This window comes from Lepidochelys kempii, chromosome 5, assembly GCF_965140265.1.
Source record: "Lepidochelys kempii isolate rLepKem1 chromosome 5, rLepKem1.hap2, whole genome shotgun sequence".
Lineage (NCBI taxonomy): Eukaryota > Metazoa > Chordata > Testudines > Cheloniidae > Lepidochelys > Lepidochelys kempii.
The window spans coordinates 86501503-86645681 of NC_133260.1; the positions used below are offsets into that span (position 1 = coordinate 86501503).

The window sequence follows — 144179 nt, forward strand, 5'->3', positions numbered from 1 at the left end:
AAGTTCTCCCCACTCCATTACTGAGTAACTAAAATATTCAGTGTTGTTTTGGCTTCATGATACATCTAAAAACGAAGTGTGGATATACCCCCTGCTATTCTGCAAAAGCTGTCCATTAGCAAATATTTCTAGAGCTTTGCACATTCCTGCTGATGCCATGACAAATAAGGAAATACATTTTATTTTCAAGTTTCTAAGAAAGCATTACAAAAATGAATTGTATTTTTTTTAACTGAGGAAAATACTTGGCAGTACCTTTTTACCCAAAAATGGAAACATGTCTATGTATTTAAACCAAATTCATCTATAAATTAAAAACCTGGAAAGCAAAAGCACATTGATGCAATAATTTGAAATTTAATTCATCATCACTGTTAAAATGGTACCTTTTAAAATGGTCTCTTTCTCAAATTTGCCTAATGTGAGCTTTTGTATTCTAGCCACAATTTCCCTCTATTTTTTTTACATTGTATTAATATTAATGGAGAACTGAAAGTGGCAGCAAATAAATATCATATATCATCTTATTGACACCAGTGCTTCATAGCTAATGTTTTGAAGTGCTTTTGAGATATAATGCTTTGATAAAAGATGCTAATAAAGTGCAAATTATTTCTTTTTAGTCAGTGGTTATTTCTGCAGTGTTGGTTTTGCTAAAGAAGGATTTTGTGCTGCACTTTTCTCTACCTATTGCATATGCCCAACTGTTCTATGTATGTTGTTCCAGCTAAGCAGCCCTTTTTGTAGACATACATGTCACTTATTGGCTTAAAGTATGGACACAACCTTGTTATGATGATTCATTATCATTTCTGGAAAACAAGGCAGTATTTAACATCCAACACATTCCAGTATCCCTAACAAATTTCACTTACATGAAGATGAATTAATGGATGTTATTATGAAAATCTAGATTTCTTGAGCCAAGAAGCTGGATAATTACAGTATTTCAGAACAGCAGGCTTAATTAACGTAAGCCAAATCACAAGTCTTTTGTATCTTGGACATCAGTGTCTATTTACCTTGCAGGAGCAGGCAAACTTAAAGAGTCCACTGTTATGGCCCACCTGGGGCCATGTTATGGAAGTTAGAGATTATAAATGTAAGCCTCAAGTAGAGACCATTTTAAAATAAAGTGAAGTCAGTTATTTTCTTCACAGCCAGACTCCCACTTGTCTCTTATCACTAAGGACTCCTTGCTATACAATCGTTTGTCTCTCAGGAATTCTGTCTGTTTGTAGTACTGTTTGTGTCACATTAAGTGAGTTCTAACCAACAAAATAAAACATTTCTGAAAAGGCAAATTGTACTTGTTTACTACAAACTCCCAAATTGCAAGTATATTGTAATGACAAATAAATAAATACACCTAGACTGAAAAAATAAAGGAGGGAATGTGGTTCAAAAGAAGGTGCTCAGAGGCAAGTCTCCTAAAGCCTATTCCTGACTCAGTCACAGATTTATCAAAACACTTAACAAGAGTGAGGCACAATGACTCTTATCTGTAAAAAGGAGGATAATACTAATCTACTCCATCTGGACACTACGGTGCTAATAAGCGATGGTCACATAAACATCACCCTATACTGGAAACCTACTGACCGCTATTCCTACCTACATGCCTCCAGCTTTCACCCAGACCACACCACATGATCCATTGTCTACAGCCAAGCTCTACGATACAACCGCATTTGCGCCAACCCCTGAGACAGAGACAAGCGCCTACAAGATCTCTATCAAGCATTCTTACAACTACAATACCCACCTGTTGAAGTGAAGAAACAGATTGACAGAGCCAGAAGAGTACCCAGAAGTCACCTACTACAGGACAGGCCCAACAAAGAAAATAACAGAACGCCACTAGCCGTCACCTTCAGCCCCCAACTAAAACCTCTCCAACGCATCATCAAGGATCTACAACCTATCCTGAAGGACGACCCATTGCTCTCACAAATCTTGGGAGACAGGCCAGTCCTTGCCTACAGACAGTCCCCCAACCTGAAGCAAATACTCACCAGCAACCACACACCACACAACAGAACCACTAACCCAGGAACCTATCTTGCAACAAAGCCCGTTGCCAACTGTGTCCATATATCTATTCAGGGGACACCATCATTGGGCCTAATCACATCAGCCACACTATTAGAGGCTCGTTCACCTGCACATCTACCAATGTGATATATGCCATCATGTGCCAGCAATGTCCCTCTGCCATGTACATTGGTCAAACTGGACAGTCTCTACGTAAAAGAATAAATGGACACAAATGAGATGTCAAGAATTATAACATTCATAAACCAGTCGGAGAACACTTCAATCTCTCTGGTCACTCGATTTCTGACCTAAAAGTGGCAATTCTTCAATAAAAAGACTTCAGAAACAAACTCCAACGAGAGACTGCTGAATTGGAATTAATTTGCAAATTGGATACAATTAACTTAGCCTTGAATAGAGACTGGGAGTTGTTGAGTCATTACACAAAGTAAAATTATTTCCCCTTGTTTATTCCCTCCCCCCCACACTTCCTCAGACATTCTTGTTAACTGCTGGAAATGGCCCACCTTGATTACCACTACAAAGGGTTTTCTCTCCCCCCTCCCCCCCACACTCCTGCTGGTAATAGCTCATCTTAAGTGATCACTCTCCTTACAGTGTGCATGATAAACACCCATTTTTTCATGTTCTGTGTGTATATAAATCTCCTCACTGTATTTTCCACTGAATGCATCCGATGAAGTGAGCTGTAGCTCACAAAAGCTTATGCTCAAATAAATTGGTTAATCTCTAAGGTGCCACAAGTACTCCTTTTCTTTTTATGAATACAGACTAACACGGCTGCTACTCTGAAACCAATAAAAACAGTGTTCTGGATATCCGTCCCTTATTTTACAGAGATACTGTGTCCAAAATTTTTAAACTTGGTGCCTAAAACTAGGCTAAAAACAAAGGCCTTATCTTGAGCACCTACAGCTTCTCTTAAAGTCAAGGGAAGTGCAGATCACTTAAAAACCATTTTTTCTTGGAAACACAAGTGATGTCAATGGGAGCTGCACTTGCTCAGCACCTCTGAAAATCAGGCCACTCTTACATACTATTTAGGCTGTCATAAATATAAAGGGAAGGGTAAACCCCTTTGAAATCCCTCCTGGCCAGGGGAAAGCTCCTCTCACCTGTAAAGGGTTAAGAAGCTAAAGGTAACCTCGCTGGCACCTGACCAAAATGACCAATGAGGAGACAAGATACTTTCAAAAGCTGGGAGGAGGGAGAGAAACAAAGGGTCTGTGTCTGTCTGTATGCTGCGCTTGCCAGGGACAGAACAGGAATGGAGTCTTAGAACTTTTAGTAAGTAATCTAGCTAGGTATGTGTTAGATTATGATTTCTTTAAATGGCTGAGAAAAGAATTGTGCTGAATAGAATAACTATTTCTGTCTGTGTATCTTTTTTGTAACTTAAGGTTTTGCCTAGAGGGGTTCTCTATGTTTTTGAATCTAATTACCCTGTAAGATATCTACCATCCTGATTTTACAGGGGGGATTTCTTTATTTCTATTTTTTATTAAAAGTCTTCTTGTAAAACACTGAATGCTTTTTCATTGTTCTCAGATCCAAGGGTTTGGGTCTGTGGTCACCTATGCAAATTGGTGAGGCTTTTTATCCAACATTTCCCAGGAAAGGGGGGTGCAAGTGTTGGGAGGATTGTTCATTGTTCTTAAGATCCAGGGGTCTGGGTCTGTAGTCACCTAGGCAAATTGGTGAGGCTTTTTACCAAACCTTGTCCAGGAAGTGGGGTGCAAGGTTTTGGGAAGTATTTTGGGCGGAAGGACGCATCCAAACAGCTCTTCCCCAGTAACCAGTATTAGTTTGGTGGTGGTAGCGGCCAATCCAAGGACAAAGGGTGGAATATTTTGTACCTTGGGGAAGTTTTGACCTAAGCTGGTAAAGATAAGCTTAGGAGGTTTTTCATGCAGGTCCCCACATCTGTACCCTAGAGTTCAGAGTGGGGGAGGAACCTTGACATAGGCTATGATACTTGTGGCAGCGTGTAGCCACATGCCACAGTGAAAAGATGGATTGTCCACGTTGCGGTGTATAGCTACATGCAGTGAAGAAAGGCTCTGGCAGGAAGGAGGCATACTTACTTTCTAATTTGATAGTTATCAAATAGGAATGTGAAACACACATTTCTATGGGTGAATCTTGGGCACAACCATAAACTTTTGAATATCAAGGAATTTTTTGATGAACCTCTGAAGAAAAACTACAGTCCAATCAAGCTGAAATTTGCCACAACAACTGCTAATCAAGCGTGGGAAATCTTCCACATCCTGCAGCTGTGGAATGCAGAATTAAGCAAACTTTCGTCTAAATAAGCTGGTCTGCAATAGTTGCAATCCACAACTTTTAGGCACTTGAACAATCCAGAATGTTACCGATATATTTACTTATGAGTAAATTCTTCTGTTGCCACTACTAGCTTTTATTATTTATTTTCATTTCTTTAATGGTGCATCCTTATTTAATTCTCCATGATTTTTTGCATTGCTTGATGCTATATCCAGTTTTGAATTCTGGGAGCTTTGTCTACAGAAAAAGACAGATGCTATAACAACCCATTTAGTTTTTTATTCTAATAATTGTTGAATGTGATCTCCAATTTTTAAGTTACCACCAGAATTCAGGCTTTTTAGTAATTTTCCTGAAATGGAAAGATTTGATTTTTCCTTACGTGATTTAATTTTTCAAAAGTTGCTTATTAGCATGTGGAGTAATACTACAAGGGTTCACTACTTAAATGAACAAAATGTTGTCCAAACAACAATGAGGAAGTGTGAGAGAATGACCTAAAGATTTATCAAACTATGGCAGGAAACGTTCTGAATTCTTTGCTTACCAAAGTGTATGACCTTCTCTGGCACAAGGAATATGTCCATCATGAGGTATCCTCTCCCAAGTCAAATCAGTAAAAGTAACTGTTGATAAATAAGGATATGTTGGATTACTAAAATCAGTATAATTCTATAAAACATAATTAGATAAACACACTGGAAAGTAAGTTTGAAAAGGAGTGTTATGCTTCAAATTCTCAATAAGATTCTCTCATAATGTGCATTTAGAACTAGTACACTTTTTTAAAAATAACTTCATAGACTTTCCTTATTCTTCCTGCAATCTTTTTATTTTTGTTTGAGAAAAAGATTGTACTGCTTCCTGTGAAACTGGTTCCCATTGTGAGCCACGGAGTGTCAATCAGCTGTAAGAAGAAAACTTTGACCTACTAGTCCCTTGCCCTTCCTCTTTGTCCTTCCAAGACAAACTCATTACCTTTGCAATATGTCTGGCTACAAGAAGTATGTGTCTCAAGCTGAGAAACTTCACTCATGAATTTGGGCATTCTGTGCGCTAGTAATTTGGCAGCAGCATATTATACTAATATCACTGCTCCAGAAATACAAAGAAATAATTAATCACAGCAGATCAGCAAATAGATTGTAAAATATATCTAAACAAGATATCTTGGTAACACTCTAAGTGAGGAGACGTTGGCTGATCATATTAAGTACATTCAAATCCGTGGAGAATTATGATTATGCAGCTTTTGTTTCAGTACATCTATTCAAACCTAGCAGAACAGGAAGAAAACCTGAAATAATTTGTAAACTATTGTTTAGCAATTTTAGTCTTGGTCTCACTGCTTTTTTCAGTAACCCTTCACTATTTCTATGATAACACGTTATATGTATAACAAATAATCATCCTATCGCAGTGAAATACGTGCAAAGCCAAAAAAGAGGAATAAACCTATGAGTATTTTGCCTGCCATAAAAGATGAATAATATCTCACTTGTCAACATGTAGAAGTCATTGAAATATGTTTGCTGATCATCCTGGGGGAGAGAGACAGAGAAATTGAAGTTGATATATTTATTTTCAGGACATTAATAATGCCACCAAAGTAGGGAAAACCTTTTTAATTAAACAGTGACTGGTACAAGAATAATACACAGATTGTTACCAGGGAGCAGTGGGTGTAGTACTGAAATACTTCACAGCACACAATAGATGGAATGCTTCTGCAACGATTCTTAAGTAAACATTTCTGAACTCAGAACAACAAACAGTAAAACTAGATTTAAAATAAAAATGTTGTCATTGAATACAGTTCTACAGCAAATTGCTCAGTGTTAACAGTTCAATAAATTATGGCAAGGATACCCAGCTACACTTACAAAGGTATTACAAATGGAACAGCCTCCAAATACAAATGCTATGTTGCCTGCCATTGTCAATGCATGTCCATGCCTAAAAATGAAACAGAACAATGGTGAATAACCTGAGTCGTTGACATGACTGTGCAATATTTTTTTTCTTCTCTCAAGGCTGTTCATTATGACTATTTGCCATTTATATTGTGGTAACAACAAGAAACCTCAGCCATGTCAGGGCTTGATTGTGCTAGACACTGTACAAGGATCAGTGTCCTAAAGTGTTTATTGCCTAAATTACACACATGTCAGGGAAGGGAAGAGGAAGAGGATGGGCTATCAAATATTAGGATGTCAGTTCAGATAAGCACAGGGCACAATTCACAGAGCATCAGTAGCAGAATCACAGCTTGCCACTTGCCTACCCATTATCCGGTGCTAGTTTTCTGTATGCATAGCAGCAGAGGTGAGTTTTAAGGAGGAACCTGAAGGTGGAGGCTTTTCCTACACACAAGTAACAGTAAGGGAGAGAGCCTGAAATTGATTCTGGGAGATGCAAACTACTGAGGCTGTCCTCATTGGCAGAGTGAGGGCAGGGGTCAACCTCACAACAAAATAATAGGATGGATAGGTGGAGTAAACTGCAGATGCCTTTGAAGTTTAGGGCAAAAAGTTTGTGCTAGATCAGTGGTGGGCAGCCTGCGGGCCACATGCGGCCTATCAGGGTAATTTGATTTCAGGCTGTGAGAAATTTTGCTGATGTTGACCGTCTGAAGGCACCACCCCTCCCCCCGTGCTCCCAGTGGCCAGGAACAGAGAACCGCGGCTCCTGGGAGCTGTGGGGGGCTGTGCCTGCAGGCAGTCAACGTTAGTAAAATGTCTCATGGCCCATAATCAGATTACCCTGATGGGCCGCATGCAGCCTCTGGGCTGGTTGGCAGGTTGCCCACCACTGAGCTAGATGTTTAGAAACAAATACTGTGTGATTCTTTTAATAGTTTGAAGCCCACATCCCCAAGGTCTTCTGGTACTCCTATGATTCTTTCATTTCTTGTCAGAAATGATTCTTTAGACACCTAGAGATTTCCTAATTTGGTAGCTCTCAAGGGAAGACAAAAGCCCTTCTCACACAGAAGCAGCGTATCTTCCATCCCCCTCTCCATCTCCACTTTAGGGGAGCATTGGTGTTCAATCTACCTCTTTCTTTTCTCCCCCATTGCAGATAATACTAGTGGTTGGCTTAGCACTTCCAGAAATATCTCCACAGGGCTTTGCTAGTGACATGAGAAGCTCTTTGTAATTTTTTCAGTCTTATTTAGTCACACCTAGATATAGCTTGCTCTTAGGACTGTTTTATTCCATGGGCTGTCTAATGTCAAGGAATAACAAACTAATACAAGCAAAGTTTCTCTGGTTCTAAGCAATCCAGGAGAGAGCACTGTAAACAGAGAACCTGATTGTCAAAAATAGAAGAAAGCACATTCTGCTGTGTGACTGGAATATTGGCACTTCAAACACATGAAGCAGCACGGGCCACTGTAGCAGATGAGAAGGGGAAATAAAAAAATCCTTTAGATTATTATCACCAGTGTGTCCTTCTAGTTACCAAGCCCTGGGACATAGTTGTTTTCCAGAGATGAATTGTTCAAATATAAAGAATGTTCCAGCACAGCTTCAGCTGTGATTAAGTATCCAAGTACAAAGGTTAGAAAATTAATGACCAAACAAAAATATTTACAGAATTTCAGTAAATTAAAAAAAAAAATATCACCAAGTGCCTGTGTGGTTAGGTTTATTAAATCAATAAATGACGTGATGGACCATTAGCGTCAAGAAAAGAATTAATTTTATATATTCTATCCATAAACTCTTTCCCTGCCCCTCATTAAAGAAGCTCCTTTTTACAACACCCCTACTCATCTCCTACTTTGATCTAGACTTGATATATCCCATTAATATTTTTTCAAACAAATTAATGGTTGGTAGGGAGTGGTTCCCTCCCCAGTTTCTGCTGGAATAGCACTTGCCACTTTAAAACCATAGGCCTACTCCTGTAAACACATTTGCACACACAGATCCTAAGGTGCATATGGATATTTAAACTACTAAAATATACGCAAATTTTCAAATATATTAAGCACATCTGATTAACACCATGAACTTTTTTAAATTTTAGGAGGTAAATAAAGTACTCTGATATCTATAATAGCTAAAAAATAAAATTGAGAGTTTTCTTCAGTGAGTGATGGATAACTAAGGTACTCTGTCATAATGAGTGAAGTGAAATAATAATCATAATCATCATCAGAATTACCTTGTGTATACAACCCTTATCTGGCAAGATCCCAAAGCACTTTACAAGCTGCTTTTATAATAGTGACTAGCGCAGGGGTGGGCAAACTACTGCCTGCAGACCGGATTCAACCTGCAAGCTGTTTTAAGGCAGCCCATGAGCTCCCGCTGTGGAGCGGGGTCAGGAGCCGGACTACACGGCTCGGCCCCACTCTGGCACTCTGGCCGGGGCACTGGGTCAGGGCCGTACCACGTGGCTCGGCCCCGCTCTGGCTGGGGCGCTAGTTTGGGGGCCGTACCATGTGGCTTGGCCCCCCTCCAGCCAGGGCGCAGGTCAGGGGCCATGGCATTGCCCCACTCTGGCACTCTAGCTGGGGCGCAGCGTCAGGGGCCACACCATTCAGCTCCCAAAAGCCATGGCATGGCCCCGATCCGGCTCCTACGCGCGCCAATGGGCCCCTCCAGTGCACCAATGGGAGCTGCAGGGGCAATGCCTGTGGATGGGGCAGCGTGCAGAGCCACCCCTGGCTGCGCCTCCGCGTAGGAGCCAGAGAAGGAACATGCCACTGCTTCCAGGAGCCGCTTGAGGTCAGCGCCGCTCAGAGCATGCGCCCCTGAGCCTTTCCTCATGCCCCAACCCCCTGTCCCAGCCCGGAGCACCCTCCTGCACCCCAAACCTCTCATCCCCAGCCCCACCCCAGAACCTGCACCCTTTCCCGCACCCCGTCCCAGCCCTGATCCCCATCCTTCCCTCCGAACCCTTCAGTCCCAGCCCAGAGCACACTCCTACAGCCCAAACTCCTCATCCCCAGCCCCACCTCAGAGCCCACACCCCAAACCAGAGCTTTCACCCCTCCCATACCTTAACCCCAATTTTGTGAGCATTCATGACCCGCCATACAATTTCTATTCCCCAATGTGGCCCTCGAGCCAAGAAGTTTGCCAACCACGCCAAAAATTTATCATGGGATCTTATGTAATCACAAGTGATCAGAATCTCAGTTTTATATTTCATCTGAAAGATATGTGATTTTTAATTAATGTAAAGCTGTAAGGGCAGATAGACAATGTGAAACACTGTTTGAATAACAGCTGATTTTCTTATTCATAGGCCAAATTAGGTGCAACAACATGAACTAAATTCGACTCACACTTTTACTGTATAAAAGTAAAACAGAAAACACACTATTTGAAGGAGACTGGTAGACAATAGTACGTTATTACTTATGACATACCTAGGGCTTGGAGAGTCTCCAATTACCTCTTTTCTAATCCAATGTCCACTTGCTAATGCCATCTTTGAACTATTCAGAAAAATATATATAGTCAGCAAGAAAATCCCAAAATCTATGAATGTTCTTGATTTTGTACAGGTGTTTAAAAAGAACAGATTTAAAAGAAAACCAATAGCCAGTATTACTTTATTAATCAATTGTACGTAATATTTTGTGATACAGCATGGCCAGAGGGCAGCATGAGAGTGTTAGAAGGGAGCCTTATTCCCTGTAGAGGGAAGAAAGTTTGCTATAGATTAATTAAAGCACCTGAAGCCAGTCACCTGATAAACCCCCTCTGCTTCAATCAGACAAGGGAAGGAGTTGAAGCAGAGTGGATTGGTGTTGGAGCAGAGAGCAGTTTGGAGGGAAGCAGAGGAGAGTTTGGAGAAGTGCTGTGGTGAGCTAAGAAAACCAAGACCCTAGGTAAAGTGACACCTGGTTTGTGCAGAGGGAGGGCAGGAAGCCCCACAGGCTGAAGGGCAGGAGAAGGAAGTAGCCTAGGGGAAGGAACAGGTTCAAGCAGTTTACCGCTATCCCTAGGGCTCCTGAGCTGGGACCTGGAGTAGAGCCTGGATCCCTCCTGCTCCACTTGCCCCACTAGTGTCCTAGAAGAGGGAGTTAATACCCCAGTTCAAAGGGGTGAGAAATGGTGCCCTGAACCCTCCTCAAGAAGAGAAAGAGCAAGACAAATCAAAGTAGTGCCGGCAATTTGCCACAATTTGTTAATGGTATTTCATATACTGCATAGGAATTCTGATAGGCTTTCCAAGCTAAAAAGCTCTACTTGGCATGAGAAAAAGTTTAAATACTGACCATGAATGAGTCAGAAGTATACTCCTCTTTTGTTGTTCTTCTACTGATCAGCAGCTCCATATTTCACTCACCTGTTGTGCGTGTTTCTTGCACTCATGCAGGAGATAATGACTGTTTCTGTAGGTTAAGTATGCTGCCAGAAATTAATCTCTGGTCTCATTAATTCAGCTCCAGTTCATTCTTTACCTACATTGATAGCAGTTGCTATGACACAAAGGTACACAGAGAGAGGTGCACACCTTACGTTATTTCTCTGATGCAGCATTATTTCCGGGTGACAAACGCATTGCAGGTTAAAAAAAGATACTTTACAATGCTGCATTCATGAACCATCAGAGTTGCAGTCAGCAGCTGATTTTTTTAATATTTGGTTAATTTAACAGACTATGCTTTTTGTTTATTATTAGAGTAATTAGTCTGAGGTACCATAAAACAGTGGACACCTGTCATGGTAAAATAAGTCTACTACCACCAAATCTTGAACTCCTGAGGAAAAGAGAAAAGATCTGGGCCTGTAAACAGAATTTCAGTATAAATGAAATTGTAATACATTGAAACTTTGGGACTTTCATTCTACTAAATTAGAAGCAGTTTCACTCAGTCCATGTTCGTTGAAAATGAAGTGCATGGTACATTGGTTGCTGTTTTGATATGTGATTATGATTTTCACTGAAGTCATTCCAGACCACAAAATTAAAAATAAAATCCTGTTTCATTGTTGCAGTAGAAATTAATTCTCCAATGTACACAACCATTCCATTGCTTTTCTATATGAAGGAGATTGGCAATTTGGGAGTTCTTAGATTGTTAAGCATGTTAGATAAATAATGATAATGGTAGAGAGACATCTCAGCTATGATAGGTGTATTTAGAGATCAGGAAATGCAGGTAATTTGCATTGTTAAGGCTGCATACTGCTCATTTCCCACAATTCATACTGAATTAGAGTTGTATGCACTGACTGCAGATGGAATGCTTAAGTGTCTTGCTGAAAATGGAGCTTTGACATTTCTAAGGTGGTATTAAATAAAATTATTTCTTTTTCCAGTGGGTCTTATTATTGGTAAAAATCACTACATTATAATCTTAGTGGGGATAGTTTTAATTCTCATGCATTTTTTTTTTTACCTGTTTGCAGTTCTCTGTGTGAAAGATAAGACTTTCAGTTGTTTTCTTTTTTAAATATGTAAATAGACTAAGGATTTATCCCCAATTTAATTTAATTTCACTAAATTTAGGTGAGATAATGAACCTATTTTTTCATTATTCTTAAACACAAAAAAGAAAAAAGGAAATGACATTTATTATTTAGACTTAGTGGGCTCAGCATTTAACTATCAAAAACAACCTCCCTTATGTTCACATAATATCAAGGTTATAATTTTAAACAATCACAAGTCAGGAAATACAAAAGTAAAGTTTCGCATAACAATCTTAATGCACCTACAATAGCTATTTTGCTTATCTTACTTTCCTATTTTATAGTGTTAGATGTTTATCTAAATTCCATCAACTAACATCCAGGCCATGCTCCAGTGAGATTCAACCAGCAGAGGAGGCCAAAGAACATACACTTTTTTTCCTATTGTTATTATTATTTGCATTGTGGTCCCCCCAATAATGGATCAGAATGTGTTAGGCGCTATATATACATACAATCAGTACTGGCTATGTACATAAATTGATCATTTTTGCTTTATGAGCATCTTCATCAGCACTGGGAGAAGGAAACAAATATTTCTTGCCCTGTGGAAGCAACTAAGATAACAAAATTTATACAATCTGAGTATATAATGCAGGAGGTTTGTGAAGCCCTAGGTGAGCAGATATACATGAGGGTAGCATATATGTTTTCCTTGTTGAAGAAAAAATGTATCCATTACCTATGTTCACCTTGTTCTTTTTCTTACAAGGTGGAAGGGAAAAGATGGATCTCTAATTCCAACTTCATTTTGCCGGGAGACTTTGTCCATTCCTTTTGGGTGAAGATGGGCCACAGCGATCCACATGTTCATCAGGTCCAGGCTGGATTATTGTAACTTGTTGCAGCTGGGTCTGAATACAGAAGCTGAGTACATCACTGCTTTGTTTCACTTCCTCTGTGGATTCTCAATCTGTGTTTTTTGCCAGTTCAGTACATCAGTGATATCATCTCCATCCATGGCCTGCCAAGACAGCTGTGCTCTAAGGCTGAACTGGGGGGAAATGGAGCTAGTGCTGTCCCAAGCGCCACCCACTTGGGACATTAAAGCAAGACATCACTTGCAGAAGATTGTCTAGATTGTCTTAGTAGTATTCTTTGCTTTTCTTGTGCACTTTGCTAAGCAACAATAAGGGTGAGACTGTGAGGGTGAAGGTGGGCTTTATGGCACCATAGTAAAAACTGAAAAATGTTTCATGACCATTTTATTAGATTTAACTCCCGTTTTAAAATCATCACACAAATGAAAGTTGGCTACTCAAGCCTTCTATGATGCACTACGTCTACATCCTTCTTGGTTTCTTGTTATAATTTTGTACAACTCTGTTAATGAACTTCTTGAATGCAATGCATTCATCTTTAGAGGCTTCTCGTGTGTCCGGTACTTCCATTCCTTCAGTTGATATGCTCATTAGTTCATTCACATGATCAGGCAGAAGGAGTCTTCTTTCAGAACACAAAATTCTATTCAAATGATGAAAAAGAACACTGAACTCTAGCTGTTTTGGCTGGGAGTAGCAAGAGATGAATTCCTACTTCTTTCATCCCAGGAAACATAGCACAAAGATCGGGTCAAGCCACTAGTCAAATCTTCATTCATTCATTCATTGTATGATATTCCACTCTGTGTTCAAATTCTCTAATGTGTCCTGATCACATGGCAGCCCCATTGCTGGTAGTGCCTCACTCCACTCAACTGTCAATGTTTTATAGGACAGGCATCTGTAAAAGCTACGTAGAGGTTGAGTAGAATCTAGACGTCGCTGTTGTAGATTTTTAAGAATCAAGTCTGTGTACTTTTTCAGATAGCTTAACAAACACTTCTTGTCCTCTTCACTTAAGGATTCAATACAAATGCCTTAATTAGTCAACTTCTGGACTGAAGTCTTTGTTTCTTCCAGTACTTTTTTGGTGGATAGCTCTCTGATTGATCCAAATGTAGCTTCTATTGCTTGACAAAGATCTACTACTGTTGTAGCAGATGCCTGGATGACATTGTTTAATGACCCAAGTGGTTTCAACAGTAGACTTACGAGAGAGAGAATGGCAATAGTCTTCTCTGAATGTAGTAGCAAAAGTAATCCACCAGCCTCACTACTTAGATCCATCCCATGTTGGTAGATACTTTCCAAAGCCAGTAATAACAGCTGGAGTAATTTTAAAAAGACAACAGCCAAGGATCGCCCATGAGAAAGCCAGAGGGTTTTCCCAGGTTGGATTAATATGAACTTCAGTCCCAGTGTATCTTCTACATTTTCCAAGATATACAGTCTTTTTGGACACTTGCTGAAAGAAGAATATAATGAAGACATTAAATTTATAGCTTTTTTAATGTCTTTTGAAGATTCTGCAGCTCATATTAGTGATAGTTGGAGTAGATGGCCTCTGCAGTGTGTATAGGAGAGATTAGGGTTACACTTTTCTCTGAGCAAAGCTTGTACTCTACCATGTCTTCCAGAGAAGTTCGCAGCTCCATCAAATGCACAAGCAGCCATCTGTTTGGGGTTCAATTGACAAGCATTTAACTCTAAGATGTGGGTTGTCACAGATGCAGCCAATGTGTCTTCTATAACTTGAACATCTAGAAATGCATCTAGTGGCCTACAACTGACATCAAAATAACGTACACAATGACTTAATACTTGATGCCCATTTGCATCAGTGCATTCATCAGCCATGTATGCAATTTTTTTGAATGTGGTAAGAGAGTTCTTTGTTGGATCATATTAAAGAAGTTCTGTATTAAAATCACAAATGAGTTTGATTCCCCATAGTTTAAATTCCAGGGTATTACTAATTAAGATGTCTCTTGGTTTTTGGTCTCTTATTTTTACTGTTTCTCTCCGTCTCTGTGTGAAACTTGCAAGCTGCTAATTGTGTTCGTACATTCTAAGACAGAGTCTGTTCTCAAAGCGACACTTTGTAACAACAGAAACAGTACACAGAGACTCCCCACCCTTTTGTTGTATTTATCTCACTTTGTTAACAATTGTGATTAAAATGGAGATAGAGGATGTATGTGAATAGATGCATGGTGTGGATAATAAATGAATGATCAGGGAGGTGCCAGCCTAAGAATCCAGTGTTGATCGGCCAAAGAAGGTGTCAAGTGGAAACAACCAGAGGACCCCCGGAGGGCAGACTGGAATCTACCCAACAGCCTCAAAGATGGGAGAACCGAAGAACAAGATAACATCTGGCAGCATGGAGCCATCAGGAACGTGCTATCTGCGGATTGATTCAGCAACAGCATGATGAAGTAATTCCCATAGACTGGCATAGGAAGAAATTCCTAAAAAAATGGACTCTAGAAACTGAGAACTTTGGGGTCTGATTCTGCAAACCAACTTCCAGGAGCATCAGATGAGCATCTGACAGGGCCCTGCTCCCTCCTCATGACCAGGCCACCTGGCCAGTGGCTTGGCACAAGCAACTCTAAGACTGGTAACTATGATAACAACCTTGCAGAACCTGTGTGTGTGTGTATGAATGAATGTGTGAATAAATATGAAATTGAATGGAATGTTATAGCTATAACTAACTGCTTACCATGATTCTTTCCATATTCACAATAAAATGTGGCATTTTGCCTTATTCCCTTTAATAAGATCGTGCTGGTTTTTATTTTATTGGTATAACATTTTCACTTTTTCAACTGTTGAGTATTTCACTGTTGCACCGCATGCTTCTAGCCAGTCAGTTAAGTTTCTTGCAGAAAGATAGTGAGCATTTGCTGGTCTTGTTCGGAACCAGTGTTCAGCTACAGGATGAACAAGTGACAATGCACTTAACATTGGCCTCCAGTTTGTAGGGTGTGGTATCTCTTGCTTAAATAGAAAGTATGATGCCACGGCCATGTCTGTTCGTATGAACTGTGTTGTGTCTCCAGCATTCCTAACAGCCTCATTAAGTACTTCTAAAATGGGCTTGGAAAGTGGGCTTATAAGGCTTTCTGCATGTTGATGCAGTCCAGACGCCTGGTGTTTTGCTGCCTTTTCATGTAGTTCGTCAGCATTGGCTTTGCTGAGTGGTCTGACAAACCAAGCTCCTCCATTTTTACCAATTATAGCATTGGAAAGCTTTCCTTCTTTGTAAATTTTTTTTTGCAAGAGGTGCACCAGTAGCTATCTTTTGTAACTTCAATAAATAGGAACACTTTGACCGCCAAACATCGGGAACTGCCTTTAGATTTTGGAGACACTGTTTCTTCAGTTGGTAGCTGTATTTGTGCTTCAGGCTGGTCAGATGTAGATAAGCCACTTGAACTTTCAGATGACGTGTTGATATATTCTTGGTTCTTGATGTGTTCTTCACCTTAGTTAGTTTTAGAGGCCTTTGAGTGGAAAAATTGTATTGTTTGTCTTTTCATTTTCACTTTGACCTGCAACATATAAAAGAGATATGAATAAATTAAATGCTTTGTTAGGATGATGCAAATTTAACATAAGGATAATGTAAAATACACCAACACATAACAGTTCTAGATTTCTAAAAAAATATAAATTTTAAAAAAATGTATTTAATTTAAATTGACTTCTGAAAAGTAAGCCATCATGGGATAAGAGGGAAGTCCTCTCATGGATCAGTAACTGGTTAAAAGATGGGAAACAAAGAGTAGGAATAAATTATCGTTTTTCAGAATGGAGAGAGATAAATAGTGGTATCCCTGAAGGGTCGGTACTGGGACCATTACTATTCAACATATTCATAAATGACCTGGAAAAAATGGGTAAACAGTGAGGTGGCAAAATTTGCAGATGATACAAAACTATTCAAGATAGTTAAGTCCAAAGGAGACTGCGAAGAGTTACAAAGGGATCTCACAAAACTGGGTGACTAAGCAACAAAATGGCAGATGAAATTCGATGTTGATAAATGCAAAGTAATGCATGTTGGAAAACATAATCTCAACTATACATACAAAATGATGGGGTCTAAATTAGCTGTTAACACTCAAGAAAGATGTTGGAGTCATTGTGAATGGTTCTCTGAAAATATCCACTCAATGTGCAGCAGCAGTCAACAAAGCAAACAGAACGTTGGGAATCATTAAGAAAGGGATAGATAATAAGACAGAAAATATCATATTGCCTTATATAAATCCATGGTACGTGCACACCTTGAATACTGTGTGCAGATCTGGTCACCCCATCCCCAAAAAGATATACTGGAATTGGAAAAGGTACAGAGATGGGCAACTAAAATGATTAGGGGTATGAAACAGGAGGCGAGATTAAAATGACTGGGAATTTTCATCTTAGAAAAGAGACGACTAAGGGGGTATATGATAGAGGTCTATAAAAATCTTGACTAGAGTGAAGAAAGTGAATAAAGGAAATGTTATTTAATCCTTCACATAACACAAGAAGTAGCAGTCGCCCAATGAAATTAATAGGCAGCAGGTTTTAAAAAAAACAAAAAGAAGTACTTCTTCACACAACATAAAGTCAACCTGTGGAACTCTTTACCAGGGGATGCTGCGAAGACCTAAACTATAACAGGTTTAAAAAAAGAACTAGATAAATTCCTGGAGAATAGGTCCATCAATGGCTATTAGCCAGGACGGGGAGAGATGCAACACCATGCTCTGAGTGTCCCTAGCCAGTTTGACAGAAGTTGGGAATGGGCAAAAGGGTTGGATCACTTGATGATTACCAGTTCTGTTCATTCCCTCTGAAGCACCTGGCCTTGACCACTGTCGGAAGACAGGATACTGGGCTAGATGGGCCATTGGTCTGACTCAGTATGGCCATTCTTATATAAAAATTAATTATAATAATAAAAATATTTAGTGCAGAAACTCCCCAACATAATGGCCTCTCAAGATAGCAAAGATGTGAGATAATAACCTTGGCAAATAATGCATTTTAAAAATCTTGGCCTACTAGGAAACAAATGTATATCAGTTTCCATTCCCAGTCACAAATCTAGCATTCTGGAGCAAAGTCACTAAAATATAGTCCAACAAACAAATGTTTATTTAACGTGCCCCTCACTTTTCCCTCCACCACACCCCACTCACGGGTGTTGTCCTTGGTCAATGGAGACTCAGAGGTCCTTTCACATGAGTTCACCTCCGGGGGGGGGGGGCAAGAAGGCACCTTGCTTGTTCGTCCCGCTGCTCACTGTTGTTTGTTGTGCCACCATTCACTCCACTGCTCTGTTGCCAATAGCCCTGCACAGTCACCTTCTGCTGCCACCTGCCACTGTGACCTTTGTGAGTTGGTCTCTTGAGGTTCCACTGGCTCTCAGTGATTTCAGCTGAGCTCTCAATGGGGGAACCTCACTGCTAGTGCAGGCTGGGCTGTATCTTCCACAGAAACACTGTGCCATAGCTCGTCTAAGCACTTACACCTGATTATCAGTGATTTCAGCTCTAGTGGTCACTTAACAAAACAAAAGACTATCTATGGAGCCTAATCACCTCTGTCTTTAAACAGTGGAGAGGGGCAGATCAAATCGTACTTGTGACTCAGGCAGACCATCAAGCAAAACACCTGTCCCCACCCTCTCTCCATGCCCTCAATCAACATAGGCTAAGTACAGTTCTACTGCCCCTTTACTCATACAATAAGAATAACAACATTCCATTACCCCCCCCACCCCCCTCCAAATTCCAGTGATTTGTAACCCAACCCCAGCCAAAATCTATCACTTGGGCAACACAGCTGTTTGCTGGATACCTGGGTAGAGTAGGTGTGAATGTAAATACAATCTGGTCCTGAAGCCTTTTCCCCCAGCTCATCACTAGCTGTCAGGGAGGGCTCATTTAGACTTTGCTTACAAATCATAATTTGACATTATTAGGTGGCCCGACATCACCGAAACGAATGCACTGACATTGTCATAAAAAACCACAGCTGTATAAGGAAGCTGAGTCTATGTTCATACTTTTCAAATCTATTACACTTTTTCAGATGCACGTATTTTATCATATACTGCATATGCTTTTAAAGTGTGTATTAATGTTTCAATTTCAATTCAAATGTCCAAACAGTCACTAAATTGGCATGGAACTAGTTCACAAAACTGGGGGGGTTGGGCAACTCCGGGGGGGGGGTGTAGGGAAAACACTGCCTGGGGTCCTATTCCCGGCTCCGCTGCTGGCTGGGTGACCTTGGGCAATGGATGCTCCCCATCCTCAGGTGCCGCTGTGAGCGGGCTGCCCGGCGCGGACCTGGCTGGGCGCCCCGCTCTACGGCAACGCGAGCGTTAAACACGAACCCTAAGGCGGGGGGCGAGGAAAAGGCGCCGGCATCACGTGACCGGGCGGCTCTCTCGCGCTGGGGATAGATCGGTGCTAGGACCCACCCACACGACCCGCTCCGCTGCTCCGGCCCCGCCCTCCTCTGCCGCAGGCGGGAAGCGCAGCGGAGCGGGTCCGTGACGTAGTTTCCGGTGGGGGGGGGGCTCAGAGCGAAGCGGCCGTAGTCACGTGGTGGCGGGGGGCAGTCGCTGTGGCCGGGGACTGCTGTCCCCTCCCCCTCCGCGGCTGAGCGGGAGCCCAGAGGCTGCAGATGAAGGTGCCGGTGGGAGGTCGCCCCGAGCCTGCGCTGCCCCCGCCGCTCTGCCGTCCCGGCTGCACGGGGAGGATGGGAGCGAAATGAGCCCCGAGCCGGAGCCGCCGCCAGCCCCGGCCGGGGAGGCGGAGGCGCCAGCAGCAGCAGCAGCAGCAGCAGCGGGGGAAGGCGGCGAGAAGCGGGGCATCTGCGTCATGCTGGTGAGGAGGATCGGCCTGAAAGCGGGCGGCGGCAGCGCGGTGAGTGCGGGGCGGGGGCGCTTGTGCTTGGGGCAGGTGGGTGAGACCCTGGCCGCTGCCCAGCCCGGCGCCGGCTCAGTTTCTCGAAGGCGGGCGAGGGAGGGGTGGTGCCCGCTGGCCGGGGGTCGCGCCGCATCTCCCGGGCCCGGGGACGCCGCCCTGGCTGCGGCGACTCCGGCGGTGACCCTGTGCCAGGGCGGCGGGACCGGGCGGCTGCTTGTGCCCCTGGCCGATCCGTTCTCCCCGTAAGCGGGGGCAGCCCTGTAGCGCGGAGGTTTCCAGCCTTACGTTGTTCTTGTGTTTCTGTTGTCTGCAGCCTGGGGGAATAAATAGCCGGTCCCTGCTTGGAGCCAGGGCAGTAGCGTGCTTGCTTCTCTTCGTGAGAACAGCAAATTGTCACTCGGGGCAACTTTCTATGTCTCTTACTCTTAGAAGTTGACTTTGGGAGGGACACAAAGGCGCTTACCGGAAACGATTTCAGTTTAATTTCTGTTCCGAAGTCCTAGAAGGTATTATCGGCAGTGGTACTGGTTAATTGCTCACCGCATGCGTAATTAAATAACCCCCTGACCCACCGTGCATGGGGAAAATCCCGTTTGTATTTAGGGTGTATTGGATAAACTCTTCTGAAGCTGGGAGTGTCTTTAACAGCGTCCTTCATAGTAGTTTCACTTCACTTTGAATGGACTTCCACATACCAAATGTAGGTTAAAATGTTCAGTTGGTTGGAGTAAAAACTCTGCTTAACTTGCTAATAACTTGTAGTGGGTTTTGCAGCTTCTTTTGTCAAGTGGACCATAATATTGTAAATAATTGGTGGTGAGTGAATTTGGTTTCAAACCCAATCTGTTGTACTGGCTGAAAAGTTGTACGGAAGGCTTCTGCAGTTGTTTTGCTGCTCACCCCTAACCTCGAGTCACAGAACGTTGGTATGAGTTTCTATTACTGTGTTTCATATAAAGGAATTTGCAGTTTGTGTGAGCCCTGGGTGGAAGGTATATAAGGAATATTTTGTTTAAGTATATTTTGCCCTTAAAATTACCTCCTGTGTTTATCCGCCTATTCTTGGCATTTCGAGTTGGTGGTAACTTCTCTCTGCCTCCTAGCAAGCTGAAGCCATAGGGCTATTATCCACTTTAAAGGATACTGTCAACTTGAAATCCAGTCTATTTTACTTTGTGTTTCCACAGTATGCATCCGATGAAGTGAGCTGTAGCTCACGAAAGCTCATGCTCAAATAAATTGGTTAGTCTCTAAGGTGCCACAAGTACTCCTTTTCTTTTTGTGAATACAGACTAACACGGCTGTTACTCTGAAACCAGTCTATTTAAAAGTATCTTCAGGTAATAGATCTGCTCCTGAATCTCCCAGCCCATTCTTGTTTCAGCACTTTCCTGTTGTCTTTCTTTCTGAAACTGATTCAGCCTATGGCTATGTCTACATTAGAAATGCTACAGAGGCACCTCTGTAGTGTAGACACTTATTACAGGGATGGAAATGTTCTTCTGTTGATGTAATAGCTGCCACTGGAGAAGTGGATTTAAGTCATAGAAGAGTACTTCCATTGATCTAGTGGTGTCTGATCTGGTGCTTAGCTCAATTTAACTACATTGTACAGGGCGTGAAATTTTTCCACACAGCTCATTTGGAATGGGAAGTAAACAATCAGGCAGCAGCAGAAACAAAAATAAATCAAATACAGTACAGTACTGTGTTAAATGTAAACTACCAAAAAAAAAAAAAGGAATGCTTGTTTAAAAAAATTGACAAAGTAAGGAAACTGTTTCTGTGCTTGTTTCATTTAAATTAAGATGGTTAAAAGCAGCATTAAGTCAATGTTATTTGTAAACTTGAAAAAACAACCAAAATGTTTTGTTCAGAGTTATGAAGACTTCAGAGTTACGAGCAACCTCCATTACAGAGGCATTCATAACTCTGAAGTTCTACTGTATTTTGTTATGTCAGTTTAGCTCATCTCAGCTGAAACCCATGTGATTGTCATATTGCTAGACCTCTGTATGATGAGAGTTTATTGAATGGGGTTATTCAAGCTAAAATAATGATGACCAAGTCTTGTCTTTGTGGGTGTGTGTTTGCAAAGCTCCCTTTGAAGTTAGCAGGGATAGAGAATAAGATGGAGAATATCTTATTGCCCTTATATAAATCCATGGTATGCCCACATCTTGAATACTGCGTACAGATGTGGTGGTCTCATCTCAAAAAAGATATACTGGCCTTAGAAAAGGTTCAGAGAAGGGCAACTAAAATGATTAGGGGTTTGGAATGGGTCCCATATGAGGAGAGATTAGAGACTAGGACTTTTCAGCTTGGAAAAGAGGAGACTAAGGGGGGATAAGATAGAAGAGCAGTGGTTCCCAAACTTGTTCTGCCGAGGGATGTACTGGCTGCCGCTTCCAGTAGCTCCCATTGGCCTGAAGCAGTGAACTGCGGCCACTGGGAGCCGCGATCAGCTGAACCTGCGGATGTGGCAGGTAAACACACCGACCTGGCTCACCAGGGGTTTTCCCCGCACAAGCAGCGGAACAAGTTTGGGAACCACTGTGATAGAGGTATATAAAATCATGGGTGGTGTGGAGAAAGTGAATAAGGAAAAGTTGAAATTAATAGGCAGCAGGTTTAAAACAAATAAAAGGAAGTTCTTCTTCACACAGTCAACCTGTGGAACTCCTTGTCTGAGGAGGTTGTGAAGGCTAGGACTATAAGAGGGTTTAAAAGAGAACTGGATAAATTCATGGAGGTTAAGTCCATTAATGGCTATGAGCCAGGATGGGTAAGGAATGGTGTCCCTAGCCTCTGTTTGTCAGAGGGTGGAGATGGATGGTGGGAGAGAGATTGCTTGATCATTAACTGTTCGGTTCACTCCCTCTGGGGCACCTGGCATTGGTCACTGTCTGTAGACAAGATACTGGGCTGGATGGACCTTTGGTCTGACCCAGTATGGCCGTTCTTATGTTCTAAATACCTGAAAAAATCATTATTCATTTCAAGAATATGCATATTTACACCTGATGTAGAAGTTGCTTGTTTAAAATACAGCATGGTTTCCTGATTTCTTACAGATTAATGCTCAGAGTGTCTGTTGCACTTTCAATTTTAAATTCAGTCTGGCAAATGAAAAATTGATCAGGATTTATTATTTGCTGAACAAATTGATGCTTTTTTACTTCATTCCCATTCCATAAAGCTCAGTGATGAGACATTACAAAACTGAAAGTGGATTTATTTAAATTTTTTATGCTACTCATTCTCATTAGTAACTACTGAATTGTGGGAATCTCTACAGTTTTCACCATAGGTTGCTGCTGTAGGTGGTGGTGTACTAAACCTGATCAGAATCATAGGCCAGTGCTGTCTAATATACAAGGTGACCAGTGGTGTGAAGACCGTCCCATTATTCCCTGCACATGTAGACTTGAGGACAAAGAACTCGGGAAGATGGGATTTGGGGAGAGAGAGAATGAAGAGCAAAAAGACATTCTGACTAATCTTTTAAAGACAAAATACTTATTGCGTTAAAGAGAGCTGAATGTAAGTAAATGCTTTTGTAGTATTACTTCCATGTAAGCAACTGCTGTAGTTGCTACAAAGATGGATTGCAAAAGGGTGGGGAATCAGTCCATGTACACGAGGGAAGGTGGTCCAAGACTCATTTCTGTTACGATATAGTTTTCACTATGAAAAGTTTGAGAATCTAAGCTCCTTGGAGATTTGATTAAATGTCTTAAAACAAGTGTTACCAAACTTTGGAATTAAATTTTCTTTATTTCTACAGAATGAAACTTGTTACAAAACTTCTGTGTGAGTAAACCCAGCAAACTGATTTAACAGTTGTCTTTTTAATTTTGTCATTTTGTCATTGGTTAAAGATAAACTGTGAAGAATAACCAACCTTTTTGTACTGTTTTTGTTTTCTGTATGTTGTATATGGACTACTTCAAAAATGATCTTTAAGATCAGTCAGTATCTAATCTCTTTAACTTTTGTCTGTTGGTTATAGATTGACAGTTATTATACAGCTGGGTTCTTAAACTTGGTTCGTGGCTTATTCAGGGTAAATCCCTGGCAGGCAGCAAGGCGCTTTATTTACTTGAGCGTCCGCAGGTATAGCCGCTCGCAGCTCCCATTGGCTGCGGTTCGCTGTTCCTGGCCAAGGGGAGCTGTGGGAAGCGGCGTGGGCCAGGCCATCACTTCCCGCAGATCCAGTTGACTGGGAACGGTGAACCATTGCCAGTGGGAGCTGTGAGCGGCTGTACCTGTGGACGCTCAGGTGAACAAAGCGTCTCATGGCCCGCCCCAGGCTTACCCTGAGCAAGCCGCAAACCAAGTTTGGGAACCCTTGCTATACAGTAACTGGGTGTGAATTTTACTATACAACAGTCATAAAAATTAACTGTGCACTCTGTTTTTTGCCATTCAACTGTTCAGACTTGAGTTTTCTTTCTTCGCACTTTTCTCTGTTCTTCAAAGGCTTTGGTGGAAAGGTAGATTTCATATTGGGCTCTGAAAATGTACAGACAGGGTCATTTTGAGCTCTTAGTGTTCTACAGTCTAGGACCCAACATCAGAAATGATGTTCCTCCAGTTCATGAAAGTTTTACTTTGGACACTTTTTCTGTGGCCCCACTCAGTGCAACTGTCTTAACGGGTGGCCTCTGAGGTAGTCTGGTCCAAAATTATTGATTATTAGTACTAGCACTGTGAATTGGACAACAAAGCGAATGGAGATTGTGGACAACTGGTGTGATGTGCGCTCTGTAGCTTGCTCCACCCTAGACAAACTGCCACATGTTGTACAAGCTGGAGTTTGTTTATGCCAGCTGACCACCCTGTGATTAAAGCAATAAAGGTCATAAAGCAGCACTATGGGGTCATCTTTGTTTTGCTCTGCAGTTCTGTCTAAAATTCTTACGTTGTGCATATTACGATGGTACTCAGGTTACTTTAAATTGCTTTTTGTCCAGTGGGAATGTCTATATCAATATGCCATTTAATTTGCAGTAATCACTACTCAGTACTTCACTACTGTTCATGAAAACAAACAGCGCATTTGATATCTGAGACTTCAGACTTGAGTTGCCACCTACCCACAATGTTTGTGGTATGCTGCCTAGGAACTATGTATGCTGAACAAGAGTTCCATTGTATCTTAAGTCATTGGCAAAATAATTTGCCTGGAATAATTGAAACAACTCAGGACTTGAAAAAGCACAATGTTATGATAGTGTGTAACTATCACTAAATTTGATGTACTTTGTGTGGTTTACAAATAATAGACATGAACCAATACCAACATGGAAAATTTACTTTCTAATGATAACGCAAAATAGATAAGTTCAGTGTAATTTGAAATACTGAATTAAAGGGGACTGGATGTCTTGCAGGTTCAGTAGCAGAACAGAGAGACTTTGATCTCTGGGTGGCTCGTAGACTAAATGAAATCAGTGCCTTGTTGTCTCACTTGGGTTCTAAAATGCCTAAAGCGAAGAAACCATTATCACAAGTTTTTCCCTTTCCGACAGTTTTTCAGAGATGATTTGAAGAAGCATGGAAAAGTACTGTGTGCATCCCTACAGATAGTCCCTGGAAGTTAAGGTTGAGGCTTTTTAGGAGGGTCACATGGGGAAGCTTGCATAGTTGTTGCCCATACTGTACCTGTTGTGGCTATGGAGCGTCAGGACTAGTATCTTTTCGGGAGCAGAAAATTTTATTAAAATAATCCAGAAAAATCATCAGGATTTGCATTAGGACTGTGGCATTATCAGGCCATTGTAATATGTATTGTTCAAGATCTTTTGACTGGCAGATTATACATCAGTAAATAAGGAGACAGAAAAACAATATAATGTATTTTTTTAAGAGTAGAGAAAATGGCACTTGGGCACAAAAATAGACGTTACTGAAACAAAATATCATTTCACCTCATTTATTGTATTTCCTCTCTGATCATCCTACAAAATGACTTACTGTAAAGCTTAGCTTCTGAGGAAGCAAAAAGACTCAATGCAAATTATCTAATGCACACTTCACCATATATATAGCAAGACTCAACTTTTTTTACCATCACTCTTCAGCCTCTTCTGTGTTCTGCATTTCAGAAGTGTTGAGTGGTAGGACATGTACAAACTTTTACGAAGATATTGTCCCTTCCTTACAAAGTTTATAATCTAAAAAGATAAGTGCTCTACAAAGAATGGGGAAGAGAAATGCATTTAATGTAGATTGAAATAGTATATATTTTTTCTTTTAATTAGCAGATGAAATTATTACCAGCCCTTCTTCCTAGCTGTGGATAATTGGCTGAATCCTTATAGGCATTTTAGTAGAAGTGGGCCTTCATCTCGATTTAAATTAGGATATGTTAGTTTCTTTGTGGAACATAATCCCTTTTCTGATCCACATGTAAGGGCAGAGTGGAATAAGAGAAAATTCTGTTAAACTGAATTACTCAGCTGAGAGAGATGTATTCATCGGTAATTAACTTCACAGCTATTTGTCTACAAATATCTACAAGTTCATCTCTTGAAACAGAAAGAAATTGTAAGCTGAAGAGACGTAATAGCCATGGAGCAAGGAATGCTGGGGTTCGAAAGTGCAGACAAACTGTTTGGCTCTGGGCTTAAGGAGCTTTTGGCAACTTTGCAGAAGCCTGGACTCCACCGGAGAAGTCTGCAAAGGTTGTAAAGAGTACTGGATATTTCCTTTATTAAAATAAACTTTAAAAAAAGTAAGGGAATTTTAAGGTTGACAAGCCTCCCCCCCCCCGCGCCCCCCGTTTCTTGTTAGGGATGCAAAACTAAATATTCAAGAAGTTTTCTCCTGTAGTATACACAGAGGAGCTACAAATGTATCTTCTGTTTTGTTAAATGTGAACTAATGTGTATACTATGAAACAGGAAGTGTAACATGGCTGTTATCCTGGGAGATCTTGACTTTAGGAATTTTGGTAATATTGCATTAATTCTAGTCTCTCTTCTTTTTAAAGCAACTGCATAGATAACTGTTGGTTCTGTACCAAAATAGGTACATGGAAGTGTTAATAAAGCTTAGTTAGCTGAATAAACTGGATAAAGGCACATAAAATTAAAATCTTTAAAATGGTAAGATTTAGTGACACAAGCACAAGCTGGGGTGTTTTGATTTGTAAATAAATAAATAAATGAAAGCATCTTGAAACTAAATACAGAGTAGGTGATTAGAGTGTTTGAAGTAGTGCTGTGAGTTGCTACTCTGCTGATTGCAGCAGTATGAATACAGGAGAGGTGAGAGATCATCCATAAAGGTAAAAAGCTACACCTTAAAAGTCCCTTAACTGTCAAATTTCTCACTTTATTTTCTTAACAGCACATTATCAGGTCACTTAATATAGACAAAAAGAAAAGGAGTACTAGTGGCGCCTTAGAGACTAACCAGTTTATTTGAGCATGAGCTTTCATGAGCTACAGCTCACTTCATCGGATGCATTGAGCTGTAGCTCACCAAAGTTTATGCTCAAATAAATTGGTTAGTCTCTAAGGTGCCACTAGTACTCCTTTTCTTTTTGCGAATACAGACTAACACGGCTGCTACTCTGAAGCCTGTCATTAATATAGACAATGTGTTCTTTTGAAAGACATAACAAATAGTGCATGAATACAATGTCTACATCAGTGGAAATATGTAACCATGCTTAGCTGGTACCAAATGTCTCAATACCGTCTATTATTGTTTGGGAAAGAATTCCCAGGAGGGGGAGGAAATACTAAAGTTCATGCAAATATCAATTAAGATTCATAGACTAAACTCAGTTAATGTTTTTTCACTATTTAGTGGATTTGAGCGGCCAGTGTGGTGAAAATAAAATGGTTCTGGTTGAACTAAAAGCATCCAACATGGGGAAGGTGCACTGAAGGGGTACAGCACCTAGTACTCTGGTCATGATGGAACCCTTTTGCACTAACATAATACAAATGAAATAACAGCGGGGAGATTTATATACATAGAGAACATGAAACAATGGGTGTTACCATACACACTGTAACCAGAGTGATCACTTAAGGTGAGCTATTACCAGCAGGAGGGGGGTGGGGGAACCTTTTGTAGTGATGATCAAGGTGGGCCATTTCCAGCAGTTGACAAGAAGGTCTGAAGAACGGGGGGGGGGGGGGAATAAACATGGGGAAATAGTTTTACTTTGTGTAATGACCCATCCACTCCCAGTCTCTATTCAAGCCTAAGTTAATTGTATCCAGTTTGCAAATTAATTCCAATTCAACAGTCTCTCGTTGGAGTCTGTTTTTGCAGTTTTTTTGTTGAAGTATTGCCACTTTTAGGTCTGTAATCGAGTGACCAGAGAGATTGAAGTGCTCTTCAACTGGTTTTTGAATGTTATAATTCTTGACGTCTGTTTTGTGTCCATTTATTCTTTTGACCAATGTACAAGGCAGAGGGGCATTGCTGGCACATGATGGCATATATCACATTGGTAGATGTACAGGTGAATGAGCCTCTGATATTGTGGCTGATGTAATGGGTAAATGGTTGCTATGAAGCTGTCTGAGGAACAAATGCTGCCAAAAGGGGAGTCTGACACCAGTCTGTAACTTTGATCAGAGGAGTTAAATAAAGTGAAGTAGGTTATCACACTTATCCTGCTATAGTACTTTTTTCTTCTCCTACCAGTTCTTGTAATTACAAGTTGTGCTCTTCCTCTTATAATGTAGAAGTCTTAAGAAGCTAGATTTATCCTCTGTAAGAGTTCATTGGGAGTCTAGGGAACAGGTTTGTTCATGTTGAACGGCTATGTTCTGGTTGAAAATGTTTTTGAATGGCATTCTTGGAATGCAGTACTCAAGTCACAGGCAACACGTTAAAATGAATGTTTTGTGAATTTACTGTTCTGTCTTTCACAGAAAGAAATTTAACTTTGGGGAGGAGAGGGGGAAAGAACATAGAGAGGAAGAGATGTGTGGTGGAGTGGAGCTTTGTTTTTGTTTGATATTTTTAATATCTTGGTTAGGTTAAGTTAGGATTTTTTAATTTTGCCCAACAGTGCTGACTGGCTAATAAGTTTGGTTATTGGCTCATTATTTGGTATTAATGAGAGAGGGGGATTTTGTGTGTTGTACCTGTACTTTTCTTCTTCACTGATTTTGCAGCTGCGTGTTGAAAGATGGTTTGGTTTCTCTTTATCATAGCACTTGCCGTACACTTTCTCAATATATAAATTCCAATAACTTATACAAGAAATATGAGTCATGATATGGCAGGAAAATACTTTATGAAATTTCTTCATGTCACTAGGAGCATTAAACTTTTAACATGTTAACTCTTCAAAATGTTGTGACGGAGACAAGGAAAATAATCTACTCTATGGTTCAGGTGATTATCCAGATCACTTTGATTCTTCCAATGCCACACTTAAGTTCATGTGTTCTTCCTCATCTGCTGCTATAACTCCATGTTGTGGTTTTCCTTTAAGATTTGGCAGTGAGGAGCCTATCCTTTATCTTCCAGTTTCAAGAATTCTGAAGCTGTTACATTTTAACACTGATACCCATTTGTATTACTTCTCATTTTATAAACTGGGTTATACAAATTGTCTCATTCTGTTACAAGATACCAGAGCTGTATGTTTCACTATTTTGAGTACTACTACGGTGCTGCTCCTTTTGGGGGAAGGCTCTCCTTTTAGAGGTCATGTTAAACTCAATGTTCAGGGAAGTTCCTCTGAAGTATTGCAATTTTGAGTCCTGTAGGGGAATTTCCAAGACACAGGGCTTGGAAGTATCTTGATTGTGACAAGAAAGAGCTGAAAACTTTCTCTTTTTGGGTAATGAAAATGCTTTGTGATGTGGTCTATTCATCTTACCACACTTTAAATATTTACACCTACTGTGTAAATTTTCAGTATAACCACTTGAATACCCTGTCCTGAAAACACCTGAGGCACTTGCTTAACTTTTCTACCATGAGTAGTCCTATTGATTTAAATGGAAAGGCTCATGGTGGTAAAGTTAAGCATATGCAGTAGTGATTACAGGACTGGCGTTTAAGAGACACTGGCTGTGAGTATAATGTTGTGGATTATGTATATAATCTATCGGTGTACCTTATTTCAAAGTTAGATGTCTGATTTTTGCCTGCATTAACCTGCTTTGACAGATACAGAACTTAATTTGTTGTGTATGTGTGCTTTTGGGAGAAGAGGTATGCAACAGCAAACAAATATTTAATAACATCTGATGGTCAGGTTAGCAATTACTGTACATTTATACACTTGATGTCTACTCTAGGGGATTCTTTTAAAATCCCATTCATGACATGGTTCATCTGAACAGCATGTTTAAGTGAACTAACATGGTCATAAAAATGCCTTGTCATAGGCCCTGATTAAAGCACTTTTACAATCAGATGGTTCCCCTGGTATATCAAAGCCATTGAGCAGAGGAGGAACAGCAAATCCATATCTGTATTACGTGTTTTCATCATAAGTGCTCTGTAAACATGAGTTAATGAAGCCTTAAAACACCCCCTCTGTGGTAGGTACTTGAACTGTTTTGCAGATGTTGTAGTTAAGGCAGAGGGGCTACAGAGGGGAAGGAGTCTGTATCGGAGCCAGTAGAGCAACAAGTTCCTGGGTCTCTAGTCCTTTGACATCTATTTCTCTCGACAGAGTTGTAAACCTTTTTATGGCCATATGATTAAAATTGGAGAAAGTCTTAGTTGGAGCTTATTTAAAGATATGAGGTAAATTGTTCCAAGTTGAAAAATATATTGAAATAGTGAGCCAGGAAAAAACTCAAATCACTTGTTCAAATCTGTTGCGATTGAGAACTTCAATGCAGTTATTCAGGATGGAATATATAGTAGTCTTTCTAATGTGTAGCAAAGCACAGGTTGTAATTTAGTGCCTTTAATACCATGGAGCTAAATATACCAAACGGGAAAACAATAGAGAAATTTAAAGGTCTACATACACCATGTCACGTTGCTGTTTATGATGAAATAGCTGATAAAGATCGGTGTTGCTCGTTTCTGTGAACATATGCAGGACTTGAAAATCACCTACTTGCTATTCGTGGATGGACAGCTGTGCCTGTTGATTTAGGGTGCTGAAGCCATCAACTTCCGCAGAACTTAAGCTTTAATTTATTTTTGTCATGTTTCTGTCCATTAGGCATGTGATACTCAGCAGTGTTGCCTTTCTGATACTGAAGATAGACTACTGTAGTGCCTTTGCTGTTCAAACTAAGTAGCTTGTAAGAATGATTAGTTTCACTTGGGCAGAACACAAACTTCTGGACAGCGGTGAAACCGAAGGGAAAAATAAATTTAATTCTGCTGCTGCTTGGTAATCTACAAGCAGCAGAAGAGATGGGAGCTGGAGTTATTCACAGGAAAGACCCTCCAAAAAAGGAGACTGGAGGTGGGATAGAGTAGTAGAAACTTTTCTCCTGACACAGAGGAAGGTTAAGAGTGGGGAGATGTTTCTCCTAATCAGCTGGAGGTTGGGAAAGCAGGTCTTCAGATATGCTGGAGTAACTCCTGAGGAAGGTTCATGGGCAGTACTCTTAGACCAGTGGTTCTCAAACTATTTACCACTGTGGGTCATGTATACGGCCTACAATGTATTATGTGGGCCGCATCCAACACTATCTGTATGGCCCTGATGATGTCACATGGGCTGCAGCCGTGCTGACTGGGCCACAAGTGGCCCATGGGCCACAGGTTGAGAACCACTGTCTTAAGACAAATCTAAGAAGCCTCCCCCTTCTCTGAGTGCGGAAGCTTAGCTTCTTCCTAGGGCATTGCTCCTAGACCTCGTTGTTGGATCTGCTCACTCCCCTCCACAAATCATTCATACTGTCTATAGCTGTTTGCTTTAGAAAGCTAAAGCAACATATCAAATGGGGAATGGCTGGTGGCTTCAGGTTAGGGCTTTAGTGGTCCTTTAGAGTGGTTGGAAGGGAAGGTTTTTTATGTTGATGTGATCAATTTCTCTCACACTTGGCTCATTCAGATCACCTTTAAAGTGTTTGGGTTTTTTAAATTGTAGGTCACCTTGAAAACCTATTACTGTTTCAAAATGTTATGTAAATTGGGAAGTCACTTCAAAAGATATGCATTATTCATATTTAAATATCCTTTTATTTTTAGCAGCAAGGTATTGGTCGACCAAGTGTGTACCATGCTGTGGTGGTCATATTCCTGGAATTCTTTGCCTGGGGACTATTGACAACTCCCATGCTAAAAGTAAGTATTGACAATCTGTTTCTCTTTCCCTGTGGTAATGTCACAGCTCAGTTTGTTTACTTTGGAGATGCTGTTCATACTCTCTGGGGGCTCTGGTTTTAAATGAGCTTTTTTATTCCCTAGTGTCTTAATAAAGCAATTTGAAGTCTCTGACTCTTTTTGCTTATATCAAGCCATCACAATTTGTACAGTTGGTATTCTGCTAAATGGGACCACAGCTGGATTGTGAGAGGGACTGCAAGTCTGATCTGCAATTCATTGGTAGAGCACCTATGGTGCTGTATCTTAAGTCAGTGTTGTCAAATCCTCATTTTAATAAGAACAAAAAGTATTTAAAAGAAAAAATTAACTGCAGAGGTTTTGTTTTATAATATAAAGACTATAACTAATTATGGGCAGTGAATATTATAATTTTTACTGAAATGTGGGTTGCTATATCAACATAAAATTTGCAGTAAAATTTATTAAAGATCTTCGTGTTAGAGTAGATTTTTATAGCTGCTTAAACCCTTATAGAAGGCAGCTACTCTCCAGATGACTAGATCATTTAAAGGATTGGCAATAGGATATGGAGCCTTGTATCTTCAGGTTAGAGGTGTAAATTCTTTCCAAATCAAGACTGCCTAAGGGCTGGTCTACACTGAGGACTTATATTGGCATAACTACGGTCTCTGAGGGGTCTGAAAAACCCACACGCTGAAGTATGTGTTGTGGCTATTGTGACTTAACCCCTGCTGTAGACAGTGCTATGTTGATAGAACATTTCTTCCTGTGACCTAGCAACTGCCTCTCCAGGGGGTGGATTAATGACAGTGATCGGAGAACCCTTCTGTGACTGTAGTGAGTGTCTACACTAAAGTGCTACAGCAGTGCAGCTGCAGCTCTGCCGCTGTAGTGTTTTAAGTGTAGACACTCTGAGTTATCAAACGGCGTCTTAATGATAAAGATATGCTAGTATCTCAGGCCATGGCTACACTTGCAGATGTAGAGCGCTGTGAATTAAACCCGCCTTAGTAGAGCGCAGTAGGGAAAGCGCTGCAGTCTGTCCACACTGACAGCTGCAAGCATACTGGCGTGGCCACATTTGCAGCACTTGCAGCGGTATTGGGAGCGGTGCATTGTGGGCAGCTATTCCACAGAGCACCTCTTCCCATTCTGGCGCTGTGGCTTGTGGGAAGGGGGAGGGGAGTGTGGGGCATTCTGGGTCCTGTCCCACGATACATCTGTTCGCATCCCAGCAGTTCCTTTGCTTCTGTCCACATTTGGCGCCATCTTTCAATGGTTTTTGTACTGCGCGCTCTGTCTTCCCTTTCGGTCTGCGGGAATGGAGCCTGAACTGCTGAAGAATATGCTGACGAGTCTCGCCAGCGCGTCACATTTGGCAGTTGAGTTATTCCTTATGATCCAAAGTGATAGTGAGGACTCCGACGATGATATCAACTCAAGTAACTGAAACGATACGAGTTTGCTTGTGGCATTCACAGACATTTTCACCACTGTGGAATGCCGCTTTTGGGCTTGGGAAACAAGCACTGAGTGGTGGGATCACATTGTCATGCAAGTCTGGGATGACAAGCAGTGGCTGCAGAACTTTCGAATGAGAAAAGCCACTTTCATGGGACTGTGAGGAGCTCACCCCCACCCTGCGGCGCAAGGACGTGAGATTAAGAGCTGCCCTGATGGTGGAGAAGCGAGTGGCTATTGCAGTCTGGAAGCTGGCAACTCCAGACAGCTACCGATCTGTCGCTTACCAGTTTGGAGTGGGGAAGTCTGCCGTTGGAATCGTGTTGATGCAAGTTTGCAGGGCCATTAATCGCATCCTGCTCAGAAGAACCGTGACTCCAGGTAACATGCATGACATTGTGGCTGGCTTTGCACAAATGGGTTTCCCTAACTGCGGAGGGGCGATAGATGGGACACATTTTCCAATTCTGGCACCAGCCCACCTAGCCTCCGAGTACGTTAATCGGAAGGGCTATTTCTCTATGGTTCTCCAGGAGCTTGTGGATCATCATGAGCATTTCATTGACGTTAACACAGGCTGGCCTGGAAAGGTGCATGACGCACGTATCTTTCGGAACACTGGCCTGTTCAGGAAGCTGCAAGCCGTGACTTTTTTCCCAGACCAGAAGATCACCGTAGGGGAAGTCGAAATACGCATTGTGATCGTTGGAGACCCTGCTTACCCTTATGCCGTGGCTCATGAAACCCTACACAGGAAGCCTTGACAGCAGCAAGGAGTGGTTCAGCAACAGGCTACGCCGGTGCGGAATGACTGGAGTGTGCTTTTGGCCGTTTAAAGGGTCGCTGGCTGTCTCTGTATGGGAAGCTGGACCTGGCCAATAACAGCATCCTAGCGGTTATATCAGCGTGCTGTAGCCTCCATAATGTTTGTGATGGGAAGGGTGAAAGATTCACTCAGGCATGGAACTCGGAGGTTCAACACCTGGAGGCTGAATTTGAACAGCCAGAGAGCAGGGCTATTAAAGGGGTCCAGTGCGGGGCTGCAAGGATTAGGGATGCCTTGAGGGAGCAATTTGAGGCTGAAAGACAACAGTAATGTCTGGTGTGGTGCCCTGCATGGGAGTGAAGTGCAGTAGGAATCTGTGTTTGCTATGTACAATACACTAACTTGCAGTGCATGTTGCTTTCTTGGGCTAAGGTTTCTTTTATGTTATGCAGTAATAAAGAATGTTTTCAAAGCAAAACATCAATTTATTGAAAAGAAACAACACAACTGCTTGGGAAACACAAAGGACAAGGGGGTGGGGTGGGGAAAGGTACAATCACAGATTTGCGTATGTCCTGTCTCGAGTGCTGTGCAATGCGTGCTGCACTTCAGGATGGCTATACTGTATGGTGATGGGGGTTGAGTGCAGTGGGTAAGGGTTGTAGTTTTCAGGGCTGGGTGTTGAAGCTACAGGTGTTGGAGGCAGCTGGTGGTGGTAACAACCCAGATGTTGGGGAAAGCGGTTTGGCGGTGACATGGGGGCACAAGGGAAAGAGTTTTGGGGGAAGGGCTGTAGCGGGGGGCGGGCGCGGTAGTGCTCTGCCTGCATGGCTACGAGTACCTAGATCGAGTCCGCTTGGCACTCCATGATGCTTATCAGCCTCTCTGTGCTTTGGTGCCGGCCATCCACGTTCTGCTGGCAGACCCTCCTTTCACTCTCCCGCCACTCCTGCACTTTTTGATTTTCATTAGTTGAATGCTGCATGACTTCTTTGCTTCTACATGGCACTTCCTGATTCTTTGCAGCCTCTTGGCTGCTGCTAACACAGACAACTGAGATCTTAAGGTTGCATCTGTAAAGCAAAATGCAACACTTAACAGAGGCAGAATTGTTCACACCAGACAGAGCAATGATTCCCCCGTACTCAAGGGCAAGCACAGTCTACACAATAGCATAATTTGCCTGTCCCAAAGCGAGCGTACATAACCCACGGGAGCCCCAAAATGGTGAGTAAGCACAGGGTCAAGCGTGACTGATTGTTTCACGGCTGTACTGTCCTCTGGGTTTGTGTGCCTTGGGAAGAGCCAACAGCAGCACGGGGCCCCCTAGAGAATCATAGAATATCAGGGTTGGAAGGGACCTCAGGAGGTCATCTAGTCCAACCTCCTGCTCAAAGCAGGACCAATCCCCAACTAAATCATCCGAGCCAGGGCTTTGTCAAGCCTGAACTTAAAAATATCTAAGGAAGGAGATTCCACCACCTCCCTAGGTAACGCATTCCAGTGTTTCACCACCCTCCAAGTGAAAGTTTTCCCTAATATCCAACTTAAACCTCTCCCACTGCAGCTTGAGACCATTACTCCTCATTCTGTCATCTGCTACCACTGAGAACAGTCTAGATCCATCCTCTTCGGAACCCCCTTTCAGGTAGTTGAAAGCAGCTATCAAATCCCCCCTCATTCTTCTCATTCTTCCGCAGACTAAACAATCCCAGTTCCCTCAGCCTCTCCTCAGAAGTCATGTGTTCCAGTCCCCTAATCATTTTGTTGCCCTCCGCTGGATGCTTTCCAATTTTTCCACATCCTTCTTGTAGTGTGGGGCCCAAAACTGGACACAGTACTCGAGATGAGGCCTCACCAATGTGTAATAGAGGGGAACAATCACGTCCCTCGATCTGCTGGCAGTGCCCCTACTTATACATCCCAAAATGTCATTGGCCTTCTTGGCAACAAAGGCACACTGTTGACTCATATCCAGCTTCTCGTCCACTGTAACCCCTAGGTCCTTTTTTGCAGAACTGCTGCCGAGTCATTCGGTCCCTAGTCTGTAGCGGTACATGGGATTCTTCCGTCTTAAGTGCAGGACTCTGCACTTGTCCTTGTTGAACCTCATCAAATTTCTTTTGGCCCAATCCTCTAATTTGTCTCGGGCCCTTTGTATCCTATTCCTATCCTCTCCTCCCAGTTTAGTGTCATCTGCAAACTTGCTGAGGGTGCAATCCACACCATCCTCCAGATCATTTATGAAGATATTGAACAAAACCGGCCCCAGGACAGACCCTTGGGGCACTCCATTTGATACCGGCTGCCAACTAGACATGGAGCCATGGATCACTACCCGTTGAGCCCGACAATCTAGCCAACTTTCTATCCACCTTATAGTCCATTCATCCAGCCCATACTTCTTTAACTTGCTGGCAAGAATACTGTGGGAGACCGTGTCAAAAGCTTTGCTAAAGTTAAGGAACAACACGTCCACTGCTTTCCCCTCATCCACAGAGCCAGTTATCTCGTCATAGAAGGCAGTTAGATTAGTCAGGCATGACTTGCCCTTGGTGAATCCATGCTGACTGTTCCTGATCACTTTCCTCTCGTGTAAGTGCTTCAGGATTGATTCCTTGAGGACCTGCTCCATGATTTTTCCAGGGACTGAGGTGAGGCTGACTGGCCTGTAGTTCCCAGGATCCTCCTCCTCCCCTTTTTTAAATATGGGCACTATGTTAGCCTTTTTCCAGTCGTCGGGACCTCCCCCGATCGTGTTGGATCATATTAAAGAAGTTCTGTATGAAAATCACAAATGAGTTTGATTCCCCATAGTTTAAATTCCAGGGTATTACTAATTAAGAGGTCTCTTGGTTTTTGGTACTGTTTCTCTCCCTCTCTGTGTGAAACTTGCAAGCTGCTAATTGTGTTAGTACATTCTAAGACAGTCTGTTCTCAAAGCAGTTCACACAGAGAGACTCAAAGCAATACTCTGTAACAACAGAAACAGCACCCAGAGACTCCCTGCCCTTTTGTTGTATTAACAATTGTGATTAAAATAGAGATAGAGGATGTATGTGGATGGATGCTTGGTGTGGATAATAACTGAATGATCAGGGAGGTGCCAGCCTAAGAATCCAGTGTCCATCGGCTGAAGAAGGCGTCAAGTGGAAATAAACAGAGGATACCTCTCTCTCCCCCCCCCCCCCCCCCCGGGAAGACTGGAATCCACCCAACAGCCTCAAGAATGGGAGAACCAAAGAACAAGATAACATCTGGCAGCACGGAGCCGTCAGGAATGTGCTATCTGCTGATTGATTCAGCAACAGCATGATGAAGCAATTCCCATAGACTGGCATAGGAAGAAATTCCTATAAAAATGGACTCTGGAAAGTGAGAACTTTGGGGTCTGATTCTGCAAACCAATTTCCAGGAGCATCAGATGAGCATCTGACAAGGCCCTGCTCCCTCCTCATGTCCAGGCCACCTGGCCAGTGGCTTGGCATGAGCAACTCTAAGGCTGGTAACTATGATAACAACCTTATAGAACCTGTGTGTGTGTGTTTGTATGAATGAATGTGTGAATAAATATGAGATTGAATGGAATGTTATAGCTATAACTAACTGCTTACTGTGATTCTTTCTGTATTCACAGTAAATGTGGTATTTTGCCTTTTCCTCTTTAATAAGATACTGCTGGTTTTTATTTTATTGGTATAACAATCGCCATGAGTTTTCAAAGATAATGGCCAATGGCTCTGCAATCACATTCGCCAACTCCTTTAGCACTCTCGGTTGCAGCGCATCCGGCCCCATGGACTTGTGCTCATCCAGCTTTTCTAAATAGTCCCGAATCACTTCTTTCTTCACAGAGGGCTGGTCACCTCCTCCCCATGCTGTGCTGCCCAGTGCAGCCATCTGGGAGCTGATCTTTTTAGTAAAGACAGAGGCAAAAAAAGCATTGAGAACATTAGCTTTTTCCACATCCTCTGTCACTAGGTTGCCCCTCTCTCATTCAGTAAGGGGCCCACACTTTCCTTGACTTTCTTCTTGTTGCTAACATACTTGAAGAAACCCTTCTTGTTACTCTTAACATCTCTTGCTAGCTGCAACTCCCAGTGTGATTTGGCCTTCCTGATTTCACTCCTGCATGCCCGAGCAATATTTTTATACTCTTCCCTGGTCATTTATCCAATCTTACACTTCTTGTAAGCTTCTTAAAGACAAAAGAGATCAGAAAGGATTTCACTGTTAAGCCAAGCTGGTCGCCTGCCATATTTATTATTCTTTCTACACATTGGGATGGTTTGTCCCTCTAACCTGAATAAGGATTCTTTAAAATACAGCCAGCTCTCTTGGACTCCTTTCCCCGTCATGTTGTTCTCCCAGGGGATCCTGCCCATCAGTTTCCTGAGCTTGTCAGAGTCTGCTTTTCTGAAGTCCAGTGTCCGTATTCTGCTGCTCTCCGTTCTTCCCTGCATCAGGATCCTGAACTCGACCATCTCATGGTCACTATCTCCCAGGTTCCCATCCACTTTTGCTTCCCCTACTAATTCTTCCCGGTTTGTGAGCAGTAGGTCAAGAAGAGCTCTGACCCTAGTTGGTTCCTCCAGCACTTGCACCAGGAAATTGTCCCCTACGCTTTCCAAAAACTTCGTGGATTGTCTGTGCACTGCTGTATTGCTTTCCCAGCAGATATCAGGGTGATTGAAGTCTCCCATAAGAACCGGAGCCTGCGATCTAGTAACTTCCATTAGTTGCCAGAAGAAAGCCTCTTCCACCTTATCCCCCTGATCTGGTTGTCTGTAGCAGACCCTTACCACGACATCACCCTTGTTGCTCACGCTTCTAAACTTAATCCAGAGACACTCAGGTTTTTCTGCAGTTTCATACCAGAGCTCTGAGCAGTCATACTGCTCTTACATACAGTGCAACTCCCCCACCTTTTCTGCCCTGCCTGTCCTTCCTGAATAGTTTATATCCATCCATGACAGTACTCCAGTCACGTGAGTTATCCAACCAAGTCTCTGTTCTTCCAGTCACATCATAATTCCTTGACTGTGCCAGGACTTCCAGTTCTCCCTGCTTCTTTCCCAGGCTTCTTGCATTTGTGTATAGGCACTTGAGATAACTTGCTGTTTGTCCTTCTTTGTTAGTATGAGGCAGGAGCCCTCCCCTTTCACGCTTTCCTGCTCGTGATTCCTCCCGATATCCACGTCCCCACTTAGCTTAGGGCTTTGGTCTCCTTCCCCCAGTGAACCTAGCTTAAAGCCCTCCCCACATTAGACTGAACACTGTCCCCACATTTTCCACAGGAGGTTCGTCCTGGAAGATCTCGCTGCAGAGGGTGACCTGGGAAGCAAGGGAGGGTCTTCTGCTGCAATGCGGCTTCTGCCCTGGCCCATATGCAGCTTGCCTGTGTGCAGCACTGGTCCTCCCGCCCCTCACGCACAGTGGCGCGGACAAGTTAACCTTACTGGGATAAGGGCAATGTGCTTGCGTAGGTTTTTCAGTAGAGCCACTGTTGTCCAAGTTCTGGCTGAGACCTTTGAAGAGATCACTGAGGCCGATTACTGCGATATGAGAGAGAGCACATCAATGCCCTATTCCGCATCTAGGCATGCATGCAGCCCTAACCCTCCTCGCCCCAAGAGCCTGCACGAAATACCTTCCTTCCCAAAATAAAAGCCGCTTACCGGGAACCTCCTCTGGTGTTTGTCCTTCCCCAAGCACTGGCCGCCACAACTGGCTGCCTTCCTCCTGGCTTGAGAACAGCTCCTGGCTGCATGCATCTAGGGATTCCGGGGTGTCATCCTCTGCCGGAGCACCCTCACTCCCGCTTTGCTGCTGCTCCTCCTCCAGAGCCCAGTTCAACAAGGCAGAAATGTCCATGGTGGTACTCGGCATGGAGGTGGGGTCGCCCCCAAGTATCGCGTCCAGCTCTTTGTAAAAACGGCAGGTCACGGGGGCAGCACCGGAGCGGCGGTTTGCCTCTCAGGCTTTGCGGTAGGCATTCCGCAGCTCCTTCACTTTAAGCCTGTACTGCAGTGCATCCCGGTCATGGCCCCTTTCCGTCATGTCCCTTGATATCTGCTCGAAGGTAATGTAATTCCTGCAGCTGGAGCGCAGTTGGGACTGGACAGCTTCCTCACCCTAAACACTGATGAGGTCCAGCACCTCGCCATTGCTCCATACTGGGGATTGCTTGGTGCGTGGAGGCCTGGTCGCCTGGGAAGATTTGCTGAGAGCACTCCACGCCTGGCTGAGCAAACAGGAAGGGGATTTTCAAAATTCCCAGAGAATTTAAAGGGTGGGTGTGACAGTTGGTCACCTGAGGGCAGGGCAGTAGAGTTCAAAGTGATGACCAGAGTGGCTAAAACAAGCATTGTGGGACACTTCTGGAGGCTGATCACAGCGCAATAACAGACCAGGGCATCCAGCGGTGGTGCCGCAAATGTTATTCCACTCAGCGAGGTGGAGTACCAGCAGTGCTGTAGCCGTGGAAACAGAGCGCTCTACGTACCTTGCCAGTGTGGATGGGTAGTGAGATAGTGTGCCCAGGGCTCCTTTATTGCACTGTAACTCGCAAGTGTACCAAGCCCTCAGTCTTGTTTCTCATTGAAAAGTGTCCATATAACATCTTGGTCATCTTTCAACAGATTCAAGAGTCAAAGAGGCATGAAAACCAACATTACTTTATTCCCTAGGAGCGTCCTCTCCAGAATGGTGGTGGTGTATATTGTCATGAAAGTGAAATTAAGCTTTTTATTTGATACCTTTTGCTACATAGGCTCTTTAGATAAAGGGCTTAGGTTTCCAGTCCTGTTAGTCTCAATGCTGTTCACCAGCACTAAATTCACTTTTAACGGTATTAACAACAAAAAGCTACCTACGTCTAGAAGGGACATCAAGTCCAGCCACCTGTGCTGAGGTGGGACCAAGTAAACCTAGACCATCCCTGACACCTGTTTGTCCTGTCAGTTTTTAAAAACCTCCAATGATGGGGATTCCACAACCTCCTTTGGAACCTTATTCCAGAGTTTAACGCCCTTTGTAGTTAGTTTTTTTCCTAATAGCTAACCTAAAATTCCCTTGCTGTAAATAAAGCCCATTACTTCTTGTCCTTCCTTCAGTACACATGGATATTAATTGATCACAGTCCTCCTTATAACAGCCCTTAACATATTTAAAGACTGTTATCATGGCCCCCCTCAGTTTTCTTTTCTCAAGGCTAAACACGTCCAATTTTTTAGTCCTCTTCTCATGGTTCAGGTTTTCTAAATCTTTTCTTATGTTTGTTGCTCTCCACTGGACTCTCTCCAGTTTGTCCACATCTTTCCTAAAGTTTGGCACCCAGAACTGGACTCCAGCTGAGGCCTGATTGAGGCTGAGTAGAGTGGGACAGTTACCTCCCATGTTTTGCAACACTCCTATTAATACATCCCAGAATGTTATCCTTTCTCCCAATTGCGCATTGTTGACTCCTATTGTGATCCACTATAACCCCCAGATCCCTTTTTGCAGTACAATTAACTGGTGATCCCCCGTTTTGTAGCTGTGCATTTGATGTTTCTTTCCGAGTTACAGACAAATGCAAGCACTATATCAAATTTCATCTTGTTAAAGTCAGACCAATTCTCCAATTTTTCAAGGTCAGTTTGAATTTTAATTCTGTACTCCAGAGTGCTTGCAACCCCTCCCAATTTGGGGTCATCTGCAGATTTTGTAAGAATACTCTCCACTTCATTATTCAAGTCATTTATGAAAATCTTGAATATTCCAGACCCAGGACAGACCCCTACGGGATGCCATTAGGTATGCCCTCCCTATGTTGTAGCAAACCATAACTGCTTGTTGAGTGTGGACTGTCAGAAGCCTTACTAGAATGAAGATAAATCATGTCTACAACCTCCCCACTAGGCCAATAATTCTGTCAGTGAAAGAGATTGGTTTGGCATGATTTGTTCCTGACAGATCTATGCTAGCTATTCTTTATAATCTTATTCTCCTCATAGATACCTATGAATTGATTGTTTAATAATTTCTTCCAGTATCTTTCCAGATATCGGAGTTAGGCTGATTAGTTATAATTCTCTGGGTCCTCTTTTTTTTCTAAAGATAGCTACTTTGTACCTCCAGTCCCCTCAGACCTCAACCATCATCCATGAGTTATGTTAGAAAGAATCACATAGATTTAGTAAAATCAGAGTGTTTTTTAAACATCTAATTTACTTTTTACCAAAACCAACTAAATATAAGAAAGAAAAGTAGTTGATACCGAAGTCTGGGACTTCCATCGGAGTGGTGATTGCTTCATAGGAAAAAAACTTGAGATACTCTGTTTAAAGATAATTGATTTGTACTTTTGCTGGGCTTCTTCCTTTATTTTTATGATGAGAAACGTGCAAGAAGTTAGGATCTTTTTAAAAGCTGCTCTGCTGTCCCTCTTCTCCACCTGGAGTCCTAATTTTCTGTTTGTGATTTAAAAGATTAATTAAAAGCAGAAGCTGATGAAAAGTTGATTTAAATAGCCCTGGTAATAAAAGAGGATGATACATGAAAAACATAATCCTGTCAGCAGAATTATCTCTAGAAAGAAAGCTATTAATGTGGCATAAACTGTGGCATAATGCTGTTTTTTGGTATGTGTTCAATATACATATAAATAACTCTTATGGATGTTGCCAACCCTGGTATAGAAATATACGGATGCATTTTATTTGAGATTTTGTGAAGAGCTTTGAAAATTATGCTGGTTTAAACAAGTAACATCCAGTTCTCTTCCTAGCACTAATCCATAAAACTTTTGTATGTACTTGTCCCCTTCTAATAGACAAAGCTAAGTTATAGAAATTGATAAAATGCCTCATGGGTAATATTCTAACAAGTTTGTTTACATCTAATTAGAGTTTACTGGACTAGTTCAAGAGCATGCCTGTGATTGTTAATGTGCTTTAATCAGGGCCTGTAACAAAAATCCACTTGGTATGTAAAGAATGATAGATTTATGCATAATTGTACTAGTAACCTTAGATTCATCCATCCCCCCCCCACCCCGAGCAACAGCTTCTATCTGCATAACTGTTAGAGACCCAACAGGCTCTTTACTCATCGCTGTAGCGTTGGCTGTACAAATTGTAGATCTTTTTTTTTTCACTAAGTTACTAACTTTTCAACATCCTTTTGAATAGTTTGTCATCCTGCTAATAATAATTATAATCAAATTAGACTGAAAATGGTGTTTACCTAATATAGCAGTGCTTGAACCAGTTATTCGGGTATAATTGTACTACAGTATTTTGGTGTAACTATACTGTTATACTAGTATGAACCCCTACTGGACACAATGATTCCAGGATAAGAGTGGCTTTTTTCCCCTGGTGTAGTTTAAATCTCTTCCCATGAGTTAAATAGAAGAAAAACACTTTTATCCTGGAATAGGTGTCTGCTCAAGGATTATATTAGTATAAATATATTAGCTTAAATTCATACCGTATCTTAAATCAGTATAATTGACTCCTGTACACAAACCCTAAGAGTTCTGCTGTGAGTCTGATAGATAAACTTTTAACAAGGCTTGGTGAAGTTGTGTTTGTATTTGTACCCTCCTTATTAGTGAGAAAAAAATGATGACAAAAATGTAATCAATCCTCATTTCCCTTCTTTTGTTTCTTAATTCACACAACCTAAATTTTAACATGTTCTTTCTCTTTAGGTCTTACATGAAACATTTCCTCAGCATACATTTCTAATGAATGGTCTTATTCAGGGTGTTAAGGTAAGACTCTTAAATAGACAGTTGAACATAATCTTTGTGTGCTCATGAGTTACAAAGATGTCCATGTTTCAGTCACCTTTTTCACTTCATTTTTAATCGTAACGTCTAGAATGCTTGGAATTGAAATAGATGTCTAAACCAGTTTTTTTCCTCATCCATAAGTATTTTTTACAAGCTTATGCATCAGTTCGAAGGCGTTGGGATTTGTTTTCGATTAACATTTGAAGCATTTTCTGGAAACTTAAACCTTTATTTTGGAAACAGAGGTCATATGTTGAACTGTGACAAGATCCATTTTCTTAATATTTACAGTCTTCGTATCTATGCTCTTATTTTTCAAATCCTGAATTAGTAAACAGTGCTAGTACGTGACAGATATTCCGATTTCTCCCCCCTAATTCTCCCTCTTTCTCAGGTCAACCAGCATCTCATATTTTTTTTTAAAGAAATGTACATAAGAGTGGCCATACTGGGTCAGACCAATGGTCCATCTAGCCCAATATCCTGTTTTCTGAAAGTGGCCAATGCCAGATGATTCCGAGGGAATGAACAGAACAGGGCAATTGAGTGATCTGTCCCTTCTTGTATACTCCCAGCTTCTGGTAGTCAGAGGCTTAGGGATACCCAAAGCATGGGGTTGAGTCCCTGGCCGTCTTGGGTAATAGCCAGGCCCTACCAAATTCATGGTCCATTTTGATCAATTTCACAGTCATAGGATTTTTAAAATTTTAAATTTTCTTGATTTCAGATATTTAAATCTGAAATTTCAGTGTTGTAACTGTAGGAGTCCTGACCCAAAAAGGGGCGCTGTGTGTGTGTGTGTGTGTGTATGTCACCCTTACTTCTGCGCTTTCGTCCCGTCCCCTGCCCACCCATGAAATCTGTGTAGTATAGTGTAAAAGTACACAAGACCAGATTTCACAGGGAAGACCAGATTTCACTGTCCGTGACGTGTTTTTCACGGCCATGAATTTGGTAGGGCCCTACTAGTAGCCATTGATGGACCTGTCATTCATGGATGAATCTAATTCTTGATGTAGAAGGCGGCAGTAGGACTTTCTGTCTCTAGATTTGAGCATGCAATTTTTTGCTTGTTCTTTTCGAAGGCTGAAATTTTTCATTTTCTATTTGTAAACACTGACTTCTCACATCCCATGTTTTTGAATTGATGGAATTCGGTCTTGGGATGCATCAGACGAGGTATTTCCAGTAGAGATAAGGAGTACCGTTATACAGGCACTGATGAGACCTCACCTGGAATACTGTGTGCAGTTCTGGTCTCCCATGTTTAAGAAGGATGAATTCAAACTGGAACAGATACAGAGAAGGGCTACTAGGGTGATCTGAGGAATGGAAAACTTGTTTTATGAAAGGAGACTCAAGGAGCTTGGCTTGTTTAGCCTAACTAAAAGAAGGTTGAGGGGAGATATGATTGTTCTCTATAAATATATCAGAGGGATAAATACCAGAGAGGGAGAGGAATTATTTAAGCTCAATACCAATGTGGACACAAGAACAAATGACTATAAACTGGTCATTGGGAAGTTTAGACTTGAAATTAGATGAAGTTTCCTAACCATCAGAGGAATGAAGTTTTGGAATAGCCTTCCAAGGGAAGCAGTGGGGGCAAAAGACCTATCTGGCTTCAAGATTAGACTTGATAAGTTTATGGAGGAGATGGTATGATGGGATAACATGATTTTGGCAATTAATTGATCTTTAAATATTCATGGTAAATAGGCCTAATGGCCCGTGATGGGATGTTAGTTGGGGTGGGATCTGAGTTACCCAGGAAAGAATTTTCTGTAGTATCTGACTGGTGAATCTTGCCCATACGCTCAGGGTTTAGCTGATCGCCATATTTGGGGTCGGGAAGGAATTTTCCTCCAGGGCAGATTGGAAGAGGCCCTGGAGGTTTTTTGCCCTCCTCTGTACCATGGGTCACTTGCTGGAGGATTCTCTGCTCCTTGAAGTCTTTAATTTGAGGACTTCAATAGCTCAGACATAGGTGAGAGGTTTTTTGCAGGAGTGGGTGGGTAAGATTCTGTGGCCTGCATTGTGCAGGAGGTCGGACTAGATGATCATAATGGTCCCTTCTGACCTTAATATCTATGAATTGTAGACTTATTAAAGCATTATCCGAGTGCATTAGGCTTTCTGCCATTAAGATATACTTAATTGAATCACGCTTGGACCTAAAAGCACTGACATTCTACCTTTGTTTAAAAAAGACCCGGAAAAACAATACAAACATATTTCTGTAAATAACACACACTACTACAGAAAACATCAAGGAGGAAAATACAAATTGGCCATGATTCAAAAAGTGAACCCACCACCTCTGTCCTGTGACATCTCAAAGAAACCAAAAGAAGAAATTCGTCCTATGTGGTTTTTATAGTGAAATAAAACTCTTTTGAATAAGAACTAAACGAAAACTGACAGGTTTCAGAGTGGTAGCCGTGTTAGTCTGTATCAGCAAAAACAACGAGGAGTCCTTATGGCACCTTAGAGACTAACCAATTTATTTGGGCATAAGCTTTCATGGGCTAAAACCCACTTCATCAGATGCATGGAGTGGAACGTATACAGTAGGGAGGTATAAATTAATTTGCAAACTGGACACAATCAAATTAGGCTTGAATAAAGACTACGAAAACTAATTTCCCCCTGCTGATGCTCTCACCTTCTTGTCAACTGTTTGAAATGGGCCACCTTATTTACATTGGCCTCATTAGCACTACAAAAGTGATTTCCACCCCTTCTTGTCAACTGTTGAGAATAGCCCATTTCCACCTTAATTGAATTGGCTTGTTAGCACTGACCCCCCCACTTGGTAAGGCAACTTCCATCTTTTCATAGGCTGTGTATTTTTATACCTTCCTATTCTATGTTCTACTCCATACATCTGATGAAGTGGGTTTTAGCCCACGAAAACTTATGCCCAGATAAATTAGTTAGTCTCTAAGGTGTCCTCGTTTTTAAACGAAAACTGTTGGTCTTAGTTCCTGTGCTTTCTCTCTACTCCAGAATCTTTTCCCCAAATTAAATAACAGAAGAAGAAGAAAATGAACCATTTTAAGTACTGTCGGTTTTTTTGTATAACACATCAAGAGTTTATTGATAGTTGCAAAGCTACTAGTCCTGTGACTGTACATTTGAAGCCTTTGTCAAGAATTTGATGATTTATCCAATTGTGGATAAAATGAAGGAATCCTAGCTAGAATATCAGTTAATCTGAAATAGCTGAGGGGTTTAAGCACATAGCAAATAATAAACGTTGGTACAAAACCAGGAGAAAGATTGTTCCATTGCCTAACGAGTTCCATGCCACAGAAAAGGAAACCTAGGCCAACCTTGTTATAGTGGCACAAAGAATTGAATAATTGAATTGGGTAGAAAGTTAGTGGAAGAATATAGTTTTATAAGTGTCCCGTAGCTTTATTTTTATGTAGGTTTTTAGTTGAAGGTTTTTATCCCTGTCTTATAAATTAAATAAAACCTAAAACACTTGATCATTAGCTCTGAAGTTTCCTTATCCTACAACAGCTATGAATCAAATCACAAATTAAATCAGTTCAATTTAAATTGTAGTTTAAAAAAAAACTTTTTATGCCTCAAAATGCATTTACAAATCACCTTTTCTTCTCTCTTACAGGGTTTTTTATCCTTTATGAGTGCTCCATTAATAGGTGCTCTATCTGATGTGTGGGGAAGAAAGTCTTTTCTTCTTGTTACAGTTTTCTTCACTTGTGTCCCAATTCCATTAATGAGGATAAGTCCATGGTAAGTGGTACAGCAGGGGGCCGGCAATTGAGTTTGCCACAGCAGACTGGTGTTTGAAAAGTAAGGATAATTAGGCAAGAAGAAAATGATTTACTTCTCAAGGTGTGATTAAATCATCCTGACACTTCTTTGTTCATGTTCTAAACATTGATTTTGTGTATAGGGGTGTTAAAGAAGCAATGTTTCCTGTAAACTGATTTAGTGACTGTGTTCACACAAACAAAAGTCGAGCACTAATTGCTAAAAATGCTTAGAATGCATTAAATGACTGCACTACACAATTTTCAACACTAAGCTCTACTACATTTTTTCTTTCTGAAACCTTTACAGGGATGCACTAATAACCAATATACTAAATATACTTTACAAGCCAAATGAATGTCTCATGGTAGCAATTCTAAATGGGTGAATAACAGTGTGAAGTATAAAATCTTTGGCGTTTGATTGTAGAGCTCTGAAATTTTAACTGTATTGCCTTGTTTTCCCTTTCCCTTTACTTATTTCCCTTTACCTTTATTTGCTGTATTTTGGGGAAGCAAAGCTATTAAAGGAACTTTCTACACCTGCTGACTTAGAGCCTGTAATCATGCTCTTGATTTTGATTTTTTAATACATGGGGATTAACTACCACTAACGCACTGAAAGGTGACTCCAGAGTAACATTTTTTGCAGAAAAACTTTTCCACTTTAGAGCAACTGTGGATTAAGTTTTCATAGTTGTACTTGACAACTGAAATTCATCATAGCCTATATTGTTCTTTTCCTTGACAGTTTTATAATTTTATGGGAATCATTATCCTTCATTAGCGGTCAGTCAGAAATTGGGAATTTCTTTTCATAATTCTCTAGAAAAAGAAAATGCTGCTGTTTTCATTAGATCAATATACTTTGGTGTTTGACAGCTTCATTGATACAGATTTTACTATATATATTATTAATCTACAGACTGGTTAACATTATGTATACCTGTATTTTAAATTATATATAAAGTTGTTCTAGACTAAATATTAACAAATATTTTCATGGCATATACAGTGTATTTTTGTAGTAGAAGATAAATTGGGGGTATTTTCTAATTCTCCTTTTGACTTTTTAGGTGGTACTTTGCTATGATTTCAGTATCTGGAATCTTTTCAGTTACCTTCTCTGTAATATTTGCCTATGTAGCTGACATAACACAAGAACATGAGAGAAGTACTGCCTATGGACTGGTAAGATGTACATAAAAAATGTAAATTCTTGTACACTAAAGCATTATCAGTAGAGCTGTTTAGGGCACAGTTTTCTAACCTGTGGCCCTTGAGGCTCTAAATTCTGGCCCTTGAGGGAGATTGTATCAAGAAGAAAACTTGTTTAATTATATGTTAAAATGTGTTTCTTGATCCATATCTTCTGATGTTAAAATTGAAATATTTGAATCAGCCTTTTTACTACAGGTAGAAGAGTGGTACAGTGGTTAGACTAGCATAGACTTGGAAGATCTCTGTTCAAGTCCTTGTGACTTCCTTAGTGGCTTTGGGCAAGTCAATTAGCCTCTTTGCCCCTTTTGTAGAAAGACGATAATACTCGTCTCACAGGGGTGTTGTGAGGATGAATCTATTAAAGGTTGTGAGGCGCTCAGATACTACAGTAAAGGGGTTATGTATGTATATGACTTATAGGTAAATAGTCGATAGGAAGCACCGCTTCTCTTAGGAGCATCTCTAAACAATTTTTGTCCCTTCTCTGATGCTCAGCAACTCATCTGCTAGCTGCCTGCTACGCTGTGGGGGTGGGATGGGTTGGTAGCTCTGATTTCCATTGCTTGTTTTATCTGCCAGCGGAGATACCTCATGAAAGAGCAGGATCAGAGCTTTCTTGGCTTTGCCTGAACCTAGGGATTGCCTAGCAAAGGGTGGCTCCTCACATGGTCATGTTGGAACTGGCAACCCAGGAGAGGGGAAAAAGAGAAGATGAGAACCAACAGAGCTTTGTAGTAATCTGTCCTAGACCAGGTTAGAGCAGCTCTCTCTACTCTTAACCTTAAATTGCACTAACTTGCAACAAATGGCTTTGGACCCAGCTCTGTGAAATACTGAGGGCGTGATTGGTCCCCTGTGACTTTAAGTGTATTTAGACATACAGACCACCTAGGTACAGCTCATGAAACCAGAACACCTGAATGGAAAGAGTTTTAAGTCTTACACAAAGCTAACGCTTGAAAGGTTAACATTGACTCTGAATTTCTTGGCAATTGTTTTTACTAAGTACAACATTCTTAGAAGGATTTTTACCCTTTAATTACTGTCGTGACTGCTCAAACTTAACTTTGCCTTAATGAAGCTTTTTCTGGGAACTGTACAAAAAGAATTTAATGCATGCACTTGCTGTGTAAAAATTATCTAAGCCACATGTCTGCAGTGAATTTTGCAAGTTAACATAACCATGGGGTATCTGTATTAATTCTGTAAAATAAGTTGATTTTTTTTGTTTCTGTAAACTTAATTCTTACTGTTTGCATCATGCAGTGACATAATTGTCCTTTTCTATTTTTAACCTGGACTAACCATGTTTATCCTCTTCCCTGGTGTAAAGGGAGCTTTAGCATCCAAGTGTAGGTTTCCTCTTATGCATTTAGGCAAGTGCCTATGCCAAGCATCTTCAGCTTGATCCAGCTTTCAGTGGGCCCATTCCTAGTGGCTTGGGCAGGAACATGACCAATTTCCTCCCCTCCATTTCTTTGTGGTGCTGCCAGTGTCTTTCATTGAGATTCCCAATAAGTATTTTGCTCAGGATAACAGCATGTGCCACTTGAGCCAATGAGTGAGTGTTGCCTTTTTGGGAAGGAAGGAAAGATGCTTTGATTCAGTCCCCCTTGTGAAATGAGACCTGTTTATTTTGGAGTTGGACAAGAGTATAGATCAAGAGCTTAATGACATGACACTGCTACAGCTGCAGTCAATGGATGGACTCAAGTCAAATCTCCTTTGTTTTTTTAAAAAAAGAGAGAGAGAGAGTGCTGATCAGGTGATCTTTCTGAGGGTCCTCTGATTCTGGAACTTGCTCCTGCCTTGGTCTTAAATAGCCTGAGTTTGATTACTTTCTTAAAATGCTGTAAAAGCTACTTGTTTGAGGTTTTGTTGGAGGATAGGTGGCTCCTCTAGAGTTTTACCATTTTTGTCTGCTGGTTGTGGTAAATTTTCGCTTGTATTTGATTGCTGTCTGGCAAAGCCACAGATTTATCAGAAATGTTCTAGTCATTTTAGCTATTAGCATAACCTTAATGATTAAATGAAGAAAATTCCCCTGTCCTCCTCCATATTTGTTCAGGAAAAACTGTGCATGTATTTTAAAAAAAAAAAAGTTTTGGAATGGAGGTGGTGCAGGGTAAGTTCAGAGTCTTTTTTGACTAATTGAGCTGGCATGGAATTCAAGAGTATAAGTAGATACAGAAATGCCACTTGCATAGAAAGCATAATTGTTTTCCCTATCAATTAGCTGCTTCGAGCTATTGAGTCTGTTTTGGAGGCAACACTGGCCTTTCTCCCAGACAATGCTAGTATGAAGCTTACAAGAAGTGGAAGATTGAACAAATGACTAGGGAAGAGTATAAAAGCAGGAGTGAAATCAGGAAGGCCAAATCACACTTGGAGTTGCAGCTAGCAAGAGATGTTAAGAGTAACAAAAAGGGTTTCTTCAGGTATGTAAGCAACAAGAAGAAAGTCAAGGAAAGCGTGGGCCCCTTACTGAATGAGGGAGGCAACCTAGTGACAGAGGATGTGGAAAAAGCTAATGTACTCAATGCTTTTTTGCCTCTGTCTTCACAAACAAGGTCAGCTCCCAGACTACTGCACTGGGCAGCACAGCATGGGGAGGAGGTGACGAGCCCTCTGTGAAGAAAAGTGGTTCGGGACTATTTAGAAAAGCTGGATGAGCACAAGTCCATGGGGCCAGATGCGCTGCATCCGAGAGTGCTAAAGGAGTTGGCGGATGTGATTGCAGAGCCATTGGCCATTAACTTTGAAAATGCATGGCGATCGGGGGGAGTCCCGGCCAACTGGAAAAAGGCTAATGTAATGCCCATCTTTAAAAAAGGAAAGGAGGAGGATCCTGGGAACTACAGGCCAGTCAGCCTCACCTCAGTTCCTGGAAAAATCATGGAGCAGGTCCTCAAGGAATCAATCCTGAAGCACTCACATGAGAGGAAAGTGATCAGGAACAGTCAGCATGGATTCACCAAGGGCAAGTCATGCCTGATTAATCTAGTTGGCTTCTATGACGAGATAACTGGCTCTGTGGATGAGGGGAAAACAGTGGACGTGTTGTTCCTTGACTTTAGCAAAGCTTTTGACACGGTCTCCCCCAGTATTCTTGCCAGCAAGTTAAAGTAGTATGGGTTGGATGAATGGACTATAAGGTGGATAGAAAGTTGCTAGATTGTCGGGCTCAACGGGTAGTGATCCATGGCTCCATGTCTAGTTAGCAGCCGGTATCAAGTGGAATGCCCCAAGGGTCTGTCCTGGGGCCGGTTTTGTTCAATATCTTCATAAATGATCTGGAGGATAGTGTGGATTGCACCTTCAGCAAGTTTGCAGATGACACTAAACTGGGAGGAGAGGGTAGGGATAGGATACAGAGGGCCCTAGACAAATCAGATTTCTTTTGGCCCAATCCTCTAATGAGCTTCAACAAGGACAAGTGCAGAGTCCTGCACTTAAGACGGAAGAATCCCATGCACCGCTACAGACTAGAGACCGAATGGCTCAGCAGCAGTTCTGCAGAAAAGGACCTGTGGGTTAGTGGACGAGAAGCTGGATATGAGTCAACAGTGTGCCCTTGTTGCCAAGAAGGCCAATGACATTTTGGGATGTATAAGTAGGGGCACTGCCGGCAGATCGAGGGACGTGATCGTTCCCCTCTATTACACGTTGGTGAGGCCTCATCTGGAATACTGTTTCCAGTTTTGGGCTCCACACTACAAGAAGGATGTGGAAAAATTGGAAAGCATCCAGCGGAGGGCAACAAAATGATTAGGGGACTGGAACACATGACTTCTGAGGAGAGGCTGAGGGAACTGGGATTGTTTAGTCTGCGGAAGAGAAGAATGAGGGGGGATTTGATAGCTGCTTTCAACTACCTGAAAGGGGGTTCCAAAGAGGATGGATCTAGACTGTTCTCAGTGGTAGCTGATGACAGAATAAGGAGTAAAGATCTCAAGTTGCAGTGGGGGAGGTTTAGTTTGGATATTAGGAAAAGCTTTTTCACTAGGAGGGTGGTGAAACACTGGAATGCGTTACCTAGGGAGGTGGTGGAATCTCCTTTCTTAGATATTTTTAAGGTCAGGCTTGACAAAGCCCTGGCTTTGATGATTTATTTGGGGATTGGTCCTGCTTTGAGCAGGGGGTTGGACTAGATGACCTCCTGAGGTCTATTCCAACCCTGATATTCTATGATGATCAGTTAAAAAAAATCCACATTGATGTGGTGCAGCACCTTGTAACATGTCTGTCTGTGACCAGATGGAATGGTTTGACTGGGAGACTGACATTTTATCCCCCAAAATAATGGATGTTTCCGTAATCTTTTCAAACGAATCATTTTCCTATTCTTTCTTTTAATAGGGAACCTTTTCTGAGGGCACATCATCAAACAATCCCTCTCTTGTCTGGCTAACAATGTATAACTCTTTTAAAATTGAAAGTGAACATCAGCTGCTGCTTAATTCTTTGGCAACAGTAACTCATCGGAGCAGAGATGTACAGGTGCTAAGCATCTATTTCCTGTTACTTCATTAATGCACTGGCATTAGGAAACTCTTGAATAATAGTACACTTCTGCTTCTGAAAAATAGTAACTTCCTTAAAAATGTCACAAGGTATCTTCTCAGTACTTTGGCACCAAGTTTGAAGAAAGTAGGAGTCATAGCAAAATAAGTTCTGTTATTCATTAGTTTGGACATTGAGTCAGTGACTGGCTTGAGCAGGAAATTCAACTGTATAGATAAATTGTGTTAGTTTCCTGAATTGAATGCAAACAGTTGGAGCTTGATATATTTGGCAGGTAGACATCTATTTTCAATTATTTGCGTCTCTGAATTATATGTGCTCTTAAAGATGGGATTAGGTCTTGTAGCTGTTGGCCACAAGTGTTGTCATCATCTTTCTCAAATAACAAGGAGCCTCCTAGTACTTCATTTGCGATAGCCTTCTCTGGTCAACTAGAATTTGAACTATTGTAGTACTTGGAAGCAGATACTTTGTACCAGTTGAATCTGAGTAGAGAAAATTTGTCTGATTTCCTTCAAAGCTACACCAATGTAGGTAGATACTTGCATAGCTGAAGATCGGACGTGTGTAGTAATGGGCCTTCAAGCGTAATCATTTCTCCCTTCATCCCTACACTAAAAGGGTCTGTTTCAGGGTTAATATTAGTTCAGGACTCCTAGTTCATGGCATGTTGTACCATATTCTCTTACTTTTCAGTTGTTAAAAGATCAGCTAGAAAGACCAGATGGGAAGTCCCCAGGAATAAAAATGGTCAAGTGTCCATCTGGCAGTGATGGGAAGAGGAGACTTAGCTGTAAAGTCAGCACAGGTGTAGTGAAAGACAGAAAATAATAGATTAGAAAGTTGATGGTTCTTTCCTGGCTCATTTTATTAATCATAGTTGAAAAGAACTACTACTGTTAAATTGTGCAAATGTATGTGACATAGCTAAAAGTCAGGGATCATTTCCCTTTCTTAGGCCTTCAAAAAAATAAAATAAAATAAAACCTTCTTAGAATTCCTCAATACAAATTTCTAGAAAGGAATAGAATCTAAGATGTGATCAATTGTTCCAGTAAGGATCATGCCTTTTTCTAATCAATCTTATTACTGTACATAAGTGTGGTAAGTTCTGTTTTTTATGGTTCTGTGGCCTCAGAATATGTAAAATTAAGTTTCTAGCCTTATGGTTATAACTATAACAATTCTAAATATAATGACTATGCGTTGTCTTCCTGAGTGCCCAGCTCTCAAAACTTCCAGCTCTTCATCTTCGCTCTCCACCAGCTTCTATAGTTATGTTAAATTCAGTTATACAGTGCATCATTTTCAGTATGCTCTAGAATTTGTATTAACCCAACACAAGGTATTAGTTGTATTCATTTTCATATTTTATTGAAGGAAAACATCAATTTTTGAGCATTCTTGTACCTGCCAAAGAACTACCAGTTTGCCACTGAAATAAAGGGGTTTTGCTGTGAGTTCAGTTTGCCACAGAGTAAGCAGCATGGTGTTAAATACCATAACTTGTAACTTTTAATCAGAAGAAATCCCTTAATTGGCATAAGAAAAATACAACTTTTATTGTAATCATAGTGTAAGCCTAAAATCATGAACTTGGTTAATTGAGGATTTGAGTCAGATATATACACTACTGCGTTTATAAGTTAGGATGTGCCTGCACTAGAGAAATTGGTACCCATATTTTAGCACTTCATGGTTCAGATGCACCAGCGCTATCAGCCATGAATAGATTCATCATAAAACGATGAAAGTACCTGAGCTCTGTTTGTAGTAGTGCTCACAGTGATGCACTTGTAGTCCTGCTGCACAAAGAGTACAAGTTTTGAGTGTAGACAAGGCATTGCATAACATATTCTGGTATCACAATTATCCCAAAATGTGGGTGCTTGATTTCAAAAAGTTTAAAGAAGTTGAAGTTGTGCATATTGACTAGGGCTGGCTGAATTTTTTTCCATTGGGAAATTGGGTTTTCAGTTAAATTAGAACTTTTGTGGAAACTGTCTACCTTCTTTGAAACTTTTTTTGTTTTTGTTTTTCCATTGGAAAACTGAATTTTTGGATGAAAATCAAAGTTTTTCAACTGAAAACTTACCAGGTTTTGGTTGTAGAAAATGGAGATTTTCTTTTTTTTTTCTATCCATTTTCTGGGCCAGCTGTAATCTATTTGTTAAATGGAGTACGTGTATTTTCAAAACCATTTAAAATAGCTATATTAATCTTAATTGTATGTTGTAGTAGTGAAACCAATTTAACTTATAAAATTGTTTTTATGCTTAGGTTTCTGCCACCTTTGCAGCAAGTTTGGTAACTAGTCCTGCCATTGGAGCATACCTGTCTGCGAGCAAAGGAGATAACCTTGTAGTACTAGTGGCCACAGTGGTGGCTGTCCTGGATATCTGTTTCATCCTATTAGCTGTACCAGAATCTCTGCCTGAAAAAATGAGACCTGCTTCATGGGGAGCCCCTATATCCTGGGAACAAGCAGATCCCTTTGCAGTAAGATATACATTTTTATAAATACTTCAAATTATTCCTGATGTTTAAAAATACTTAATAATTACTTTAATCTTATTGGTAAATTAGTCATTTAACTAATACACATTAATCTTACAATTGCAAAAGAGTTCTAACTATAATGAAAATAACCATGTTGGATATTTATGCATTTGGAAGCTGTTACATATACTTGTAGTGTGGTAAAGGTCTGGAGGCAGAAAATCTTAGGGAAACACTCCACCCTCTTGACTCATTTAACACATTGTTATGGAAAGGAAAATGTTTGAATTCTTATGTTGCTGTGTACTCACTTTAAAAAAATATTGAGGTAAGCTTTTTACACAAATTGTATGCTTTTTGTTTTCATAAGGATGCTGACTTCTGTAGGTGAATACATTCACGGATGTTTTAAAAAGTGAATTATTCTTAATGAAATCACCCTGCTGAGAGTTGCTCTAAAGAAACTGCGTTATAAATGTTGGGAGATGAGTGATATGCTTGGAAAAACTGCAGCAAGGGGACTTGATTTTCACAATTTATTAATAGTTTTTCAAAATATGATACAGTATTATCAGAAATGAGCAAGTATAAGAAATATACAAGAAATAAAAATACTTCTGTGATATGGCAAGCTGAACCTACAGAATAGTAAAAGTAGGATTTGGGCAGGTCACCAGCAGTAGTTCCTTTAATAGGGTTCGAGTAATTCATACAGCGAGTCATAATGTGTGTGTGTGTGTGTGTGTGTGTTTAACTGCCTTTAAGGTTTGACAGTCTGACTCGGCATCGAAATTCAATGGATAACATGGATGGATAAGACTATTTATATTAGGCTATATGAAAAGCTAATAATGGAAATACCTTAATATTTTAATTTAAGGAAAATCTTTTTAATTTACATTATTTCCTTGCCAGTCCCTTCCCCAGCCATTGTAATATTATACTAGTGCAGGAGGACAAAGTAACTCTAACTAGCCTGCTCCTGTTGTCCATGGTGAATAAAGTGTAAAGTAAGCAAACAAATAATGAGAATCAAGTTAAAATTCTTTCATGAGATGTTAAACAAGTAAGGAAACTTGCTTTTAAATAACTTTTACTGTAATAGTGACCCTTTCACTGTTCCATAGAATTAATCTCAAGTGAATGAAGTAATGGAAAATTTAATGGAACTACTGTTTTTATCTCTCTTTACAAGGAGCTTTCAGAGTAGTTCAGTTTGGCTCATGTTTTGTTTTCTTCTCTTCTCTTTGTAATAGTCCTTGAAGAAAGTTGGGAAAGATTCTACAGTCCTCCTGATCTGTATCACAGTATTTCTGTCCTACTTGCCAGAGGCTGGCCAATATTCTAGCTTTTTTCTCTATTTGCGACAGGTGAGAAACTGTTGGTCACTGAAGAATGCATGTCATGTTTTCAGAGTCTGTCAAGCTACACTTCAATCAGGATTGCCAGAGTCCTATTTCTAAATTTATATTCCATTTGGGGAACTATGCCTTTAAAGTACCATATGTACATAAAGTATGAAACCATTGTACTTCGTATACAACAATTACAAGGTTTCCTTGAGGGAACGTGTTATTGTAAAACTATTGCTAAAACTTTTTGTAGGTTTTAATGATCTAAAGACTTTTTTTCCCCCTTAACTTCTCAAGTGCATGACTTAATTCTGAAGTGGTTCTGGAAAGGTCTTATTGAAGTCTAGTTTTAATTAAATATTGAACCAGTGCTTACAATCCAGTATATTTAATAGCATTATATGTATTGCTTCCAGAATAGCACTGGTTTTAATGAAAACCAGCTAAATTTGTGCTAGAATTGCTCCTCCTTCATTGCTTTTCCCTTCCCCTCTGAGTAATAAAAGATCCTCTTCTTAAAGTGCATTTATGTTCCTAATGTTTTGCATAGCTGCTAGAGGATGGCTGAATATTCTAGCCTGCCTTTCAGTATAAGTTTACTTTTCAGTAGAGAAACAGCAAGAACAGAGATTTTCTTTTAAAGCTGAAAGCACTGAAAATATGAGAACATCATCAGTTGGACTAGGTGAGGCAGGGAAATGGTGATTAATAACCTTTTCGTAGCACAATGACTTTTTATAGTGCATTACAGATAAGAGTTCACAACTCAATTATACGCTTAAGAATCATCAATCTTTTTCTTTCGAGTGTGCTTTCTTCCATAAATCTGAAATCTTAAACATGCAACATCAATTCCATGGGTTTTCCTAATCGTGTCCATTTAATATGAATGCAAAGCACCATTTCTGTAAAGTGAATGTACTAGTGTGCATTTATAAGCAGTTAGTTAAATGTTCTTGCATTTGATAGACAACAGGGTAGAGAAATTACTGATACTTCTATGCTGAGTGGAAGAGTAAATAGCATTGAAGTGGTGGTCAGTGATGGAAAGTGAGGTAAAATGAAATTTTAAGGCAGAGAGGTGTGAGAGAGAGAGTGTAATACATAGGTAGAAAGGTGGAGGAAGTGGTATTAAATGGAGATGACAAAGGGAGTAATGAAGTGAGAATGGTGGGCAGATGATGGGTAAGGCTGCGATTTAGTCAAAGAGGTCATGGAATCCATGACTTCCAAAGACCTCTGTGACTTCAGCTAACGCCGGCTGGGAGCTGCAGGGTCCCTTGGCGCCTGCGGAGGCAGGGAGTTGCATGGTACCCCAGCAGCTCCTGGTCACTGCAGGTATCAGGGGAGAGTGCCGTAGCTCCCCTGCCGCTCCCAGTCACCACGAGTGGCAAGGGCGACCCTCACCGTTCCTCATTGCCGCTTGTGGCGGGGGGACCCTGCAGCAGAGGGAATTCCTGCTGCTCCCTGCCCCTACTGGCAGAAAGGGGGACCCCCACCTCTGTGGGTGGACCTGGCAGCAGCGGGGAATCCCTGCTGCTGTGAGCGCCAGCGGCTTGGGGGAATCCCCGCTACTCATGGCTGCCTCGGGTCGCAGGGGGGATTCCCACTGCTCCTGTGCACCGCGGGTGGCAAGAGGGACACCCAGAGCTCCTGGCTTCTGCCGATGGCAGGGGGACTTGGCAGCTCCCAGCCGCAGCAGGGGGACCTTGGAGGTCCCCCAGGTTCCCAGCCTACCCATTTTGTCTTGGTTATTTTTAGTAAAAGTCAGGGACAGCTCACAGCTTCTGTGAATTTTTCATTATTTCCCATGACCTGTCCTTGACTTATAGTAAAAATATCCGTGACAAAAACTTAGCCTTAATGATGGGGCAAGGTGTGGAGGCAAAACAAAATGCCCTAGAGGACAGAACTGTACAGAGGCGGAGGAAGCAGCAAGAGGATCCATTCAGGGTAACAGAGGAGCAGTCGGCAAATTAGGAAGAGAATCAAGTCACAGAAATCATGGAAAAGATCGTCTCAAGACGTGCTTCACTCATTATCTTAAATGAACTAAGTGACTCTTGAAACTTGGAGAAGTCATTATTGCCTTTCAGTGGGGGAATTGCCATGGTGGGAAGGATAAAGCCAGATTTGATTGAAGACAGAGCTGGAGGAGAAATTGGTAAGGAACTGGAAATAGTCTGTTCAGGAGCTTGGATATAGAGGGACTGAAATGGAGATGATAGAAGTGGGGTCAAGTGAGGATTTCTTTAAGATAAGAGGAAGCAGCAGTACTTGGAGGCAGAGGGGAAGCAGACTGAGGACAGGGAATAAGAGTCAGAGGTGGCAAGGATTTTAGGAGGCAGGACGGATGGAGTTGAGTTGGTAAAAGGGTTTTGCCACAGGTTTAAAATTCTGCCCTGGATAGTGGTGACCAAATTCTAAATGTGAAATTACTTTGACCTAGCATTGGCCTGCTAAACCCAGGGTTGTGAGTTCAATCCCTGAGGGGGCCATTTAGGGATTTGTGGCATAAATTGGGGATTGGTCCTGCTTTGAGCAGGGGGTTGGACTAGATGACCTCCTGAGGTCCCTTCCAATCCTGATATTCTGTGATTCTATGTGAGATGAGTTAGTGGTCTCAGTTGATTTGCTAGTAAACAAGAGTGCCCATGCTGTAAAAACAGTCATCAGAAATGGCACTAATTGGCAGTCTCATTAGAAAGATGAATAACTCAGTTGTGTGTCTCAGCACATAGATGTGATTTCTAGTTGTGAGGAGCTCAAGTTGCGACATGTGGCTAGAGCAGGGGTGGGCAAACTTTTTGGCCTGAGGGCCACATTGGGGTTGCAAAAATGTATGGAGGGCTGGGTAGTGAAGGCTGTGCCTCCCCAAACAACCTGGCTCCCTCCCCCTATCTGCTCCCTCCCACTTCCCGCCCCCCTCTAAACTCCTGACCCATCCAACCCACCCTGCTCCTTGTCCCCTGACCGCCCCCCCCCCAGACCCCACTCCCATTCAACCCCCCCTCCCGTCTCCAGCCTCCCCTGACCACTATCCACACCCCCTGCCCCAGAACCTCCATCCCATCCAACCGCCCCCGTCACCTGACTGCCCCCCGGGACCTCCCAGCTCTCCCTCCCCACACCCCCTTACCATGCTGGAGCCAGCCATGCTGCTGCACTGCCAGACAGGAGTGGCGGGCCAGAGCGCTGGTGGCGAGGTGCACTGACACTGCGGGGGAGGGGCTGGGAGCTCAGGGGCTGAGCAGGATGGTCTCATGGGCCAGGGTTTGCCCACCTCTGGGCTAGAGCTTTGTTTCCAGAGCTATCAATACCCCTTATGAGAATAAATTCACACACAACCAAATCATAATATTTTACTGTCTTTTATGGTTTTTGTGTTGATTATATGGCATACACTCTCCTAAAATTAAGGAAGACGTTTAACCGTTGTATCTTTACAAATATCTGTGAATTAGTTCTTACATGGAACTGCTTTAACTAATTATCTGTAACTAGCGTTTGTTTTACTATATTATATTTATAATATATACTATATTTTCCTTCAGATTATAGGTTTTGGTCCTGCTACGATAGCAGCATTCATAGCTGTGGTAGGAATTCTATCTATAATAGCTCAGGTAAGTGTTATCCTAATAGCTTTTTTTAGAAATTCTGTTGACTCTTTGGATATCCAAAGAAGAATAATTAAGGGATTTCAGTGTGCATATATAATCACATCTGCTTGAGTTTTGATAATGAACCTCTTTTACAAAACATTAAATGACTCCAACCTAATACAGTACGTTTCTTGAACATTTTTCCCCGAAGTTGTATGAGTATAACCAATCAGGTGAATGCTACTGATGTGTCATTTTTTGACATGTTGCAATTATGTATAGATAAGATCCTTTCCACCCTTTAGAGTCTCAGAGTAGATTTTGTTCAGTAAAGGAACATCTTGTTCATTCAGATTCCTTCTGAGAGACTGCCTCTCTCCATGACTTCCAGTAACAACTGTGTTCTTCAGGAGCAGTGGAACTGAGTTTCAGAAGTGTGAGATGTGCAAGCTCACTAAAATGTGATTCTTTCAACAGCTGGACCAAGATTTTGGCCCTTACTTCAGCGAGAGATTAATGGCAACTAACCTAACTGCTTTCAAAACACAATACAAAATTTATTTCTTGACTGCTTTCTCACAGTTTAACAACAAAAGATTCAAATAATGAGGAGGATATAGAAATGGATTCCTTCAACATTTTAAGGGGCCAAATTTACCCATTTATATTGAGCTGATGTGCATTTTACAAATATAAAAGTTAATCTCTGAAAGTTGCGACTCTGGACATCCACAAAGATTACCCACGTGGCATATGATTTAGTTCTAACTTTGCTACTGAAATATTTTCATGATGTCTACCAATACAGTTAAATATGGGGACCATGAATGAAAATGAAAAGATTAACAGCAGAATGATATAAGTGAGGAAGTGTGGTGTATTACAGAAATACGGATATGATTTGTTTCCCTCTTACTGTGATGGGGTGTTGTATGTAAGATGGTTCTCCAGCAGTGTCTTGGATATTTTGTACTGTCCGATGCACAATGCACTGTGGCAGTGCGTGCCTTGCAGAGAGCTCCATCAGGAAGTACCTGTCTCCTGGTTTGGATCAGTGGGCTTCCCTTCCCACAGGGACCACCAGTGGGCCTTCACTGGCTGTGGCCTCTGAGGCTCCTGTGCCCCCGTAGTTGGACCCTGCTCCATAGAAAGTGAGGAAGAGAACTGAGAGGTAGGACAGGAGAAGGCACAGAATGAAATGCAGTCCTTCATTCTGCATACAGGAGAAAAAAATGGGATTTAACACTGGATTCCAGTGAGCAAATCAGCCATCTTTGATTCTTGAAAACCATCTTGAAATAAGCGTCTGCTCTAAAGTCAGCCTGTTCTCAAATTTCCTGGGATGGCTGACTAATCCTATTGTGAGACTTACTAAAACTGAACTGAATTTGAGGAAATGATGGGAAAAACCTCTGTGTGTGTGGTTTTCTGGAACACACAGATATCTGAGTATCACTGTTCTGCATTCAATACTTAACATTGGATCAAGTCAGGTGTCTGTGTTTGGATTATTAAATACAAAAATGTCATCAGTCAGAGTTCAGTTAATTGAATGTAAACAGCAATAGTGGAGCTTCTCTTGGATTGTTTCCTGTAAAAGTGGAAGCTGTATTAAAGATCTCAAGTTTAAAAGTCATTCCTTATTTTTACAGACCGTGTTCCTCAGTATCCTGATGAGGTCAATAGGGAACAAGAATACAGTCCTCCTTGGCCTTGGTTTCCAAATGCTCCAGCTGACCTGGTATGGTTTTGGATCTCAGCCTTGGTAAGCACACGTCTCCTGAGCTGCACACATTTCATGGGGCTTTAAAGTAATTTTTTTCAAAATCTCCCACTACTTTGAACATTAACATCATTTTCTTTCAGAACATGATATATTTATCCTTCAAGTATGTTACATTGGTTAGTTGTATAACTTGGCCTTTAATTTTTAAGTTGCACGTGGCTTTTTCCTAGAGTTATGGCTTACTGTGCTTTAAAACGAGCACCTTTTTAGTCTGAGGCTAACAGTATCGCTTAACAATTAAGACAAAAGCAAATGCATCTACAAGGGCAAAAAAAAGTTTGTGGTGATTATATTTTATATATATGTATATATTTATTTATTCTGAAATTAGTCTTTTAGAGTAGCTTTCATAACCTGTCTCTCCAAAGCAAGCAACAAGAGATAACAGATGACTAGTCTGTTAGATGATTGGATCAGTGTACTTACTCCTTTAAGCCTTGTTTAGATGAGTGTAGCAACTAGTCATGTACAGCAAGGACTTGAATTTATTAATCCTTTTGATTATTAATTTGCATCTTACTCTTCCACAAACATCCAGGATGTGCTAGTCATCCTAATAGTTAATTTTCTTACCATATCAGCCCATTTAAGGTGTTCTTACAATTTAGTCCTCTGATACCAGTTACCAGTTCTGGACATTTGCAGCTGTGGGCTGCCAGGTTGATCTCTGCCTATCTTTCCCTTTTATAGAAAGTATTGAGGGTTTTTGGAGTATTGTTTCAGGAAAAGTTTGGTCTGTTTTACTTTGATAAACTTGCTGCTGAAGTTGGATACCAGCAAGACTGTTCAGTCTGGCTTGCCCAACTAATCGGTTTCAGCACATAAACTTATTATTGAGCACAGGCTACTTGCTATTCTCATCAGGTTGCTTTTGTCTATCAGTTATCCACCCTCTTCTACCATGTTGGATGTATGTAGTGACAGAGTATTTTTTAAAGCTTTAGGTGCTGCGTATAGCCCCTTCATAACTTCCTTCCAAACAGCTCTCCCAGTGAGGGCCACTGAGGCAAAAGCTCTTTCCTTTTTGGAGTACAAACCTCTTCTGTGCGATAGTGAAGAATGCCTCACCAACTTTTTCACCATAGCTCTCCACAACAATTGAGATGAGCTAGAGAGCAGCTTTACCTAGAGTAGTAGCAGCTAAACAGAGATCTTGGGCTCTATGCAGAAACATTGGGTGAATTCTGGAACTGGGTTTGATGGTGAAGCAGAAGAACAGGAAGACAAGCTGTTCAAGAGCCACACTAGAAAATGCCAAGTTTCAGAGCTGTAGCTCATGAAAGTTTATGCTTAAATAAATTTGTTAGTCTCTAGGGTGCCACAAGTACTAGAAAATGCGTATTCCCCTATTAATATGTGCTCTGCCCTGCATATTGAATATCACCTCAGACTCTGTTCAGTTAACTTGGGGGATATTAAATAAAATTAATCAGGATGGGATTGAATAAAACCTAGCCATTTCCAAGGAGCCTGGCAGAACCTGGCATGCACCTATCCATGCAGTAAATTCACTGAAATTGTTCCTTGGTATGAGCTTTTCTAACGGAGGACAAGGCAGCATCAACAATATTTTGCTCACCTCTCATCTTAGCTTGGGTTGAATAAAATCAATTAATTTCAATGAGCTCAGTGTAACTCAGAAAAACAAATAGGAGAGGCTCTGAGGTTGTTTAACAAATCGTAAGAGAAGAAAATTACTAAATTGGAAATGCGAAGCCATTACAAAAATTACATCTTTGGGTACTTAATAGTGAATGGTTTAGTGACAATTTTAAGAACAGACCCTAACTGAGGAACCTGAAAATGTTTGTTATATTCTTGCTTGTTTGGGGAAATCCTTTTGTACCTAAAAGTATTTATATTTTGAACAAAATATGTATTTAATCAACACAGGATGATGTGGGCAGCAGGAGCTGTAGCAGCCATGTCAAGTATTACGTTTCCAGCAATCAGTGCTCTAGTTTCACGAAATGCAGAGCCAGATCAACAGGGTAAGTTCAGTAAATTCATCTTGGTGCTCCTGAAAAATTCTTTCTTAAAAACCATAATACCTATCTAGCTGTGCTCTTCAAATAAGATGACAAAGGAGGTAATTAGTTTTGTCAGTAGGAATGAAAGTTTGTCTCTGGGTATTGCGGAGAGAGATGGATGCACATCAGGCATACTTGCCTTTCATTATTTCCTAAAAAGCATTGCTCTGGTCAGTGCAGTCATCTCTTTACATAATTGCCTTTAAAGATGCTAGAAAATAAAAGTAAGTTGCTACAGTAACTTCCATGGTTTTTCCTCTCCACTTGTTTTTAAAAGCATTCTATGACTTTGAACAACCAGCACTAGTGTAACAGTACTATCTTTCTCTTAGCAGCTGAGATTTTCCCATTGTCTGATTTATATACCTTATATACAAAAGAAACCTTTTCTTTTTGCTCCTTGCCAGGAAAAGAGGGTGGTCCAATTTGCTCTAAGTTTCTTTCAAAAGTATAAAAGAAAAACTTCATCACATGTCTCTCTAGGGAAGCAGAAATAATGAAGACATGGTAGAAGGGGTGGCAAGTGTGCATGCATGTTTATTCCAAATCGTAAGTTGGAGAAAGAGGTAAAAATATGAGCTGTATTCTATAGTGCCGTGGTGCATTAAAGGCAAATGTAACTATCAAATCCCTACCTGATGGGTTTCCAGTCTAAAGTTAGAACAAAGAAATGAGGACAGTAAGATAGAAAGTAAAGAGAAGATACAGCCTTAAGAGGCAGTCTTCTGTTGGGAAAGGTGATATTTGTACACAGTTGATGGTAGTTTTCTGTAGGCCTAACACAGTTTACAGTGATTACATTCTAAGAGCGAACAAAGTTTCAAATGAATATTGCCCTTGTTGGGTGGTTGTATTGTAGAAGGAATAGTTTTTTCAAGCAGTAAACAATTGAAAGTAGCAGGGAAAAGGTAGGGGGAAATACAGCTGTGCACTGTTGATTCAAAGCCACCTAGAAAGCTGTACATGAAAGGATTTATGTAATTCCAGAGTGACATTATGCCACCTAGTGGAGAGGAAACAGCCATTGTAATTACACATAGCTCCTGCAAAACTGAACAGAAATTAAACAAAACTAAGTGACTTTCACTCACTAAAGCCAAAAGGATTCTTCCATACTTTCTTTTTGTTCCAGTGGCTCATGGGAATCACACTTTCCCTGGTTTTATACTACCTGTGTCAGTAAAAATGGTCTCCGCTTAATTTAAAAATAGTTCACACCAATCTGAAGATCTGTTTTGTTCATGTCTGTCTCTTTAGTTTGTAAGCTCGTCAAGACAGATGGGCTTCTTTTGTCTTATACAGCATCACCTCGTACACAGGCAGTGCTTAATGATGACACTTGTTTATGTAAGTTAGTATCCGTCAGCAACTGCCACAAATGTGGGCAAACCTTTATTAACTCAGTACTTTGAACTTCCGGAGCTACCTCTGAGTTGGAGCAGGAATAAAATTTATCTGAGGAGGACCAGACAAGGGCAGGATGTTACTGATGGGGAACAGAATGTTAGCTTGACGGGGGTATTTTGCAGGTAGAAATTTACCTGTTTGTTTATAACCAAGGCTAACTATCTTTTAGGTAAGGCAAATACCATCTTAAGCCTCTTTTGTTTACTATAGGTGTGGAGAGAAGTTGAGTTAGGGAGAGCATGGAGGCTGAGCTCACGCATTATAGCTGGGAAATTTTGATAACTTCTAATTCAGACCCCTCAGTTTCAAAATTGAAAATGTTGCTAGGAGCACATTAATATATTGAGCAAACTGTGCCCATGTGGAAGCTAACTAAAATCCAGCTAACCTTCCTTGAAGGCATTTATTAAAACCCTCTCATGTGAAAGGTAAGGTTAGTCTATTACATGATAGAATTATACAGTAATTATGAGAAGTTGTGTGTGGTTGTACCATATATAAAAATAAGGGATGGCTAATGAAAAGGCTGCCATCTTCACTACCATTAACTTTTCCTTTCACAGGTGTTGTCCAGGGAATAATAACTGGAATCAGAGGTCTGTGTAATGGCCTTGGACCAGCTCTCTACGGCTTTATATTCTTTCTCTTCCATGTGGAACTCAATGAATTGGCACCTGTCCAGAGTTCTGATCAGAACACCATGCAGGATCCTAGTGATGAGGTAAATCCATGGCCAGCTTTCATTGTTTTTCAGTCACAAATATCAAATTTGCATGACTAAAATATTTTGATCTGGAACTCCTGGTATTTGTTCCTATGCTTTAGTTTTATTCTTAATTATATAAGAGACACTTTAAAGAGAAAAGTAAATAACAGATGTTAGAGCCAAAGCAATAGCTTTGGTTTTTAGTTATTATAGTGGAGCTAATAATAATCTTTTGACATAAGAATAAACTTTGTGTGCAGCTATGATTTTCGATGCAATAATATGTGATTTATTGTTGATGGGGAGGTTAAAAGATTTTGTTTATTTAATTACAGCCAGTTTCCTCATTAACATGACAGTACAGGTCTGATTATGCAAGTATGAAAGGGCATATAGTTTTTATAGTGATCATAACAAGAGAAGCATCCTCTGGCCCACAAGTTTTTAAACGCAGGCTTTCTAGAAAAATATGCTTCAATAGACTTGCACCTTCTCTTTGACATTTTGCATGAATACCTTGTAACCCCTTTTTTGATTCCCTCCAGTAGTACTAAGAAGTTGCTTCTGAAATGCCTTTGCTGTCTTTCCCTTGGTCCATCTTGTAAAGTTTAAGCTTCTTGTTGTTGCCTATGTCCCCACCTACCTCATGGTTTTTATTGCCCCTTCACTCTTTTATCAAAACTTTGTTTAGCTGTTTCACCTGTCTTGCTGCTCTCTCTCTTGGCCGTCTGTGCTATCTTCTACCCTGACCCATTCAGCTCTCACTCTTTCTTTCAAGTCTTGCCTGAAAACCCTGTTTTTCCAAGAGGCCTAATTATCTCTGTGCACTTGAAATCAAATTTTTAACCGTAGATTGATGTATTAAGATCTTACATTAGTAAGAATTCATTTCCTTTACAGAATATTCCACATTCCATTCACTAGTATATCATACATAAAACTAAGCTACACTTGTCAGAAGACATTTTAAAAGTGCATTTTGTTGCAGAATTTTCAGTATTTTAAAATCATGTTTGCTTCCAATTATTAGTGATGATGAGCAAGGTTCCAGTTAAGTGGAGCTTCTTTCATTCTGAAGATTCTTTTCATAAAGCAGAATATAACTTTAGGATCCTGCATGTGTGCCACTGGTCTCAGTGACCATTTTCTCATTGTACTGAGAAACCTGAAACATTTTTCTGTGTGTAAAAAGGGTTCTAATTCCAGGAAAAAGTTGCCTTTTCAGTAACGATCAAAAAAATTTGTGGTTGCTTTCTCTACTGGGACTCCAGTTACAGTCACATTCTGTGACAAATTTGGTTTTCCAGTATCATTTGTGTTTTTTTCCATCCAAGACAGAGTTGCTCTTGTGTTAAAATACTGTCTTCCCAGTGCTTGAACTTTTCTTTATCACCTGTATGTGTGTGGTATGATGCTTAGCGCTATCAAATCTTCTGTCAAGGTTATTAATCCTGGAAGTTAAGATTGCCTTTCCAGGGAAGTCAGCTGAAGCCTGTGATCAGTCTTAAGGAGAAGCTTACGTTTGCACAATAAAATTTATCTGCAACTCTTTGGAGGCTTTGGAAACTTGCAAAGATGATGCCAGCCTGAGAACCCACTGAAACTTGGATCACTGCAATGGTTTTTAGCCTCCCCCTTTGCAGATAAAGAATAGAAAGAAGATAACTTGAATCAACATATCCCCACAGTAATGAACTTCTCTTCAGTTTGCACTGCTGATAGGGTTAATCGTGGCGCAAATGTATGCCTGCTATTCAAATTCGTATTCAATTCTTAAAACTGATTTATGATGTGAAACTTGGTGCTCTTCATTCTTTATCCCTCCACTTAAAATTGTTAGTTGCACTGAAATAGATTTGGAACCCTAAGAGGACCTTCCCTGAGGGGTAGATACAGACTGCTGAACATGCCGATGCCTACACCTGGTAGATCATGTCATTTGAGTAGCCCCATGTTAAGTCTTTGAATACATGCAAGCATGGTGAAGTGAGGGCCATGCAGCACATGCTCGTTGCTGACTCCTTGTTCGACAGGACAGAGTAGTTTGAAGATTTCTCTCCTTTGCCGTTTTTTAAAAGGGTAAACTAAGAAAACCAAAAATGTGCCCCCTTGAATTCTATATGGTGGTTTCTTTTCTTCTTGACTTGAGCTTAAAATCACATCCTCATTTCCCTGTCTTTGCTGGAAGACCTGGTCAGGATCTTTGGAGGGCCCCCTTTGCTGGAAGTTAAGACGTCACCTGGATGCTCAGGTGACGTCTTAACGTGACGCTGTTTAGGTTGAGACAGATCTGATGCTTCTGTTCATTACAAAAATAAAAAAAGAAAGGTGGGCTTAATACAGTATTTTTACAATAGCTTTAGCATCTTTATACATCATAAAGAACCAATAAAATCAAAAACATGTTTTAATCTTGTTTTTAGTTCAACTGCTTCAGGGGAATGCTTTCAGTCATAGCTATTTGGTGAACTTGACATGAATTCACAAATAGTTTTCAGTTGAATGAAACTTTTTATTCAGGGCGTGAAGTATCCACTGAAAATTTCAGCCAGCTCTAGTTGTAATGCACATACAAATTGAGCATGCAGTTAGATATACATTTAGTAAACAGCTTTTTAAAATTGTTGTCCTATTACCTCCTGTTTCAGTGGTGTAATATTTTTATCAAGTAGATATGTCAGTTTCATATTTTTCTGATTTGCCTGTTTTGTTGCAGAGAGCTATCATCCCTGGCCCACCTTTCCTGTTTGGAGCATGTGCAGTTCTTCTAGCTTTTCTGGTTGCCTTATTCATTCCTGAGCACAGTAAAGCCAGCTGTACCAGGAAGCATAGCATCAGCAGTGCCCAGAGCAACAACCCAGATCGTGGCAGCGATGACGACATTGAACCATTGTTGCAAGACAGCAGTGTCTGAGAGCTAGCTTTGAAAAAGGAGGCTGCAAATCAAAATTCATGCACTGAGCTGTGAACCCAGAAAACAGGACAGAATGCAGTGAGCCTCTGGTCTCTTAAGGGAGGATAGAGCCATGTTCAAGTGAAGGCCACTTGTTGTGGATATTGGTGTCCACTTAGGGTTCATACTGTCAACATTTACTGTGGTGTTTAGTTTTGTGTACTAGGGCAAGGTAAGGTTTGAGTCCTCTTTTCCCCCCTGTACCTGATATGTAACTGCAAATGCCATCTCAAGCCCTGATGTTGGATTGAAAACCTAAATGCACAGACCTTGCAGAGAGCAAACTTTAATAAAATACTTTGAACATTCAGTTCCCAAAGTCACTATAAACAAAATAAGCAGGTTTGAGGCAGACTACAGTTCCTGCCAAAATAGTTAAAGGTTAAGTTTTGCATTTTAAGCCTTTTCTTTGGATGTATGGCCCTGTGTAAACCTCCTTGGTTCCTTGCAAACCTATCTACATAGTTTTAGTATCTGAAATATTGCGGATGATTAAAGGTCATATTAAAATTCCTGAACCCATATTCTCAAATATTTGTATCTCATACTAATACAAAATCCGGTAGACTCCTTAGGGTGTTGATAAAACTAAACAATTACTTTTTACAGATGAGGGATCACGTAAAACTTGCCTATGAGTGAAGGACATATTCAAGTCTTAAACCCACATTCCAGAACGATGTCTGACCTGAAGTGGCTAAAAAGAAAATCCAGTTGGCACCTGTGAGCATTGATAGCATCACCGCTCTGCTAGTAGAAAATTATTTTAATGATTGACTGTATAGCACCACAAATGTAGACAGACGTTCTTCGTTTGTGTGAGGGCTAGTTAACTGGATGCTGAGGCGGCTTACATCAAGACTTGTGTGTATTTATTGCATTTTGTCACTCTGATCTGCCGTATTAAAATAACTCTTCACACTAATTTCACCCCTGCCTTAACTGCTACTTAGTGTGCATTTATTCTCATTTAGCCTTCATATCAATGTGTCTCACGTGATGAATCTCAAGGAAATATGCATATTAAGTTCTTTTCTAAAAGATGCTTTAAAGAAGTTGAGTCTACAAAGTGTTATGCTAATTTTTAGACATTTTATGAAAAATTATACAGATTTATATGTATTTTGTTGCAGTGTAAATGAACCATTAAACAAAACCTGACTTTAACAAAGTACTCCTATGAATGTTTTGTACGTATGAAATATATGTAGATATTTGTAAGGAGTTCTAATTTTTTCCAGATGGGGGTGCTGTGTAAATCTTGTATTTATAAATGCAATGAGGGTACTGACAGATATACAGTTTTTATAAAGGATTGTGTACTGACTGAACAAATTTTAAAAAATTATATATTTTGAAACTTGTTCCACCTTGAGCAGAGATAACAGACCTTTTGTACTATGCAGTTTGGTTTTTAAGTTAAGCTTCCGTAATAAATCTGCAACTTATATTTCCTAGGTTTCATGTGTTAAGTGTGTGTTCTTGCAGTTATTTATTACTTCCATTTCATTTTCCCTACTTCAGATTGAAGATGATTTACCACTCAAATTATATTATATTATTAGTGGCTCAATACCCCCCAATAAAGTTTCAGGTCCCCATAATGTTATGTTTGAACATACAAGTAATAAGATACTCTTGTATCAGAAAGCTCACAGTATAGGTTTGACAAGGTGTGACAGTTGGGTGCAACAGAGATCTGGGAGGGGAGGACGGATAACAGTGAAATATTAATCTTATGCGTTTGAGTTGTCAAATACTTAGAAGGTGCCTATTCCTACTAGGAACTCTCTTCTAGGGCTTGGCTACACTTGTAATTTATAGTGCTCTAACTTGCTGGCTCGGGGGGTGAAAAATCACCCCCCTGAGCGCAGCAAGTCAGAGCGCTTTAAAGCGCTAGTGTAAACAGGCTCAGAGCACTGGGAGCTCTCTCCCAGCGCTCGTGCACAACCACACTTGCACGGTTCAAAGCGTTGCCGCAGGAGCGTTCCCACAACAGTGCTTTGAAGTTTCCAGTGTAGCCATGCCCTTAGAGTCAGTAGTCTTAGGCACCTTGCAAGAAGGGACTTAGAACAGCAGCAGCACTCAATTCCATTGGGAATTTTGATTCCTCACTCTGCCTGATGCAGAGAAGGAATTCGAACAATAGGACTTCTTGCCAGTCTCAGTAGTAAAGTTAAGCATGTGCATAAGCATTTGTAGGATCTTAGCTTTAGCTTATAATGAATTCTTTGGAAACTCTCCTGTCCCTCCCCCACTCCTTAATGCCCATATGTACTTTATATTATTCAGTGTTGATATACTTACCCCATTTAATAAAACGGTGTTTACACGCACAGCTAGGAGGAAGAATTATCTGTCTTTACTACTTTCTGAAGTGAGTATTGTACTTTCTTTCTTCTCCCAGTGCCTTTTAGTATCCTTTCCACATTTGTGTTGTGTGGCAGAGTTTGGAATGTGTTCACCTGAAGTAAATTTTTTCATTGCATGCAATATTTTTCCAGTAATTATAGTCATAAAAATACATATGATCAATCCCCTTGACAGCAGCCCTGTGAAAAACCTGCATTAGCAACTAAAATAACAGGAAATCCTGATTTCTGCTAACATAGTGTTAAACCTAGAAAAGGAGTACTTGTGGCACCTTAGAGACCTGCACACCACAGTCTGAGGAATACTTCAAGGCATCAGTGTTGCTCTGAAAAGACTGTAGCACCCGTTACTAAGCAGAATTGATCAGAAGAGAAAATCCTAGCAGAGGAATTGGTCGGTCCATCTGCAAAACCTAGTTTGCCAATTTTAGTTTGACCTATTCCTGGAGGTTTCATCACATGACATTATCTTTAATTAAAGATTAATCTTTTAATTCCTGGAGACTCCAGCACAATCCTGGAAGGTTGGCAACCCTAACAAAACCCAGCATGTTGTTCGAGTTAGACCAGGGATTCTCAAACCTCATTGTGCTGCAACCCCCTTCTGACAACAAAAATTACTACATGACCCCAGGAGGGGGGACCAAAGCCTCAGCACACTGGAGCCCAGTGGCCCAGAATGGGGGGGCCAAAGCCCCACTACCCTGTGGGTGGGGGGGTGGGGTGGAACTGAAGCCCAAGGGCTTCAGCCCCAGGCAGGGCAGCCTGTAACCTAAGCCCTGCCACCCAGGGCTGAAGCCCTCAGGCTTTGACCCCAGGTGGAGGGGCTCGGGCTTCAGCCCTGAGCCCCAGCAAGTCTAAGCCAGTCCTGACAACTGCACTAAAATGGCATTGTGACATACTTTGGGGTCCCAATGCACAGTTTGAGAACCATAGTCACTGAGTTCGCCTATGCCTTGAGGCATAGGCAATCTTGTTGGAAAGTCACATATTTCTTTGGACGTTAAAGTCTGGAATTTTCTTCCTTTTTCTTTGAGGAGGGATGTCAAGGTTCCTTCCCCACTCTGAACTCTAGGATATAGATGTGGGGACCTGCATGAAAACCCCCTAAGCTTATTTTTACCAGCTTAGGTTAAAACTTCCCTAAGGTACAAACTATTTTACCTTTTGTCCTTGGACTTTATTGCTGCCACCACCACCAAGCGTCTAACAGATATATAACAGGGAAAGAGCCCGCTTGGAAACGTCTTTCCCCCTCAAAATCCTCCCCAAACCCTACACCCCCTTTCCTGGGGAAGGCTTGATAAAAATCCTCACCAATTTGCATAGGTGAACACAGACCCAAACCCTTGGATCTTAAGAACAATGAAAAAAACAATCAGGTTCTTAGAAGAAGAATTTTAATTGAAGAAAAAGTAAAAGAATCACCTCTGTAAAATCAGGATGGTAAATACCTTACAGGGTAATCAGATTCAAAACACAAAGAATCCCTCTAGGCAAAACCTTAAGTTACAAAAAGACACAAACAGGAATATACATTCCATTCAGCACAGCTATTTTATCAGCCATTTAAACAAAACAGAATCTAACACATATCTAGCTAGATTACTTACTAAGTTCTAAGACTCCATTCCTTTTCTGTTCCCGGCAAAAGCATCACCCACAAAGAACCCTTTGTTTCTCCCCCCTCCAGCTTTGAAAGTATCTTGTCTCCTCATTGGTCATTTTGGTCAGGTGCCAGTGTGGTTATCCTAGCTTCTTAACCGTTTACAGGTGAAAGGGTTTTTCCTCTGGCCAGGAGGAATTTAAAGGTGTTTACCCTTCCCTTTATATTTATGACAAGGGACTATGCCCTTATTGTGCTACAACACTGTAAACTTCCTTTGTCTCAATAATCCTACGCGTGCACACACACACACGCTGAAAGGCAGCCTTCAAGAGCGGGAACTTTAGGGAGCAATAATGGTGCATTTATGTTTGTCTTTGAAGGTTCTAGTTGCAAAATCTGAAATGAGTTAGTTTCATTAAATCATGTATCTAGTTCAAGGAAACTATTAGCCCACAGAGTGCCATACATTCTATATCCTCAGTCTCTCTTACCTAATAACCTTATTAAGCTTGTATTGTTTCCTATCTGCATGAGCATGGGTGAAATTTATATTTCATTGAACAAAACAAAACCCTCTTTTTAAACGATGGTTGTGTTTTCAGTATGAATATACTTTCCATGGAAGATTATGATAACTAGCACAGAATGTCTTTCTTTTTATAATAAAGAACCAAATCAGCCCTCACCCATTGTAACAGAGTAACACTAGTAGGGCTATGTCTACACTACACAGTAAGAGTGTGATTCCCAGCTTGCACAAACACACTTGTGTTAGCTCTAATACAACACACTTAAAACAGTGTAGTCACGGTAGCATGAGCAGTGGCAGCATGCGTGAGAGCGGCAGCATGTGTGAGCAGCCCTCCGTGTGTACCAACAGGGTTTGCATGGGTTTGTAGTCAGGGCAAATAGCCCATGCGGCTGCTGATGTTGCCCTTCCTACCACAGCTACACTATTGTTTTTAGCACACTAGCTTAGATAAGAGTTAGCGTGAATATGTCTATTTGAGCTGGGAATGACACCCCTGGACCCTTCCTGTTAGTATAGATGTAGCCTAGGTGTAAAGGTAGAATTTGCCCTTTAAAAAAAAAAAGTCCTATGACCAAGTTACGACTTCTATTACATTATAGGCAAGCTTTTTCTACATTTTGTGTGGATTGCAGGTTGGTCTCTGATGATTTGCTTTCTTTATATTAATTTTGTAGCAGGTGGCATATCCTGCTGTACAATGTTTAGGCCCTGAACTGGCAAACACTGATGTAGGTACTTAACTTTACTATAGCAAGAAGTCCTATTGTAATCAATAGGGCTAATCTCAGAAGTAAAGTTAAACATGTGCATAAGCATTTGTAGGACCTGAGCATTAGCTTGTAATGAATTCTTTGGAAACTCTCCTGTGCCTCCCGCACTCCCTAATTTTATATTAGTCAGTGTTGATATACTTACCCCATTTAATAAAATGGTGTTTACACGCACAGCTAGGAAGAATTATCTGTCTTTACTACTTTCTGAAGTGAGTACTGTACTTTCATTCTTCTCCCAGTTCCTTTTAGTATCCTTTCCACATTTATGTTGTGTTGCAGAGTTTGGAATGTGTTCACTGAAGTAAATTTTTTCATTGCATGCAATATTTTTCCAGTAATTATAATAATAAAAATACATATTAAAATCACAGGAGTAAGATTTTATGGCCCAGTAATGGGACTGGTAGTGAAATAATTAATGTTAATCAAACAATAACTAATTTTGTTACATTCTGTAAATTTGGTGGTTTTATGTTTTTGAAATACACCAGTGCTCTTGAATTGGAAAACTTAAAAAGAAGTGCAAAGTTCAGGGTACCAAACTATTTAACAACATGTCCATTAAATGTTACCACTATATAGATTTTAGCTTATGGCAAATATGCTGCAGAATGATGCTTATAATTTCTTTTACTGTCATCATCTTAAACAACAAAGTCAAAGCTTTTATTACATTTCAAAAATATTGAAACTGCTAGATTTGAGTTGTGTTTTGAAGTCAACTGACCACTAGCTGGCAATGTTATACAGCTCTTTTTGTTACAGATTCATTACATAATACATAATGGTTTGACTCAAGACCTTTAATTTTAAAAATAGAAAAAAATTAGATTTCTGTGGGGCTGGGCACTTTTGAATATTTCACTTCTAAGGCTCTGGGGTAGCTTAACAAGTAAATGAAAGTGCTGTGAATAGAAATACAGCGTTCCAAAACAACACTTGTTTATGGGATTATTTTTATGGTTTTCTTTTTTCCCCTGTGCTTGGGTTTTAACATATGCTTTATGTATAGTCTACCTACATCTAATCCATTTAAAATGAAGCTGCTATAGCTATAAACATTTTACTTGCCTGTCATCTCGATCATATCAAGCACTCTTTTGGAATCCTTGCTCTAGTTTCTCCCTCTCCACTGCATCAACTTCAAGTTTCTTGTCTTCATCTTCAAGGTTTTTAATAACTGCCCCTTCCTCCCTAACCATTATTGTTTATGATTTCCTATTGCATCCGCCCCCATTTCTTTATGCTTGCAATCGGATAACTGCTAAGGGGATGGAGAGTGTGGATTTCAGACATTTAATTCTTTTTAAAAATCAAATGGTTTTGTACTTAGTATTGGAAATGCACACGAGCTATGATCATATACTGTCACTCTTATCCTCCAGATACTCTTCACCTCCCATTGTTCATAGTGTTCTCTTGTTACATGTTGTGTTAAATCAGGCCCCCATCTTGTGAGTGGGTGAAGTCTGTGTCTGTATGAGCTTCACTGAAGTGGTTAGAATATATTATTTTTAATTATAGAGAAAAGTTTTTAAGTTGCATGAGAATGGAAAATCAACCTAAATATTTGGGACTAAAATTTTGCCTGTGTTGTTGTGACAAAATCCCAATATTTCAGAAAGTCAGGGTTATGTGAAAACAAAAGGTTTTAATAATAACTGTTCTATAACATTAAAGATCCCTATAACTTTTTTTTAAAGTTATTTTCCCCATTTATTTACTTTGCACCTTTGACAGCACTTTGTATTTAGTCAGTTTCACTATTTCCTCTCCCCTCTTTAGACAAGGATCTTTCACATAATAACAGTACAAGAAAAACAGGAAAACGTGATTGTAAAACCAACAAATTTTTCAGGGGCCAGGTACAGTACCTGATACTACTTTTCACTCATTTTTGAAATTGACTGTGTTTCAAGTTAACAGTGACCCTTTAATTATAACAAGTTCTGGGAGGCATTCATCATATTGTACTTGTATGCATGCCCTCAGGAATGTCAGGAGGAACTAAAAGCAGCTGTGGATATGGCTAAAGCAAGCTATTCCTCTCTGGATGAATCTCTAGTTGAAAACATTGCCATCTGTTGGAGTGAATGCCCACAACTTCACAACGAAAGTTGTGAATACCCACAACTTTTGTTTAGCTGTATCATGCTTTTATCTAACAAAAAATAAAAATAGTATTCAGTCAACAGTTTACTTACTGGAGTTGGGCCATCAGTCCAAGGCTAACAAAATGTGGAGTGTTGGAAAGTAAATTGGATAAATATATACCACAGTCCCAAATAGGTTTTCTGTGGTATTACTATATGCTTGCTAGTCTTAAATATGAAAGATCTCTCGATTATGTGGTATGTTTTGAGATTAATTTGATGTTTCTGTTCTTTTATCTGAAACATACTTTTTTCTGGATGAATTGGATTGTTTGTTTTTAGAAATATTAATATGCAGGATATTGTTTTGTGTATCTGTGTACTGGATCAAGTTCTAGCCAATGGCCATGATAAACAAAGAGGACAAGCTGGAACTCGAGTTGTGTGGAAGCCTGTTTGTGTCTGTAGTTGTTTTCTTTAACAAAAGCCTTCTGTTTAAGATGGTCTGTGAGTCCATATGTCAAAGTAGAAAAGCATGTTTGCTGAGGAAATGTGTGTGAGTATTGTAATGCAGAAATGGACTTAATCATTGTAACTACAAGACATTATTCTGACAATATATCCATCCCATCAGAATAGTACTGAAGTAAACAAAAGCCATCTATGTCTAACAGTTTTATCTTGACTTCCATGGAGGTCTTGTCAGCATTTTAAGGGAAATTATACTGTAGTGTAAATCAAAACCTGAGGATCTCTCCCTCCCTCCCCCCAACACGAATAACTCACTTAATTGTCCTAAAAAAATTTAAATCTAAAATACTCTTTTGCTGAAGGTGAGAAAAACTCAAATTTCCATCCCGATGAACACAAATCAAGCCAAACAATGTTATGGCAGCTTATGTTCTCAAAATGCTGAGCTGGGTGAAGCTGGGGACAAAATTTATAGCACTAGAAAATGGCAGGTTTATCCCTCTTCTGATTGTCACATTGTAATTTACGGCTACAAATTGACTCAATTTCTCGCCACTGCAACAGGCAATGAAGATAATTGAGTCATAAACTATAACAGATAAGATTTTGACCACTGCCATATCCCAAAGGTCCCTCTTTCTCTGATATACTGGCTTGTAGGACTAAGAGGGGAAGGGTTTTCTAAGAATCACTGTGCTTTGACATGTTGTTATTGGAATGAACTGCTCATGCGATGGATTTTAGCAGGATCTACATGGTCACCTTTGGCTAAGAGCTGGACCACATGACACAATAGAAATGATGAAGTTGTGATGATGAGTCAGAGCTACAGTTTTGGCACCCAGCAACATGTCATATACCAAAATAAAAATAGCTTTTTATGCACCTGCGGCAGTATTATTTGGGCAGAATAGAATTTCTTCAGTTTTCCAATAATGTGATAATTGTTCTTCTGAAGGAGTATCAAAATCAGAAGAAACCTTAATATCTCCCACTCTCAAAGGAGCCCTTAGCATTAGCCTGCTTTTATTTTCACAGTGTCTTCTGTCTCCAGAACTCTACTTGTAATCATTTGTACTAACCAAGTTTGTTAAAGATGTGTTAATTTTTTTGTCCAGAAACCCTTCAAAACTCCAGGATTTGTAATAGTTTATAAATATTATGAAGTTTTTCAATCTACAGAAAATGCACTTGCTTCTTTAGAGTCAAAAAGTACAATTGGTGTGTATACAAACACACACGCACAGATGGAGACGTTTACACAGATGTGGGAGGAACACTTAAAATCCAGCATGCAAGCACCTTCAGTGCTGTGCTCCTCTAGAAATCATGGAAAGAATATTTCATAAATAGTAGCTGTGGTACTTCTATGTTTGCTATGTAGAGTGCAGGACTAGTCGTGTGTGCTCTTCAGGTGGACTTGTCAATCCTGTACTGTGCCTGACTGCACTTGATCAAGATGCTGGGGTTTTCCTCTTTCTTTCTTTTCTTTCCATCCTGGCTGGACTTAAAACATTTACATATGGCAAAAGGGAAAAGTAGTCTTTTAATTTCCTGTTCTGAACCTGAAAATGCAAGCCTTGATGTTGGAAAATGAAATTCTCTTGGCCTCAGGTTAGCAACCTACCGGCTACTAAATTATTGAATTTTTTTATTACTTTTCTTCAAATCTCCCTGGTATGTTATTTTGTTTTATTTTTACAGCCTCCCAAAAGCTGTGTATTATTTCTTTAGTTTGCATTCCTGGGTACTGTACATTGCATTCTGGATCACACTTGCGGTTTTACATTCCAAGCAGCAAGACTCATTCTCTTTTTTTTCACTCTTCATACAATGCATCAGATTATAGGTCCAGGATTGCATCATGTTAATGACAGAGGTGTTTTGAGTATAGCTGATTCATTCTGTTCTTAGTAAGAGTGTTGGCACAGACCCTCATTTCCTAAATGCTGAGCCTATTTTTAACCTTTTTTGTCTTATTTCATTATTAGCCCTGAGACTTGAAACCGAACAAACTATTAGATGGTTATATTGTAACACACTATTTTAATACTACCAATTAAATCTAGTTCATTTTGATGCTGCATCAAAGTTATATTTAGGGCTTCAAAATATATTTCCCTAATTCATCTAGACTAAAAATTGAGCGTATTGAGGAATATCATGTATGCCCTGAGGTAGGATCTTGAAAGGGCAGGAGTCAGGGGTTTTTCTACCGAGAGCTTGCATCTTTGGGACTGCAATATATTCTGTGCTGTAGCACATCCATGGGATCCCTTGGGACAGGACAGGAGACCTTGCTGTTGTGTTGCTTTCATTATCTTTTTTATTTAGTTTTTTTTTAATTGGATTAAAATAGCGAACTTTAGAATTGTGGTTTTAAAAAAGTATGCTATTATTATTATCATCTTTAAAACGATGCAAAGCTTGCTTCTGAGCACAGTGAGGCAAATTGTCCTTGGCTGGTACCTTGCGCCACCCCTGTGCTGTTAGTCTGCTGTGAGTGCAAGACATACGCTAGCAACAGCCTTTAGGTAATTGTAGTGTAAGTGAGATTTTTCAAAGTGCTCAGCTTCTACTTGACTCTGCTCCCATTGAAGTCAATGGTAAAATGACCATTAACTTTCATCAATCCTCTGTGTTTCTGAAAATCCCACTGTTAGTATTTGTACACATGTGATTTTTGTTTTTAAGCCTGGAACACTTCATGGCCGATTTTTTTCAAAAGTTGGGCCCTAAATTGGCCTGGAATAGATGCAGGCATATATTCATCAGTAACTATGCACAGAACAGCCACATCAATTACTCCGATTACCCACACAAATGTAAGTTTGGTGTAAACAATTATGTTGGTGGGTGTGATTTGGTATCTGTGGTTTCAAAATATGGTCCCATTTGTATAGAAGGTTATAATAATAATAATAATAATTAATAAAAGTACTTAGCACTTGCATAGTATTTTTCATCCAAGGATCTCAAGTGCTGTACAAAGGAAAGAAAATATCAACATCTCTATTTGAGAGCTCAAGAAAATGAAACACAGAGAGGTGAAATGACTTGCCAAGGTCACACAACAGTGCCAGTGACAGAGCCAGGAATAGAACCTAGGTGGCTTGACTCCCAGGTGAGTGACCTTTTCATTGAACCATACTGCTACCCAGGCTGGAGTGTGAACAAAGGTAGTATCTTGCTTTGAAGATAATCGGTGGTGATGGTAGCGTAGGGAAAGCTTTTTCCTCAGGTTAATGGACCTCAGATTTCCAGAGTTATTTCTTGGTGTGGGAATTATGAGCGTTTTAGAACATTTGCCCCACAAGCTGTATTTTTCTTTATCTCATGCACATGTGGGCCACAGAATGAACTCACTAATGCTAGCAAAGTATTAAAAGGAAACAAGGTAAACTTCAGCTGTAAGTAGCTTTGCTGATTTCTCTGTACGTAGCATTTTGTTTCTGGAATACAAGAAATTTCATCTTCTGCATTTTGTATTTTGTTTTAACAGTAACTGCTTATTGTGCATCCAGCAGTAATTCTTTTGATCCTGTTGTAGGAATTTGTGATAGTTTGGGGCAAAATGAATCCTTGGCAATATTGTCATATCCATTTGTGCCAGTCTGGAATGAAGATGACTTAAAAAAGAAAAGCCTTATATAGGGATCAAATTCATCCCTTGTGTCACTTCACTGAAGTCAGGGATGAATTTGTCTCACTGTGCTGCAAAGTTTTAAAGATAAGCATGCTCATAAAAGCATGTCCCTTTTCCTTAGTGATTTGATGTTGTGACCTTTTATGTAGTGAAAAGGGTATTCAAGACATCTTCAGTAAAGAAGGATCTTTTGTCAGTATTTCCAAGAAATGCAATGTTGCTTCTGCAGAGTGGATTTTGTGCTAGCATTGGCATGGTATTGCCGAAGGAATATCAATCTTTAGGAACAGAGAGGCTGTGAGAACTCTGTTTGCCTACGTTTAGGTAAACTCTATTTAACCAGGGTATCGTAAAAGTTTTGGAGAAGCAATTATTCCTAGGGTTTCTGGTCTGTCTGGGATCCCTGTGGGGACCCAAGGTAAGTTTGACTGAAGTAACAATGCATCAGAATAAAAAAATTTCAGCTGTCTAATAACAAAAGTAAAATTAATTCTATTGAGCATTATGGGGGAGATATCTACCAAATGTTCTTGGGCTGAATTTTAATACCTTCTGCAAATTTCAGTGGCTCATTGTATTTGCCTCCTTTAGGCTGCCAGACTAGAATTTTCTATTAAGTTATTCTTTGTACCATCACAGATACAGGCTATAGAATATCAGGAAGTAGAAAGAGCTAGTTTTATTTCCTTCATGTATCTGAGAAAATTATATCTTGATATCTACACTGACAGCGAGACAGTTGGGTTTATGTCAGGTACAATGTGACCGTCTTCCTCACTGATAGACACCCCATACATAGTCGTTTGTAAAGGCATCAACTGTGTTTCACTCTTTTTTATTCCTCTCTTCCTTATTCCTGAACAATATAATATATATGAGAATAAATCTTACACTGAACCGCCAATCTGCTCTGTCTGGACCATCTTCCAGAATTGCAGTGTATTTCTTCTTGATCATTTTTGTCTGACTTCTAGTGCAATAGGCTTACAGTAGCTAACACACAAACCAAAAGCAGTGCACGAAAATATGTTTCTTTGGATGGCTGTGATGTCTTTAGTTCATGCAGGGGACCCATAGAAATCTAAGGAGAGATTCACTGGTTGGCTCTGAGGGCACAATGTAGCCAGAAACACAGTTTAACTGGAATGTACTGGTGAATCTTGTCTGTAAATTTATCTCCTTGAAGGTAAATCAGACCACGATCCTGTGAAGTGTTTAACATGCTTAATTCCTTTGGAAGTGCTGCGCTCATTAAAGTCAATAAAAATTTTGCGATTGACATGAAGAGTAGTGAGACAAGCACAGAAGTCTTTGGGAGTTAATAACTCTGAACAAACTTTGGAAATCTTGCAGGTTTATTAGTAATAATAAAACCAGTTAGATAGATAGGTAAAAATGTTGCAAGGCCTTAAAATTACATATTTTCTTTCAACTAAGGCTAAGGAATGCTTCTTTATTACAGATGGGTGATTTTTCTCCCCACAGCAAATACTTTATTCCACACCCAAAATTTTTTTGGTTGTATGAAACTATTTGTGTAGTAAGGTCAAATTTGGCAAATAGTTTTGGCTGGAAAAAAAAGGAAGTTTTGTTTTGTTTTAAATGTCAAAACAGTTTTTTTAAAATGTTTTCAACTTTTCATTTTGAAATGGCATTTCATTTAGGAATTTAGCTAAATTTTTAAAAAAATATATAGAAAAGGTAAACAACCAGAAACATAACAAAATGAAATAGAAAAAAAAACTTTTTTTGGTTGAACAAAAAATTGTTTTGTTTGAACCAAAATATTTTTTTCAGTTATTTTTGGTTAGGCCACCAAACTAAATAATCAATTATTTGAATGATTGGTTCTCTTGGATCTCACATCACTCTCATTGAAGAGGGTAGTAACCAGGCCAAAACTTCAGAGGAAGGGAAGAAAAGCAATCATTTCACTGCAACAAATACTGAAAAGATGAAAGCAAACAGCCAGGCAGTGGTCTCGTTTTCTTTCTGTAATAGACACATCCTATCTGACATCCTGGCAGTACGCTCCCCTTGAATTTGACCAAACTACTACATATGACACAATGAAAAGTGTACCCTTTGCTTTCAATTTGACCTATATTTTATCATTATTCCTTTCCTTTTCCTTTTTTGGATAGATCAGATATCTTATGGATGTGAACGTCTCTCAGCTGAAATAGCCTTCCTAAGATACAAGTTGAACACAAATTTCCTGAAAGGACTATCTGGCCTGAAAAATAAACACCACTCATTTGAATCTGATCCCACAAATAAAAATGCAAAAAGTTTCCTTGCACAGTTTTTCTGGAGTGCTTTTTCAATACTGTCTGCTACATATTATAGCATGGCTAGTGGAAATTTAACAATTCGTCAAGACTCCTTGATAGCAAGGAATGGTTCTAGGCTCTTTATTATACAAATTTCAGTAGAATAACATAATTTTCTAGCCAATGGACTGTGTTTGTTCTGCCACTTGCTAAAGTTCCCTCTCTATTTTTCAAAACTTTTAAGAACTTTTCAATTGATTTGATTTTTAACTGAATTTAGTGCTTTGTGTAAATTACCGAATGAGAAGTAAAGTCCTTGCTCCACGGAGCAAGAATGAGTTATGGTACAAGAGCAGAACATTTTTCATGAAGTTCCTCACATTTTAAGGGTTTTGACAAGAGACTTAGGTATAGAATCATAGAACTGGAAAGGACCTCGAGAGGTCATCTAGTCCAGTCCCCTACACTCAAGGCAGGACTAAGTATTATCTAGACCATCCCTGATAGTTGTTTGTCCAACCCGCTCTTAAAAATCCCCAGTGATGGAGATTCCACAGCCTCCCTAAGCAATTTATCCCATTGCTTAACCACCCTGACAGTTAGGAATTTTTTCCTAATGTCCAGCCTAAAGTGCCCTTGATGCAATTTAAGCCCATGGCTTCTTGTCCTATCCTCAGAGGTTAAGAAGAACCATTTTTCTCCCTCCTCCTTCTTACAACTTTTTATGTACTTGAAAACTGTTATCATGTCCCCTCTCAGTCTTCTCTTCTCCAGACTAAACAATCCCAATTTTTTTTCAATCTTCCCTCATAGATCATATTTTCCAGAACTTTAATCATTTTTGTTACTTTTCTCTGGACTTTCTCCAATTTGTCCACATCTTTCCTGAAATGTGGTACCCAGAACTGGACACAATACTCCAGTTGAGGCCGAATCAGCGGTGTAGAAGAATTACTTCTCGTGGCTTGCTTACCACACTCCTGCTAATCCAGCCCAGAAAGATGTTTGCTTTTTTTGCAACCGCGTTACACCAGGACATGCCCCCCAAACATATTGTGTGCCCACTTAATTATATCTGTATACTTAACCAAGGCAGGGCTCCTCTGTGGGTTGGCCTGTACTATAACACCTGCATAAATGAGGAAGGCAGCCTCCCAATTTATTCATTTATTTTAATGTTCTAGGCACCCTTGGCCTATTGGGCAGTTTGCTATTTTGCTTGCCTTGCCCATGTGTACTGTCTGTCACACCTCTCTGGGCACTAGGGATAATATATGCACGTATTCGCCTCTCAGGATTTTATATTTAGTTGTACTGAGTAGGTGAACTACCTTCAGGCCAGCCACCCCAGCCTAACTATACTCAGGACTGCATGTCGGAAGTTCCGCAGAGCCCTGCTCCCCCAGAGACCCCCCCGGGGAGTCTCTACTCTGTCCCATGCGATTACATGCCCTAATGGCCAATGAGTCCCCATACGCCCAGGGGCTTCGTTTCCAACACGGGCATCACTACCTGTGCCGGGGGGCCTGCCCCTGTCCTGCTGCCCAAAGTTGAGCCCAGGGCTGGGCCTGCCCTGTGAACCTGTGCAGACCCCACACGCCTGAAGCTGCTGTAGGAAATGCAAATTAGCATGCAGCAGCTGTGTAATACTATCAGTGCCCACACTGAAGGTGCGGCTTCTGGACCTTCCACTCCTGGGCCCAGAGTATTTCAGAGTATTTACTACCCCAATCAGCTGACTCCTGTCCCCCTCAGATGAAGTCACTGAGTGACTGGTTGAGCACAATCCTTGCATCTGGCAGCAGCCCCTGCAACTGCCACCCCTTGCCAGGCTGGAAGGCCGGATACCACCTCTGCCACCCATGCCCCTCAACCTCTGTGGTTCAGGTCACACTCACCCCCAGGGATCAGCATTACCGCTGTCCCTTGTGTTTGATGGAAGAGAACAGCCTGGCTATGGGTGACCTTGTGCCCTTTGGAAGCGCTGTAATGCTGTGGAGACAACCTCAGAAACGACTTCACTTACCATTTGCTGCACAACTCCACTGACTATCCCATTAATGCACACAGCCTGCCCACCTGCCTGCGTGGGTGCTTCCTTTAGGTCATTTCCCTTCCTCATTCCATGAGGCTGCTCTGGGTTATGCAACACACCACCCTTGCCCCCCTTTTTGCCCCTGCTGCAATAGTGTCTGCCTGGGGTCCCCTTCCAGCCCTTGGTCTCCACTGGGGCTGCCCTGAGCTGCAAGCTGCTGGTACATGAAACAGTTAACTTACCTTGCCTGCCCCCCTTCAGCAAAGCACATTGATTGTTTCAGACACTGACTAGCCTCGCTTGCAAATTCACCCTCATTGGTTGCAGCTTTTAGCCTGCCTGGGGGTGGAAGTGCCTGGGGCAGGAGATGCTAGTTCCCCTTCTTTCCACTGACCCCGTTCTGTGGGATTTGCCTTTGCCTGCCCTTCCCTGTCTCTGGGACCAGGAGAGGGTAACAGCCCCCCTGTTTTCCCAAGTTTACCCTTCTCAGTGCCCCTGGAGCCATCCTGCTTTTGCTGCTTTTTTCCGTGCCCCTGGAACCATGCTGTTTGTTTGCTGCTTTTCTGGAGCCATGCTGCTTCCACAGGGGGCTGCAGCAAACCATGGAGCCCCAGCCTGTTTTGTTCTGCTGCCCCACCTGTTCTGAATAAAGAAGGGAGGGGCCAGGCCTTTTTAAACCCCACATTCCTATGTGGTGAGCCATTTACCATGCTGACTGCTTTTTCCAGCAGCTTTACGTCTTCCCTCCTCCCCCAAGCCAGAGAGTATTGCCTTCTTCTCCCGGCCGGCCTGCCAGCCAGCCAGCCCAGCTCCTCCCTGCTTAAGTGCAGGGTGGCGAGTTGAGGCCTAATCAGCATGGAATAGAGCAGAAGAATTACTTCTCGTGTCTTGCTTACAAAACTCCTGCTAATACATCCCAGAATGTTTGCTTTTTTTGCAACAGCGATACACTCACTGTTGACTCATATTTAGCTTGTGATCCACTATGACCCCCAGATCACTTTCCACAGTACTCCTTCCTAGACAGTCATTTCCCATTTTGTATGTGTGCAACTGATTGAATTTTAATCTTATCCTCCAAAGCACTTACAATCCCTGCCAGCTTGGTATCGTCCTCAAACTTTATAAGTGTACTCTCGATGCGATTATCTAAATCATTGATGAAGATATTGAACAGAACCGGACCCAGCACCGATCCCTGCAGGACCCCACTCATTATGCCCTTCCAGCATGACTGTGAACCACTGATAACTACTCTCTGGGAATGATTTTCCTACCAGTTATGCACTCACCTTATAGTAGCTCCATCTAGGTTGTATTTCACTAGTTTGTTTATGAGAAGGCCGTGTGAGACAGTATCAAAAGCCTTACTAAAGTCAAGCTATACCATACCTACTGCTTCCCTCCTATCCACAAGGCTTGTTACCATGTCAAAGAAAGCTATCAGGTTTGTTACTGACAAATCCATGCTGACTGTTACTTATCACCTTATTATCTTCTAGGTGTTTGCAAATTGATTGCTTAATTATTTTCTCCATTATCTTTCTGGGTGCAGACATTAAGCTGACTGGTCTGAAATTTCCCAGGTTGTCCTTATTTCCCTTTTTTATAGATGGGCACTATATTTGCCCTTTTCCAGCCTTCTGAAATGTCTCCTGTCCTTCATGACTTTTCAAAGATAATTGTTAATGGCTCAGATATCTCCTCAGTCAGCTCCTTGATTATTCTAGGATGCATTTCATCAGGCCCTAGTGATTTGAAGACATCTATCTTATCTAAGTAATTTTTGACTTGTTCTTTCCCTATTTTAGACTCTGATCCTACCTCATTTTCACTGGCATTCACTATGTTAGACATCCAATCGCCACCAACCTTCTTGGTGAAAACCGAAACAAAGAAGTCATTAAGCACCTCTGCCATTTTCACATTTTCTGTTATTTTCTTTCCCCCCTCATTGAGTAATGGGCCCACTCTGTCCTTGGTCTTCCTCTTGTTTCTAACGCATTTGTAGAATGTTTTCTTGTTTCCCTTTATGTCCCTAGCTAGTGTGATCTCATTTTGTGCCTTGGCTTTTTGAATTTTGTCCCTACACTTTTGTTATTTGTTTATATTGATCCTTTGTAATTTGACTGAGTTTCCACTTTTTGTAGGACTCTTTTTTGAGTTTTAGATCATTGAAGATCTCCTGATTAAGCCAGGGTGGTTTCTTGCCATACTTCCTATCTTTCCTATGCAGTGGGATAGGTTGCTCTTGTGCCCTTAATAATGTCTCTGAAAAACTGCCGACTGTCTTCAGTTGTTTTCCCCTTAGACTTGCTTCCCATGGGATTTTACCTACCAACTCCCTGAGTTTGCTAAAGTCTGTCTTCTTGAAATCCATTGTCTTTATTGTGCTGTTCTCTCTCCTACCATTCCTTAAAATCATGAACTCTATCAATTTATGATCAGTTTCACCCAAGTTGCCCTCCACTTTCAAATTCTCAACCAGTTCCTCCCTATTTGTCAAAATCAAAGCACCTTCTGAAGTAAAAAAATTGTATGCAATACATTCCAAGAATTTGTTGGATAATTGGTACCCTGCTGTGGTATTTTCCCAACAGACGTCTTGGCAGTTGAAGTCCCCCATCACCACCAAGTCCTGTGCTTTGGATGATTTTGTTAGTTGTTTATAAAAAGCCTCATCCACCTCTTCTTCCTGGTTTGATGGTCTGTAGTAGACCACTACCTTGACATCACCATCATTTTTTACTACTTTTATCCTTACCCAGAGACTTTCAACAAGTCTGTCTCTTATTTCTATCTCAACCTCAGTCTAAGTGTTATACATTTTTAATATAAAAGGCAACACCTCCTTCCTTTTCCCCCTGAGCAAGCTGTATCCTTCTATACCAATGTTCCAGACAGGCGTATTATCCCACCAAGTGTCCGTGATGCTAACTATGTCATAGTTGTGTTTATTTACTAGCATTTCGAGTTCTTCCTGCTTATTCTCAATACTTCTCATATTAGTATACAGACATCTAAGATACTGATTTGATTCCTCTCCCCAGGTCTCTGTCTTGTCTCTCCCTTATTTCTGTTATAACAGCCCATGCTCCCCCCAGATTTTGACCCTTCTCCCGGGTCTCCATGTTTTCGACTTACCTGTGGGCTTTGGTCACCTGCCCCCATCGAACCTAGTTTAAAGCCCTCCTCACTATGTCAGCCAGTCTGTAGCCAAATATGCTCTTCCCCTTCCTTGATAGGTGGACCTCATCTCTGTTTAGCAGTCCTTCTTCCTGGAACAGCACCCCATGGTCAAGGAAGCCGAAGCCCTCCTGGCGACACCATCCTCGCAGCCAGGCATTCACCTCCAGGATGCATCTGTTTCTGCCGAGGTCTCTACCCTTGCCTGGAAGGACTGAAGAAAACACCACCTGTGCTCCCAACTCTTTCACCCTTACTCCCAGAGCCCGGTAGTCACTTCTGATCTGCTGAGGGTCATACCTCGCAGTATCATTAGTGCCCACATGGATGAGTAGCATGGGATAGTAGTCAGAGGGCCAGATGATACTTGACAGTCCCTCCATAACATCTTGGATACGGGCCCCTGGCAGGCAGCATACCTCCCGGGAATCTATGTCAGGCTGACAGATGGGTGCCTCCATCCCCCTCAGAAGAGAGTCTCCAACCACCAATACCCTATGGGTATGTCTACACTATGGAATAAGGTCGAATTTATAGAAGTCGGTTTTTTAGAAATCGGTTTTATATATTCGAGTATGTGTGTCCCCACAGAAAATGCTCTAAGTGCATTAAGTGCATTAACTCGGCGGAGTGCTTCCACAGTACCGAGGCTAGAGTCGACTTCCGGAGTGTTGCACTGTGGGTGGCTATCCCACAGTTCCCACAGTCTCCGCTGCCCATTGGAATTCTGGGTTGAGATCCCAATGCCTGATGGGGCTAAAACATTGTCGCGGGTGGTTCTGGGTACATATCGTCAGGCCCCCCTTCCCTCCCTCCCTCCGTGAAAGCAAGGGCAGACAATCGTTTCGCGCCTTTTTTCCTGAGTTACCTGTGCAGACGCCATACCACGGCAAGCATGGAGCCCGCTCAGGTAACCGTCACCGTATGTCTCCTGGGTGCTGGCAGACGCGATACGGCATTGCTACACAGTAGCAGCAACCCATTGCCTTCTGGCAGCAGATGGTGCAATACAATTGGTAGCCGTCCTCGTCGTGTCCGAGGTGCTCCTGGCCACGTTGGCTGGGAGCACCTGGGCAGATGGGCGCAGGGACTAAATTTGGAGTGACTTGACCAGGTCATTCTCTTTAGTCCTGCAGTCAGTCCTATTGAACCGTCTTATGGTGAGCAGGCAGGCCATACGGATTGCTAGCAGTCCTACTGCACCATCTTCTGCTGAGCAGCCATGAGATGTGGATGGCATGCAGTCCTTCTGCACCGTCTGCTGCCAGCCAAAGATGTAAAAGATAGATGGAGTGGATCAAAACAAGAAATAGACCAGATTTGTTTTGTACTCATTTGCTTTCTCCCCCTCCCCCGTCTAGGGGACTCATTCCTCTAGGTCACACTGCAGTCACTCACAGAGAAGGTGCAGCGAGGTAAATCTAGCCATGTATCAATCAGAGGCCAGGCTAACCTCCTTGTTCCAATAAGAACAATAACTTAGGTGCACCATTTCTTATTGGAACCCTCCGTGAAGTCCTGCCTGAAATACTCCTTGATGTAAAGCCACCCCCTTTGTTGATTTTAGCTCCCTGAAGCCAACCCTGTAAGCCGTGTCGTCAGTCGCCCCTCCCTCCATCAGAGCAACGGCACACAATCGTTCTGCGCCTTTTTTCTGTGCGGACGCCATACCAAGGCAAGCATGGAGGCCGCTCAGCTCACTTTGGCAATTAGGAGCACATTAAACACCACACGCATTCTCCAGCAGTATATGCAGCACCAGAACCTGGCAAAGCGATACCGGGTGAGGAGGCGACGTCAGCGCGGTCACGTGAGTGATCAGAACATGGACACAGATTTCTCTGAAAGCATGGGCCCTGCCAATGCATACATCATGGTGCTAATGGGGCAGGTTCATGCTGTGGAACGCCGATTCTGGGCTCGGGAAACAAGCACAGACTGGTGGGACTGCACAGTGGGACTGCAAAGAAACTTTCGCATGCGTAAGGGCACTTTCATGGAACTTTGTGACTTGCTTTCCCCTGCCCTGAGGCGCATGAATACCAAGATGAGAGCAGCCCTCACAGTTGAGAAGCGAGTGGCGATAGCCCTGTGGAAGCTTGCAACGCCAGACAGCTACCGGTCAGTTAGGAATCAATTTGGAGTGGGCAAATCTACTGTGGGGGCTGCTGTGATGCAAGTAGCCCACGCAATCAAAGATCTGCTGATATCAAGGGTAGTGACCCTGGGAAATGTGCAGGTCATAGTGGATGGCTTTGCTGCAATGGGATTCCCTAACTGTGGTGGGGCTATAGACGGAACCCATATCCCTATCTTGGCACCGGAGCACCAAGCCAGAGAGTACATAAACCGCAAGGGGTACTTTTCGATAGTGCTGCAAGCTCTGGTGGATCACAAGGGACGTTTCACCAACATCAACGTGGGATGGCCGGGAAAGGTGCATGATGCTCGCATCTTCAGGAACTCTGGTCTGTTTCAAAAGCTGCAGGAAGGGACTTTCTTCCCAGACCAGAAAATAACTGTTGGGGATGTTGAAATGCCTATATGTATCCTTGGGGACCCAACCTACCCCTTAATGCCATGGCTCATGAAGCCGTACACAGGCAGCCTGGACAGTAGTCAGGAGCTGTTCAACTACAGGCTGAGCAAGTGCAGAATGGTGGTAGAATGTGCATTTGGACGTTTAAAGGCGCGCTGGCGCAGTTTACAGACTCGCTTAGACCTCAGCGAAACCAATATTCCCATTGTTATTACTGCTTGCTGTGTGCTCCACAATATCTGTGAGAGTAAGGGGGAGACATTTATGGCGGGGTGGGAGGTTGAGGCAAATCGCCTGGCTGCTGGTTACGTGCAGCCAGACACCAGGGTGGTTAGAAGAGCACAGGAGGGCGCGGTACGCATCAGAGAAGCTTTGAAAACCAGTTTCATGACTGGCCAGGCTACGGTGTGAAAGTTCTCTTTGTTTCTCCTTGATGACACCCCCCGCCCCTTGGTTCACTCTACTTCCCTGTAAGCTAACCACCTTCCCCTCCTCCCTTCGATCACCACTTGCAGAGGCAATAAAGTCATTGTTGCTTCACATTCATGCATTCTTTATTCATTCATCACACAAATAGGGGGATGACTATGTTAAGGAAAAGTTAGCACATGTGACTCCATTTTGGTTTGGGGCCCACCATTGTTTAAATGCCAGCACATCATACACCAGGAGGAGTAATCCTTAGATATTGAATCCCTGTGAAAATCCTCCTCCTTGTCTCCAGCCTGCCTTGACTCCCAGTATCTGTTTTTTGTCAGTCTCTAACTCCCTGTCTCTTGGCCTTGATGTAAGGCCTCCCATCCTGATAATAAAAGTTACTGATGCATAGCTTTAGGACCATGCTGTGTAATTAACATACTGGTATAGCACGAGGAATGCACCAAGCAGGGAGAGGTGGTAGATAAGACAAGGGTTTGTTTATTGGCTAAGGTTTCCGATGCACGAGGGCAACATGCTTTGCTAAAAAGTATATAACCTTTGTATAATCTGCATTCAGGGTCCCCTCCTGGCTAGCAGGGGGGCACCACGCTCGAGCGTAATAAACTTAGTGTCTTTTGAGAACTCTGCAGTTGTGGACTTTGTTTCTGTGCCTCAGCCTAGATTCGAACTGTGCGTGACCTATCAGGTATAATTCGCAGCACTGGTGTGCATGTCCTATCAGGTATAATTCGCAGCATTTGTGTGCGTGTCCTACCAGGTGTAATTCGTAGCACTTGTGTGCGTGTCCTACCAGGTGTAATTCGTAGCACTTGTGTGCGTGTCCTACCAGGTGTAATTCGTAACAACTACCAAGGTAGCCCAGGAGGGGTGGTGGAGGAGGGAAGGAAAATGCCACACGGCACTTTAAAATTTTACAACTTTAAAATTTATTGAATGCCAGCCTTCTTTTTTTGGGGCAATCCTCTGTGGCGGAGTGGCTGGTTGGCCGGTGGCCCCCCCACCGCGTTTTTGGGCGTCTGGGTGTGGAGGCTATGGAACTTGGGGAGGAGGGCGGTTGGTTACAGAGGGGCTGTAGTGGCAGTCTGTGCTCCAGCTGCCTTTGCTGCAGCTCAACCATACACTGGAGCATACTGGTTTGGTCCTCCAGCAGCCTCAGCATTGAATCCTGCCTCCTCTCATCACGCTGCCGCCACATTTGAGCTTCAGCCCTGTCTTCAGCCCGCCACTTACTCTCTTCAGCCCGCCACTTACTCTCTTCAGCCCGCCACCTCTCCTCCCAGTCATTTTGTGCTTTCCTGCACTCTGACATTATTTGCCTCCACGCATTCGTCTGTGCTCTGTCAGTGTGGGAGGACAGCATGAGCTCGGAGAACATTTCATCTCGAGTGCATTTTTTTTTTCTTTCTAAGCTTCACTAGCCTCTGGGAAGGAGAAGATCCTGTGATCATTGAAACACATGCAGCTGGTGGAGAAAAAAAAAGGGACAGCAGTATTTAAAAAGACATTTTATAAAACAGTGGCTACACTCTTTCAGGGTAAACCTTGCTGTTAACATTACATACATAGCACATGTGCTTTCGTTACAAGGTCGCATTTTGCCTCCTCCCACCGCGTGACTACCCCCTCAACCTTCCCCCCTCCCTGTGGCTAACAGCGGGGAACATTTCTGTTTAGCCACAGGCAAACAGCCCAGCAGGAATGGGCTCCTCTGAGTGTCCCCTGAAGAAAAGCACTCTATTTCAACCAGGTGACCATGAATTATATCTCACTCTCCTGAGGATAACACAGAGAGATAAAGAACGGATGTTGTTTGAACGCCAGCAAACATACACTGCAATGCTTTGTTGTACAATGATTCCCGAGTACGTGTTACTGGCCTGGAGTGGTAAAGTGTCCTACCATGAAGGACGCAATAAGGCTGCCCTCCCCAGAAACCTTTTGCAAAGGCTTTGGGAGTACATCCAGGAGAGCTGCAAATGCCAGGGCAAAGTAATCCTTTCACATGCTTGCTTTTAAACCATGTATAGTATTTTAAAAGGTACACTCACCGGAGGTCCCTTCTCCGCCTGCTGGGTCCAGGAGGCAGCCTTGGGTGGGTTCAGGGGGTACTGGCTCCAGGTCCAGGGTGAGAAACAGTTCCTGGCTGTCGAGAAAACCGGTTTCTCCGCTTGCTTGCTGTGAGCTATCTACAACCTCATCATCATCATCATCTTCTTCGTCCCCAAAACCTGCTTCCGTATTGCCTCCATCTCCATTGAAAGAGTCAAACAACACGGCTGGGGTAGTGGTGGCTGAACCCCCTAAAATGGCATGCAGCTCATCATAGAAGCGGCATGTTTGGGGCTCTGACCTGGAGCGGCCGTTTGCCTCTCTGGTTTTCTGGTAGGCTTCCCTCAGCTCCTTCAGTTTCAAGCGGCACTGCTTCCGGTCCCTGTTATGGCCTCTGTCCTTCATGCCCTGGGAGATTTTGACAAAGGTTTTGGCATTTCGAAAACTGGAACGGAGTTCTGATAGCACGGATTCCTCTCCCCATACAGCGATCAGATCCCGTACCTCCCGTTCCGTCCATGATGGAGCTCTTTTGCAATTCTGGGACTCCATCATGGTCACCTCTGCTGATGAGCTCTTCATGGTCACCTGCAGCTTGCCACGCTGGCCAAACAGGAAATGAGATTCAAAAGTTCGCGGTTCTTTTCCTGTCTACCTGGCCAGTGCATCTGAGTTGAGAGTGCTGTCCAGAGCGGTCACAATGGAGCACTCTGGGATAGCTCTCGGAGGCCAATACCGTCGAATTGTGTCCACAGTACCCCAAATTCGAGCCGGCAAGGCCGATTTAAGCGCTAATCCACTTGTCAGGGGTGGAGTAAGGAAATCGATTTTAAGAGCCCTTTAAGTCGAAATAAAGGGCTTCATTGTGTGGACGGGTGCAGGTTTACATCGATTTAATGCTGCTAAATTCGACCTCAAGTCCTAGTGTAGACCAGGGCTATGTTTCCTCCTGGGAGTGGCGGCTGTGATCCTCCCAGCCGTGGGGGTACGTGGCTTCTCCTCTTCAACCTTTGGGGGCGATTCCTAATCACTCATTGCCAGGGCAGCATAACGGTTCTCCATCACCATGATGGGGGGGTTGGGAGTAGGGGTGGAGCACTGCCTGCTGCCAGAAATAACCAGCAGCCAGTGTCGTCCCTATATCGGAGCTTTATCCTCCTCTCCCGGTGACATGAGAGCAGTCCTCTCTGGATAGTGTCCTCAGCCTTGGAAGTCTCCATATGAATACTGTCAATGAATTCCTCATGTACACAGATGCTCCTCAGCCTAGCCATCTCCTCCTGTAGCTCTCCCACCTGGTTCCTGAGAGATTCTACCAGCAGGCACTTCTCACACTGGATGATCCCCCCAGCCTGGCTTTCTGTGAGTGGGAAATGCAGGCCACAGTCTCTGCAAATCCATTCTGGGATCTGGGTAGAGGCATCCATGGTTAGGTTCTCTGTCCGGATACAGGCTCAGGTGGAGGAGACAGGAGCAGTGCTGGCATTGGCGATGCTGCCCTTCCTAACCATAACGATTTTATACATCTCCATCCTACAAACTCCCTCTCTCAAACTCCCCTGTTTGCTAATGGATGACATCAAGAAGGCTGAAGGGTTTAAGGCCTGTTTTGCTTTAGTCTTCACTAAATAGGTTAATGGTGACACACAATTCATATTAACAACAAAGGGAAAGGGACATAAACCAAAGGAGGGAAAGAACAGATTAAAGGATATTTAGATTAGTTAATGGATTCAAGTCAGCAAGGCCTGATGAATTTCATCCTAGGGTACTAAAGAAACTAGAAGAATCAATTTTTGAACCATTAGAGATTATTTCTGAAAACTAATGGAGGACAGGTGAGATCCCAGAGGACTGGAGAAAGGTAATATGTTTGTTCTCCTTTTTAAAGATAGGCAAAGAGGACCTGAGGAATTATAAACCAGTCAGTCTAACTCTGATACCTAGAAAGATATCTAGGTATGGGAGGTACTCAAGAAATCCATCTCTATAGGGGTTCCTCTCCATTCCCAAGTAGGAGCAGATGCTCTCATCTAAGGGTCCTTGGGAAGGAGTGGAAGGAGAGAAAAACCCAGCCATGGGACCCCATCTCCTGACTGGGGGACAAAGGGGAGAGGAGATCTTCCATACAGCCAAACAAGACACCACTCCAAATCCTGCTGCCAGATTTCTTCTTTACCTCTTCCAGTCCCTTCTACCTCTCCTCTTCATCTCCACAGATCCACACTCTCCCTCAGCCCCTGGTTTCTCTTTGGCCTAGCTTCAGCTGCCCTTTTCAGATGTGACTTAGTGTCTTTAACCATCTTTCTTTCCTGATGTTTTGGGCATTAATGACCAGATGAGGGGTACCTTTGTTTTTTGGAGTGACTGGAAAGTGGGGCCCCTGCCCTCCTCCAATTCAATAGGCACCCTGAAACTTTCTGCCCATTAGTTTATCCTATTTTGCTTACAATCACTTTTCATGCTTCTTTTTGTCTTCACTGAAAAGTACATCTGAAAAAACCTACAGGACAGCTACAGATGTTGTCCATCTTTTTTCAGCAGTTTGAAACCTCTGGTATTCTGTCCTTTGGCAGATTGTGTGAATATTCAAACTCCTTCTGCATGTCTTGTTTGATGCATGAATGTGAATGCTCCTTAGTTTGTATCTCCTTTTGTGACTTCAGTCATAGTCTGCCAGACTTCCAGAATGTTCCCGATTCCCAGCCAAGTCTTTGATATGCACCAAATTACACTTCCCACACATGTTATACTATAATACACAGGATGATCACTACACAGCTGACAGTGATAGCTCTCCAATCTCATCTCAGTAAATCCAGTTATTCACACCTGGATTTCTCTAGCTCCATTTTTATTTCTTCTGCTCTGTTGACACTTCAGCAGAAATGTACACTGCAGAATATGTTGCCGCGGTCCACCACAAAGGCAATTTTTCTATGCTTGTGATTTTTGTCATATACAGTACTAATGAATTGAGATTGCAGCTTATCATTTTCCCTGTGAAGCACTGTTTATGGCCACCACCCACAATAACTATTACTGGTAGATGAGATTAGAAGTATTTCTGGTGTGCATCCTATTCTTTTCTTACATGTGGAACTGTGATAGCATAAGGACATACAAAAGCAAGTTTCCTTTCTCTTCATCTACATGACATACTCAAGAGGGAGATGCACATATATGGTAAGAAGCTATAGTATTAAACACAGGCTGATTCAACTTTTCACACTAGCTCAAACTTTCAGAACTGTGCACAATTAGTGTAATCATATCCTCCTCAATTGTGCTAAATGCACACACAAATTATGTATGCATTTTTTGCTAGGGCTGTCGATTAATTGCAGTTAACTCATGCGATTAACTCAAAAAAAATTAACTGTGATTAAAAAAGTTAATCACCATTAATTGCACTGTTAAACAACAGAATACCAATTGAAATTTGTTAAATATTTTTGGATTTTTTTCTACATTTTCAAATATATTGATTTCTGTTTCAAGACAGAATACAAAGTGTACAGTGCTCACTTTATATTATTTTTGATTACAAATGTTTGCACTGTAAAAATGATAAACAAGAAACAGTATTATTCAGTTCATCTCATATAAGTACTGTAGTGCAATCTCTTTATCGTGAAAGTGTAACTTACAAATGTAGATTTTTTTGTTACATAACTGCATTCAAAAACAAAACAATGTAAAACTTTAGAGCCTACAAGTCCATTCAGTCCTACTTCTTGTTCAGCTAATCGCTAAGACAAACAAGTTTGTTTACATTTACGGGAGATACTGCTGACTGCTTCTTCTTTACAATGTCACCTGAAAATGAGAACAGGTGTTCACATGGTACTTTTGTAGCCAGCATTGCAAGGTACTTACATGCCAGATTTGCTAAACATTCGTATGCCCCTTCATGCTTTGGCCACCATTCCAGAGGATATGCTTCCATGTTGACGATACCCATTAATTAAATTTGTGACTGAACTCCTTGGGGGAAAACTGTATGTCTCCTGTTCTGTTTTACCCACATTCTGCCATATATTTCATGTTATAGCAGTCTCGGATGATGACCCAGCACATGTTCATTTTAAGAACATTTTCACAGCAGATTTGATAAAACGCAAAGAAGATACCAACATGAAATTTCTAAAAATAGCTACAGCACTCAACCCAAGGTTTAAGAATCTGAAGTGCCTTCCAAAATCTGAGAGGGACAAGGTGTGGAGCATGCTTTCAGAAGTCTTAAAAGAGCAACACTTAGATACAGAAACTACAAAACCCGAATCACCAAAAAAGAAAATCAACCTTCTGCTGGTGGCATCTGATGCAGATGATGAAAATGAACATGTGTTGATCTGCACTGCTTTGGATCGTTATCGAGCAGAACCTGTCATCAGCATGGACGCATGTCTTCTGGAATGGTGGTTGAAGCATGAAGGGACATATGAATCTTTAGCACATTTGGCACGTAAATATCTTGCGTCGCTGGCTACAACAGTGCCATGTTGAACACCTGTTCTTACTTTCAGGTGACATTGTAAACAAGAAGCAGACAGCATTATCTCCTGCTAATTGTAACAAAACTTATTTGTCTGAGAGATTGGCTAAAGTTGTACTGAGTGGACTTGTAGGCTCTAAAGTTATACATTGTTTTATTTTTGAATGCAGTTATTTTTTGTACATAAGTCTACATTTGTAAGTTCAACTTTCATGATAAAGAGATTGCACTACAGTATTTGTATTAGGTGAATTGATATATACTATTTCTTTTGTTTTTTACTGTGCAAATATTTGTAAACAAAACTAAATAGAAAGTGAGCACTGTACACTTTGTATTCTATGTTGTAATTGAAATCAATATATTTGAAAATGTAGAAAACATTCAAAAATATTTAAATAAATGGTATTCTATTATTGTTTAACAGCGTGATTAATCGCAATTAATTTTTTTAATTGCTGACAGCCCTGATTTTTTGCACATGCCGTTGTCTATACCCAGTTCAGAACATCTGGGTGTGTCTAATATATGCAGTGATTTTTGCCTTATATAAAGCAGATTTTAGAGGACCATGTTTTATTAATTTTATTTCCAGAGAATGAACAATTGTATAGTTCCCTGTGAGATTTGCAAACTTGAAAAGGAGTATAAAAACATTCTATAAAATCTATTCATGGGACAAAGCAGCAAAAGGCATTCAATCATCAGTGTAGAAGAAACTCAATCCAATAAATACCAAGGATCTTCTGTCCGGTACAAAACAATAAAGAGAAATGCTCCAAAATCTCTCCTAGATGCTGTGCCCAACCCACACTTAGTTTACCATCTTCAGATACTTTTAACTGCCATGCTTTAATCCCCGCTTCAGCAAAGTGCTTAAACATGTACATAACCTTAAGCATGTTAGAACACTCAGTGGGACTCCTTTAAAGTTACCAAAATAAATATCCTGTTGAATTGGGACCTTGCTTACAAAAGTTCTAAAATACCAGGAAGTAATTTGCTGAGCTGGCATGGTGGCAACTGTTATTTGGTTAGATAGTTTTAGTATTTTCATGGGGGTTTGTCTACCAAGGGGTGGACAGATAGGGAGAGTAGGGTTGTCCAGTTAGCAGTCTGCCATCCAAGACTAGATTTGTTGGAAGTAAATCCCATACTAGTTTGTGGTTGTTCATGACCATGGGCTTCAGTAAATGAGTTTTTAAAAAAAGATTTGGCTTTATAGTGGAGAGGGGGAGAGAGTAGATTTTTGGGCTCTTGGTTGTTCATCTGTACTGATGGTCCTTCTGAAGTGAACTATGAGAATCCAAACTGAAAGAAGCATTTGTGATGTCCATCATGGTGGTGTTTTGCGGGAACACTGTGTCACAACAACGTGTGCTGGGCTGAGTCACGTTGACTAACAGGAGGTGGCACAGAAAATCACCATGCATGAAGAATATCAGCTAGTTGGCTGCTATCAATATTACAGTAATGAAGTCAAGTTTAATTGTTAATTGGAACAAATCATCTCAATACGTTGGCATAATTGTATTAGTTTTGGATAATTTGTCAAAGAAGGACTTTGAGTGGTGTATGGCCCAAATTAAGCCTTGGTGTAAGCAGGCACAGCACCAGAAGAGCACTGACTGCTTATGCTAGGCTTGACTTCGACTGTCCATCTATAACTCAAAAGTATCTATTTATATATTTTAAGTTTAACACAGAGAAAACTGATTTTGAGTTAAACTTACTGTATATAAAATCTATGTAAAATACCTTTGTTATACATAAAAAGACGACATGCTGGAGATAAGACTGAAAAACTTCTCTTTGTGATGCAAAACAATACAGTGAAGACAGAAAATTCTGTTCTCATTTTTGTTTGCCAAAATTGCTGCCTTTCTCTGTTGAATTGGCCTCATCAGATATGAAGAACAATCAAGTGCAACCCTGCTGCTGAATGAGATCCTTTCTATAGAGAGATGTCTTCTGCTTCTTTTAAGACAGTCAGGATTTGTGAAATGGAGGACTATTAAGTACAAAATAAAGATGTGAAAAAGTAAAGTGCCGTTCTTCTCTGAAAAGAGACATGCTGAGGCCCCATATTTAATATGTCTTAGTGATTTTTTTCCATATCAAATACTCTCAATTTACAAATATAATTTTTTTCCCTAACTCCTAGCCCTGAACAGTCATCCTAGGTTCTGAGAGACAAGGTTGTTTCTTTCTGCTTTGCACATTGCCACCGTTAATATAGTTTCTCCCTACATTCTTCAGGTTATGCCCCCAGTGACATCTGAGCAACTCTCTGGTCTTTAATGGGGTGTACAGGTGCAATTAATTGAATTTAGTGAACACATCTGTTGATGGTGCTCCAAAAAATTTAAGACCCTAGCTCTCTTGCACTTAAGTTTAACTCTAACAGGAGTAAAGTGTTCGTCACCAAAGTCAGTATGTATGACTTGACATGGGGACATTTTTTACACAGGCACCTCTTTGAGTTGTCTGAAATGTAGATCAGATCTGTTCTGGGAGATTTGATTTGCAAGAACAGTGTTAGTTTAAATAATTTTCACATTCAAATTAGTTTTGTTACTAACAAGCCCTGGAAGGCTTACAATCACAGTTGGTTTGCATATCAAAGTATGTCTGTCTGTATGGAGCTTGTTACTGTGTGGCGATGCAGCTTTTACAGTGGGTGCCATTTCTTTACTTCCTCATTTCCATGCACAGCTGATGGTGCTATCATGCTAGTACCTTGATGTCTAGACTCTTTTCCTTACATAAAGGAACAATGTTCAGCAGGTGAACCTCTACTACAGTGTTCTTGTTTGACTGTCTTGCATTTGTGATAGATAGAAATCAAACAGAGTCATTTAAACGGCTTGCATGTTTTTTTCTTGTTTTTGTCTTAAATTTTCTCTCCCCAAATTCCCTCCTCAGTAAATGCTTTTTGAACTCTCCAATACCATGCCTTATTTCTGATCCCCTATACCGTCACTCAAATGCTCAACTCTCTGAGGGTCTAGGCCCAAGCCCGTCTCCAATTTGCTCCTTCCTACAACTAGTTTCTGCTCTACAACCAAAGAAAAATGACGTAGGCCAAAAATGTAATGTACTTCAAATTTCCATCTGGCCACAGGATACCTGATTATACTACAGATTTCTCTGAGAGCATGTCGCACAAGATGTCTTCTGTGTTTTATTCTTCAATTTAAATTTGTTTTTATTGATTACTCTTGATAGTGAGCAGACCCTAAGTTTTTGTATGCACCTCCTTACAGCACTTCCTGGTTTGTTCATTGGTCAGAACCAAAGGCACTAAAAAACCATGAGGCACAGTATGTATGCATGGGGCAAAACCGGAAATTAGAACTAACTGGGAATTTTTAGAAGAATCCCTTTTGTCATTGAAAAATGCTGATTTGTTGAAACTGAAACTGTTTCCAAAACAGGGTTTGGTTTGATGGATTCCCTGACTCAAAAAATGTTGAGAGAAAAAGTTTTAACATTTTGAAAATGAAAAATATCAGGGTTTTTTTTTATTGAAAACAACTCTGTTTCAAAAATTAAGCTAATTAGACTGAAAGGAAGGTTAAAAAATGCTCAAAATTGACATGAAATATTTTGATAGACCCAAAGTGGGGGGAAAATAATTTTTTGGTTTGCAAATATTTTCAAGTTTTCTCTTTTGTTCCATGCTAAAATGGGAAAATATTTTGAACTCTTGAAAATATTCACAGAACAGAAAAACCACTTCCTACCCAGCTCTACTGGAAATCTTTTGAGAATGTCTAATCTTGTGAAATTTCTGTTCACGTTTTGGAAGTTCAGTTGCTCATCTGACATTTTCCATGGTAGCGTGAACTGTACTTCTAACCCATATTTGATTTGTTCATCTTTACCTTTAATGCATTATGGTCTAAAATGACATGTACTTCTGCTCTAGATGTTGCTGAATAAGTCAGATTCTAAATGTCTCATATCCTGAAAGATTCTTAATTGCTATTGTTGCACAATATTTTGCATATGAACTGTTATATAATTGAAATGATCTCCTTTATTAAATTTGGATTAGTGGTTAATTACCTCCTTTATTAAATTTGGATTAGTGGTTAATTAATGCTAATTTAGGGAGATACTGAATGTAATTGGCTGATCTGGGCAGGACTGTAATGAAATAAATGTCTGCAGTTACATTTACTCTTTGTTGCTTGGATTCTAGCTTGAGTTCTCATGTAATGTAGTAGAACTCACTTGGTATACATATTTCTTCCAGGAAGAATAGTTTGTGATATGTACGAGGCATGAACTGAATTATCTGAGGAATTAAAACAGTGACATAAAAAGCCTTAAACTTGTACTCTCCATATATAGGCATAACTCAGATTTTCCGAAGTACCTCAGTAACTTTCAATGGATTTGTGTTCCAAAGTAAGTTAGGACTTTTGAAAATCCCACCCTGGGTCTTTAATGGCTTTTCAGGGAATGATAGTTTAAAGTCAATGGAAGTTTTCTCTGTGGGGGCCAGATTCTACCTAACGGTGGGAAGATTCTTTGAATATGGTAAAATACTCCACTCTTTGAAAATCTTCCCCTTGAATACCATTTCTCAGCCTTGTGCTTCAGGTTCAAACTGCTTGGCCTCCCCTTTGACGCCCTGTTCCTGTTCATATATCTGCTTCCTCTCTAAACTTGCCTCCTAATCACTATTTTTATATCCTTCTCTGAATCCAGTCATAAGTCTTCTTCCAGGTGTCTTTTATCCATTAACAATATGCCTCTTTTCATGTGCCGAATGTCCACCCTCACAAATTTTAAATCCTTTCTTAATATGCGCTTCTGCATAGTATTTCAGCGACAATCTCTGCAAGGTTCACATGTACCTCAATCTTCTACCAGCACCTGATATACTTACTATGGTCTGAATTCAGCAAAGCACATAAGTATGTTCTTAATTTTACCGAGTAATCCCATCTCTTTTCAGGAAAGCACTTCAACTGTGCAGAGAAAAGTGAGAAGGGGGCTAAAGATACTGGGACAAAAATGCCGACAGTCATTATTATCTGATGTTCATGAAGGACAGACAAAACCTTGAATTGTAGGGTATCATCTGAAATAAATCTACACAGTCAGCTACATTTATGACAGTATTTCCTTTTATTGCCCTTCTCAAGGGATTTCCGCAATAATACAGAAAAGCTACTGTGAAGCTATATAAGAAATTTTACCTGAGATACAGGACCTCCAGGTCAGATTTCTAAAGGTATTTAGGGTGCTTAAATATACAGATTTAAATGATTTTGCTTATAAAAATTCCACTGGGTGTCTGTCTGCATCTTTAGGTGCCTAAATATCTTTACAAATCTGTCCCTCAATCCTTAGGTATGGTTAAATAATGAAATATGTGTTGCTTCAGATTCAAATTTACTTCCTTTCCTACCTCAAACAGATCTTGTGTTTTACCACCCATTATTACTATATTCTGTGCACTGAAAGTGTTGAATCATTTTGCACAGTGGGGCCCTGATCTTGTCTGGGATCACGAAGTGTTACAATTTGTAATACAAATAAATAATAATAATAATAATAAATAACATACAAATGTTTAAGGTATTTGCAGTTCAACAATGTTTTGTACTTGTTTTTCTGACATTTTAGTATGAAAGGGGTAAAAACCCATGGTATATTCATTTCTTGGTCTACGGTACATTCTGTTTCTTGTTTACTGTTGCCCTGAGCTGAGTGTTTTAATAACCTCTCTGAAACAGACAATATTTCTGTATCTCTCTACATTGCTCCTGAAGGGGAAAAATCCTGACATGTTGAAATTACAATTTGGTATCAATATTTCCTATATTGATTCAAAATATCCAACTGCCAGGACAGTAAATTAAGTAGATTGGCAGGTAGAATGAGTTAGTTCATTGATAGGCTTTAAAATGCGATATTTAACTCTCCGATTACCACTGTTAATATAACACTTCATGGTATTTGGAATTTCTTTTAAACTACTTGTAAAGGTGGGAGGATATTTGACGCTATAATGCTTTTCTGGATTCTTTCTCAGCCATTTCCTCTTCTGTTGATCTGGCCTGCTGCTTCCCAGGATTGAATGGCATTTGAGTAAGATGCTAAAGCAAAAGCTTTCACGGACACTAGACACATAACAGAATGTGATCCCTTGTTACAGAGTGGTGGCTGCTGCATAGTCTTTCCTTTTGATTATCATCACAGATGTGTCAAGCCATCCAGAAATAATGGAGTTGGTTGGCAATCTCTTCTTTTCCTCTGTATTCAAACAATGCAGAGAACAGAGTTTAGTCTTTGTGTTCCAGCTTCTGAAAATTTAAAATAAATGCAGACTGTATGCATCTGCTCTACTGTCTTTTAGCAGCTGCATTATTTCACACTGGAAAGTGATAGGCTAGTGTCTTGATGTAATCCAACAGAACATCATGGCCCCCAAAGTAAAGAGCATCATTCTTTCAGTTAGAGATTTGAAGCTGGTACTGATCTAGACTGTGCAGATTGTTTGATGTTGGTTGATGACCTGGCTATCTCTAGAAAGCAGGTAGGTTTTGATATGTGAGTAGTAACTTTAGGTGCTTTGCTCTATTAAGTGCACATCTCTATTTATCGCATCAGTACTCTTATCTATATATGTTCAAGATTGGTTTCTCTCTTTGTATAGAAACCAATGTGTTGGGTACAAAGTTCACATATATTTAAAAGGGCTGAAAGTTGGCAGAATGACAGCACTTTGCAGGCCCTTGTTTTAAAAGACCTGAGGGACCATTTCCTGCTTGCACTCCAGTGCAAAGGAATATATTACCTGTGAATCTGAAACCATCCTTAAACTTAATTTTGTCTCAAGTAAACAGTAGCCATATCAGAAGAAAACTGATGGCCACTCTTTTATATCTCTCTATAATAAATCTACACGTTGAGTGAGTAATACAAGAATAGTTCACTCCTTTAATTGGCAACAAATATTATAAAACATACAGTTCATTGGGTCTTGTCTGAGCAAGGTGATGTATGTGTATTGTCTGCTGCTACAGATTCTATCAGTGGAGGGTGCTAAAGATTTTCACAGATGACACTTCTGCTTATGTAAATGTTGATATATTAATATGTAATAAATATATTACATTTGCATTTGAAAACAGCAATACACAAGGGGGTGTTTGTCCAGCTTCAATCAACAAACAGATTCACAAATAAATGTTGAAGTGAGCTTGCCACTTGGTTCTTATCTCATTCTCTCCACTTGTGCAGACATCTCAGAACAGCGTCCACTATATAGCATGAGATTTTCATAAGGCTTAGATGAGCAATTTACCTTGACTGAATGTATGATTTGGGTAATTGGACATTCAAATATCCAGAACTGGTTATCTGTATATTTAATTTCATGTGACAATTAGGAGTGATATTGTATATGCATTTTGCATGCACAGTTGCAGACTTATTACTTTTCAAAATCTGGCCCTATGTGTACTGCAATCCTGATTTTACTGTACATCAAGCAAAACTTTGTAAAACACACACAAAAAACAAAACCTAGAGAGGACCCCAAATCTATTTAACATCCTCACAACTATTCAAGTTTTTCTTTTGCTGAGTTGCTTTTGCCTCTCTTCTTGTAATTCCCAACTTGTTACTAAAAGAAAAGCTAGAGAATGACAGATGAGCAACTTTTAAAGTGCAGGTGTTCATACTCCTACAAAAAAAAGTTACTCAGAAGTACATAATGTTTGCTCGAGTTCATCCCAGGATACATGTAGCACAAATCCTGAGAACCACTATCCTATCCCTCACAATCACCGAGCTTCTGATAATATTTATGTGTAGAAGGAAGTTTCTGCATATCTGTTGACTTCACTGATGACACTTACAGAGGAAGGCTGGCTCAGTGGTTTGCCTGGGAGTTTTGGAGACCCAAGTTCACTCCCCTGTTCTGTCACAGACTTCCTGTGTGTCATTTGATCTCTGTGTGCCTCAGTTTCCCATCTGCAAAATGGGGATAACAACACTTCCCTACCTCACAGGAGTGTAGTGAGGATACATACATTGAAGATTGAGAGGTGCTCAGATACTACAGTAATGGGGGGGCATATAAATACTTTAGATAAAATAAATATTCTGAATTTAAACCAGTATAAATGAGATTAGAATCTGGCTATTGGCTCTAGTGGTGGAGACAGCTTTTAGAATTAAGAGGCAGGTACATATCATGGCTCTGGGATGGGTGCCTAGGCCCACTTTCTCAACTGAGGGGGAGGAATAACTGAGCCCAGTTGACAAATGATTAACAACAAATGAGAAAACAGACAAGAGTGAGGGTCACAGGGCCAAAAGAATGGATCCAGGGGAGATTAAGAGGCATGTAGTGGTCAGATGCATGGTTCTTCTATCGACCCCTACTTTCTTGGCTCCCATGTTCATGTACTGGGTTAAATATTTCTACCCTGTCCTCAGGGATTAGATGCCATGGTGAAAATGAGAAATAATTCTCTCATCCGTTCCCAAATGCACAGACAAAACAGCATCCTGAGCCTGTCTGTGTGAGGCCAGCAGGAGACGGTTATTAAAAGAAAGAGAACTTCAGCAAGGAAGTGGACAGGAGCCCACCTTTTGATAGGGCTTCTCAGCATAAAAATAATACAAGATCCTTATATTGTACATTCGGTCATGCGTGTTGGTTCAAAAATTTAAAGACAATTTGAAAAAATAGTTGACAGCCAATCCAGCATGCAGTGTTCATTTGGTTACTGAGTACTTGTGAATTTTATATGCTAATGTCTTAGATGTGCTAGATTTAATTAGCTGCTTCTTTTGTGGTTTGTTTTTTGTGCTGCCACTTAAGTGTAGTACCGTATGCTTTAACTTGCAGAATCTGGACTGATATTCAACACTGACTGATGTGCTAGGATGCTGGCCAAAAATTAAGAGAAGCAGATGGAGCTGTTTCCCACCTCCACCTCTGTGAGGGACCCCTGGTGCTGATGAGTATCATGGCTGCTAGGATGGTCTAGATGCAGTTTGTTTAATTCTCTCCTGGCTTTTTGTTTTTGCTTGAACTTTGTAGGATGTACCACATCTGCATAGCAGCCAAAGGCTACTGAATGCTTTGTGCGATCTTCGCAGCACAGATACTACAGAGCAACACTTGGAACAGATTGCAGGATGGCTTCTTTCAAAACTCCTTCTGGCCACTATGACAACAATTAGCAAATTTAGGAAAATCGGAGCTTAAACTGAGGATTTCGGCTGTAGTTTTAAAAAATGATGAGCATTTAATTAAGCTTCTAAACCCTTATTTAGGTGCCAAAGGATGGATTTGAAAACTGAATTTGGGCACCCATTTTTGAAAATCTTAGCCTACATTTCCTAATAGGCATTATTAGTATAAGAATATAGCAACAGCCCATAAAACTGCTTCAGTAGCAAAGTGAGTGAGGTATTTCTACTAAACCCCATTTTAGCCATTGCATCCCACAGTAAATTAAGATACAGATACTCAATTTGCATAATCCAGGAAGCAGGTTCGGGCTTTGCACACATACTTGTGCACAGAAATAAACATTTTTCTGAGTGCTCCTGAGCATCTGCACTTTGGACCCAAGAAGAAGTTTCATAGTTTCTTCAAATGAACATAGGTAGTACGAGATGGCAAAACTCCCCTCCCACTGAGGCAAAATGGTACATCTTTTGTATGTTTTCACAGAGAAATGTCACCCTTTTTTACAGCAAAAAAGGTTTTGCAAAAAAATCGATTTTTTTTTACCTTGCTAACTGGCTCTTAGATATGCAAAATAATCACAGGTGAGGAGGATAATATGTTGCACTTTATTGTTGACTCAGAAAAATGCAATTTATTTTTTACTACTCATGCTGGTGAAAATTTAAAGCTATGTTTTTTTTTTAAACCCCCCCCCCCCTCAGTTTAGTGCTTAATTTTCATTTCAGCTGCATTTGTCTGCTGTCCTGACATTATAACCTGCCTTGGGCCATGTGATGGGATGGACTAGGCCCAGAAGCCCCCAGTGGGAGACCTCACAGTACTGCTATACCTGTCCCAGGAAAGGAGCAGTAGAGAGGTCCTCCAAGTGGGCTAGAATAGCTTCAGGGAGCAGCCAATCAGGGCCCAACAGGCCCTATAAAAGGAGCTGCAGGGCTAGAGTGAGATTAGTCTGCTGTCAGAGACTAGGGAAGCAAGAGGTGGTCTTGGCTGTTTGCAGGGTCTGTACAGGCAAAAGCAGGTAGTTACTGGCAGGGACTGGGGGCGTGAGGAAGGAGTTTCTGGCTGGCTGCTGGGGCTCAACTAGGATGGGCTATGGGGAAGTGGCCCAGGGAAACATAAGCAGCAATTAGTAAAGGGATGCAGCACAAGGCTGCTATACTTCAGGGATCTCCCCACCCCCTCCCCAGGCACTGGGGGGAAGTGGCCATGCCCTAAGGAAGGGAATTAGAATTTTGGCTCCCTTGGGAATTTTTCTATCTTTATTAATAAACTTTGATAAATAAAACTGTAAAAAAGATATTTACTAGTCTGTGCCTTCTACGCTGTAGGGAGCTAGACTCTTGGCCTCTGTTGCAGAGAGATGCAGATAGCTAACCCCCTCACCTACCACTGTAGCTTGCTTTGGTGCTGCAGTGGCCTATCATTTGCCATAAAAACTTCCCTACCTGGTGGACTTTCCACTGGTGTGACCATGATCCAGGTTATGCACTTGTGGAACTTAGTGCAGACTCTGTAGAAACCTAGTCCCACATCTCTGAAGAAGTTATTCTGGATTACAATTTACAAAAATGTGCATTTGTAAAATTATCTCAAGGGTATTTATCCAAGATGTTGGTTTCAGGTTGTGTGAGAGCATATTGGTTCCATGAACATTTGTTATGTATTTCCTATGTACTCACATAGTAATAGTCAAATGACTTGGACAATACAATCAATTGCTGCAGCTAAATTCATTTCAGCATCAGACAAGAGATTGTTCCTAACATACATAATGCAGTACTTGGAGGCCACACGATTGTGGCCCTAGGATATATTTAAATAGATGCATGATAATATGAATTTTTATGTTTATGCAGGTATATGTATACGTGTGTGTATAATATGTTTCTGGTTTTAGATTTAATCTGATAAAACTCAGGATAGCTATATGGAAGCAAAATATTGAGAATAGATTTTTAAAAAAGCCTGTAAATCCCAAATACCAGAAATTTACCATTTTGGCCATGTTGAAAATTGTTTGCAGGAATAGTGGACCCTAATTCTCACTTATCCCAGAAGAGTGGAATTTAAGAGGGAAGGCAGTATTTTTATATAATTTAAAGGAAAACACTCAGAACAATTTAAGCACTCAGAACAATTTTGACTTGAAGTATATTCCGTGACCAAGGTTTTCAAAAATAGATGTCTATACTTACGCTCTTAAATTCATATTTAGGCACCTAAATAAGTAGCCTGATTTTTCAAATATTCTGAACACCTTGAAGCTCCTAGCAATTTCAGTGCGAGTTGTTGGTAGTCAGAAAATAAGCCCACATGCTGGATTCCAGTAACTAATGTATTGAGAATAATCATAATATATAGTTTAAAGCAGTGGTCTCAAACTTTGATCAGGTTTCAGAGTAACAGCCGTGTTAGTCTGTATTCGCAAAAAGAAAAGGAGTACTTGTGGCACCTTAGAGACTAACCAATTTATTTGAGCATGAGCTTTCGTGAGCTACAGCTCACTTCATCGGATGCATACCGTGGAAACTGCAGCAGACTTTATATATACAGTAACCCACTTGCTGATGGTCCATTTAGATGTTGATGCTGGATCTCCTCTTTTCTTCCATTTGCTAAATCTCATCAGAAGCTAAAAATACATTAAATGTTCCTGATATTACCTTTCCATGTAAGCACTTACTGTAGTTGGTCTGGAGATGTTGATCTCTAATGAGAGAGAAGATGTTAAGTCAGTGGTGAATGGTCGAGGAGGTGGTCCCTGCAACACTCTATTAAGATATGTTCCACAGCATGAAAAGTTTGAGAGAATCAACTAAACATGGAGCCACACATAAATTCTGGTGAGAGGAAAATTAAGGGCTCCACACTCCCCTATATATCCTAAGCAGAAGGCAGCCTGTGCCCATGGGAGGGAGATGGAGTTCCCCTGTGGCTTGCCCCTCTTTTACCCTAACCCCTTCATAGGAGCTCTAATGGGGGTTCCAGCTTCAAAAACCTGGAGGCTGCAGGCTGGACAGCTTGGCTGGATTTCTCTAGCTTCTTTGTTTTCCCAGACTGTAGGGCAATGTTAATACAGTCTAAGTGCTTCCTCTTCTTAGCTGTGGAATTTCTTTTTAGGGATTTCAGGAGCAGCTATTCTGGTGAAGCCTCTGGTAGCATGGCTTCTCCAGGAGTTTTACTTATAAAGCTGGGCAGGAGCCAATGGACTGCAGTGTGGAGACAAACAATATCCATGCTAATGCTCTTTGACTCCTATGGATCCTGGGAGATCCACAAGTTAAGGAGCAGGGTTGGGACAAAGAGGTTATTACTATGTTAGTGCATACAAGGCCCTGAGTACTTTCTCCACAGCTCCAAGATAATCCTCAGTCAGCTTCCTCCAAACTAAATGTTTATACTGTATGTGAGCAAATCCTTTCTTGAACCTTGGTCTGATTTAAACAATGGGCAGTTGGCATTAGCAATTGTGGGACATCTTATAACATTTCCCTTGTGGAGACAAACTTAGTGAGAGCTGCAGGTGCTCCTCACATCCCAGGATCAGGACTAAACCTAACTAAATATAAAATGGATAAATTACAAGATGCTAAAACATGTTTGCAAGCCAGAGCCTTAAATCAACATGGAATAAGCACTAGAGATTTTACCTGTTAATATTAGTAAAGGTTACGACACCAAACAAATCTATAAAGGAGTGTACCTTACAGGAGGGCAGTTATCACCAAAAATATGAATCTTGTGATCACAAATGTTACCCTTGTTTATCTTGTAGTGTGGTGGTTGAACAATCTTAAACAGGTAGGAAATATGACATGGAGGACAATGATGTAAATTAAAATAATCCAACAGAAAACACAAAATGAAAACTGCAAATTTGACATTTAAAAGGACATTTCTTTGTTCTCTTCTCACCACACACAGTATTAAACATATAAAGATATAATTACTACTTGAAGTTATAAGGATCTTACATGCACCGAGTATGTTCAATGCAAAACTAAAGAATGTTACAGGCTAGAGTTCTGTTAGCACAAGTCCCCAGTTCCATTTCCCAGATATACACATTGCAATGTAAAATCACAGAACAATGCTAAAAAAATTTTAAGGGCATTTGGCCACAACTCGTGCAAGGCTGGTGCAGAGCTACCCCACTCCAGGAAAAGTGTAGGAGGAATTGTGACTCAGTTGTGACTTCCCCCCACTGGGGAATAATTTGCTACAATCCCTACTTGGTGTAACATATCTCCCCCTCTTTGTGCCAGTGCACCATGGCTGGATGAGGGAGGTGGAGCTAGGCTCAGCCTACTTCTCCTCTCAGCTGGGATCCTGTTCTCCCCCCATGCCTGAAGTGTGGAGAGAGGTGCTCTCAGATGATGTAAAAGGCAGGGAGAAGGCAGCCCAGAGCCTAGCTCCACCACACCAACTCTCACTACCTCTGCTTGAGCTAGCTCACTAAAGATAGCAGTGTTGCCACTGTGGCATGGGTGGTGGCTCAGGCTAGCCACTGAACTCAGACCCATGGTAGGGGAAGATTAGACTCAGGTGGCTACCCTTGGCCGGTGCCCATGCTGCAGTGTCCACACTGTTGGTTTTAGTACTCTGGCTCGAGCAGAACTAGCATATGTCTGTCTATACTGGAAGCCTTGCAGAGCAGGTAGACATATCCACAATAGCATCAACTTCATAATCCACTTCAGCAATGGAACCCTACAAACAACAATATACAAGAAACCCCTGGCTTACCATACCTACTTTCAGAGACCAGTAACCACCGCAAACACACCAAGAAATCTGTTATCTACAGCCAGCCACTCAGATACCATAGAATTTGCTCCACGTAGAAAGTCTGGGATATACACCTTAACACACTGAAAACTGCCTTCACCAAACAAGACACCCTACCAAAAAAGACCGCCTTTTGTACCTCCTGTTCTGCCCTTCTGCTTCTGGGACAGGGAGCAGGCCTGGCCTGGCTCCACCCTCTGGGGGTGGAGAGTGGTTCCTCCATGTCAGCATTGGAGGGAGGCCTCTCCAGCTCACTACAGTAAATATCAAAATGAATTTTTTGACCTGACCTGATTATTTTTTTTTCCCTCCAGATTATCAGTCTGTGAAAATTTTGAAGGTTTCAACTTTTCTTCCGAGTTCAGGACATGAAAAAAAATTCAAAATCTCGCACAGGGCAGGGAAAATATTTCCCCCACCCAGTTCTACTTGTTAGTTCCTATACAGCCTATACATAAGCAAGCGGTACACAGAAAACAAGCCTTTCAATGGGAATAAAGCCAATAAGATACCTGTGTAGCAATGCTTAGTTAAAATTTGTGCTGAGCAATTCATGGGAAAGGATTTTCTCTTTTTCTTGATCATTGATTCTAACTGTGTATTTTTTCAAATGTAATTCAAAGTCAGTTCCCTGAAGTTGTTGTGCCCAGTCCTCCCTTCTCTTCTTTGTAACCTTGTCTTTGCTTCTATTTTTTTGTTCCCAGAAAAATGTGGACTCTTACATCATATATTACTGCAGTTATGACCGCCTCCTGGTTCAGAAGAGTTCCTTCTCAGTTCAATAGGGCAGCAATTATTTCTTTGCTAAAAAGTCTTCCCTTTACACATGAAGTCTACTAATCACTTCTGTCCAATCTCCTCTTCTTGGAAAAAGTGTGTTAAAAGATTATGGCTGAAGAGCTGTAATTTTATTTTTGAAAAATAAAACCTCTTGTATGAGAAATTTCAGTCAAGCCTTAGGCTGAGTCACAGTCCTTAAGGCAGCAGTGGTTGAATCTTGACTGGGATCTATTTTAGTTTGGATAGAGTGGATGGTGCTTTTGATTGGGGGTGTGGGAGTGGTTACTCTAACCCACCTACAACTTTAAGTAAGTACTGTCTGGCACTACATCATCCTTGCTTTTCATCCTATTCATTAAATCTCATTTTGTAGGCTCTGGATTCTTTTAGGGCAGAGGAGGAAGGATAGAAAGAAAACATTTTTTTTCCATGTGGGGCCTCTCCAACTAGAGCAGTGTGTTGGGGTCCTTGCTGGTTAGCCTAACCCACTCAGGAGCATATATTAGGGTTCAGACAGTGAAGCTTTGGCATTAGTTTCATGAAGCTACATCTATTCCTTCTTTACTCTCTTCACCCCAATCTCATAGATGATCACTTCTCACTGTCTTGGTGTGATAGGCTGTATTACTCATTTGGGTCCTGTGAGATCCCTGTGTGGCTGAGGCTTAAAAACGCCAGAGTGTTTCCAGCCCAATCCTCTCTTTCAGGGGTATAGAAACAGACATGGAAGGGTGTGGAAGCACGTGCAGCTGGTCTCAATAACCTATTATCCCCAGCTGTTGGGTGTAAAAGGAGAAGGGAGCAAGAAGTGGTAAGCTGGTATGCCAGGCTCAAGGTAAGGTTGGCTTCTTTAATTCCAGAAGGGGAGAAATTTTCTTTTGAGAGCCATGGATAAACCTGTCAGAGGGCAGGGTAGTTATTGGAACTATTATTGCACTGTGGGAAAGGGAAGGACATGTGTGTGCATGACTGCTTTTATACCTCCCAAGAAGAAAGACTTTTTGATTATTGGGTATGGGCTACTCACACTATTGGGGTAGGATGTTCCCCAATATGACACAGGATAGTGTTGACTCTTCATTAGGAAATTCTCATCATTCTCATCCATGCTTAGGTGAATAGAGAAGTGGTCTATGTGCCTCTATAGGGTATATCTTCATTACTCATTGGGGAAGCCCAGGCTGCTTACCCAGCCCTGAGTGAGGAAGAGGCAAGGGATTATAGTTTGGCAAAGACTGACATTTGGAACAGCTTGAGCTAATGGAAAAAACCTATCTGCACCAATTCCAGACTAAGACCTATGTCCTTGGAGCCCATCCCAACAAATATAGAATGTTTCCATTCACTAGTGAACACACAAATACATGGACATGACTGTACTTCAATATTTCCCCCAGAATGTCCAGAAGTGGACACATCACTCTGGCCAGCCATTTTAAATGGTGCTGTGAAAAGGGCAGAGGCTTCCTTAAGGTGGTGAGTGCAGAGAAAGTTGGACATTCAATTCTGAAAACAGGCATGTGAAGTACTGAGAGAAGGGAAGAGAGCTGTCTTGAAGCATAGGGAAGGAATTGTGGAGTTCCAGGGATGAACAACTTCTCTGGCAGACAAAGGAATTTTTGTGGGGCCAAGGATCTGGCCACTGGTCTTTCATAGCCAAGCCCATTCAAGGCTTTGAAACTAATCTGAGAGACTAACTTTCACTGTGATTCCCTTTGTGGTAGCTACATTGAAGTTTGAATTTGTGGTGGTGTCAAGGTGTTTTCAAAGGAGGAACCCGATGGTGGAATTTACAGCTAATGCTTGAGGTCAAGTTGATCCCAGTTCTTACCCCTTTTAGGACACAGCAAGATGAGTTGAGAAATGGCCTTGGCTGCATGCTGTAGAAAATAAACTGGCTAGATCTGATTCTCTTTTAAAGTAAACTGATTTAATCTATGTATGTAGGGAGGTAGAGGTATTGATCCTCTTCAGTATACTCCTACATTTACATAATGCACCAGATGCTACAGCAGTGGTCCCCAAACTTTTGAGCATTGCACCCCCTCTACTCCTGTCTGTGCTCTGCCCATTCCCCACCCTCCCCTCCCCAGAGTAGAGCCCTAGCTCGGGGTGCGGGGACTGCAGACAGAGGTAAGGGGGTGGAGGCTGGGGCCACAGCTGGGGCTGGGAGCAGGAATGGAGCTGCAGCTGGGTGCCAGCAGCTGGGCCATGGCCAGGTGCAGCTCCACTCCTGGCCCTGCCCCCAGCCTTGGCCCTGGGCAGGGAACAGAGCCACAGCCAAGGCTGGGGGTGGGGCCGGGAGCAGAGCCATGGTGTGGCTGGGGATGGGGCCAGGTTTGAGGCTGGGGATGCAGCTGCTGGTGGGATCAGAGCAGAGGTGGGGGTGGGGAGGGGTTGCGTGGTGCTCCCTTCCCACCCCTGTGGGGCTGTTCTGGGCCCCACTGCCCCAAAGGTTCCTCTGCATCCCCTTTGTGGGGCACACCTCACAGTTTGGGGATCACTGTGCTACAGAAATTGGCATTTCAGAAATGTGTGCAACAGTAATAATAATGAAAATGCTGGTACACTTATCTCTTCTACTTGTTAAAACATGTTATCTGCAGTGTCAAAATAATTGTACATCATAATTCTTCACACCGAACAACAAAAACCTTCCACTTTCTAGCCGGTTTTAATGAGTCTAAAGTGAAGACAGAAACTCTTTACTTATTTATCAATTTCTGTAAGTAAGTTTCTGGGCATCACGGGATATACACTCATCTTTCATGTGACTCTCTAGTTGAAAAGATAATAGAAGGATTTTCATTTAATTGTGTTTTACATCCACAATGCAGAAGGACCTTCCAGCTTAATGCTAGGGTTCATAAATTCTGATTAATGTTAATACTGAGACCCCAGATGCCCATGCTAAAAATAATAATGAAGATAACTCTTTGATAATTTTCTTAAGCGTAAGGAATATCAACCTTCAAGAGACAGTTTAGAACAAAATCAATATCACAAAAGGCATCAGATCTGGTTGTTACTAGTTTAATCAAAGGAATAGCTTTTTAGATTTTGCATTTAGATTCTCCAGATCTTGCTACTGTAACAAGTTATTATCTCTTAACTTTCAGCTCTTATAACAGTTTATAACCAACTACTATGGTTATCTCATTAGTCAGGGAATGTATAATGAATGCTTCTGGTCTCTAGAAGGAATGTTGAAATTTTTTATTATCAATATCTTCAGGGACTTTGAAAATGTTTCCAAGAGTCCTAGCTGAAAGTTATAAGAGGAAATTTCTGAAGTTGAGTTATCTACTATTAAAATTCTACTTAGAAAGATAGTTAAAATTTTTCCAACAAAATGTTTTTCTATTGGAAACTGTCAATTCATCAAAATTGAAATGTTCCACAGGAAAGTGTTGATTTCAACATTTTGTTGAGGAGAAAATTGAAATGAAGCATTTAGATAAGACATGTTTTGACCTTATTGGAATGGAATTCTTCAATTTTTCATTTTGAAAAGGCTGTGAAATTTTATTATATTTTATATTATACCAATTACACTATCAATTATGAATCAGAATACCAAATGCCAATCACCAAAGCAATTAAAGTACCAATTATGAAACTAATTACCAGTTAGAATACCAATTTTAATGATTATTACCAATGACCGGCTAGAATACCAATGCCCTAGATTACAGAATGTGTTTGCTTCCCTGACCAACCTGGTTGTCAGACAGGTACAATAAAAGTCACTATACACATAAGGCAAATAAAGCTATCAAGTGGGGGAGAAGACAGCATGGCATCTACACCCCAGCAGGAGTTAGAAACTTTATCTGAGCTATAAAGACTGGGGGGGATCTGTGCCACAAATGATAAGTAATTAAATCAACTGTATAAAATATTATATGATACACTTTTTAACACAATTGATGCCTTTTCTGTAAGCTAATGACATTGGTGATTATTATCATTGTGAAAAGTGTGTTTATACTAGATGAAGAAATAGGGATACTTAATGATTTTATGCTTTAAAGTCTGTGACCAAACACAGAGAGAAATAGGTTCCCTCACAGACAGGAGGGAAGGCAGTTACCTACTATCTCCAATGAAATTAAGCAAGGTATGATGAAAATGAATGGAAATTCCATTTACATACAAATCAGCAGGGGGTTGGGAAGCCCACAGGAAGGGAAGGACAGCATGAGGTCATCCTGAGTCTGGGGACAAAACAGTAATTTTGGGAAAATATAAGTAAAGAGGAGAAGCTTTCATGGTATTCATCACTGGACAGACACAAGGGACCAGAGTTCTTGCAAGCTGGGAAAGATGAGTATTCAGTCAAAGTCTCTGGGAATGAAAGGTTGGTAAGAAACCTACAATGAACAAAAACTGTAGCTTGTTAAGTTAAGTCTTACCCATTGTCAAGTATATTTTACCTTTGTAACTCTTTCTAACTTTTATTCTTTCTTCTTGGTATCCCCTAACCTTTGTCCTTTTTGCTTTGTTTTTACAGTAAACCATCTCAGTGCTGTACTTGAAGGGAAGGGCATATTTAGCCCAGTTAAGTTAAGAAGCTGTGGTGTACTTTTGTCTCTTTAAAGAGGCAAACAAAGCTCATTATTTCTCCGAGTGTTCCAGGAGAGGGCTGTATGCTTCAGGGCCAGATGGGTTTGGGAAAATTCAGGACTGGGGGTGTGTTGGGTTCACTCCTGCATAAGGTAACTGGGTAATGTGTTGTAGGCAGGCTACTGGGGTCAGGAGCACATAACCAGTGCTTCAGAGCACAGACGCTCAGGGTACTGCATACTTGTATGCTGGCTGGAAGCACCCTGACAAGAGAACCACAGCAGCAGAGCATTTTGAGTCACTCAGATTACAGGGCAGGCAGTGACAGAACCCCTCACTTGTCTGGATTGCACCCCAGAATGTGACTATTGTGGGGAGGGTTTCTATCTCTCACCAAAAATTCCACTCTGAACCTGTGAAACCTCAATGGATTCCAGTGAAAACACATTTTGTTGAAAAAATTCCTGACCAGTTTTAGTCAGCATGCCACTCAACAACTTTGTGGCTCTTTAGGGATATAATTTAATGATGAAATGGATCTCCTCTCTGAAAAGTGAAGTAGGGTTGTTCTACAGCAATATTAATTTGGCTGGCTATCTAAACAAAAAAATAATGTGTGATGTTCCCCGCTGGTGTTATCTGGACCAGTGATCTGCTAGGTCACTCTAATCCTTGACTCTGAGAGCCAGCCTTACTCTGCTCTGCTGTGAGAACCTGCACTCCTGGGCTATTCACGCACAGCTTCTGGCATGTAACCTGCTCCTTGGATTGTGCAACCAAATGACACTAGCCAATATCTCCAGTCCCGGACACAACCCTAGGAACCTCTGTCTTGCAGTGTTCAGTTATACCTGCTGTACGCTGCAAGTTTATATGAGTTCATCAATTTAACAAAGAAATTGATATGTACCAGGCTTGTTATCCCAAGGGGCGTCTCTGACACACTTCAAACCAAATGCACTGCTTTAGGTAGAATAAACTAATTTATTAACTATAAAGATAGATTTTAAATTATTATAAGTCAAAGCACAAGAAGTCAGATTTGGTCAAATGAAATAAAAGCAAAACACATTCTAAGCTGCTCTTAACACTTTCAGTGTCCTTACAAACTTGAATGCTTCTCACCACAGGCTGGCTGGCTACTCTTCAGCCAGGCTCTCCCCTTTGACCAGCGCTTCAGTCACTTGGTGCTGGTGGTGTCTGTAGATGTAGGTGGAAGAGAGAGAGAACAAGAATGGCAAAGGTCTCTCCCTTTTATCATGTTCTTTCTGCCCTCTTGGCTTTGCGCTGCCCCCTTCAGAGTCAGGTGAGCATTACCTCATTGCAGTTCCAAAGTGATGAAAGGAAGGGAGGTGATTCCCTCGAGAGTCTAACAGATTATTTTGTTGTTGCCTAGGGCAGTGTCCTTTGTTCCTGTGAGGCTGGGCTGGGTTTGTCCTATACATGCCCTGATGAGGTGTGAACTGCCTCTCTGTTCTTGGAGAGTTTTTGCCTGGGCTTGCTTTAAGCCATGAGGATGCATTTTTAGCCTCATAATTATATACATGAAATTGTAACTATAACATTACTGTAACCATTACTATAACATCACTATAACAACCATGCTCAGTGCATCATGAGCCTTCCGAAGAAACCCAACATGACAAGCTTTGCATTGGGTACCACACAATCATTTTATAAAGATGAACATGGGAGTGTAGGGTGTTCTCCCGAGGTACAGAGCATCACAGAAGGGTATACCATATATGGTGTCACTGATCAGGGCAACTGCCACTGTATTTCCTCCCCCTTGGTCCCTTGAGCACCCACTCTAGGCTCCCAGCTTCTCAGTTTTCCCCTCTCTTGCGTGAGACATGTGTCTCTATCTTTCCCGATTGATTTTTCCAGGCTGCACGGTTCCCTACCTACACTGTGATACCCCCGGAAAGCCAGAGTCTTCACTTGGCTTTCTTACTGAAGGCTTATGAACAATATGATTACCAGAAGTTATATGTTACGACACAGCTTTTTATAAGCAAGTACATGTATTCTCAAGGTGAAAGTTTTACAGGGAAAGTGTGTGTGTGTGTGTGGGGGGAAAAGTTCCCATACACATCCTAAAAGCTTACCAGAGGTAACTCATTATTTTGTGGAGCCTCAGTAGGTCGAAGTCCTTCCAGGAAGGATTGGGGCGCCCCTTCGACAGATGGTCCTATCCATTTTCTGGATCATAAAGGTAGTCTGAGATAGTTTATTGTTTGTCCCTAGAGAATCCAGCGTGAACCAGTATATGCAAGCCCCTCCAGGCGATGGTACCTCTCTGGAGATGTTACAACTTAAGTGAATTTGCCTGATCACCCCTCTGATTAATTCCCCCCCCCAACTCTGTTCTTAGTTCCTGGAGGAGCTATGGTCACCCTCCCATATAGAATTACCGTCTCTTGCCCACAATGATATGTAAACTTAATATAGTGATATCTGCCAAAGATATTGCAGGAAATTGCCATATCTGTCACAAATGGCATTTAGCAGAGTTAAGGGGTTAGCACATCAACACTTTGGAAAAAGGATCTCAGATTGACAACACCAAGTTAGTAATTTTTAAATGATTTATACGAAAGTTTGAAACAAGTTTAGTCCACAAACTATTTCAGTCTGAGAAATCTGTAGTTGCTTGAATGCCACTTTCTCCACAAAGGATAGAGATAACATGGGCTCTAACTGTAAAGGAGAGCCTGGAAGGAGTTTTGTGATGCACCACTGCTAGTCTAAAAGTATTTTATGTGAAAGGACGTTTAATATTTACTTTGTACAAAAATTTTTTCCTCATAATAAAGACCTTCTGCATGTAGATGCTTACTGATGATAGCTGAAGAAAGGAAAGCTGTTAAGAGAAATTATATGAGAAACACTTAGGGCTTGTCTACATTACCTGCAGGATTGACGGGCAGCGATCTAGTCTAGATGCAGTAAATTGACCGCTGAGCTCTCTCCCATCGATCTGGTACTCCACCAGAGCGAGAGGCGCAAGCAGAGTCGACGGGGGAGCATCAGCTTTCAACTCACCACGGGGAGTAGATCTAAGTACGTCAACTTCAGCTACGTTATTCACGTAGCTGAAGTTGCATAACTTAGATCGATTCCCCCCACCCAGTGTAGCCTAGGCCTTAGTCTTGATGGGCGCAACTAGAATAATATTCTGGAAATACATGTGTAGATATAATTTTTTATCTTGCACATTGCAGATTCTAAGAACTTAACCTCTTATGGCTTCCTAAAGTCCCATTTTCTGAAAGCTCCTGTGTGGCTCATCTGAGCAAAGTTTTATAAATTAATATTTACTTGCAGGGTACATACTTTGTTGCTTTTGCAGGCCAAGCTCAGTGTACACACCAGGGGCTCCTTGATTTTTTTCCCCTTTTACCCTGCACTCCTGCAAGCTCCTTATATGGCACCCTCCCATCTCTGTCTATTTCAGGAACTCCCTGCACCCCCTAACATCCTCCCTTGGATGCAGCATTGAAAAGTTCTCCTGTTACATCGAAACAAACAAAGAAATGCCATCAAGTTGAGGGTAGGACCTTGCTTTGCTTGGCTAATTAATTATTGCAACAGCACCCCCCCCCCCGCCACAAAACAAAAAAAAACAACTAAGTAGTAAAAGGAAATAATAAATAGATATGACCAGTGAGGGGGGAAATAACCTCTTTAGAATAAGGTACAATGTGTAATATGAAAACTAATGTCAATGTCCACTTTCTAACTGAAGTCACTGGCTGAATCTGATTTGCACTCTGTACTGTTGTTTTGCCAGGACTCTCACTGAAACAAGACAGCTATATCTCATTGAGATTTTCCTGGCTGATTGTTATAAGTGAATAATAAAGAAAAGGAAGACTTTCTTCTTCTCAATTTTCCTATTCATTATTGATTTTGCAGAATTCAGAATATTCTGAGAGTTGTCACAGAAATTCCACCTAAGGGGGTTAACCCAGATTGAATGTGATATTGAATATTGAATGCATACCCAAAAATGTGAGCTAAAGATATTAGGTATTTTCTTTATTAAAAGAAGAATTTAAAATCCATTCCTACCTGTGAAAGTTATAAAGTGATCTATGTGAAAGGAGTCTCAGTTCAATTACTAATGGTTAATGTGTCCTCAACACAAGTCATTCCCAGAAATTGTACTAATTTGCACTTTTTACATAGGCCAAGAATTGAAGGGGGATGAAATCTGAACCATTCTTTCATACATGGAAGTAGTTCTTTTAGGTCTGAGCTGAGGCAATGTGGCTAAACTTGGTTATTGTCTATTTTGTGAATCGGTACAGGAATTCAATCTTTCACATTTCAGGGGCACGCTATAGTCACTAGAAACTTTTTTCTGCTTAAAAATTGGAAGTTTCTAACCCTTTTAGGGGGAATTTGTAATTTCGCTGTTTAGCCCTTGTATTGGACCCCAAATTGCCCAACTATTTCTGTATAGGGGAATTGGAGACCCCAACTATGTCAACACTGGGGGGAAAAAAAGGCACGGGGTGCATTTAAAACTGACTTTATTATAACCAGTGAACCATGAACTAGTTAAAACCTTCCTTGATTCAGAAGCACAGTATTTGTGTTGGGGTCTAACTGACCCCATGTGTATAAAATGAAAATAGATAGTCACAGCAACTATATAAAAGGCACAAATGCAGAAAAGTGGCAGTAAATGGCCTGCTACTGTGAACAAATGGAGCGAATAAGTGGCACATGTTCTGAACCTACTAAGTTTTTACACTTCGCACATTTTTGATGCATTTTTCTGTCTTGTTCTCTGGAGCAGATGTAACATCTTTCCTGTTTCTTAGGCTATGGATAAGTACCCAGCACACTAGATGCTGCATTCCCTAGAAGCCTGAGGCAAGGCAGCAATATTCCTTTCCTGTACCAGTGGTTTCATCATTTCTGTATCCGGATCCCTGAGAAACACCCGTCTCTTACACAAAAATTTATTATGCCATGTACGGTTCAACAAAAGCCAAACCATGTATGCATTCAGACATGCAACGTGCATGTTCAAATGCAATAGTGTGTCTTTGCCACAGCAACAGCATCTTTCAAGTGTGGGCTTGCTAGAAAATGCATCTGTCTGTTGTGTGTTGTCCAGAAACTCTTCCTACCAAATGTAGATTTCCCAGCAAATCAGTTTGACAGTGTTGTCTACAAGGACACTGAATTTGCTGGACAATTGTGATGATACATGACGCAAATGTTATCTGGCATCGCACAGGACCCCCGGCCTTTTTTGTGCACTTTTTTGAAAAACAAAACCCATTGAAACTGTGATGCTAGAAACAATGCTGAAGGATTCATATAATCCTATATCTGCCTCAAAATAAAAACAATCTGATGCTGGAATACCTGCTTAATTGATTTGGGGTCTAACTGACCCCATTACCTGTAGAGTGACATTTTTTGCTACACAAAAACCACAAGTAGTATGAAAAAACAAGGTGGAAAGAATGACCTCATCCTCGTCTGAAAATACTTAATGTATGAAGAGGCACATATTTGGCATGAATATTTTTATTGACATTTTTGTGCGCATTGGGGTCAGTTAGACCACAAAACATTAGGAGAATTAGGAAACAGTGATTGTATCCTGGCCATACAAGTCACAAGTTGTAGGAAAAGTTTGGATTTTTATGTATACTTTGAGTTTTAAATATGTTTTTAAAGGAAAAATGCACAAGGGAATGGGAAACAGTAGCACAGGTTCATTACCACTATTATTCTCGCCATTGGATCGCTGTACGGTATAGCTGTAACACACAAGGTTACTCGTGTCAGATATGGTTGAAGTTGTTATGATGACTCATATATATAAATATAATTTTAAAAAGTTTAACCTTAGCACAAAAACCTGTTGAGTTCGATATAGTATGTAAGGATAAGCCCTTTTGAACTGCAACTGCAGGCGGCTTTTAGGATTGTGTTCTGAACCATTAGGCAGAAACAGCTGGATTTGTTTCACGCTTGGCAAATCTATTTCAAACAGAGATAAAGGGCTAATATAAATCTGAGTAGCTGCTGGAACTTCAACAAAGAGTTTGACCTGAATTTTAATTGTCATAACATTGGATGTTTATGTCAAAGTTTTGATAAGCTTACTTAGTTTTCTAGGTAATCCTGTGGAAAGAAAACTTTGAGTTTTGTAGATAGTCATTTCAGGGTAAAGTACTGACTATTTGTGAACCTGATTTTCATTTTAACATTTACACATTGAATCTAGCCTGGACTTGGCAATAAATGCATTGGAACAAGCAGAGAGGTTAGAAATTGTAGGATTGTGTGATATGTTCTTAAGGCAGCTATTATGTTTGGTCAACACGGGGAGCGAGTGTGTGTATGTGATGGATATGGAGGTGTGGGGGAGGGGAGAGAGAGAGAGTGTGTGTGAGAGAGATGGGAGGCAGGAAAGCATAAAAAGTGTATGTGTGTGAGAGAGAAAGAGATCCTGAACTGAATTTTCTTTGAATGCATTCATAGTTTAAAATTGGGATTTTTCAAAAGTCCTCGGTGTTGACCTAACTGCACCCACTGGAGTCAACAGTAAAACTCACACTTACTTCACTGGGAGCAGAGTTAGACCGATGCTGGGTGGTTTTGAAAATACCATTGCAAATGTTCCAAAAGTACTTCCCCCCCATGTCAATCAGGAACCTTAAATCTGTTATGTTTCCACATGAATATATATTCATACATGAGGGAGACAGCTTAGACTTTCCCTTGCTTGTGCCATAGCAACAGACCCTCTTTAATGTCACACATATGCCTGGAGAATACTATTACACTAGAAGGATAAGAATTTGCAGTAGGCCATGTTCCCCTTTGCTGTAAAGAATCTAAATGAACTTCAGTGTTCTCTAGTTTGCACTTCAGTTGGTTGGAGTCGGATTCCTTTCTGTTTTTACAAAATTATTTACACAAGTTCATTTTAAACTAGATTGAAAATGGATTGTTTAGGTCAACCAGTATTAAGGCTATAGAGTTAATAACTTTGGCGCATAGTATAAGATTACATCAGGTAATAATAGTTTCTTCAGTTATTTGTAGGATTTTTTCCCTGGTAGTTTAGTCTATTTCCAATCATACTGAGTATTACTGATAGTGAGGTCATGAGTCAGCTACTTTATAGTACTTATCTGAAAGAGAGAATTTTTGTTGACCTCTTATGCTTAAATGAATGAAAAAGGCTATTCAGAAACTCTATGATTCTTTCCTTTAATTACACTAATAGTCTTGTTTCTTTTAGTTATCTGTTCCCACGCATGACTCATCTGCCCAGTGGGTCAACGTTTCTGGGAGACTGGATGAGTAATATGGAAGTCTTTAGGAAACCAGGTTGAATTACTGGGACAAGTACTATCTATAGTTTATATGAGAACTTTCTACTGTTGTAGTGTTTTTCACTAGAGGATTTAGCAAGGGAGGGTAAACTAGACAGATCAAATTAGATTGCCAAGATTAAAAACAAATGAATCACTTGTATGAATAAGAATGGCATCTGCAGTTATGCTCACTAGGTAAAATAGGAACTATCTATTCTTTTACCACTGATTTGTTTCTGAGGGGTGGAAATAATTTCTCTCTCATTTATAACTTTGCAAAATTAGTTGCAATGTTGGTGGTTTTACATTCCTTTAATTATCTGGCACTGGCTGTGGATGGAGACAGGATACTGGACTAGACGAATGAAGAAAAAATTCTTAGGCTAGACTTTCATAAATGGGTGCCCAAAGATAAGCTTAAATCCATGTTGAGACATCTAATGAATGGCCAGATTTTCAAAAGTACTGAATATCCCACAACTCCTACAGACTTCATGTTTCAGTGGGAGTTGCTGGATGATCAGTACTCTGGAAAATCAGGCTGCATCTTTAGGTGTGTAAACATACACTCAGGTGGCGAATGGGAGAGAACTGGAGCTTTCTTAGTTTTGGATAAGCCTATGAATTTTTAGATGCAAATTCCAAGTTAACCTGCAATCCATCTTTAGAAGCTTGCCCATCTCCAGAAAGCCTCTTCCACAGGTTAGGGTGGGGTGACTAAGAATGAAGAGAGAAGAAGGGCTAGAGAGAATGCTGGCTCATTAATATACAAGGAGAGTAGACAAAGTATCTGGTGAGACTAAAATATCTGAGCTACAGAATTTCTCTTTTAAAATTCATTTTAACAAGAGAAATAAAGGAGAAGTGTGTGGCTGATTAGGAAGCAATGAAGACCTTGTCGATATATTGATAAAATGCAGGTAAGGGAATTCTTGGAAAAATTACATTTATACAAATCAGCAGGACTGAAATGATGTATGTTCCAGGGAGAGAATTAGGTAATGATCTTACTGAGCCACTGGCAATTATTTTTGAAAAGTCATGGAGATTGGGGAGGTATCAAAGGCCTGGAAAAACAGCACGTATGGTATTGATCTTTAAGGGGAAAAAAAAGTGCTCCTCTCAGTTATCAACTGACAAGTCTAACTTCTGTCCCTAGTAACATTCAACAAATATTAAGGGATAACAGATTCATTAATAATAAAGAGCACTGATTTTTCTGAAGATCAAATTAAGCCAGATAAACTTGATTTCTTTTTTGATCAAATTGTAGAATTAGTGAATGAGGCAAATGAAGTAAATGTAATATGTTTAACTTTAGTAAAACATTTGATTCAATGTCTGTCTTATTTGAATCATTAATTCCAGTTGGCTTGGAAAGGAGCACTGTCATATGGACTGAAAATTAGTGGAAGAACTGTAGAAAAAGCAAGATGTATACTGAAATGGCTAGAAGTAGATACAGGTATGTCTGGTACTGTGCTGCAGAGATTGGTGTTAAGTGTAGTTTTAGTCAACATACCATATCTTGGGGAAACCGGTGAGGGCGGGGGGTAAAGAACACACTAAATATGCTTATGACGCTAAATTGACAGGTGTGACTCAGCAGCGTAAATCTAACAAGTCCCTGTAAGTTTGTAACAGATTCCACAATCTGGGGTTCACCCCGCCCGCAGCATCTAGTTATGTGGCCTTCTTACAGCAACTCTCTTGTAATTCTTCCCCTGAGCACCTGAGCAAGCAGAAGGGATATTGAAACTGGAGATAACCCTTGTGCCCTGGGGACCTGGCAATACCCCTGCATCCTATCATAGTTGCATCTTTGAAGACAGGAAAATAATTGAAAGAGGCTAACCCTCTGCTTTGCCTGCCTAAGGAATGAGTTAGGGGACTACGGTTTGCTCCAGACCCAGTAGGTCAATGACAGCCTTTTTATTCACTGCAAATAGGCGTTGTATCAGGCCCTTGATAATGTTGCTCACCTTGATCTCAAGGACGACGTCAACAATTATAATTTGTATTAATGGGTCTTCATGTGACTCCATAGACAAATTCAGGAAGAACAACTGTCAGGGTTCCTTCCCCACTCTGAACTCTAGGGTACAGATGTGGGGACCCGCATGAAAGACCCCCTAAGCTTATTCTTACCAGCTTAGGTTAAAAACTTCCCCAAGGTACAAACTTTGCCTTGTCCTTGAACAGTATGTTGCCACCACAAAGCATTTTAAACAAAGAACAGGGAAAGAGACCACATGGAGACATCTTCCCCCAAAATATCCCCCCTCCCAAGCCCTACATACCCCTTTTCCTGGGGAGGCTTGAGAATAATATCCTAACCAATTGGTTACAAAATCATCAAAGACCCAAACCCCTGGATCTTGGAACAATGGAAAAATCAGTCAGGTTCTTAAAAGAAGGATTTTATTAAAAAGAAAAAAAGAACGGTAATAATCATCTCTGTAAAATCAGGATTTTCACTTTATATAAAAAAATTAAGTATTCACTGGGAAAGAGACAGACAGACTCTATAGCTCAGTAGCTAGGGCACTCATGTAGGAGGTAGGAAACTCAGGTTCAAGTCCTTACTCCAATACACATTTAATTATGCATACAAAGTGGAAAATCTCCAACAGGAGAGATTGAGAGGAATGCATGTGCTCTGGTTTTGTGGTAGGGGTCGTGAGTAAGCCTTCCTCTCATTGTGCAACACATATATAAGTTGTCCAGACTTGCAGCTCTTGAGCCTGAAGTGCATGGCATGCCGATAGGGAATATGGCACCCCAAAAGAATAAGGAATGGTTGCTGTAACATCTCGCACTCTCACCAGCTCTCCACTGGGGTGAGGGTATAGGACCTACTGTGCTGGCAGATTTGTCTACCCTAGAGACATCCTGAAATGGATGTTTAATATCTAGCCTCTCATGATGGGTCTCTTCTCCTAACTTTTATGATTTGGTAGTATCAGGAAGTTTGTTAATCAAAGGGAAGAAAGACAAAGCCAAGGTAGAGAAGCAAAGAAGGGAAGAGCAACATAAAGTCTCAAGGTAGGTAGAAAAGAAGCTGATTAGGGAAATGAGCCTGGAAAATAAGATCAACAAGAAACATAAATGACAGAGAAAACACAAGAAAAAAGGTGTGGTCTTGAAAAGGAATTGAGGACAAAGAGAGATCAGGGGAAAAGAAGAAAAGACTAGACAATTCTGAGGAATAAAATTAGAAATAATAGCAGACTCAAATGGATTTAATGTTCCAGACACAAGTATGCATGTGCTTAAAAAAAAAATTCTACAAAATAGTGAAAATCTTTTGAAGCTAAATTGTTCAGAGTTTTTAATTAGCAAATCTATTATAAGCAGTAAATTCTACCTATCAATGAGTTTAACAAACAGGGTACACACAGTTACAAAATCATATTTGGTAACATACATGTTGTTGTATTTCATATACATGCAAGCAAGAAGAACTCATTTCAAAATGCACGCAATCCCAGAAAGATGTTTGTTTGTCATATCCAAAGGCAGAGGCTATGTACTTAACCCAAATATATCTCAAACAATTTGGATTAGAAACTTGGCTAGAAATCTTGTGAGAACTGATACTTACAGAGGAGGCTTTTGCTTACCACAGTGATGAGGGCCACATAGGAACCTAGACAAATAGAGCAGATAGGCTTTTGAATTGTTATCTGAGCGGAACCTTCAAAACTTCTGAAGATATTAAAAAAACCTGATTCCCTTCCCAGGTATTTTTATCTCTCAGGACCTGTGATATGGTATCCAAATGTATTTTTATATATATATATATATATATATATATATATATATTTGATATATATTTTAAAAAGTATGTGGTCATATAATAAAAGTCTGTGTCATAGTGTTGAGTAGTAAAGAGAGAAGAGAAGTGCATGCATACAGGTAACATTAATTCTGCCATTTACTAACTTTTGAGTGCTTGATTTTGCAACTTAAATAATGATCTTTTAATGCTTTGTGTGTGTATCACATAATATATTTGCCCAGTTATATTCAAATTGGTTTGTGCTGTAAAAGAGAAAAGCATAATTACAATAAGTTTAAGAACTAATGATACAGGCAGAAGTCATCAGAGATCAGTTAATAATCATAATAGTTAAATCTGGGTATGTCATCATGTTTAGAGTTAGTGATACAGATAATTTTTATTTATATTTGTGTGTCCCTTGCCATGAAGTCTGGCATTATAAATTAAAAACAAATAACACGATTGGCTGAATGGTCAGGATCAAATCTTCTCTCTTTACTACTCTAACCCAATCCATTTTAAGAAAAACCTCACCAATGGTGATCAAAGTCAAACAAGTGCTTGCACTCTGAACATCAGCACACTTGAGTTATGGAAACTTATTCCAGAGTGAATGAGAGATTACTAAATTATATCTCTCAGTAGAGATGATAGTAATAAAATCTCTTCCCCAAATTCTTGCCTTCTGAAATTTGCATCAGATTCATAAGCGTTTCAGACAGTTACAATATGTAGTGAATGGAATCTGTCTCCACAATTTGACGTGAGGTGGAACGGAAAAAATGGTGCAGCCCTAGACTCTAGTATCTTTGGTGGGCTAACTAAGTCCCAGACACACATTTCTCACTCGAGCCAGCCCAATATAATCTACCATTTCCTAAACACTACCCTCTGCAAGCTCCATGCACACAACTAGAGGACATTATCTATCTCATTGTGCACTGTTCCTGGCTTGGAATGATTGAAAAATCTTAGATTCATAGACTCCAAGGCCAGAAGGGACCACTATGATCATCTAGTCTGACCTTCTGTATAACACAGGCCACAGAACTTCTCCAAAATAGTCCCAAGGGCATATTTTGATTTAAAAATTTAGTGATGCAGAATCTGTCACAAACCTTGCTAAATAGTTCCAATCATTAATTACCTCACTGTCAAAAATGTATTCCTTATTTCCAGTCTGAATTTGTATAGCTTCAACTTCCAGCCATTGGCTCATCTTAAACCTTTCTCTGCTAGAGAAGTGAGTTGGCATTATCAGAGATTGGCTCAAGCTGCCAGATTTGGAATTACATTCAGATTTTTATATGATTTTGGGGATATTCAAAATCTCGATCTGCCTTTTGTGACTTGTTTTAATTCAGGGTAGACGTTCTTTCCCCACCTATTTTTAGTTGGGTCCTTCCGTCTTCATTTCTTGATTCATTTGGTTGTACAGAGGAGAAAAGAAGATAGGAATCTTTAAAAAAAAAAAAAAAAAAAAACAACAAAACCCAACCAACCAAAGAAAATGAGTTTGGTTTGAGTTTTGAGCAAAGTTCAGGTAAATTATTCTTATAGCTGTTACCAGTTCACAGGTGCCTAAAAGGAATGCTTCATAACTGGTGAATTAAAAACTTCACGCTACCTATGTATTCTCTTTAACTACATTTTGCCTTTGTGTAAACTAGACAACTAGTTGACCCACTGTAGCAGTTCTTTGTTAGGTGTAGTAAATCAGCAACTATTGAAAGGGGCTGCCAAGTTTATAGCAAAAATTAAATTATTCAAGTCTTCCCAATAGCAGCTTAAAATGAGAATATCCTGATAACCTAGAGGTCGATCAATCATGCAGAAAAACTGCCTCACTCTGCCAAAGGAAATTAGGTGAGACACAGTCTCACAGCCTTGTCAAAATGCCTTTGTCAAAGGCAATACCAGAGAAGAGAGTATACATGAAAACTCCAACACTCAGGACACTGCGTTTGTGTCTGCTTTTTTAATGGAACCTATCAGTTTATCACCTTGTCTTTCTATCCAACATAGTAAATTACACTAAATCACATTGTCAGAACACTTTGTGTTTGATATTGACTGCAATAATCTTTTGCTCAATATCAAATTAATATCAAAAAGTGCTATCATTTTTGGTGGGTGTATCTGGGTCAGTTCCTAGTTTAAAAAAATCCTGTACTAGTTCCCAATCTTACTATGTTCACTGCATGGGGATTACACTCATTTAAAGTGAAAGATGCGGGAACAAAAAGACCTCAGACCAAACAAAAAAGCACAGTATGGAATAGTGTCTGGTTTTGTGTGAATGTGTTTTTTTTCTTTAAAACAAACAAAACTTTATGAAAAGAAATTTTTGCACAGTAATGAAGGCAATGGGACAAATGAGAGAAACCATCAAAAACAAAGGAAAAACAGCTTACCTCTTTGGCCTTGACTTGAGCATAGATATTCATTGTACTCTTGGGGAAAGTTTAAGTATGAGGTAGCAGCAGCGGTTTTCTCACCTTTGCACTTGCTGGACCATTTTTGTAAGAGATTTTTCCCATAGTCCCACCTCCTTCCAAATTCAAACCCATCATTTGTTGTCTTTCAAAATGTTTCACTCTTTGCAGCACCAGAAAGGGCTTCACAGGCCACTGAGGGTCAACTGACCATAGATTGACAAACACTGCTCTAGGGAAAGCAGTGACCACATCATAGAAATTCTGTCTGTTTGTCTGTCTCTCTCTTGCATATGGCATCTGCAGAGCAACATTCTATAGATGCAAATGTAGGTGCATAATCCATTTGTGGATATCCTCCATTTCACCTTTGAATCTATATTTGGGGCACTGAGTTATGATGTGTTAGATGGTCTGGATGTTCTCACCACAGTCACCCAAAGGGAAATCTTTGATTTTTCCATTTTTGTATCAAATCGCTTCATTGTCCATGGTTTGTTTGGACATGATTCATTGTGGTCCAAAGCTTGTATGGTAGGTTAAAACTGCAAGGGCAGCTTGTTGGTCAATGATAATGTGCTTGTTTGGAATGGTAGATGAAGTCCAGACACTTTGCCATTCCCTGGCTGGATCCAAAGACATGAGGTGATTGCACGTGGTCCATGGTGGTTTTTGTGATTTCAAAAAGAAAAGAAATACTTGTGGCACCTTAGAGACTAACACATTTATTTGAGCATAAGCATCCGATGAAGTGAGCTGTAGCTCACGAAAGCTTATGCTCAAATAAATGTGTTAGTCTCTAAGGTGCCACAAGTGCTCCTTTTCTTTTTGCGAATACAGACTACTACTACTACTACTACTACGGCTGCTACTCTGAAACCTGTCTTTGTGATTTCAGGCATTGCTGGGGTACATTGTCCATAGGCTGCCAGATGGGAAGTTCTGGATAGTCTTCGGTAAGTTTAAGTTCTTGTGCTTGACGGATAGCTGGTGGTTCCATGTTTGCTAATACAGAAAGTCATGGTAGAGGCATTGATTTTGAAGTTCTTGTGATGATTCATATGCTCTTATTCAGCTGCCTATCCACAAGTTGGATATGGCAACTTCTTGTCCATACCAGTGCACTAGGGTACACCAGGGTCAAGGACAATGTCTGTAGCAGCAGGGCAGTTGATCCCACAGCTAACTTTTGGATAATGATGACGTGAGTCTTTGCTTTACAGAATACTTTCTTGCTTGATGATCATGAAAAGTGAGTGTGTGGTCAAGAATGATATCAAGATATGTTGGCTTGGGGGAATAATGCCAAGTTTCATTGAAAATCAACAATTGAAGTGTTTGGTGCAATTCTGTTGTCAAGGTGGAAAGTAGAGACTACTAATTTGCTTGGATTTGGTCTGAGCCACTACATTTGGAAGTACTCTTCCATGATCTTAAGGTCAGATGTAAGGGTCCCTTTGAGTTGTTTAAAGCTATGGGCCTGAGTTGACAGTGCCAAATCATCAGCATATGCAAACTTCTGCACTATTGTTTCAGACATATTGCTCATGTAGACATTGAAAGTGTGTCAGAGCAAGTACAAATCCTTGTGGTAGTCCATTAGTCAAAGTGTGTGGTTTGTTGGTTTGACCTCCAAGGTGTATGTGCATCCTTTGGCCACTAAACATAGTGTTCAGTAGCCAGAGATCTGCATGAAGGGGATCACTTTGGCCAATATCAGTAGCAGTCCATCTTCCCTACCGCTAGCAAATTGATTAAAGTGGTACTGGTCTTGAGTTTTTGTTGGAATCTTGTCTAGATGTTTGTAGTTAGGGACAGGACTTGGTGAGAGATCAGAAACCAGTTTTCTCTTTGGGTGGGCTGGAATCCACAGTGGTCCTGATTCAGTTCAGAAACATATGCTCCATCACCTTGCAGGCAGTGCTGAAGAGGGAGATTGGCCTAGAACTGGAAGGGTCATCTGCAGGTTTTCGAGGCTTTAGGAGTACAATGACATAGGCTTCTCTCCACATGCTGAGGATTTCACTGGTCTCCAGAATGTTGGTGAAAAATGATGCATCATCCATCTCTGTGCCAGTGGACCTAGGTTATATAGAAACTCAGGATAGATGCCATCTTTACCCACTGCTTTTCCCAGTTTTGTGGCTGCAATGGCTGCATCAATCTCCTTACTTATGAATGGACCAGACACTGGGACAATGGAGCAGGTATGGACATCATCTGCTGGAGCTGATGCTGGACTTTCTGTGATACTGTTTGTCCACTCGCTGTTTTGATATCCACAACAGTTTAATGGTGATGGCATTGGATTTCTCCTGCAGCCTAGTGGCATGTGTGGGATTTGCAGCCCCCAGGTTCCAGTCCCATCTTCCTGAGTGTGTGAAGTTGACCCCTTCCACACATTCAAGCCACCGTTTCCACTGTGGTGCATCCATTGATGTCAGGAGGGCTTTTCAATTTCTGGGTCTCTACACTGATCGTATTTGTGGAAGAGCTCTTGGCTCTCTCTAGTCCTGCAAGGAGTGTACAAGAACCTGTGTACTTGCAGTGGAGACTAGGAGCTTCTAATAGAAATGATAGGACATTGCTAATTTAATGTAAGATTATGGTGGAAAATGACGCTATAAATGTCTCCTTCCTTATTCAACACAGTTTACTGGCTTTCCTGGAGTTGTAATTAATTGGGTTCATTTTGATTATTGATTAACAAGACATCAGATGGTCAATCTTAAATCAGTTTATTAATCAGAGATGAGGCATCTAAGATTAAACAGCCCAAACAGAAAAGTAATGCATACCGATCCAGAGTAACAGTCTGTTACTCACCCCATTATCCAATCAGTGGATATCCAATCATTAACAAATGTCAATTTATTATCCGCTTCTTACAAATTCCACTAGGCCTCAAATTTCCAGCCAAAAGAGAGCCTAACAACTTGACCTCTATTTAACAATAGTGCTAGAACATCTACAAAACAAGAGTTTCAACCAATCATTTCATTTTGAACATTTTACATTATGCTGATGTGACATCTGTGGTCAACATTCCTTTGAGACCTGCAAGACTTCAGTTATGTTCCCCTCATGCTTCTTTTCTTGAGATGTCAATTACAACTTATAGCCAATTACATTTTACCTGGCAAGCAAATTTTGTAGTTAAAAACCAGTTTAATATTTTGCTCTTGGAAGCAATATACTTTTACGTGGTGAATTTTCATCATCTCCATTTAGCACAGATTCACAACGTTCTATGAGTACTCAGTATATTTGACAAATGATTCTTTTAACTTAACCATGAGGGACAATGAGAATGCTAGGCCTATTTGGCAACAGAGCAGATTCTGAACTCACACTGTCATAGCTTCATTGAATTGAGTAGAATTTTTCATATTTTAAATTGGTGTGAGGGAATCTGGTAAGTATCTACGTACTTTATTGGTACAAACAACAAACAATTTCATTGGTAATCATTTTTGTTTCTCCATCACTGTTGGATGTAATGGCAGATATTAGGACAGGATGCTGTGGAACAAATGATCACTGGGGTGGACAGTGAGGAATTCAAACCCTTCCAAAGTTTGTGGTCTCCTCTGCCATGTAACGAAACCAAACAACTTCCAAGAACTAAAATTGTATCCACCCCTTCCCTGGTATCAAAAGCCCCAACTCCCTCTTCCCAGCTGCCAAATGTTCTTGCTTTGCTCCTTGATAATGCCTACAATTCAGATATTCATTTTATTACAAAAGCCTGAATGTTTCTTTACAAAAACTGATGATTTGAGAGCAGTGTAAAGTAAATTTAAATTTAATATAATATAAAATAAACAAATAAGAATATGATCCTGACAGGACTGGAGAAGAAGAGGGACCATGCCATATAATATTGAGTGCATAATTTATCTTTAATGTGCCACCAAAACTATGAGTCCTTGCCTATAGTTACTGAGTAATGCACGTTATTCACAACTATAACTGTGTTAACTCTAATGGAACCATTCTAATTACACTGTCAATTTCATAGCACACACAACTGCTCTACTATTTTCTCAAAAACAGGTTGATTCCCTTTAAATCAGGGTTGAGATCATGAGTGGTACAGCAAAGGAGAGCGCACACTTCATTTATGGTACTAGACCATGTTTACCCCAATCTTTTTTTTTCTTTTCTTTTTTTTAAAAAGCAGATGAATTTAGCTAGTTTCTTAGTATTTATGCTCATAAATAGCACATTCTTTATGCTAGCATTGTCCTCCCTCTGTGACACCCTTTAAGGAATTAGCTGTTTAAAGTTAGGAGAGAACAAGATGCAGGAAAGATGAAATTTCCACCCATCCTCATTGTTACCCCAGTTCTCAAAGGTTACTAAAATTAACAATAAAGGAAGGAGAAACCGTAGCCCTTTGAGAGACTTTCTTTCAAGATCCATCAAAAACAAGAGTAAAAAACAAAAATAAAAAATAGCTTTCTCTAGTTCCAACCTATAGAAATAGTCTACAGAATTTAAGAAGGTTGATGTCGAGAGGGTTCCATAGACATTAAATAGATTTCTAGAGAAACTATTCCAAAAACTATAGAATTTAATAGAAAATGATATTGCTCTAATAGAATTTTTAAACCAAACTATAAAGTAGAGAATTATAGCCTTGCGATAGAATTCTATAAGCTGTTTAAACATTCTATGGAAAGAATTTTGTATTACATTTTGTATTACATTTTATAGTACTTTTTTCTAAGTTCCAGGAAAGTTATGATATCATTTGTTCTATCCAGCTTTTTTTATAATTGTGCCAATTGCTAAAGCATCTAAGCACCAGTACTAAACAAGTTTGGAGAAAAACAAACCACCCCACATATGGTAATTAATCATTTTTTTCTTGTACCATACAGTAATCAGCTTGCATCATGAAGCACTGGACTTGATTAGGATGTTTAAAAAAGAAAAATAGAACAAACTGTGATTGTGCCTTGAACTTCCTTCTGAATCTTTCAGAGGTCACTCAGAAATTACCTCAAGTCAAAAAATATGTGAACACTGGAGATTTACTATCCCCAGAATGGGGCAGAAATAGTAAAGAAAAGTACTGTCTGCTTCTAGTTAGGTAGATATGTATTTGCCTGATGACAATACCCACAGGTCCAGTAGGTAGGTCTTAGTTGACAGATTCCATAAAACAGTTGACAAAGACATCATATTACATATTGGTGTTTATATGAACAATTTTCCTGTGACAAATTCATTTTGACATGGCATTAAATTTTGAAATCCAGGTGTCGGAAAAGGTCCTTTATTGTGAAATGAGAAATGGGTTGTAGTGACTGGTCCATTGTGCTAAAATTATTATGGACAGGAGTTTTGCCTTTTAGAGTAGGATAAGTTATGAAGTCATTCAAAGTTATATAAGTAGGCTGTCCATTTGATTTGCACAGGAATCTGAATGAACCAAACTGTCTCCGTATTCAGATAAACCTGAGTATCTTGGTAACTGATTTTTTTTATCAGACTTTTTCTCAGGGAGCTGTTGATGTTTCTGAAATATCAGGATCTGATGGTTTTGTGGTATAGCCACTATCTATCTAGGACCAGAAGCACCGTGAGTATTTCAGACCTAGTGTTATTTTGGCTCCAGGGGAGAAAGCATGCATGCAAATAAATACAAATATTCAAATATGTACCTTCATTTAAAAATATCAGATGTCAGATATCTCATTAGGACTTTGTATTAAATGTATTGTCAAATGCATGCAGTATGAAGATGCACATTCCCAATAATATAACATGATTCAGAAAGAATATCAAGGGAAGTGGTACAAACTGTCCGAATGAACAACATCTGGAGCATGTGACATAGCCAGAGACAACTCCAGAATTGTGATGAATGGTGTCTCTGAAGTCTGTCAAGGAGCCAGATGTCTTTTCTGAAACTGTATCTTCAAAACTTTGTCATCTGCATCTCTAGATGACCAGCCATAGGGTCTGAGTAGGATGTGAAAAATGTTAACAGTAATTCATAAATACACTAACATTTAAAATAATGAATCTACCCTAAACCTGTAATAATAGTATTTTACACTTTACAACTTTCTATCTAATGATCCCAAAGCACTTCAAAAACATTTAGCCTGTAAAACAGGTAAATATTGTCGACCCCATTTTACAGCTGAGAGAGAGGTAGGGTTACTACCACTGGAAATACAAAAAACCCAGCTCCCTGCCCCCACCCCAAGGCAAGCCCACTGCAGCCCCAAACACAAGGCAACTTTGCAGCTCCCACCCTTCAGCATCCACTTACAGTGACTCAAACCCTCTCTCGCACATACAGGCAGTGCGCTTGCGTGTTGGTGGGTAGACAGCTACTGTATTTTCAATGGGTTTGATCCGCTATCACTTAAACTGTGGAAGTGGGAACACTGCAGCATCTTTAGCTGAACACAGAAACTTTTAACACTAGATATCCCACTATATTGTGATAATAATGCAAATCTTTAGACAGTCATAACCCCCCCCCCCCGGCAGATTAAATTATTTTTCTGGCAACTGGCAAATCCATAAAAAACCTGGCCAGGCCGGTCAATACCACCTGGGTGGTAAACCTAGGAAGGATGGGGGAAGATAGATTAGGGCCCAAGCTTCCAAACTCTACAATTAGGCATATAAATTCACATGTCTCATAGATCCTATATTGCTTAGCACCTCTGAAAATCAGACACTCCTTAAGCAGCCTATATGTGGATTTAGATGCTAAGGTCACATAATGAGGTTACATTAAAAGTTGTACTAATTTGGTTAAAGATTTATTAGTTGATGATTATAAAATACTTTGAAAGCTAGAAAGCACTACATAACTACTTATTATTTATTAAGACTGGTGGTTTGTCATGGCAAAAATCATTTTAGTTAAAAGCTATGCATGCGGCTCTTTATTTCTCATTAGAAAAGTGTTAAATAACTGTCATTAATAGTTCCAAAGCACATAGGATAGGACCTTCCCCCAATTTTCAATGTATATGCAATAAATAAGTACAGGTGAAGGAGAGTTAAAGATAGTAAGCTTTCAACTTAAATGTCATTGTTTTGTGGTTTCATGATAGACCCTCAAAGCCTTATTAATTAAGTTATTTTATATAGTTTTAAAATATACTGTTGGGGAAATTCAGCTAGGGGACAAGATCAGTCTTGGTCTTTTTATAAAGGTTATTTTTTACTTCCATATTTGTGATTTAAAAATGTGATTTGTGATATAAAACTTTCCCCATTAGTTGCTATTTGCAGACAGATGTTCTTCTCTTACCGATGATGGACCTAGGTTCAAAGGAAAGGCAAATTCAGCTTCCTCTATCTGCTGAACTTCAAAGCAAGTCTCAGCCAGTCCCCCTCTGTGGACATTCATCTAATCTATAGCTTTGAGTGTGCATTGAAGGTGAAGGCTCTGCACACAGTCTTCTATCTCTGGACAAAGTGCAGTAGTTGCTGAACAACTTGCAAAGCTTTTAAATGGACAGGGAGGGACTAGCAACTTTTGGCTGTTGTCTGTGATCCTCTATAAGGGTGGCAAGAAAGAGCCACTTCCAGCCTCCTTCAGAGGCAAAGAGGAGAAGCTACTATCACTGATCTTCTGCGATTTTAAGGCAGCCATCCTGAGAGTTCATGAAGATGTGCAAGATGTTGGTTTGGATTCTGGAACCCCCATTCTTTAACACTGGATGTTGGGGAGCTGGAGAAATAATTTTTTCTTCCTATGGCAGGGTGGACAAGGTCCAGAGACCCCCTGCGGGAAGCCTCAGGGTCCTGCATCACCCTGCCCCAGAATACACCAGTGAGAAGTCCTCCAGGCAGCCTAGAATGGCTGCGGAAGAGTGGCCAATCATAGGGGCTGCTGAAGTGACTAATCTGGGGTCAGAAGAGCCTTATATAAGACAAGCAGTAGAGCAGAGAAGTTCAGTGGCTGGGTGGAGCTCAAGGAGGGAAGACTGGGTGACTGGCTGGCTGAAAGATCAGTGGTACTGTGGGCAGTTCACTGTGGAGACCTCACTGCAGATAGGACTGAAGCCCAGGGAAGGCTGCTGAAGACGGAGTGCTGGGCTGGCGGGAAGAGCAGCAGGACCAGCAGAAGATCAGTGCTGGCAAACTGAAGCCCAGGGGGACTGAGCACAGAACCCGGCCAGCCCAGAGAGAGTACTGAGATGGGCCCCACTGGTCTGGTTGAAGACTGAGCCAAGGGAGGCCTGCTGAAACACCCCCAGTTGCGGGTACCAAGATGGGCCCCGGCTGGGTGGTTGAAGAAGGCAGTGCCTCTAGAAAGAAGCCTAAGAGCTACGGACCCGTACAAGGACCATGATAAGAACTCGGGACTGTATACCCTGGAAGGGGGGGTACAGCATGTGTGGCTTGGCTGGAGGGCTGAGCTGCCAAGAGGACCAGTGGCTGGGGGATACTTGTGAGAGGCAGATGCCACCCTGATGTAAGACCAAAAAAGAAAAGAAGGCTCTCACGTAACCAAGAGAAAAGGGGGCACACATGAGAAGTGGGTGCTGACTCCATTATACTTCCCTATTAATAATTATGGTTTGAAGTGTTGTACTATAACTGTTAAGCTCTTATAGTAACTATACTGTATGTTTGCTTGAAATGAAGGTAGGTGTCTTAAATCAAGTTTTTACCTAACAGCTAGTAAAGGTTAAAGTGTTGAAGTTTTAAGTAAGGAGAGTACCATGGAAAATCAATCAAAGAAAAAAAGTTACATATGGCCACAGCTAATACAGCATTATTTCTAGAAAGGAGATATGTTCAGATCTACTATGCAAGATAAAGAGAAGAGGAGAAAAATAGTGCACGGATATTACAGAGGCTGAATCCAGCATGGATGCCAGGTAGGCTAAGAATATAAAAAGATCTGAACAGCTTCTGAGGATCAATAAGGCTAAAGCAAATTTCACAAAGTGTCTAGTACTCAATTAAGTGTTTGTGGTTTTTTTCCCTTCCCCAAGGATATACATACACGAAAGATGGAATTTGATGATAATCACAGAAGATATCATATGAAAAGGATGAGCCCTGAAACATTTAAACTGCTTGTCAAATTATTTGTACAGACAGTGACATACTAAGGGACTGTAATTCTGAACATTAATTCAAAAGATGTGGAAGATAAGAAAGAAGAGAGAGGACAAATGCCCCATTCCCTCTGTGAAAATCTCCCCCACTTTTCCCCCAAGAGGAAATGCGGACAAGGCTTAGAGATTCAGAACTATAACTGCTTCCACAGTATGTGACAAAGGCAACACAGCTATGTTCCCTCAAGGCTCAGTGATGATCAGAAACTAGAGCTCTAAGGATTCACATAGGCCACCGCCCTCAAAACAGGAGATATGCCTAAAGTTTCTTGGGACGTGATCAGCCTGAAATTGGCTGGGATCCATTTCCCCCCAGAACTGTGATGCTTAGAGTAAGGTCTGTAACCAGGGCAAGAAACTGGACCATATGTAGAAGGCAACACAATTCAATCCATGTGGTAGCTTGGTGCAAGAAACCAAGTCTAAGCCACAGAGAAAAGCCAGAATAACTGAGGGAACACAACCAGTTCCCATTTCCAGAGTTGACTGTAAGGTGAATCTGGCACACTGGTAAATATATAAACCTTCAACAAAACAACAGGGTGGGAGAGAAACATAGGCTAGAGAGTTGATTGTGATGGGTGATTGATCTGTGCCAGAAACACAAGTGACTAAGGAGGAGAGACTACTGAGAAAGCAGTGGTCTGCAAAGCATCAAGGAAAATGACTGTGGCTCACCATGCACACCAATGGCATAATATCAACAATAATACCATGAAAAATAATAGTCACCCATTAACTAAGCATGATGGATGGGAGGAGACAAAATGACAGAGAAAAGAATTAAGGCAGGATGAGAGAGTTTTATCTGCCTGAAGGACACTAGCCAGAGAAAACATAAGGAATGTAAGGATGATTGATCCATATTTGTATCTTTTCTCTGACTCAAAAATACTGGCCTTTTTGAATCATTTATTCAAAAAGTTGTTTCCAGAATCTTTTGCTTTTCTACCCCTGTGCATATGTCTTTCTGTTTCTTTCTTGTTCTGTGAGGGAACAAACATCCAACTGTGGTTACAGTATAAGTTTTGACAGTTGGTTTTATTACTCTTTGGAAGAGGATCCTTTCCATAGGCATAGCTTTAGTATGACTTTACTTGATAGAATTGGTGTGTACTGTTAAATTTCTTTTGAAATATTCTCTCGGGGGTTTTTATGCTGTCATGCATCAAGAATTGCACTGTACTTTTATTTAAAAATCAATAAAGTGAAAGTTAAACCAAAAAGAAACAGCTCCTAACAAATACCTTATTTAATCAAAGGGCATGTAAAGTTCACTAGTTTTGCTAAATCTGGAATGTAGGATCAGAAGTCGTCAAGGTGTTTTATTCTAAATAGCAACAAAGTTTTTTGTTTTTAAAGTGCTAGAACTTCTATGCACCACATTTTATATTTAAAAATATTAATGTAGGAAACATTAATGTTTGTTTTTAATAGAAAATTTACTTTATAATAGGGAATTTCTTCAAGCTTCTATTCTCAGATTTCTCTTTCTGTGCTCCAAAGCAATTCTTTCCTTCAGGCTTCTCAAAGAACTCCATTCTGATGCAAATGTATTATCCATTTTGTCAGAAGATTGGCCCCAAATTCATCTCTCAGCTGAAATCAGTGAGGGTGCAGTAGTGTAAATGAGGGGAAAATTTGTCCCTTTGAATTAAAAAAACAAACCAACCCAGAAAGTGCTTTTGTGCCTACCTTCATACACCTTGTTCCAGTGAGGAAGAGATCGTCCTTCAATTTGCTCTCTGAGAGATTCTCTTTCCTTAGGGTTCAGACCTTTGCAGATGGAAGACGCTTGTAAAAGAAAATAAAGACCACAAATATATAGTATTGTGTTCCAGTAGCAATTTCAGTCTAATGCACATATAGAATAGATCATCGTTTATTATCTGGTCCTCATAAAAACTATGCAAATAACAGTTATTACTAAATGTGGAATTTTGCATAGTTTTTCATTAAGATCAGGTAATAAATGATTTATAGTAATATCATTATAAAATAAGAGTGTTCTTTCAGATTTGTTAAACTAAAGTACACTGGTAAACTGAGTATCATAAGAAATGTTCTTATCTGGGGTTTCTAGAAAGCGTTTACACAAATCTGGTGGATTCCCCATTAGCAGCTGGATCATTTTTTCTATAAATGACCCTTGTGGGATAAATGCACAGATTTTTTTGCCTTGTATTCATGTCTTGTTTTATTTCATGTTGCTGTGGTGTTTTTTGTGATCGGTCATTCCAACTTTGAAATTATAAAGTGTTTTGTCACATCAGAATCCATGTGGTATTCCCTGCTCTCTGAGAATAGTGTATATCAACAATGGCATTCATGTAAAAATCCTTGCATGCAACGTTCACGTACATAGCAACTGAGTAACAGCAGTGTAGTAGCTTTCCTACTTTTCTGCTTAACACAGCACAGTCATTGCCAGCTGAAGACATATAAGTGTTGTCAATACCTTAGCATGGTTTGGTACAATTAAGTTCTACTGTTACTGATTGTGATTTCTGTGTCAAGCCCTGCATGCTTCACAGGACAAATGTGCATGCAGACTACATTGACAAAGAGCGAATTCCAGAACAAAGCATCATATCTCTGAGCTACGGGGCTGGCTCCTTTAAAAGAGTCATTTTATTGTCTAGTGTTAATGTTGTCTAAAGTTAAAACACAGAGTATCCATTTTTTTAGATCAGATGTAAAATCAAAGTTCTGACCACGTCTGGTAATTAAAGATTCTATGACTCTTTTTATGTGAGAAGCTTTGCTAACCCCAGCATCCTGAGCAAGTTAAATTTTGGGGAAATATGTTTTCCCTACAATTTCTAGTGGACAAGTTATTTTCCACTTCCTGCCCAAAAATGTTGTAAGCATGATGTGAGAACAGTTGAGGTCTTGAAAGGAGGAAACCATTAAAATGTTGGTGTAGATGAAATGTAAGCAAAAGGAAGAGCTATGTTTAAAGTGAATAAGAGATCCCCTTAACTGAGCCTTTCTGGAAACTTTAAAAGTGCTACCTATGTTAAAAGAATAGTTTCCCCCATCATTATTATTCACTATGGAGACCTACATCTGTTGGATACAGGTACTCCTGATGCCTGACTTTGTGTTTATATCTGTCTGATTGCAAAGATGGTGCTGGCTCTTACTTGGGCTTCCTTTTGGAGGATATATTTTAGTTGTTAATTGATGGCTTCCATGTTGTTTAGTTTAGCTGACAACTTCCATGTTGTATCAGAGGTCACTGTGTCTACACCCTTCTCAGCAGCTGTTGGAACAGCTACAGAAGTGTATTAAGAATGTGTTAGGCCCGCTTTACACTACATAAGTTGACATAAGTCATAAGCATAAGCATAACATGACATAAGCAATGGAAGGGAGTTCTTAAACTTCTGCTTTCTGTTGTGACTGTAAATATGATACTTCTCTGTGTTATCTGTTGCTGCTGCTGTTTTGAGGGGTCCCCCCTCCACACCCATGGATCACCTGACCATGATGAAGGGGAGAAAGAAAAGGACACAGGAGGATATCTTCAGCAAGATCCTGCAAGCCAGTGCTGCATCAGACTGTAAACAGAGAACCTGGAGGGTGAATACAGCAGACCGTATGGAGAGGGAAAGCACAGACAGGTGAAAGGCTCATGAGTTGGAGAGGATGATGAGCTAGGACGACATAAGGCTTCACTGATAGCAAACACAGATGTTGCAGTCTCTTGTTAACCTACAGGTTCAAAAATCACAGGTTTGCCTCCATTTCCAGCTGATGGAATACTCCATTTTAGCACCTCCCTACACCCCCACAACATTCCTATTGACAACTCCAAAATGATTTCCACTGATTGGTAGCAATCCGGCATTGCATGTTTCCTCAGTGTGATTGCCACTCACTTCTCAGCTGTAAGTGCTGGTCTCATTTTGGTGTCCCTGCACTGGAGGC

General features: G+C 40.8%; 2 protein-coding genes across 3 annotated transcripts; one reads left to right on the forward strand and one right to left on the reverse strand.

The window, feature by feature from the left end:
* Window positions 1–4890: 4890 nt before the first annotated feature.
* LOC140911947 (host cell factor 2-like) lies at window positions 4891–9797 on the reverse strand. The gene is made up of 4 exons (XM_073346109.1): window positions 9734–9797; window positions 6231–6303; window positions 5846–5888; window positions 4891–4973 (listed from the first exon to the last, which is right to left on the reverse strand). The coding sequence occupies exons 1-4, from the start codon at window positions 9793–9795 to the stop codon at window positions 4891–4893; spliced, it is 261 nt and encodes an 86-aa protein (XP_073202210.1). The 5' UTR covers window positions 9796–9797.
* A 9394-nt stretch (window positions 9798–19191) lies between these two features.
* On the forward strand, window positions 19192–71138 carry MFSD14B (major facilitator superfamily domain containing 14B). Of its 2 annotated transcripts, none has more exons than XM_073344933.1 (12): window positions 19192–19548; window positions 31705–31800; window positions 43728–43790; window positions 47449–47576; window positions 48673–48787; window positions 55622–55840; window positions 57097–57210; window positions 60747–60818; window positions 62450–62562; window positions 64477–64574; window positions 66584–66741; window positions 70289–71138. In XM_073344933.1, exons 1-12 carry the CDS (start codon window positions 19393–19395, stop codon window positions 70319–70321), a joined length of 1365 nt encoding a protein of 454 aa, XP_073201034.1. In that variant the 5' UTR covers window positions 19192–19392; the 3' UTR covers window positions 70322–71138. The 2 variants fall into 2 exon arrangements, with proteins under 2 accessions (XP_073201034.1, XP_073201033.1); XM_073344932.1 differs by having other exon boundaries at window positions 19194–19548; window positions 69443–71138.
* Window positions 71139–144179: the final 73041 nt, after the last annotated feature.

What these genes read in the sequence shown, in the direction of transcription:
- LOC140911947 (XM_073346109.1), bottom strand. Translation starts at nt 9,795, where the DNA reads ATGGCATTAGCAAGTGGACATTGGATTAGAAAAGAGGTAATTGGAGAC. An exon ending in GGAGACTCTCCAAGCCCTAG is followed by an intron (nt 6,304 to 9,733) that starts GTATGTCATAAG and finishes TTTCATTTTTAG; the next exon opens with GCATGGACATGCATTGACAA. An exon ending in TGACTTCTACATGTTGACAA is followed by an intron (nt 4,974 to 5,845) that starts GTGAGATATTAT and finishes ATTTATCAACAG; the next exon opens with TTACTTTTACTGATTTGACT.
- MFSD14B (XM_073344932.1), top strand. Translation starts at nt 19,393, where the DNA reads ATGAGCCCCGAGCCGGAGCCGCCGCCAGCCCCGGCCGGGGAGGCGGAG. An exon ending in TTCTATCTATAATAGCTCAG is followed by an intron (nt 60,819 to 62,449) that starts GTAAGTGTTATC and finishes TTATTTTTACAG; the next exon opens with ACCGTGTTCCTCAGTATCCT. An exon ending in TGCAGAGCCAGATCAACAGG is followed by an intron (nt 64,575 to 66,583) that starts GTAAGTTCAGTA and finishes TTCCTTTCACAG; the next exon opens with GTGTTGTCCAGGGAATAATA.